Here is a 138376-nt window from a genome sequence, read left to right on the forward strand (position 1 = left end):
TTTGTCCTTTTGTTTGGAGAAGAGGAGACCTCTGCGCATAGTTCAGCTCCTGATAAAAAAAAAAACAAAAAAAACTCCTGAACGTCTCAGGTTATCGGGGAAAAAAGGTGAGCACACCTTAACAGGTCCTAGGCCAGCAGCTCCTCTGTTTGTATGTTTTGGTTTGGTTTGGGGTTTTTGTTTTGTTTTGGTTTTTGTTTGTTTGTTTTTGTTCTATGAACAAGCTTTATTTTTATGTTCTTTCATGCACTCTAGCACTTCATTTACCCTTGAAAAGTTTTTTTTATTTTATTTTCTAGATTAATTATGAATTGCAATGAGGACAATAGCCTATTAATAGTCGTTAGTAATTAGTAAGCTATTGAGTAGGTCTACAGAATACTTTACATATGCTGTGGAAAAGTAATAAATATCATCAATGTATTTATATTAACATTAATGGAATGTAACTTCGTATATCTAACTAAGTACAAGTGTGAACGGAAGGATAGATTATTGGATCTCTGGCTTTTTTCATTATTAAGCCTATTCATATTTTTAAGAAATATATATAGTCTAAATATTAAGACCTGGAGCTATCTATAAAACGTTTAGTGCTGGAGCCTCAAATGCCCAAATGTTATGAAACTAGTGGAAGGATGGAGAGCAGCAACACTGCCCATTCTTTTCTAAGCTAACAATGTAAAACACAACAGCAGTTAAAGTAGTTTGTTTTAATACTGTGATCACTTTGACAATTCAAGAATATAAATTTCTGTGCTTGTTAAAACAACACAGTTTTATTTTTTGTCTTTTTTGCTACATACATTTTCAGTTCCCTTGTCGTTTAGAGAAAGAAGTCTCACAGATGCCCTAACCTTAACCCCATAAAACCCCAACCCTAACCCCGACTGCCTCTAACCATAACCTAAACCAAATTTATTAACCACTTTAAAATGCATAAAACCTCTGTGTCTGCTGTCTTTTTCCTTTCATGGCACTCTCCTCTAATCCTCAACAGATTTTTGGGCCTTTTGACAACATCCAGGTTCCAAAAATAAAATCTGAAAACACTGAATTGAAAAAGAAAAACAGGTGCATTTCCATTTGTTTCCTCACAATTTTCTGTTTCACAAAGGAGAAAAGTGAAGGCATATTTCCAATTTCATATCCGCCTGTCTTGCCTGTGAAGCCAAATATCGAGGAAGCAGAGAATTGTTGTTATAAAGGCCTGCAGCCCACTGATGTAAATTTAATGCTTAGAAAGACAGCTAATCGCTTCTGTTGGGATTTGTTGAATTTAACTATAATATGAAATTTTGATTTGATTCGGGGGTTTGTGTAGTCTCACTTTGGGAATTTGATGACTCAATATTACATTGATCATTTATACAGGATTTTCTTTGAATGATGAAACTGACAGCTGAGTCCGAGGCAGCGTTGCATTACTTCTGGCTCTGTTGGAACTGAATACAGGGTTGATAGTGAAATACGTTTGATTAGTGGAGCTTATCAGGGGCTCTTCGGATTCACATATGCAGAATGCCACCAACGTAGTGCGAAGAATCTTCAGCAGAATGGCTGCGAAGAAGACAGAGGAAGTAAACAGACTCAAAGTTGGCCTCAAGCTGTGCCGCAGGAGTGAACATGAGGCAGTGATTAATCTGAGGGACTTTTATTTATAAATCTACAATAAAGTTACATTCAAAGACTTCACAAAGCTGTTGCAAAAGTTGGTTGTTTATTCATGAATTGCACTCTGCACAGCCTACCACAAAGCAGTTGAATAGATGCTTCAGAGCTTAAATATTTCTTCCTAATTCTGTAAATTGTGTTTTCTAATGGCTTAATGGCATGGTGAGATTATATACAATTAGACCACACAGACCGGCTGAAAACCTGTAAGGTTTACCCCCATGTTTGGCTTTTTTCCTGCAGCAAGTGTTGGAAGATCGAGCTCTTAAATCTTTAATCACCTGTGGTGCAGTAGGCAGAGAAATAATCGCTTATTTTGTAACAGCAGCACCCACTATAATAAAATATTACACTCTTATGGAGACTGACACAGAAAGCAGATCTGAAGTCTTCCCAGAAGATGATTGTTGACAGCACGGCTTGTATGCCAACATTACCATAATATTCAGCTGACCTAAAAGGATTGTTAATGATCATCAGGTTGTTGCTCATTAGCAGATCAGGCATAACAACTTGAGGAGCCTTGAAATTAGGTCAGTGAAGTGGTGAGCACCGATAGCTCTACAATCTTTAGTTCCACTGAAATAATGGACAAATACCTAAACCCCAAATGCACAACAACCAGTGATTAAAGACATATTCAAATGTTTTACTTAAAGGTCCTGCATGTAGAATTTGGGGAAATATATTGGCAGAAATGGGATATAATGGAATAAGAATGTTTTTTTAAGTGTTTAATCACCTTAAATTGAGAATCACTGTGTTTTTGTTACCTTAGAATGACTCTTCTTCCTCCTTTATGGCGACTGCCATGTTGCACCCCCATGTTTTTACAGTAGCACAGCACAGACAAACCAAACAATAGCTCTAGATAGGTAGGACTGCTGGCGTTTTTGCGTTGGCCACCATAGTAAGCAGCCTCTAGACAAGCCAAACAGCTTCATGAAAACACAGATTTTTAATGTGAAACTGCTTTATCCAGTATTTGTACCACTTAAAATCATTGAATCCTTTTGTTTTGGAGAAGAGGAAACCTCTTTACATAGTTTAGCTACTGGTAAAAAACTCCTGAACGTCTAAGGTTATCAGAGAAAAAAGGTGAGCACGCCTTAACAGGTCCTAGGCCAGCAGCTCGTCTGCAATAAGTACCAAACAGCACAGGAGAAACACTGATTTGTAACATGAAACTGCATTATTCAGTAATCACCAGGTCTGTTTGTTTTCGAGAGGAAGAGACCTCTGTGGGTATTTCGGCCCCCAGTCAAAACCTCCTGAACATTGAATCCTTGAGGAATTCAAATGGAGAGTGCACACTTTGCACACAGGAGACCTTTTGGGTACGTGCAACTAAATCTTACATACTACTACTTTAATTAAATGTACAAAAGTGTTAGTATCAAAATATACTTACAGTACCAAAAGTCAAAGTACTCATTTTGCAGAATGGCCCATTTCAGAATTATATATTTTATATAATTGAATTTACAATTATATTAATACATCATAATAAAACTGAGTCTATATTAAAAATTTCAATAGTAAACATTAGTAGAGAATAACTAATGTCTAAGATAAATGTAGAGGTGTCAAACGAACAATAGCCTATTGGCTTCCGAAATGTTGTGAAGGAGAGGTAGAAAGTACCTCAAAATTGTACAATAGTACTTGAGTACATGTACTTAGCTACATTCCAGCACTAACATCAACAACCTCTGAGGTCCAACATCCAGGTTTAATCCTTAGTGCTGGAGGCATTTCAAAGGTTTAGTTAATCCACCAGCAACCACACACCACCACCACACGCTCTCATGGTGGAGTCACAAATTTCAGCCTCACAAAGCGATAGTGCTCAACCTCTGACTCTGCAGTGGAACGTGATCAATAAGTTTTTGTAATACAGGCTTACAAAGAAATGTGTCAATTTTCATAGATATAAAACCCTCCGCGCACATCCATTACTGTTTGAGATGTTTTTTTCATCTCGACTTTTATGACCACATAGAAAAGTGGCTTGTTTCAAATCCACAGTTATAATGAGTATTCATGCTAATTCCACACATTAATGTATATTCTTGATCTTCCTCTTACACTGTAGAAGAAGCTAAAAGGTTTTTTTTAAAGGAATGCCTTGTGGAACAATGATTATGTAAAGCGACACTCTGACCATATTAAACACTGTAATCCGTGTAAGAGGTGGAGGAAAGATATGAGATACATTAACAGAGATGTTATCTTGTAAATGCCATCTTGTACAACTATGCTCTTGCCAAAGCATCTTCCCAGATCTTTCTGCAGGATGTATGTTCCAACCCAGTGAAGCAGCTCCAGGCTAATCCCTGTCGTTAGAGGAGAGATAATGGATGTTGTTAACAGGTATGGTAAACTGTGACAGCCGAGGTGAAATTACCCCATATCTCTGTTGTCTGTTTTAAAAGGGCAAATCTGTAATGATTCACAAAGGGCAGAAAATTGCTGTCGCACCACTTAGTGTGGGTTCAAATCTCAAAGCATGTTGTTTTTCTGTGCACAACACAGTCATGGTGTTACGGCAGGTGTTTCAACTTGCTTTAAGTATGAACCCTTGGCAGGTAGTTGTTTTGTTCTGTCTTATATTCAGTGTGGGTCTCTGCTTTAATGTCCCCACCAGGCTGAGGTGCCAGGATGCAGTGTTGTCAGCTGGAGGCAGGCACAGGATGTTGGCTGGGGGGCAGTAGCCTTATTGAAACGCTGACCTTTAACGCATCTTGAGACTAAAGGCTTTGCATACAAATGATGATGTGATTCCTCCGTCATCAGTCAGTCAATGCCACAGCACGCCACTGCTGGATGCTCCTCCAGCTGAGCAGAGCTCCATCATTTCTACCTAGCACCTTTTAATTTCCATTGGAAATAAGACAGAATAATTCAGTTCGAACCTTGTGTTTGACCCAGTTCACTTTCATTGTCTCTCTCCTCACTCGTCTGCTGTTGTGAATAAGGTGAGTATGGAAGTGGGGCGCTTGCCAATTTGAGGTTATTTAATTAGTCATTATAAACAGTATGGTTTTGAAGCCAGTGCAATTTAATCAGGTATGCAAATGCATGGCCTATATTGAAAACATAATTATGCAGAGTGAGGAGGAGACGATGTATGCCACTTTATGAAGAAGTGATGCAACAGTGCCACCTACTGACCATGACCTGCACCTACTCTGTTAGTCACAGGCGTAGCAATAAATTCTGGGCCCCCGGATAATGATAGTCTTCTGTTCCTCTTTTTATTAAATTAAGGTATTGGAATTCTGTCTTCAGCTGGTGGATAATGTCATCACGACCTCTCTCCCCTGAATCAAAAGCAGCGGTGCACTCATTACTGCAATGCAATTTAAATTCATCAACCTCATTGACAAAACACTGATTAATTAAAACACAAGAGTTATTACATGTGCAGCTTCCTCTCCTTGTACTAAGCAACTCAAGCAACATTCATGTTTTTATAGTGATATTTAAAAAGGCTTTTAAAATACATGCATTGATTTTTCTACGGTGCCCAATTATGCCCTCTATTTTGAAATTTAGCTGTGAAATGTGTTTGAGAAATAGGTTGGCACTTCAAACCCACAATATCATCAAACATTTGGCTTTGAACAGGATGTGTTCATGAGAACAGTAATGCTAAAAGAAGGGGTGTGGAACAGCTGTTTTGTGATATTATATCAAACATTGTGGTTTCCTGGGTGTTCACATCAACAACTGCATTCAAGCCATGGGGGGAAACTTTTACATGCACATTACAGTTCAGTCAGTGTTTGTGCACAATTGTATGACAAAACCAGAAGAGAGAAATGCATCAAGTATCTGATGTCACAGAAACATAATTTGGAAAATAAAGATTTTGAATATAAAATTTACTCTTCATTAGTGTGAAAATGTAAAAGGATTAGCAAAATCATTTGTTATAATTCTGGAGGACAAAACTCTAAATGGGTATCTATACTCTAAAGTCTAACTTGAATGACCATAAACCAAAAATCAGTGGCATTGTCTGGGCATCTGAGGCTTCAGCCCTGAATTATTTATTAATAGATCTAAATATACAGGCTATAAATATACATTTTAATAAAATAAGAAAAGGCCTAATAATAAAAAAAGGTCATTTTTTTTGTACAGGTACTTATATAAATATACTTACTGCCTAAAATCCACAAAAGTGAACCAGAAATTGCACAATAAAACAGTCTGGAGAAGAGCATCAGCTCATAACATCACTTGTGGATGTGCTAATGAATTGCACTTTAGGGAGCTATAGTGTGCAGGCCTGTCTTCATCTTTATTTTTAAAACGCCCAAAATACAGTATACCATGTTTGTTTCAAATACTTATTTTCAAGTCAAGAAATGACATAACCACTTCAAACTTTAAAATGTGCTTTACATTTATTAAGAAAACAAGACGTCTTATATGCAAAAATGGTTTATATACACAATGCTTGTAAAGAGGAAGGCACCAAAGACACATGAGCAGTTACTGCTTGTTGCTGGCTCCATAACAACATTTAAAAACAGGATGTGGAAAGGACTGAAAGGATGTGAAGTAAATCCAAAACAAGACCTTATTAGCAACATAATTAGAGACTTTTAGTTTGCTCTCACTATGTAACAATCTTTATTTGAATGGTTAAAAAAAACTAATAAGACAATAGTGGTGTCGTGATAACTAAAATATATATTATTTATTACATAAATACAATAGTCTTAATGTAGCACATTTGATGTGTGCATTATTTACTCCCTTTTGTGGCTACAGACAGTCCACTGTGTGTGCAAGGGGGAAAATAACAATCTGAGAATATCCTTAATACAAAGTACAACTTCTGTCAAATCTAAAGATTTTATTCATAGAACATACACATTTGTAATAAATTATTTTTAGTACAATTTTCAGGTTGTTACTATTAGAAAACACCTGCTATATATATCCTTGTTACTGCTATAGATTGAAAATGGACCAAATGATGATATGGCTGCGATTGTCTGAACATTAGAGCGTGTGTACGGTTGTGTGCATGTGATGTACCACGACGGGGGAGCCATCTACACATTTGGTCTCACAAATAGCTGAAAACCAAAAGTGAAGCATTCTCCCCGAACCTCGCTCGTCCCCCGGGGACAAAATAATCTGAAGTCCAACCATGAAGCAAAGTGACGGTGCCATTCATCTTCACAAGTGCTAGTAATGCTAGAAAGTGGCACGCGTGAGTCGAATGAGAACTGCAGGTCAGTTTTTAACTGGAAAAAAAAGTAAACAGGTGAGGTAATGTCCTCCTAGATTTTACTGGTATTAACACTCAGTGTAAAGATGGCAGCAGCACTCATCTTCCTCCTTCTCCTCCTCTACTTCTTCCCCTCACATTCAGAAGATAATGCCTCATTAGGCTGCGGAACGAGGAGAGCACTCGTACCATGATGGTGCCTAAGATTCATGCAATCATGTTTTTTTTAACCAAAACCAGAAAATTATTGTGACATGATATCAAAAAGTGAAATCATTTTGTGGTTTAGGTGGCTTAGGTAACAAGGATGACAATAATGTAATGTAAGCCATGAGGAACATACCTTCAGCGCCATTTCTCTGCCCATTTGGGGCACCTCTCTCAAGAAATCAAAGCACCTTATCTGGATCCTCCTGGATACACCAGTGGCCCCGCCCATAGTGCTTTGGCTTCTTTACGATTGGTCCCGTGGGAAAAACTGCATACAGTTTGGTAAAGTGATCCTCTCTTGCTCCTCATTTGTCTGTCATTTGTTAAGGTTGATGGTGACATAAGATGTAGGTATGTAGCCCTCGTCCCCATTGTTTCTACGGACACGGGTCCAGCCATCCCCTTTGTCCTCCTCTACCACGGCCAGCACCTCACCCTCCTGCATAGAGATGGTCCCTTCACTGGCACCTGAGAGAGAGAGAGACAAACTAGATGGTAGCAATATCCCTGTTGTTTTGTCCTTGAGTGTTTTGCATGCAAAGCCATAGAAAAAAATCTGGGACTCGTGATATGGTTTTGATCTTGCTCCTCATGCAGATTCCCGAAATCGTTTCCTCCCTATTTGCTAAGTAACAATATGGTCAGAACTACAGGGATGTGCGCAGGTATTTGCTCAAGTTGCCTGAGCAACAGCACATTTGCCTTCTTTGGCAAAATGTTTTATTTTTTCTGATGTGAAAGAGGAGTCAATGTAGCCCATATTAACAAAAGTGAGACCAAAACAACATGACACAAAGCAATGTTTCTTAAACCCTCATGTGACACCGTTGTTGCAAACCCTTGAACGATCTGGTGGGTTTCAGTCTTTTTAAGTTGTGAAAATGAGTAAGGAAAAATGGCTTCAGCCTTTAATACCTGGATCGACATCACTTTTCTTGTGCTGCACTGAAATGTCTTTCACAAGCACTGATTCCTTTCTGTGCAAATTGGTTTAAATTCTTTCAAAAACATGTGACAAAAGGCAATGAGGCAACAAAACTTGGCAACAAAATGTCACACAAATTGCAAAAAAAAGTAGATCTAAAACATATTTTTAAAATGTTCAGAAAAAAATATTTATAATTATCACAATTCTGTATTTAAAAAAATGTTATTAAATGATTATATTCAAAATACATTATATGTTTAAAACATTATATATCTGAAATATTTTACAGAATTATAATTTTTGAGCAGGTGTTTTTTTATGAATATTTCAATCAATAACAGAGTTTATCACATCTGTGCATGACATTGTCAGTTTGTTTCATCTCTAACATAATGTCGAAGAAAGTGCTGTTCTTTAAAGGGGCTAACTCCAGACGCATCAGTTCAGAGAGCGTATGGAGAGCCTGTTGCTCAAGTAAAATACTTGATGTAGCTAAATTAAAATATGGGATGATAAGGCCAGAAAATATGTTCATGAAATCCCATATGACATTGAAATTGCCCTTCTTTCAGGTTAGAACAACATCCTCTGGGGATCTCCCTGCAGAATTACAGTGCATGAGGTATTTGCCTATCAAAAGGCAAGCAGCTATAATTTGGGAAAATATGTGCGCCCTCAAATGATAAAAATTTAAAAATACACTAATTTGTTACTGCCAAATAGCACCCCTTGCTAATAGCACTTCCATGTAGATTGCTCCTATTCAAAGAAATAGTAAATCAGAAAAAACCTCTCCTTCAACCTGGTGAATTCCAAACCGATAGCTGAGATTTAAAGGAAAACTGATTTTTTCATTAAGACATTTAGTCAGAATATTTTTCATATATCCCAGTCAGCTAAAACAGCCTGTGACATACCAGGAAAGCTGTACATGGCTGTGCATTTCCCAATAGGAGTGGTTAGTTCCTCATCCTCAAAGTCATCATCAAACTCAGCGTAGATGGCCTGGGAGGGATCAGGAGTGCTTTCATCGGAGTGAGCTCCATCAGGGCTGGAGAGAGAAAAAAAAAACATAGGTTTCCTGTGCACATCATTTTGCCAAACAAACTATTAGTGGAAGTTTGTGTTACCTGAGTACATCGTGAGCGCCGTTGTTGTTGAATGTGTGAGTTTTATAGCGCAATGTGTCGCCTCGACCTCCTGCCTCAGCCAGCCAAGTCTACAGAGCAGAGCCACAGCGAAGATGAAAAGGAGACATATCTTAAATACTGTTTATGGTGATGCATTGTGTAGAATGTTATTCTTTAGTTTATAATCACCTAAAAATAAGACATGTTGTGTTTTCATTACCTCAGAATGAGTTGTTTTTATCTAAATAGGGAGTGGGTCCTCATGCACAGAGTCCGCCATGTTTCACTACTATGTTTGTAGAGTAGCTCTGAACGGACAAACTAAACACTGGCTCTAGACATTTCATGCATTCAGCCTATGTGAGATTTTTTTTTTTTTTTTTTTACACGTAAAACTGCTTTATTCAGTATTTTTACTGGTTTAAATCACAGACTGTGTTTTGGAGGGGGTAAGACCTCTGTAGATCATTTGGCTCCTGATAAAAACCTCCTGAATGTCTGGATCTTAAGTTATCAGAGACAAAAGTGAACACACATTAGTAGGTGCTGGGCAAGCAGACAAACATCAAAAGAGAAACACAAATTTGTAAGGTTAAACTGCTTTATTCAGTGTTTTTATTGGATTTAATCACTAGGTTTGTTTTTTGTTTTTTGTTGGTTTTTTTTTTTTTTTTTGGAGAGGAAGAGACCTCTGTGAATAATTTGGCTCCCAGTAAAAACATCCTAAACAAGGAACACTGAAAAAATTCTAACTGGGAGAAGCTTCAGCTGGCTGCACTATACAATTCTCACTGCTAGATGCCATTAAATCCAGCAAGATCTAACGCACTGTCAGATTCACTTGTGTAGTGCAATATCACATAAAATGGCCCATTGGGCTCACCTCACAATGGTAAATCGTGACTTTATAATATGAATTACAAACAGAGGTCAGGATTACCTCATACTTGTTGAGCTCTCCTCTGAGCCGCTCTATATTCTGGGACGTCTGGCTGATTTGAGATGCCAGACTAGCAGGGTCTCCCATTTGAGGATTTTTCTCATAAACATCTTTCATTTTCCCCAGGGCCTCACTAAAAAGAGAGAGAGGGAGGGAGAGGAACAAGGGAGGAAGGAGGGGGTGACTTTCAGTAGAAATCAGTTCCCTGCAGAGCTCAGAGCTGAGTAAACAATTCAAACACTCACACAGACACCACAGAGATATATACACACAGATGTGCTCTGCATGAATATGATATCCACACTCCCACCAGGGGAGTTCTAACAGAGATGGTTATTAATACGCAGAAGGATACCCACGTATACAAACAAACGCTCACACACACCTCTGATCTACTTCTTTTTGCAGCTCTTTGCAAATTTCCTCTAGCTTCTGTTGTAACCTCTTCCTGCGCTGCTCTGGAGGAAGATGCGCGAAGTCCTCTGTCACTGTAGGCTGCAAGAGTTCACAGGAAGGGGCATGTTAACACTGAACTTTGTCTTGCACTTCACAGTTTCATAATGACTGTAACCATGGAGAAGAAACAGACACCTCAGGAGGGACATGGAACCTGCGGTTTGAGTTCAGCTCAAGGGGAAATGTTTAACCGACACAACACTAAATCTCCTGGTTACACATTTGTTAGGCTTATTAATGTGACGTCAGCTCATACACAACAGTGAGCTGAACCCAAAACCAACAAATGTGAGGTAGAAATCTCTCAAAACTTCATATTAGCTTATTTTTTTATGTTTGGGAAATGAAATCTTGAACAGAAAAAGGGGACCCAAGAAAGTGCAGAGACTAATTGAGGCAATTTTGAAATTTGTTTCCTCTTGTGTAACCACGAACGCCTCCTTTGCTCCACCACCAGGTGGCCACCTCTTCAATACAAATTCAAGTGGACAAACCCTTTGCCGCATAAATTCATCATAGATGCTGCAAGTTCAGTCATTTAATCACATAAAGTACAATAGAGCTTTTTGAAAGGGAAATTATTTTTGATAAGATGAGCTCTTGTAATGAAAAGGTGGTCATTTTTATGTGTCACACAACAGAGTCCCTCACACCAGCTTTGTGATGTTCGTATTACCATCATCCTCTCTGGAGTGAACTTCTGAGGGGAAAAAGAAACAGTATGTTTATGCACAAATCTCATAAAAAAATGTTTTTGAAGTGGTTCTTGCTTTCCTCACTTCTTACATTTTTAACATGTATAAATAAAAGGTCCACTGTGAAGGATTTAGGGGGACATATTGGCAGAAATGGAATAAAATAAGTATGTTTTCTTCAGTATTTAATCACCTCAAAATATGAACTGTTGTGTGCTACACAGGCAGCAGGTCCTAGTCAGTGGAGATCACCATGTTTCACCACCATGATCCTACAGAAACCCAGAGTTGACAAACCAAACACTGGGTCTAGATAGAGCCATTCGTGTTTTCATGTCAGCCAACACAGTGGCTCAGAAGACAGAGCGGGTCGTCCACTAATCGAAAGATCAGAGGTTCGATCACCAAAACTCCAGTCTGCATGGTGAAGTACACTTTAGCAAAATACTGAACCCCAAATTGTGTCAATGTCTAAAACTGAAGCAGATGGAGCCTTGCACCACAGCCTTGGCCACCAGTCTGTGAATATGTGCATGAATGGGTGAATGGAACTTGAAGTGTAAAAGTACCTTGAAAGGTTGAACGACTAGAAAGGAGCAAAACAAGTGCAAGGCCATTCAGCGACAAGGTGCACTGTTTTATAATATGAAACTGCTTTATTCCATGTTTTTACTGCTCTGAATCACCAGATCCATTTATTTTGGAGAGAAGGAGACCTCTTCACACAATTTGACTCCCTGTAAATACCTCCTGAACGATTAGAAATGAGGTCAGCACCTTTTAAGTTATCAGAAAAAAAGGTTGAGCACACACTGGCAGGTGCCGGGCTGGCAGCCCATCTGCAATATGCCAAACAGCATAGGAAAAACAAATACTTGTGACATGACACGGCTTTATTTAGTGTTTTTACTGGCTTAAATCACCAGGTCTGTTTAAGAATTAGCTCCCAGTACAAACCTCCTGAGCTATTAACACTGAAGGAATCATAACTGGGAGAAGTTTCAGCTGGTTGCAATCTGAAATCCACACCACTAGATGGCAATAAATCCCCTTAAATCTTACACACTGTTACTTTAAGAAAAGCAAAAGAGCCATTGTGAAATGTAAAATCTTCTACATGACTAAGTGTTGAAAATGTGATTAGTCTTTTTTCAGCTAAGGAATTCAGTCATTCTTGCAAAGGAACACAGGATGATGTGCGAGCCCTGACGAGTGGAGGCCTCCGGGCACCCAAACCTTCCCCTCTGGTGACTCACCGATCTCCTGAGTGTCCGGAAGGAAGAGATTCTGGGTTTGACTGTCTTATTGATCTCCTTCAAACAGTACGACAGGGGATCCCGGCCAAACTTGGGGGAAGGGGGTCCGTTAGCGGGCGAGGGGGCGGGGGGTGTGGAAAAAGGTGGGAGCGTGGAGGGAGAGAGCTGGGGTTGGGGCGAGACCCAAAGTACCAGCACCCGAGCATGAAGTATGCAGGCGGTGTACAGGGAGGGGGGAGAGGGGCATGGAAGGACAGGAAAAAAAGGGAAGACAAGGGGAGGACAAAAACAACATAGTGACAAAGGGAAAGAAAAAGACACCATCAACACCTTAAAGCACACCATGAAGCCAGGAAGAAAACACTGCAGCAAACCCGGCGCACGAGCCAAGAGAGCATGAAAGCACAAACACACATCTGTCTCTTTGGCTCTTATTGACATACAGATTAAAAAAAAACCCAACAAAATTAACACAGCAAGCAACCAACCACGGCTCTTATCGACACGCTGATTAGCAAAAAAAAAGAAAAGACAGCGAGCAACCGACCATGGCTCCTACTCCAGAGCCACAGCAGCCCCACACCCGCAGTCAAACTCAAGCATGGTTGAAGGCTACAGTGAGTCTCAGTGAGGAACAGGGGCAGGAAAACTACACCAAACCAAATTTCAATTGCTAAAGAATTTTTCAAATTTTTTTTACTTGTTTTCATAGCATTACGAATCATGGACTTTTTTTTTTTTTACTCCCCAGCCTCATTTTAGAGATATGGTGATGCTGCCAAGCAGAGGTGTTGACTTCAGCCCAATGATTTAAACTCAAGTCAGATTTGAGTCACAATTTTAATGACTTTAGATTCGACTTGACAGAATCAAATAAAAGTTGCAACTCGACTTGGGCTTAAATGCAGATCACTTGGACTTGAGCCTTTTGACTTGAAAATATTTACCACCTTCCTGCAAGCGAAAAGATTTAAAAGTATGTAAGTTAAAAAGTGTGCCATAAATTTTCCTTCATTTCCTGAATTAATTAACCATTAACAGTGTTTAATGACACTTAATTCCCCAGATCCACTTAGTTTGAACTAATCCAAAAACATCCTGTTAAGTTGCAGAAGTGAACCATGAAGATTTAACGTTACGTAACTGAGCGCCAGTCTAAAAAAATGACACCAAAATAATGTTGGTATTATACAAAAAACTTTGCAGCGGACAACAAAAAAATCAACTTACAGTATGCAAAACTTCTGGGTCAAAAGTTATAATCAGAGACGCAACAACGTTTAATTCTGTTAAACATCTGAAGTTGCACAAAGAACACGACGACGAAGCGAATATTTAAAGAGTTAGCAAGCTAACGCATTGCTAATGTTACCTCAATAGTTAAGAGGGAAAAAAAGTTTTAGGTAAACTTGCTTTGACAAATAAATACAAATTTTAAAAAGCATTTATGATTTTTGGAAATTTGATACTGACATTAAACTCAGTGAGGAGCACTTAATGACATGTTTAGGTCTCGAAACTCAAAGTTAAGGACTTGCATGTCTTGACTTAGGGCTCGACTTGGGACTTGAGTGTAAAGACTTGAGACTTACATATGACTTGCAAAACGATGACTTGGTCCCACCTAAGTTATAAAGACAAATTATTACAAGTAATTCAATAGGGGATCACATCATGCCCCAATTATCTAAGCGACTTATTTGAAAGTGAAAACTGTTTACTTAAAAAAAAAAACAACACCTGAATTCTTACTCCCCAAATGGGTAAAACCAAGCTTATCTAAATACTGACTGCTAAAGATCTATTGCATTTAATGCTCAAATGAGTTAGTGTATGATAAATACTGTGTTAATAATCTTTTGCTTTAAAACAATTCTCACATTTTACAAAGCTTTCTGGTTTGTTTGCAACATCCCTGTGTGTCTACAGTAAGAAACCATGTGATTTTTTTGTCATAATGGCCAAAACTATAAAAATAAGACCTGTTTTATGAGCAAAAAACAAACAAACATTAAGCTGAATGAGCCAACAAAATCATTATGATTCCGTGCAAAAATGCATTTTCACAGTTCAGCCTGTGCTACCCATTGAGCCCGACCTATATACATATTATATCAATTCATAAATCAGTGTTATGGTTATAAATAGGCTCCTTAATTACCATAGAGTCATTTGCGCATATAGATTTTTTGGGACATTTGACCTTGTAGAAAGAGGTTAACTTGAAAACATGCCCACTGTGAACACAGTAAAACCTCTCGGTGTCACCTGTGTGTCTGAGTGGAAAGGTGGGGGTGGGATCTATTAGCTTAATTACACAGGAGCCTGATGTCTTCTAGTCTTCAATAGTGAACATCTAAAACCACACCTACAACAAGGTCCCTTGCGTAAATACTGAGAGCTGTGAGTACAGCACTATCATTACGTGAGCATCAACTGGATATGTGCTACTTTTCTGGAGAGTTATGGGAATCTAAGTACAGGAGAGTGACTAAGAGAGGGAATGTTAAGGGGCCGCATAAACTAAAAAGCTCACTCAAGCCAATATAGTCAGCCTCCTATTCAAACTGCTCTGCAGGCCTAATTGGGAGAGCATGACTGATGACACAGAGCAGTGTGCCACACACATACACAGAACAGGAAGAGTGCACAGCAGAACCCAGCCAGTAAGACATGCAGCGAGAAGAGAGGCGCTGAACAAGCAAACACTGCTGGGGAAGAAAGAAGGGACGTTTGGGGGGGGGGGGGGGGGGGGGGGGGGGGGGGGGGGGGGGGGGGGGGCGTGAGCTGGTTAGTGGTCAGCTACTCATATCAACAGTTCAGTTTTGGACCTCAGCAAGAAGTGCTCCTTTGAGATAAGATCCATGCATTAGTGAAGCACTCCTGACCCAAACAGATTCTGGTGACCAAATTCAAAAACAGCAAGTTTTGGATCTGATCCAGTTTTTCTGACCTGGCAAACCTGGTGTCATCCCAGTGGTTGGTACAAAGATTTTATTGTGGTGAGAGACATAATGCTAGGTTCTGGGCAGTATAATAGAAGCAGTGTGTTTGTGGATGCCTGTAGAGAAAAATTCAATGTTGTTTGGGCCCCGTGCTGATGAAAGCACAAGCACAGCAGAATGCTGACTGCCAGTTGACCTATTGGAAACCACGCTGCAGAAGGAGGGAGGGAGGGAGGGTGTGTGTGTGTGTGTGTGTGTGTGTGTGTGGAGGGGGGAGAGGAGGGCAAGGTTTATTCACTCAGGGACAGAGTCATGCAAAGGACCTGTTCTAGAAGTGTTGGGGTGTGTGTGAGTTCATGTATAATATAATGAAAGAGGTTCATGCATTATTTACTGAGCTTCACAGATGAGAAGGTTGTGTATACGTGTGTGTGCAGCCACAACCACAGGTCCATCATCAGTGCTCTCTGCAGAGGGGATTTCCTGGATCCTTCCTGCTGGCTCAGTGACTCAAAAAACATTGCAAGGAGTCACCCACTAATCTGACTGACTGCCCACCTGCAGGTTGTCAAATCTGCTGCTGATAATCATTGATGGGTGGTGGGGGGGGGGTCACTTGTGCATTCACTGCACAATTACCACAATGCAAAAAACATGTTTGACTGAGAGGCTGTGGAATGTCCTACCTTACTCTTTTTGCTGAAAAGCCAAAAGTTTTTGCTCTTATTCTTCCCCAGAAGTTCCATGGGGCCTTTAGGCGTGCCCAGGCTGCTGTCAGACGAGGCTCGGTTGATGCCCTGACTGTAGTCCTCAAACTCCACATCTCCAGGACGTTCAAAGCCCGACTTGTTCTGCTCTATTACAACCATGGAGTCCTGCAATAGATGCAATTATGGATAGGAGCAGTCAAGAGCTATTTTCAAACAGATTCACAGTTAAAACAAATGAGTCTGCATTAAGTCATGCTAAACATTAAAATCCATTTCATATTTTTATGAGACAGACTCACATTCCTCTCATTAACATTAGTGCCGGCTTTAGTAATGCCTTCCAGGCACTTGCCGATGATAGGCATCACATGCTTCTCTGTGTCTGAGAACAAGATGTAGCCTTGCGCCAACTTCCGTACTCGCCTCTCATCCAGATCCTGCAGTTTCTAGTAAACACAAAACAACAGTTGCTCAGACAGTGCTGTTATTAAGGCTGAGACATTACATAAGACACAATACAATATGCATCTCAATATTGAGCGGAAAGTTTAGTTTTTTACGATTATTAAATAATAATATAATGAAAACTTCAAAGCTGAATACTTAACCCGCAAAATGACCAAATGACCAGCTGCCAGGCTTTTAAAGAGGACCATGAGATGTGATCACATAACTCCTGTTTTGGACTCTTTACAATGGCTCCCACTATGTTTTCAAATAGATTTTAAGGTTTCACTGTTTACTTTTATTGCCCTTTATGGCCTCTACTTTGAGATCTTAGGGAAGGGGTCTTTTGTCTTTTCCAGAGGCCTGGCTGAAAACTTAAGGGGACAGAGTGCTTTGAGTCAGGACCCCGAGGCTCTGGAACGAGGAAATCAGGTTGGCTGAGTCAGTGATCTCTTTTTAAGTCTCCTCTTAAAACATATTTTTATCTGAGAGCCTTTCTTCATGTTACTTGAGTTTTAATTTCCTTTGAACTGTCTATTGGTCCTTGGTTTTTCTAGAACAAATTGTTTTTCAACTCTTCTTTTAAAACCTGTTGCTTTTATGACTTGTCTGTTTTAATATGTTTTTTTTTTGTGAAGCACTTTGTGAAGTTGTTTTGAAGAGGGCTCTATAAATACATTTTTATTATTTCATTATATTATATTATTTGTATATCAATTACTCACTGTGTGTTACCCTGCATTCTTGAAGACAACTTTGTTTTTCCCACATGACTCCACAGTGAATGAAAAACATTGTTGATGAATTGAAGTAAATAGGGGTTACGTTTAACAACAGCAAAACTATATTAAAACATCTGTTAACAAACTCTCAAGTCTTATTTATCCAGTTGTATGCACAGTACTTCCCAAACACATGCATTTGTGTTAAAACATAACTATTTAAAACAAGTCAGTACAGTCTCATGTATGGCTGAACAGCCTGCTTGGTCATGCATGTATGTCTGAACGGTGATTATATGCATGTGCATGCTCAGGCATGCTCAGGGCATGCGACTTATAAACAGAAGCGTTTGGTATTAGAGTTTTTAATAAAAGTGTATGTGTCTAGGAAGTACTGAGCTTACGACAGGATAAATGAGACTTGGATTATACTGCAGTTGTGTGAGAGAGCAGTGAATGAATGTTATGGGCTGTTAGATGCTTCCTTTTTATTTCAATTCATGAAGAATATTCACCATTTTGGATTCAATGTAACACGCCCCGAGTAAGTGACATACAAATAGTCATTTTTTGGGTGAAGTATTCTTTAAAGCATGTTGACAGGTAAAGTAAAATTAAACAATTTACCCGAGGAGTTCATCTCTGGCTTTGAATCAATATTAGTGCAATTTTTATTTCAGAAATCTAAAAATCTAAAAGTCAGTGTAAACTGGCAAAATGTAAATGATCCACTATGTGCACGTAGTACTAAAAATTATTAGAGTTCAGTGTAAAAATGTTGGTAACATAGCAATTTATATTGCAATATGTCATTCAAGTCATTTATCACTTCATTGAGGGCAGTTATAGTGTCATGTTGCCTCGTGTTATTCACTTACATTGAAAATAAGTGGCATATCAGTAAAATAGAACTGGTTCTGCTCCTTGTTGTACTTCTGAAGCTGAGCAGCGTAGTCGTTTTTGCACTCCTCCGCTACATGTGCTCTCATATGAGCCTGCTGTTTGGCCTGAAACCACAAAAACAGCAAACAGGTCAACCAAGTGGATCTGATTATACTTTTATTATATAGCCCTTCAAATGAAGAATCCCCCTTTTTACTTTTTCAACGTCTGCCTTTGTGGCATTGATGTCTTGATCAGTCTTTTCTGCATACTGTGCTGCCCGCTCCGCTTCTCTCCACTCCCTCTCAAAGCGCTTTTTACTCTGAAAAGAAAAGATGTAAGGGAAAAAAAAAGAGAGAAAGCCTGTGTTAAGTTCAATCAGCTAAGTGCCTGAATGAAATATGAGAAGGTTCTTCTATTTTGAGCAAAGCATTTTTCACTGTCTTTCTAGAAAGACGGATGGGGGAGGGAACATCTCCAATCATAACTTAATAGGTCTTGGACTGATGATATGAGTCTAAAATGGGGAACAGCTTTCTGATCTGTCCACCCGCTTTACAAATATAGCCAAATGACTTTGGACATGAAGTCATTTGCTTACGGAGAATTTTCCCCATCTTTTATAATGAACACAACACAAAGACTAAACAGGCTCTAAAAAATATCTAACAGCTTTGCTTATCACAAAAAATGTAAACATGACACATTAAAAATGATGGACGCCTCCTCGAGAAAAATGTTTAAGCAAATGTTTTAACCAATCTTTTAAAAATCTGTGTCTAGACTTACACTGTCGAGCTGCTTGTAGGTGCTCTCCAAACTCTGCTGGGCCTTCTTGGCCTCCATCAGATACTGCAGACATTCATAAAAATAGACCGAGTGAGAGGAGGGGAGGCGGGTCAGATGACAGAAAGAGAGACAGCCATGTGCAGGGGCAGACACTGAATAAACAATGACCTCCGAAAGTAAGACAACATAACAGACAAGAAAACAAATACCAGAGTGTCTGTCTGAGACATCACGTCTGCAGTGAGAGCCTGTACACGGCTGCAGTGTTTTTTTTTGCAGTTTAAGTGGGACAGAGCCAATGCATTCCTCATAGAGAAATGGCACACCACCGATCAGACCATGCCTCCCCCTGGAGACACTAAGTAAGGCCTCCTTCCTGCCACAACAGTGAGATCTCCCCATCTCCACTCCTCCTCTAGATCTCCCTATATTCTCCTCCCATGAACACTCCTCCTCAGCAGTGTGTGCTGTACACTCCAATTGGAAATCTCATTAGGCATGGCCTTAAATGTTACTGACTATGGTATGCAGGCACAAACTAAATACTCTCTACAACGATTAGTCAGTTTATCAATCGAAAATTAATCTACAATTGTGTTTTAGAGGATACACAAAGGATATTCCTTATCACTAAGTTCCCCGATATTTTAATTTAAGTTTAAATTTAGACTAGGGTTAAACGATATAACTTGAAACCATATACTGTGTCCTGATAATTAACGGTTATCGTACCATGGACATTTGCTTATCTATGGTATAGGGAGAAAAGTGCAACCAGCCAGAGAATTTAGCCAGGGTGTGCCCATCTCCTTTCCTCCTCAACTTCCTGTCAGACTTTTAGCACATATTTTTTTCTTTAAAATTTGTTTTCATGTTTTAACCATAATAAAGTGTTGATTCGACCAAAAACAAAAAAGCTTGTTTTCATTCCTTCAAAAGTGGTTGTAACTGATAATAATAATAATAAAAATAATAATGTAATACCATGAATCAATAATAATTTCTTAGACGGTTATCTGACGGTAAACATTTCATACCACTGCATCCCTAACTAGCTGACTAGTATAAACTAAGAAAACACTCCGAAAACAGTCAAAATTGAGCAAAACTTATTAAACATTGTCTGAAAAATACTGCAGATATTATAAAGGCTTTTTGAAATCACTAATTGCATTTTTTAATAACCAAAAATCATATTTTAAATGCAGCCAAAACATGACACTTTACACACTATCCTACAAAACATGATGACAACTAACTAAATAAAAGTTAACAAATAACATTCATTCAAAGAAATATTTTTTAGGAAAATAAATATTTACAAAGTGTGCCTGATACTCACTATGGCAATTTCATTGCGTAAACTCAATCACATAAAATAATTAAATAAGTTCTAGAACTGATATTTCTGTAGTCGACTGATGAGGTGGCAACAATAAATGGACTAGTCGTGCACAGGATAGACAACTACTGCAACAAAGGCTGTGGGAAATTTTCGATAAGTTGCCTTTTAAAAAGAAGCCTGAACTCAGTGTGTTACATTTTTAGTCTCAACACACCACATTATCTATGGACATGTCAAATTCAACATGTTTTTTTTATACACGGGGCTGTAAGGATGGACTTAAACCAGCCTGACACGATGCACTCCTTGCCCGCTCACCGTCTTTCGTTCCTGCTTTAACTCTTGCAGGTACTTGGTGAGATCAATGCAAATGTTCATCATCATGTTCTCAGCAATCAGCTCCCTCTGCCCCGCGTAGTCGTTCGTCTCATTCAGGATGTCCAAAAACGACTGGTAGCTGGACAACCTACCATTTAAGAGGAGGAGAGAGGAAAGGGTAGCACAATAAGAACACAGTGATGAGACCACTGATAAGATGATAAATACACAGGCTCAAAGAGCAGTCAGCAGTGGACGCCAAGTCATAATAAGAAGCTCATGATTTCCTTGTTCCTGCTTCCTTCTAGGGGCATTTAGATGGCTTCAAAAGCAGCCCCCCCCCCCCCCGCTACAGCACGAATGAAACTAATGAGAGGGCATTTCCTAAATGTGATATTATTGGCTGTTCAGTTCTGTTTTTGTTTGTTAGTTTCTCCTAGTGAGAGCTTAAAAAGCTACTAGTGTGTAAGTGAAAATCTAAACTGACCCAGGAAGCAGAATTCTAGTTGCCACAGTTTCTCAGCTGAGTAAATACTGAACCTAAAAACATCCAATAATCAATCTATCTGTGTTTAAAGACATGCTTTACAATGGATCACCTGCACTCTGGTTCATCTTTGCTACTTCGTTTCAGGTTGTATTTCTTTGAAAGGTTCCTGTGGACAGAAAAGAAGAAACCTTACTATATTTAACTATTTTTACACAACCACTGAGCTTTTTATACAATTGGATTAAAAACAGCAGTCGGTTTATATGAACATATTAAAATAGCTTTTCTTCCTTCTTTCACTCTTTCTTTCTCTCTCTGACCACATCCTGTCTATCATGTGCCAGTCTGCTCCCACTTCCTCTCCTCTCCAGCAAAGCTCAGCACTGCAACAGATGTAGGCCCGCCTGGAGACTGGGAGACAACTGGGAGAGGACGCAGCGAGAAAGAGGGAGAGAACGAGCACCCTGCAGCTGGAGAATGAGGCCAGTGTTTCACAGACAAGTTCGATTCTGTCTCCAATGTAGTCATAAGATCCCACAAACATTTCATAAACAGCCTTTCAACATGCAAACACAAGCAAACACACACATGCTGGCACAGGCTGCTTTGCACTCGCACACAAAGCATTTGAGGCAGACAGCGAGGGAGAACAAGAGCTAGCCCTACCTCAGTTGTTTGGCATAGTTTTGCTCAATCTCTGTCCTCTCTTTCACAAATTTCACATACTTCTCCACCAGCTCCAGGCCAGACTGAGTGTGCTTCTCAATGATGTCACATTGGTCCTGGAGAAAGAAGCACATAAGGGGAAAGATATTAAGCCAACACGTGTTAACTTCTGGGTAATAACTGGGATATTTCTCTGGTTGAGTTTGAGGTCATCTAAATGAATCTTAAAATGGAAGGCAATAAACTAAACACACTGACGCCTGTTCCCGCATGTTGGATTCCACGGATGCTCTCCACATGTGCACAAAATCTTGGCAGTAATTTTGAAACTTCCGCTCAGCTTTAAATCTCAAGACACCCGAGTCTTTAACAAGAGAAGGCAGTCCAAGGACACAGGGTCATGACCAGTAACGGCTGCAGAATTTTTTTTACAGAGGTGGCCATATGGGGCCACTGAAAATTTTGGGGTGGCAAACCAAAACCAAAAGGCATATTTTGAGTGTATGCTCCTTTTTCATCATTCTGTGTTCCCTCTCTTCATTTGGATATTTTTGCAGGTCCATGAAGGCAGCGAAGGTAGAACTCATCATTAGCTCTTTATTTTTCCCCAGCAGCAGTGCATCTGGTGTTCGACTGCTCCGTCTGTGCCCAGAGTATGCTCTGCGTTTCAAGAGTGTGGTGCAATGATAAAGAAATGGTATACCTATATTCCAACAGTGCTTCAAATGAACTAGCCCTGCTCCAAAAATAGGAAATCAATATGTGGCAGCAGATGTTTTAGACGTGGTGGGCCGCCACAAATCACAAATAAATAAATAAAAAATGTGTTATGGATCTGAATATAATTGCTTGATTCATTCCTTTTCCTTAAAAGACAAATATACAGCTCCTAATTTTAAGGAGTACATTGATTGTGAGAAACACAACAACAAGCCTTCTCAAGTTTAGGGAAGACTAGCGCATACCAGGACCCATTTTCATTCTGATATCTTGAGATGAGAGTTCAAGAGACCCTTTAGAATATGGCCACGTGGATCATTTTTTAGCCCCCTTCCCAACAAGCTTTGCAGACATGGTTGGTACCATAGACAAAGACTGTATATAAATATAGACAAAGCATCTCCACTTACTCCCACTATACAAAAATGAGGCCGAAATATCCCAGATGCGGCCACTGACATTTGCACCTGTCACGTCATTTGGAGCCACAGTCTACGCAGTAGCCATTTCCAAGTATCAAGTTCCTGCCCAAACATCCATCCAATAAATCTTAAGCAGTGCCATTTAACACGAGCACACCGATTTGCACACAGCTTTCAATCATGTCGTCAAAACTCCTTTTTATATCAGCAAGTAACTAATTAAAACCAAACGTATCAGAAAAACAAACACTTGGACACATCAGGGTAAAAAGAACCACCTTAAATGACAGAAACCATCTTTGGGAAAAATGTAGTAGATATATACTTTAATCTTTTAGTTTAAACCATGTCCCATCCAACATGGAGGGAGCTGGGTGAATGGCCTATATTGCAGCCAGCCACCAGGGCCGATCAAGATGTTTTTGCTTCACTTTTGGGTAGCCAATATGTCGTCCATCTTTATATAAAGTCTATGGTTGGTTCCAATGGATGCCTCGGATTGTCCAATTTCACAAATACCACTACCTCCATGCTAGCTTAGAAAATGACCGTGCAACAGCCTCTTAAAAGACAGTTATGTCAGCCTCCAAATTATTTTCACCAGGAGGAGGCCAGTGGCCCCTTTGCCCCCCGCCACTGGTCATGAAAGGAGTCGCAGGCACCAAACAGGAGGTGCTCTTCTGATGCATATCCCGCTGTATTGAGCAATGCTACAAGAATGACATTAAATAAGCTTATAAATGTAGTTCTTTGACCTATTTCATGACTAGTTTCAGATTCAGAAACCTCTTGCACAGTGCAACAGTATTTTCTGACTTTTCCTTTCCATATTGCAAAGTGTGATAGAGCTATAATGTGCCTGCTTTTCTTCTTTATTTGGTAGAGCACTTTATGACACCTTCAAGCTCAGACAAGCCTGTTAAGAGTGAGAGACGATATCTAAGCCAGTCGTCTCTCACTCTTCACTTTAAACAATTTCGTGATGCTTTCCGCGCTGCTGACTTCAGTACTGAGGAGGGGGCACGTTGAAAGGGGATTGCTGACAAGTTGGGCCATGTTCTTCTGAACCCTTCCTACCCTTCAGGTAAAATACAGACAAGAGACAAAACCCAAATGAATGAGACAATGTTTCACTTAATCACAGAGCACAGTTAAAGGTTAGAGGTCTGCAGTCCATCACCTCAATAAAATCTAACCAAGAAGCAGCATTTAATTTAAAGTCATTAATTACGGAGCAGAAGTAACAATGGTCAATACAGCTGACTTACAACTACAGACTTTCCAATTTCCTAAGGTGCTTTCGTTTACACAGATTTTCTTATTAGTTGTAGATGTGCATTTGACTTGCAGGTGGAAATGGTAGAAAAGAATAGTAGTAAACAACCTATAAATACCCAAAAATTAACAATTTATTTATTTATGAATGATTTAGCAGCAGTTGTCTGCAACCAGCCCAACCTCACCACATTAACAGGACACAAGACTACAATTATACACACTGACTGTAAAAAACCTTGAATCTAAGATTAGATTCTTAATTAATGAAATTTCAATGTGCTGCCACTAATGAAAAAGCAATTCAGTGTCAGCCTGTAACCATAAACGCATAAAATAATCAGTGAAGCAGTGGGAATCAAAATACGACTGAAATGCAATTGAACTGGTGAGGAACAATTAAGACTAACTAACTGTAAAGGCAGACGCACAGCTGGAACAGTGGCTGTAGGTCGAAGCCAAACTTTGCATCTTCAGAAAATTTCCATAGTCAGACCTTTTATTAGCTCAGAAAGATGCTAAAATACTCACTCACACTTTTATTACCAGCAATTTGGAGTATTGTAATTCCCTTTTATTGGATTACCTAAAAAGTCTAAAAGAGCACTACAACTCAGCGTGCTGCAGCCAGAGTCTTAACTAAAACAAGGAAAGTGGATTACATTACCCTACTGCTTAGGACACTGCACTGACAGCCTGTATCCTTTCGATTTGATTTGAAGTTCTTTGACTTGTTTATAAAGCTATACATGACCTTACTCCTACACGGTCTTTCTTGCCTCTGGATATTAAAATGGCAAGCTCTCTCTGTTTGTTTAAAGTAAATTAAAGACATTTTTATTTTGATGTAAATATTATACACTTAGTTTTTTTATTTTTAATCATTAATCATTAGCCCTGGTGTTTATTTTATTCTGACTTTTGTTTATTGCTTTTTACATTTTATCATTAATAATGATAACAATTATTATCATTATTATTATTATTACAATTATTTACAACAAAGATGCAAAGTGCTTTACAAAAATAAAATGATATACAATTATAAAAGATATTTTATAAGAATAAAATCCTGGGAAAACAGGAGCTCGTGAGAGATTTGATTGTTTTGTACTTTTTTTAAAACTGTTTTTGTTTGTTTGTTTAATTTTTAGTCTTGCAAAGTTTTCTTTACCATTGTTAATTTTTTTCCTGTTGTTTCAGTTTTGCCATGTGAAGCACTTTGGGTAGCATTTTATGTTTGAAAGGTTCTGTATAAATAAATTAAGTTGCATAAGGGTAACTTAGAAAGCTGAAACATCCAAATATTTCAGTTCTTGATTATAGATTTTAACTGCGTGACTACATGGTGTTTGTACATTATTTTTGTGAAAAGGCTATGATGGTAGAAAAGGAAAGTTACATACTACACACATCTTTTGATACAGGCATTTTGCATAGATAAGTATTATTTGCATATTCCATTTCAGGACTGCTGATCAGTGTGTGGCAGTGTGTGCAAAAAAAGGTCAACTCCTGTGGAGATTAAAGGTCTGAAATTGTTAGGCAAGCAGTTGTTTTGGGTGTAGCGTCTGTGTAGGTTGGACAGCAGGGAGGTCCCCAAACCTGTACTTTGTCTGCTCCTTATCTCCTCAGTACCTGCCAATGCATCAGTCCCATACACAGCTGCACAATACAGTCCTTGTAATATTGATAAAATTTCCCAAACTCAGGTAAGATTTGCTGGACAACTGAACATTCTGCATTAAAGATATGACGGCCAGAATCACAGCTGTCCTTTAATGCCATCCGTCAGTGGTCTTTATGAGGTTCACCCACTGTGATAAATACATCTTTTTAAGAGCGTCAGAATTTTCTCTAAAATCACAATAGCTTATCAGGGAATACTGCGAGCATAGAGACAGAATGAGAGTAGAACGGACATTTATGTTCAAACCAAGGTAGTAGGATGCTCAGAGCAATGACCGTTTTTATGTGTATTGCTGCCGTTGCAACTGTCATAGCGGAGTAACATCTGTATGAATTTACATATAAATAATCTGACTTGCTGAAAGTTGTGATTGAGATTTTGCAGTAATGACCAAAAGAGCAGTGGAGTAGCACATGTTCAATAAGCGATATGTTACATTCACAATATTGCCGACACTGTTATTTCTCTGTTTCTTTTGTTGCCATTAATTGTGTGTTTGTTGAAACATAATGTAACGTTATGCAGCTGCCTCGGAAAAATTAGAGATGTTGTTCAGCGGATGGCTGAGAGGCAGCAGATACAAATATGTGTAGATCCAGCATATTTTTACATTATTATGAGTTGGTGATTGCTGGAACTAGATGACTAACAAGACTAACTAGTATTTTTTTGTTACTATTATTTTGTTTCTGTCGAGTTTGACTGAAGTGTGTTTTACGATTACTCAACAAGGCAAAAAATGTGAAGTTAGTGAGAGAGGAAAACTTTGATTATTGCATTTTGTGAGAAAAATAATGGTAAGAATAGCCCCAAATGACACTCCCAAACTAGTGAGTGTGACACACTTTTCAATCCCACTGACATTTTTTGTCACAATAACAACTAACAACAACTGCCATTTTCTTATGTAGCAGTCAAATGACCACAGCAAACAGTCCAACGTCCCTTCTCTAATTCTATTACTATGATTATGAGGATGCTGTGTCCCAGCGTTGTGCAAAATAAAAAACAGTTTCAGGCGTTGTTGAGTCTCCAGTTTTTACACCACGAAAGAAACAACACACTTTAGTGGCTTATTGTCCTACTGCCTCTTGCTCTAATAGTAAAATAGCATTTTTAATACATTTCACAAGATTATTTATATGATGGGATGTAGCTGAGTGGATGGAGCTGATTTGGCCCACAATAAAAGATTTAGTTTTAGTTTCACTACGATCTTACATCTTGAATTACAAAGACGTTGTCAAGAAACATATTAATGACTGTCACTTGAAACATATCACCCCTAAAGTAATTCAATATGGAAATACTAACTTCACCAAAGCAAAAGTGAGGTTGATAGGTTTTCAATGTAGTCAGTCCCTGGGAGCCACAGGTGGTCATTTGAGTGGGTCTCAGCAAAACGGAGTGGGTCCCCAATTAAACTGGTGTATTTTGATGAATTCTAGGGTATAAGTCGTGTTTGGTGTTATATGGTTGGAACTATGGTGATAGAATCAGCATCATTTTAATACAAATTCAGAAACTGACCTTAGTAGTAACTGACAACACAGCGGAAGAGACACAAAAACAAAAAGTTTTGCACACTTTAAAACTATGAGAAACAGTTAAAGTAGATTATATATATATATATTGTTCTTGATTACACTTTTTTTTGACATCATATTTGTATAAGTTGAGAGTTTGCTCAATATACATTCTGCATCCTGTGTTTCTAATGTTGAGAGCATCATTGCTGGAAAATTATGAGCCTTGGATGAACCCACAACTATGTGCTCTTTTATAAATGGCAGAAAAAATCTGATAATCTCTATAAATTAACTCTGACAGTTTGATTCAAAACAAGAGTGCTCCAATTAGAGAAAAGCCATCCTAATTAAAACCATCTTAAAACACATCAAAATAACTTCCAAGGACATAATCATTGTCTCGTCAAACACCAGTGCCTGTCAAACCACTATAATTTAAATCCATCCAAAGCCACAGTGAAAATGATCTTTATAGGTCCCCATAGACTCGTATTGTACTAAAATAATTTTCATAGATCACAAACAGTTTGTATATGAAACTGCTCCTGAACATCTTGTATATTTAAATGGACTTCAAGTGACTTGTGAACGCTTCAAGTTTGTAAAAAAAAAACCACTTTATTTTGAAGTAAAGCGAAGCACAAAGTGTTTATTCTAAGGTGTCTTGCAATTAGTTTTAATTCATTCAATGTGTGGACTTTGAACTAATGACTAAGGAGAAGTCTGGACTGCATTGCTGGACCAGTTGGGATCCACTGGTCCAGCTTTTACATATTGTAATGTATTTCTAATAGGAACATTTATCAGCATCTTTCTCGCCTCCACTCATTTTACCATTTTTGATATGTAAGTAGATCTGCCTTGGTAATTATAGAACTTCCAAACATGGAGAGTTATAACCTATTTTTGAGGCTAATATAAGACTGCTACATCATGCTTCAAAATCAAAGTTCTTTGTGTGCATCCAACATGTCTTTTACAATCCATCTTCCAATACTTACAGAGAAAACTGGCATCAAGTGAACACCAAATAACTTCAAAAGGAGTCACCCAGAAAGTCACCGACCTACAAGGCTTGGGTGGATGCTTCACTCCTGAGTCACCCTGTGTTCCAGAAAATTAGGGGCCTGGCCCGACCAGACCTGCCACACTGTGGTTCTCAGGACTGGCCTGGTAGCACTCACTATCACAGCTTAGACACTGATCTTGCACTGTGCAAACTTGTGCCTTAAAATAGCCATTGGATTAACGACAATCAGGACAGATGCCATTGAGCTGACTTGGCCCAAGTGAGGACTCTTCAGACAAACACTAGAATTATGCCTGCGGGGCTTTGTCCGACCAGACAGGTGCGGCTAGAGCCAAATAAACCTTCTGTACAAAGACACTGAATGAATTCATTTATATTCCCACCAACTAAAGAAAGAATGGCAGCTTTTATGTGTAGTTTCCAGTGCGGCAACTTCATGCCACGAACAGGAAAGATAGAGTCTGGCTGATTAATACTGGGGGTACGGATGTTTCTCTGACTCAATCAAAGTAGGGCAAAACTAATTAGGCTGTTGCACCAGCATGGAAAAGGGACCGGGGAAGAGGCCTAGGGGGAGACTCTGTAATGAGGTCACAACCTCCCTATCCTCCTCTTTGCAATGCTCCATTTTACATATCCAGGTTCCCTGAGCATGTGTGAGTGTTTGCAAATGTGTGGCTTTATCACCATGGTACAGTGCTACTGACACAAAACTGTGGCTGTTTGTTATAAGGTGGGATTTTTCAACAGGGTTTGTTTAGATTCTGGATAGTGTCACTACTGTTAGCAGCAATTTACCAGCTGAAGGAGCTGAATTTACAGGGATACTACTTACTTCTACTTCTACTGGCAGAAACTCAATGTATTGTATGATATGTGTGCTTTCTCATAATCATGTGAAAATAAGAACTGCTGTGTTTTTGTTACCAGAATGACACATTTACATCAACATGGGGAGCAGGTACCACAGACGTACGATTAAGAGAACGGATTAAAATGTTGCAGGTGGGACTTCATTCCTATGAAAGCTGCTCAGTGGCACATGGAGCCAAAAAAAGGCTCCATTTCCATGATATGAAATTCCCCGGATGATCAGCGCTGCTTCTGTGTTATTGGGTCCTTAAAACAAGCGCACTAGAAACTTCCACCAGTCGAGCCGGCTACTTTTAGTTTGGTGCTCCGCCAATTTGAATGGGGATAAAATGATTCAATCTTGCGGCTCTTTTAGACCTTCAGAATGTTATCAGACCAAACTGATTAAATCCTGATAGTGATTCACAGACGTCTCTTTCCAAATGTAAGTCTATGGGAAAAAAGTCTTTTTGGGCTTAATGGCACTGCATGATGGGCTTGGGTGAAGTAATTCCAGTGTTTGGCCACTATGGAAATTGGCTTCAAAGCTTGGTGCACTTCCTAGTGGCCTGGTAGGTCCTTATCTCAGGAGTCTGCCATGTTGCACCACAATGTTTCTACAGTAGCCCAGAATGGACAAACAAAATACTGATTCTCGATAGGGCCATTCCTGTTTTCGCATTGGCCACCATAGTTAGCATTCCCTCTGTGTAGAGCCAAAGAGTGTCAGAAAAACACTGATTTGTGATGTGAAATTGCTCTATTAAGTGATTTTATAGGGGTTAAATAACATGGTCAGCTCTGAGAAAAAGCAAGAGATTTAAGTGGATAATTCAGCTCCCAGTGAAAACCTCCTAAACAACAACTGGGAGAGAAGTTTCAACTGGTTGCAATCTGCAATCTTACTGCTAGATGCCACTTAATCCTACAAGTTGCTCCTTTTATTACAATAATGGTCGACTGAGCCCCAATTACAAAAAATTTAAAAAATCACATCCTATAGGTATCTATTTGCACTCAATCCAACAAATGACAGCTTATTTGAAAATGAACATCTCTTGAAATCAGTGTTTGCTGAGTAAATAATCATGTCAGATAGACACATGAGGCAGTTCATCAGTGATGAAGCTTGTTGTCAAGACAAATGACAGCATCTGATTTCATCGCTATGGAAGCAAGGCGTGCCAGCCTGTAAACAGTGAGCCATCCCACTGGGTACAACCCACCTCGGCACGTTTAAAACGCCTTTGTGTGTGCAGAATAAATAACACTCAAGCACCATTTTCAACCTGACATCAAAATATCATTGAAAATTCATAGTAAACAATGTTGTCAGTCACGCGGGACATACAGGTATTATATCTAAAACTAATCGCAAAATAGACATGTTGCCACAATTTTGATTTAGCCTACTTCTAGATGTTTTAAACAGAAGACTATGTGAGTTATGCCTGGCTTTAGAGAGAAAATTACCGCTTTCTTTCCAATGCAATAATAAGTTTTGATTTTATGCAACTCACATCTGTTTGCCTCGTGCACTGCAGATATCCCACTATAAAAACACGGCAGGCAATAACACAGTTAAAAACTAAAGTTTCAAACAAAAACAAGGCATCCAATCGATATGCGTGCAAACGTGGATCCATGATTTACTGCTTCACCTTCCACAAGAGCAACATGTTGGGCTTCAGCTGACCCACTCTTTGTTTTAAACTAACCAAACGCTGAGGACAGACACTTGTCCGAAAATGGAACCACGTTCGTGAATGCACCGCTCTGCAGCGTCTCGCCGCCTCTTCAGATATTTATTCCTCAACAACAAGACGTTTAACGACTTTCTCGACAAGCACTGTCTAAGAAATCGCATTATTTTCACACTATACGTATTACTACCACAGCAGACAAAACGAAAGACTCACCCAAAGCTCTGTGCCCCAGTCCATGTTCAGCTTGTCGGCCAAGCTGTCTGAGTATCCCGAATACAAAGAACTTCTCCAAAGTTATCCCAGCAGCTCGGAGGACGGCCCTGGCGAGTCTAATCCCGAGGTGATAAATCAGTCGTAACCACTGCGCACTCCGGTTTAGACTCCTTCAGCAAATAATCTAAACCGGCATCATGATTAGCTAATTAACAAAGGCTGGCAGTCGTTAGTCTAGTTTTATCCAAATATTTTTCATAGCGAAGGAAAGAGGGATAAACTGGCTTTCATATCCGCGTCACTCCCAAATCCTAATTCTTAAAGGGGCAGTGTAGCGAACCACAAGCGACACTGGTCAGAGGACTGTGCTGCATCCTTGCTGTTGGTGTTTTTAGTTTAACCCGGTCCCTGAGCAAGGCATTGACCTCCAGGTTTTTGTTTTTTTATTTGGGTGCCCTGACATGCATCCTAGAATTTATCATCAATAAACACAGATTACATCTTTAAAAACTGACGCTCGAACACACTCACCCATGAGACAAAAATCACATATGCATATGAGTAAATTTAGAGCTGGACACTTGTTTCTGTACTTACAATCAATTTTAAGTGACTTCTCAAATCGTGAATTATTTATGTTAAATAAGAATACTGTCCTTTAACCCAAAGCTTATGATGTAGCTGTAATATAATGTTTTTAAAAGGCCTACATTTTTTTAATGTGACCAAAGTACAAAGTAGGTTTACAATGCAAACTTAGGCATTGACAACAAACTTAAATTGTGAAAGCAAAAAAAATCTGAGACCATGAAGATAATCATTGTCAAGTATATTCAGTGAGCAATGAAGTTTCCAAATACACACACAACACATTACCATTGTATAACTTTATTAAGAATAATAATAAAGAAGATAAAAACTAGGTTAGAATTTCAAGCACAAACATATGAACATTGCTATAATACACCTGCTTTGTCAATAGCACTGTTTGGCAAATAAGTGCTTTCGATAAGTAACTTTTACACTGTCTTTTCTTGTGTAACCTTAGGATCATACCATACTAATGATAACATGTAAATACAATATTTACAGGCCTACTGGACACAAGCCCAAGGGCCCAAGGTGTTTGTTCCCCTGGTCTTCCTCTGCAAGATGTCACTCAAAAAAAAAAACATGCTCAGACCAGGAAGACACTCAAAAAGACAACAAAGAAACAAAAGGAACTGCAAAGGGGCAGAAGATAACTAAAGGGGGCAAAAAGAAAAAAACACAACAAGACAAAAAATACCCAAAAGAGACACAAAATGATGACAGAGATGCAAAGGAACTGCGATGAAGCACAAAATGTCTGAAAAGGAAAAGACCAACCACAAAAATACAAAAAAATACATCAAAGGGATACAAATGGATCAAAAAGAGATGCAAAGGGACTGCAAAGATACACAAAGAAACTACAAAAAGGGGCAAAACAACCACAGAAAGAGAAAATCAATGACCTCAAAGAGTCACAAAATGACTATGACAAGACAAAAAACTTAAAAAAGATGCACAATGACTGCAAAGAGATGCAAAACAACAACAAATAAAAACCACCTCAAAGGCTGTGTCTTGCTCTTATTGGAGAAAGAGGGTTTGGGGCCCTTTGCATATCAGTGCCCGTGGGCCCATTGTCTCTTAATTTGCCCCTTCCCATTCACCAAGTTACATTCTATTGCACCCCGTTAGACTGAGGGGTCATAGGGATAGGCTTATCTGCACCATCAGGGACAAAACTATATTGTCCTTGTTTTTTCCGGCGGTTGTGGACAACCACCATGACGATGAAGATGAGGGTACCGATCAACACAATCAGCATCCAAATGATTGCTAAGGGGAATGCCTTGGATTCATCTGTAGGATAAAACAACATAAAGCAACATAAATTGAAAGTGTGCTTCTCACTACTTGTTGCCATAAACATTTGTTTTTTTTCTGCAACATATGTAGAACAGCATTAACATCAGTTACCATTTCACCGTGTAGGCCTACATTTCTATTAGTGTTCTGCACATAATCAATAATGATACCTTTCATCATCAGTGTGACAGATCTTGTATGGCTCCCAACTCCATTCGTGGCAATGCAGTTGTAAACACCGGCATTGGTAGACGTGGCTCTTGTGATGATGATGCTCCTCTGGCGCCCCCCGGTGGTCTCCCGTGCATTCACTGCAGGGGTGTAGGTCCAGAGGATCTCAGGGGGAGGGTTGCCCTCAGCAATGCAGTCCAGAGTCACATTTTCACCCAGGGTGAACTCCTTTTCCTTGTAGGTTTCTTCTATGATTGTAGGGGTATCTGTGGATAAAAAGGCAATATTTAAGAAAATGCTGCAAAATGTATTTTTAATCCCACATCACTTGCTTTTACTGTTAACAAAACGATATGCATAGACTGTTTTTGTGACAAACAAAACTCACACAACACGTCAAGATACAGCGTGTGGTTGGTTGTTCCATGTTTGTTGGTTGCTTCAAGTGTATATGTTCCATTATCCTTCTTTGTCAGGTGCAGGGGGTAATCCACATTTATTCCATCTTTACGCCAGGTGGTGATAGGTTTAGGTATTCCCACTGCTTCACACGGGAACTTATCATTCTGTTTAACCTCGTAGCGATCATTACAAGTAAACAAAGGGCCATCTGTAAACATTGTAAAAAAAAAAAAAAATACTTTTCAGAATAAATTACAGCAAAGAAATATAGACTTATATGTAATCAGGCAGATCTAATTCACTTACATTCAACTGTGATATCAACAGAGATTTCGGTGCTGCCAAAGCTGTTTTCAAATTTAGCTGTGTATTTTCCTGATTGCGTCCTGCTGAGGGGCTGAGATGCATTGATCAGTGCACCTTTGTAGTACCACTGAACAGCAGGTGGAGGGTTCCCATCAGCTTCACAGGACAACATGTCCACTCTGATCTTATGCTCCACATCAGTGAGATGTCTTTCACAAACTTTGATCTGGGGTTTATCTGAAATTAAACATGAACACATTAGTCAATACATGATCTTAGTGGTGTGTGGTTAGTAAGTTAGAAGAAAAAACACACAATTATAACTTGGTTGGCGACATCAAGGTATTATGGTATAACAGGGTATTTAGAAATCCTGGAGGTATTATTTTCAATACTGTTGAAAATACAGAAGCTCTTCTTTCGATTAAACTGATACAGAGATGAATTATTGAGGCGATGTAGTACACAGCATGCACCACCAGAGGTCAGTCTTCACCGGGGGAACAAGCTACTAAAGTGACTGCATTATGTTACACGATGAGTTATTCTGCAAAGGCAGAGGGAGACAGCAGGGAAAAAAAACAGTGGGTAGAGAAAACTTTTTTGTTGTTGTAAATTTCTTTTGCAATTTGTCTCAAGATTTTTAATGTTTATGTAGAGCACTTTGAATTGCCTTGTTGCTGAAATGTGCTATATAAATTTGCCCTTCATTAAGTTCACAAGGCAATTCAGCCACTCTTAGTTTTGCAAAAGAGATAAACTTGTCTTCAGAAGGTGTACTGTTGTTTTTCTGCTTATGGAGCTTGTAAAAGCTCATGAAATGAAATACAGCAAACTTGCCACTTACATAAATATCGTCATATACTGCGTGTTTCGCTGAAATGTTGTGAAGGTATGAAAAAAGAGAGATACTGCCCAGCCTATTATAAATGTATGAGTGGAAAACTTACAGTTCACAACAGCAATGTGAGGTGATGAGGTTACAGTAGGGACAATCTCTGGTCCATTTGGTCCGAGAATCAGCTCAGCCATGCATTTGAATTGTGCTCCGTTGTCATCTCTGTTAGCTGTGACGTTCAAAATAGCGGACTCATTGACTGGGCCTATACTGTTGCCATCAAATGTTTTTATGTTCACAGTTTTATTGTCCCGAATCCATGTCAGTCTGAGCTTCCCCACAGGAGCCACATTGAAGATGTCACATTTCAGACTGTACTCTTTGCCTTCAACCATCGGCCCCTGATGCATTGCAGAGACTGACACAATGTCTGGAGTCTCTGTAAATAAAAACAAACAAAGCAAATGTCATGATACTTCTAAAATTGCAATCACCACTGTACAAGAAATATGCACACACAGATGATACATGGATGGATTATACCAGCTGCAGGCCCAGGGGCCAAAAGTGTCTGGCCTCCCCCAGCCTTCACTTACAAAATGTAAATCAAATTAACATGTGCTGACCAAAAAAAAGATTTGAAATAAAGGTGCAAAGGAACTGCATAGAGAAACAAAATGACCAAAAAGACAAACCATTTAAAAAAACGACAATCTCCCTGAGACGAAGACAGACAATACTGTAAGGCGCAGTCTGTACTCACTGTAAAGAGTGATGTTTGGCCGCACATTACACTGGAAACCACCTCTCAGAAAAACGTAGCATGTAACATACATGGTCCAGTCTTCCAGCTTGTCAACCGTCCAGAGGACTGTAGGTTGACGTAAAAAGGCTGTGCTTCCTAATGTAGCCTCCCAGCCCATTCCCACGAAATCTGGTTGTGTTGTGTTGCAGTTAATTGAAGCTGAATCTCCAAATCGCACCACAATTTCGGCAGGCGTTAATATTAAGGGGCAAGCTGCAATTCAAAAGAAAGCATATTCAATAAGGGCTTCTTTATGCTGCACAATACACAACAATGGTACATATTCAATGTCTAAACTCATGTAAAAGATGGATACCTCTTGGCATCAATGGCTCAGGGGTGGTCACGGCTGCAGCGGCTGCAGGGGCTACAGTGGCTGCTGTGGTTTTTATCACATGTACATGGATTTTCTTAGTCACTCTTCCCACTTTATTGAAAGCTGTGCAGATGTAGGTCGCATTGGTGGTCACTCCAATAATGTCAAGATAGTTTTTGTTCTCCAACATATCCGTACCATCTAATGTCCACTGAAAGCCTGGAGGAGGGCGCCCCTCAGCTTCACAGTGCAGGGTGACATTACTACCGTCGTCCACATAAACATCTTCTGATTTGTTCTCGATATCGGGAGCATCTGAAGAAGCAAATGAAGGCTTTTCGCTTATTTAGGTATAAACATGATAGAACAACATTATTTCCCCTAAGTTTCGTTTATCTGGAAACAACAAAGTGTTTACTCACAGTTCACAACCACAGTGTATGTGTTAGAAACAAAAGGAGGTGGTGACTCATATGGCCCAAGGTCCAGCTGAGCCTCACACCTAAACCGAGCTCCATTTTCATCTCTGCTGATGTTGACTTCCAGAACTGAAGACTCAGTTACTGGTGTTTTGATTATGCTGGTGAAGGAGTCTGTCCTGATGATCTGATTGTTTTTGTACCACCTCACAGTGAGGTTTTGAACAGGTGCAACACTGATGATATCACACTGCAGCTGGTACAAAGTCCCTTCCGTTGCAGTTGCATAATTTAAAGGAAACACATACACCATTTCCGGATACTCTATGAAAACAAAATTTGATATAGATTATTGTTTTTCATAATTTTATTTCATAATACTCATTTGAAGTTATACTTACTGTATAGAGTAATGTCAAGTTCTATGCTGCATTCATGACCGTCACTCTGCTTTATTTTGCACTGCGCTGTTTCATTCAAGTCTGACAGGGACAGTGACCAGGCAATAAAACTTTCGCCATATTCCACTGAAGAGTTTGAATTTCCAAAACTCCAGTACATCCCATCATGATCCTCATCTGTGCTGGTGCAGTTTACCAACTCCGAAACATTCTTCGCTCCAAAATCGATTAGAAGCTTGTCCGGCTCCAGTGTCAGAGTGTTAAGGTCACTGGGGCAAATACTGTCTGCATCTGTTGATAGATAAATGTTTTTATTTTTATTTTATTGGACTTTAAAAATGCACTTTGCTGCACTCTGGTGGCTCTGATTACTAATACAAGTCGCTTGTACTTTGAACTGGCCAAAATCTTGCTTTCAGTACTCTGTCATGTTTCTGTCAATCCCATGTGGGCACAATTACATCAAAAGATATTGTGTTACAAATTACATATACTTAAAATACAAAAGTACATTCCCAGCAAACTGATATTATCTTTTTAGGAGCGTCATTATAGTTCTAACCTGAACACACCTACACTGAAAAGAAGAGCTCTGTTAATTTCCTTCATCACAGATTTGAAGTGACCAATCAGTATATGTTGGAGGCGGGAGGCACCAGAGTTCGGGGTGCATGCTGGGTGGTTTCTGTCAGTTTCTGAAGCAACCACTGAGTGTCTGAGTAAAAGGGCCAATTGAAATGCAGCTGGGGAAATTGAACAGTTAGGGCACGAAGATGCACTACTTCTTTCAGATGACAGTGAGACTGAGCATTTAGCAGATGCCTACTCAAATGTAGTTTACAGTGAGGATATTGCTTGACCCGGCAAGACAGGTCACTTAATTCTCTTGAATTTAGCCCAAAACTGTGATTAGACTTGTTATTGTGTAGTTTTTCTTTTCAATACAGTTTAAACCTGTAAATAAAAATGGGTCTTTAACATATGACATACCTACATATGTTAAGTACTTTGAATGTACAAACACAAGCACTTATTTCTTTACAAATTATGTCTTATTTTTGGCTGTTCAGTAAAATACAAATGATTTAAAATTCTTAGTAACTAAATATGTATTTTAAATACGTAATTGTAATACTGCCCATCTCTGCCAGTATGCGAGCGTCAAACTGCACCTTTTCTTCATTTGAAACAAGTATGATCCTGCTTTGTAATGGTTATATTATAAATTGTGATAAAGCTTTGTAATTTAATTCTAAATTCAAAATGTCACTCAAATTAACATGCACTGACCAAAAAAAGATTTGGAAAAAAAAATGTGCAAAGGAACTGCAAAGAGACACAAAATTACTAAAAAAAATACTGTATACTCTATGTGTGGTACAGTTTGTACTCACTGTAAAGAGTGATGTAATATCATATAATTTATCTAATATAATTTATTTATGTTTTTTAACCACTATACCTATGTTAATTACTCTTCACTTTACTGCCTTTTGCACTTCTGGTTAAATGCTGCAAAAACTGCCGTTTGTTTTAGTACCTGTTCTCTGTACAATAATAATTAAGTTGATTTTAATCTACTCTAAATCGTTCTCATCTCAAAATGTACTTTTTCCACCACCCCCATGCAGTAAATGTGGTTTACACAAGTCAACTGTCACAGTTAATATAGCGGAAGTTTTTTACCACAAACATTTTAACACCCAGCTCTACCGCCACTTAAAATGTAAAAGTTTAAATTCTGTTTAAAGCATCAAACTTCCACTTTTTTTCCAACTAAATTCTTTTAAAAAGTCAAAGACTACATACATGACCATTTTTCTTTCATTTCCTTGACTCTCATCTGTTCTCTTTCTTGACTTTCTTTAGATTTATCTTAACCACACCCCAATAAAAGAAAATGATTGCATATTGTGTAAAATTGTAACACTGATAAAATTGTTTACAAACTTAAAATAATGGTGTCAGCTGATAACACTTGAAATAATTCAGCTAAAATGAGAAAAAAAAAATAGATTAACACAGTTTCCTTGGAAGTTGAAAAAGAAACTTATTTCCTGTCCTGCCGATTAAAGAAATTTTTGAAGTTTGGTTAACAATTTTTTTTTTTTTTTCATAAAATGAGTGTAGTATGAATTTTTTTGGTTTCGTTTTCACCGTCACCATCACTGGAAACGTGGAGCTATTGAAGCTATAAGAAATCAAAAAACTATAGCAGTAATTTAAAATATTTTATACCAAGTGCAGCACAAAACAAAGAATAACATTTAAGCACCACACAGAGCTCATGTAGAGCATCATTATCACTCACCACACAGAGACAGCATGAGCATGAGGAAGCCCAACATCGTGAGAGGCAGCATGCTCGATGAGCACATTGGATGAAGAAGGTGAGGTGCGTTTCAGGATGATCCAGTGACTGTATGGCTTTAGTAACTGAATTAATCCTGATTCAGAGCTGGCCCTGATGGGTGACTACCTGCTGCTGCCAGCTATGCGAGCTTAGTGAGAATTTTTAAAAAAAAACAAACCAAGCACACCAAGGGAAATTCAACGCCCTAGAATACAGGAAACTGAGCAAAACGGAAACATGACAGCAAAACCACAGTTTGTTCTTTATGGAGCCATCATAGGTAATATATTCTTATACATATAAATATATATATATGTACATTTTAAGTATTTTTTTTAAAACAGGAGCTAATTAAGCATATTTTTATTTTTTAAAAATATGTTGCACACTGAAAAACATCAAATTTTGTCAGGAAATTGCAACACATAGGACAAACGTGTCAACATGTAACATGTTACTCATGCAGTGATTCACAGTCTATACACACTTTACTGACTATTCAAAATTTAGTTTTACAGTTTTACACAGTTTTATGAAAGGGAAAGTATGTCCATTTTTATGCAGTCCAAAAAGTTTAGTAAACATGAACAATTCTGTTCCAAATCTAAAAACTTGAGTGCTAAAACCCAAATTTGCAATGTCACAGGGTATAAAGTTTAGAACTGTCGCATGTATAATGAAAAGGAAAAGATGTTGTCGATGACCATGAGAGCAGCCAGGGGAATGTTCTGAGTATATGGCTACATTTTCTGTTTCACAACTGGGAACTTTGCAATAGAATAAAGCTCGTAAAAAATTCTGCAGGTCCACAAAATCAGGCTATCATTGTCAATGGAGCAGCTGCAGACTTTATACCCGATGACATTACAAGTCTGAGACTTAATTCTCTGGTTTCTAGCTTTGACAGAGACTAGCTCATGCTCACAAATAATGACTGAACTTACCACGGTCATGGAAATAACACATTCTTAATCAAACCTTCCTTAGCCCCGTCCCCTTTTGCTGTTGTCCAATTTCAGTTACGCAAGCTTGGAACCTGGTATAACCTCTGTTAATATTGCCCTTTCCTGTTATAAGTGACTTTGATATGCTATGTGCTATGGTTTGTCTATGTTGAGAAGAAAACCAAAATTTGGAAACAGTTAAAAGATGTGGCTGGGTACTGGCACAATCTTCATGGACACATTTTATTGTATATGGTCACATCTTTTGTTAAGGTTAACAAAACACTAGCTAGCTCATGTATAGCTACATCAAGACAAGTTAGCATAATGTGAGATGAACAACGTCAGCCCTGTTTCCTGTGGTAATGTTTAAGGTACTTGAATAAGGAGACTGAAATCTGACAAATTTTGAAGATAAATATCACTAGCCTGAAAATTGGGACTAAGGAAGGGTCAATTTAAGTAGTGTTCCTCTTTAAACAGACACACTGGCTCAACACTGTAAAGGGATAACACTGAAACATAATCTTTAAGGCCCTGTAGCACCTAGTAATGTTATAATTTCCTGATGACATAAAACGTCCCAAAATGCAATAAAATTTGCACTTAACCTGATCGAGAATGTAATAAAATTCAATAACGTACTCACATTTACCAACAATGTAATTTAAAAAAAGGCCTTTCTGATAATGTAAACAACATTTTTTTGTATTATTGTATTTTTTGTAGTATTTTGCCAGATAATGTAACTGGTTGTTTTGCCTTCATTGCTCGCTTGTGTGACGTTAGCCATTTTCTTCATTCTCCATTTTTGAATTTACATTTTTAAAAATGAAATTAGTGTCAAATGTTAGTGTTTTCAGTAGACACAAACGGCATTATAAACTTTGTATAACTAGCACACTTTATATTTCTGAGAAAAAAGCTTCTTTTGTACACTTATTACATTATCAGTTTTGAAAAAAAAGAACCCACCAGAAAGGTGTTACATTATAGGCAGAAATGGTTTTACAATATCAGTTAGCATTTTATTACATTATTGGTCAAGTTATTCAATTATTGGGTTAATTATATTTTCAGTCAGGTTGAGTGAAAATTTTATTTCATTTTCAGGAAATTATTACATTACTGGGTGCGACAGACCCTCTTCATCTGCCTGCAACAGTTCATCATTATATCTCTTTTGCACATGCCCATAATGCAACTATCTTATGAGGGTTTGATCATCATGGAAACTCGTTTGAGAGAGTAGGATCCTCCGTGGAACTCCGCCCAGTAGACCCCATCCTGATAGCGGCTGCGATAGTGCCCGCCCCGATACCACACACCGTTCAGATTGGAGTGGGCACACATGTGGTACCACCAGCCTCCTTTTTGGTAATGAGCGCAGTTGCCTAATGACACAACAGAGAAACACACTTATAAAGAGAAAAAGTCAAAACTAGCAACAGAGAGATATCAAACAAGACCAGGGGAGTTCAAACCTGTGTAGCTGTCCTTGTCTCGATCCAGAGTGGTGAAGGCCTTGTTATTGTGCCATGAGAGGGAGTCCCCTGCATTGCCGTGGTATTGTCCCAACCGCAGTCGGTACCAATCGCTCTCCGGCTCCAGGCGGAAGCTGTCATATTCAGCGAACACCTGCCGGCCCTGCCAGTCCTCCAGAGCTATCCGTAGCTTATATTGGGCCTGTTTAGTCAGCCAGTAGAGGTGTTCCAGGCCGAGCCAGTACTCGCCGTCTAGGTTACCGAAGCCTTGCTGTAACACGCCAACACACCAGTTTAATCTGAGGAAAAGTATTAATCTTGTTGTCATCTTGTTTTTAATGAGTTCTTCTATTATTAGCAATGATCTAGAGAGGGCACTTACAGTTAGTTGTTCTGTTCACCTTGAATAATTACAACAACTATCGGATGGGCTGCCACAAAATTTTGTTCAGACATTCATGTTCCCCAGAGGATGAATCCTTTTGACTTTCGGTAATCCTCTGACTTTTCCTTTCAGTGCTGCAGGTCAAAATTTGCACTTACCCTGTAAAATATTTCAATTTCTACTGGATGGATTGGCACAGACGTTGGTATCTTCCCCAGATGAGGAATTCTACTGATTTTGGGATCTTCTAACTCTGCTTCTAGGTATCTGGCTTTCATTTAAATGTCTCAATAATTATTGGATGGATAAATTTGGCAAAAATATTCATGTCCCCTTTAGGATCAATTGTTAAAACACTGGTGATCCTCTGACTTTTTGTCTAGCGATATCATTAGGTCAGTTTTTTTTCATTTGGTTTGTGACTGATTACCTACAAAACTAATAACCTTCCCATCAGATTCTGCTGTACTTAATGTTTGGTGCAAATTATCGAATGTAAGCTAACACGCTAAACTGAATATTACACATGCTAAACATCAGCATGTTAGCATGACGACGTCAGTATTTACACCAAAGCAGCGCTGTGCCTTACACCTGGTATTAACGTGTGTCTCGGGTGATGCGACCCAAGGTATGCTCATACAACGGTTTGTATAATATCCTCCAAAATGCACACACAATTTTTATAATATCTTAGGTGTTAGCACCCCACAAATGGCATTATGTCCTCAATGTAAAGTTACGTAATTATCGTAAAGTTACACCGGTAAGGTTTAGGAAAATAAACACAGTGAGCGTGTACCTTAAAATGACTCAAAGTTTTTTTTAAGTTCAAATGGTTCCCTCATGCCGGTGTGACCAGGATTAAAAACCCACTAACCTCATAGCCAATCCTAGACCGCCAGGTTAAACATATCCCGGTGAGGTGAGGTCACTTCCTCTTTCCTGATGCCATCTGGCTGTTTGATGTGTGAAGCAGAAGTGATCCTGAGCACAGGGCATTTTACAGCATTCTTCACACATACACCTGAAAACCCTCTGTTACAGTGGTGAGTTAGATCCGTCTGTTTGATAAAAGACTCTCGCCAGTTAAGTTGAATTGAACTTGAAAGGACTGAGCAAAAAGCGGAAGTGAAACCATCCATTCTGGAAAGAACTGACCACACTAAAAATGCCTATATTGTTATTGTGTCTGTTTATATTTTTTGACTTTTTAACTTAATAGTTGCCTTTGCTTTCATTCTTGTAATGTATATCTATATATCAATCTATATTTCTACAGCAAGCTCTCGAAAATTCGCCTGGTGTTATGTAAGGCAGACAGACTGGAATCAGCAAGAGGTATTTCAATCCGGGAACGTCATGTTTCGTAATCTGTTCGATTAACGGGTTTAGGGCATTTCCCAGAGAGAGCACGGAGCTGGAGCGGAGACAGAAACTGAGAACTCATGTCTTCCTTTCTCACAATATGCTCAACGACAACTATGTGTATTGCGGGTGAATTTAAGTCGTTGCTTGAGAGTGAAACAGCTGTAGCGCGTGAAGCAAGAGGATCTGTTCGGGGCAGCTGGCCAGAAACAGAGACTTCAGGTTGCGTGGCTTCAAGAAGCTGAACTGACGGCTCTGCTGCTCCTTTCCTCTTCCAGGTGTTCACTGATCGGGCTCATCGTGTCCTTCAACACTTCTTCAAAGTTTTTTCCACTTTGCTTTGCCCATTTCTTTAGCTCACTGAGGTAGTTTGTTGTGCAGCTGCTACCTATTGTGGCTGTGCACTCTGTAGCTAAAGCCTTGACATAGCAGGTGACTACAGGCTGTGTAGAATGTGTATGTGCATAGTGCAAAAGTGGGTCTATGCGTCTTGGCTGTCCACTTGTGTTCAAATCACCGAAACGCATGTTAATACCAGGTTTAAACAAGCTGACAGCGCTGCTGTAGGCTCTTGGTCTTGTTTCTTCCTTTAAAAAAACCCAACAAACATAAAACCCCAGTGTGTGTTGCAGACATGCAGGTGTGTGTTATCACCTTATACTGCTCCCAGGTCCTGAAGAAATTCACTGACCCATCCTGTCTCCTCTGGATGACAGTCCACCCTCCCTGAGCCCGACTCTGCTCGCACCAGGCCTGCAGGAGGCGGTTGGCACTCTGTGGACGGAGCAGGTAGATCCCGCTGGTGGTCTCACCTGATTCCAGCACATGGTGGCAGTCCCGCCATGGCCCTGAAATGGTAGGGTGAAGGAGCCATAATAAGAAAAGCAGAGAGTAGAAACACAGTATGCTGAGAGAAGGCAGTGTCAGTCATGGTCTGAATTTGCTCATGCCTGCTTAGTTTCCTAGTTACACCTAAAATGCTAAAATACAAGATTTATAGTAGTCAAGAATTAAGACCATTTCCTGACTGAGACATGATGAATCTTAGCAACTTGTAATTTTTCATTTTTTAAATTATTCCTTTGAATTGGGGAACTTTTTTTTGTGTCAGGCTCATTGCTTTGACTCCTTGATGACACTCTTTGAAAACACAAGGGTATTATGGATGGTTTTGGAATTCAGTTTGTTTAAGTGTCAGGAAGATCACACACTGAAGCAAGTCCAGTTTATCTTTTTAGAGCTGAGGAATTTTTCCCCCCAGCACATGTTCAGTGTTTCACGTCACAGTGATAAGATGAACGAAGGAATCTGCACGGAGAAAATGTATACAATGAGGAAATTCTCCCACACGAATCGGTCATCCCCGACAACATCTTTAGCCCAAGCTCAGTGGTTTTTTACCGGACAAGATGTGGCAATACACGGTCTTTCATCAAACCTTTAAGCAAGAGCTGAGTCACACACACACACACACACACACACACACACACACACACACACACACACACACACACACACACACAGTGGAGTCACTTCAGTTCTGCTGACTTGTTGGTTAGGATGTCTCAAATCCTCTGCTTTGTCATTTTGAACATTCCAGTTGTGCAAGTTCTGAGTAATTGTGCCATTTAAAAGCTCCAACACATGCTGTGCTTCATGAGTGTGTCCTCATTATGAAGGCTTCTCTTCTCTGATAAGAGCTGCTGGCTGTTTCTGATATTGTTTAGGCATTCCCAGAGAGATAAGGTTTCTACCAGCAGGTCACTGACTTCTTTCGCTTCAACTTATCTAAGCAGCTAAAAAACACTGAGAGAAAATTGATACACTCATACACACAGATTTACATGTACTGGAGTACTTGAGCCACAAAACAAATGCTTTACATTGATGTACCTGGAGTCTTTGTGACGGGGAAACTAATGAAAGGAGGGTCTGTAGTGGTGTTGGCTGCGGTGGTGGGGAGAGAGAGAAGTGTTTTTTCCTGCTGCGGTGGAAGAACACTTTGGTCCCTTTGAACGTCATTGGTCATTTCGTTGGCTTCTGTGCTGTGATTAAGATGCACATTAGGCTGGCTTTTTGGGGATTCAGTTGTCACCTGCCAGACCGACACAAAAACAACACACCAATCTCAGTTCCAGTGTGAAAACCCAGTGTAACACCTGGGACACACTGTATGTGTGAGCAGCACGTGATGGCAACCTCTCTGAACTGCTGCAGCGTGCACACTTGCTGTGTTAACACCAACAGTGTTGCTGCTGCGATGCTGCTGCAGAGCTGCCTGCTGCTCTAACTACTGTATTTCACATTAAAAGCCTTGTGTTAAAACCTGAGGGGATTGTGTCAACAGAAATGTTGCCTCAGAAAAGGTTGAGTAAAACAGATGTAATTCTGTTTCTTCATGTCTGTGTCAGGTACAGACTTTGAAACTATAGTGAAAGGACGTATTAAGTCAGTATCTAAAGTAAGTAAATGTGTGGGTCACACTAAAAAAAATGTCTCACATCCATTTTTCTAGATGTGCCACAGCTGAGAGGCAGCTGAGACGTGCCTGAGTAGCACTGTTCACGCAATGCGGCTGCTCTAACATGGTCACTGAAATAAAAAGCAACAGGCTCAGCAACGCTCACGTGCTGCTCGTGCAGGCACTGTGTCCCGGGTGTAAATTTGCAGACCACAGTTTGTTCCCTACCAGCAAGGTCTGGGTGGTCTCCTTGCACTGGCACTGCTTCTCCAGACGAGCAATAAACTGGTTCTGGGAACTCAACATGGAGGTGAGGGCTCCATACTTCTTCTCCAGCTCCCTGTAGTTACTGGACACCTGCAGCGCCTGATGTTGCACCACCAACAGCTCACATAAGGATGAGTTTGATAACAATTAGAACTGCTGTGACAGTAGTGCTCTGCTTACCTGTGTTGTAGCATTTAGCAGGAGGTTCTCTACCCTTCGCTGTTCCAAAGCCTGGTCTTTCTTATGTATGACTTCATGTAGCAGCTGGGCATAGAGCTGGGCAATGCGTGAATTCATGCTGTTACTCTCTTTGCGCAGGGCTCTTACCTCCATGGCAAGGGACCCGTCCTTCTCCAATTGGCCCTGAAGCTTCTCCAGCTGCTCCTGCTGCCGTCTGAGCTCCGCCCGCAGCGCTGCCACCTCTGACTGGTTGGCAGAAGCAGACTGCGTGTTCAAACACAGCGCACCTGTCAGTTTTTGCTGTGGGACAATGAAAGTGTAGGAGCAACGGCCTCCTTTTGAATCTGAAGATCGGGGTGAACGTTTCTGGATGTTTTCGCCATTTGCCCCCTCCTTCAGTCCTCCTGCTCCTCGTATGTCCACACAGAGCGTTAAAAAAAGAGTCAGACCTATTGTCAGTATCTTCTCCATGAATCTGTTAAACTGCTGTGGACACCCTGGTAGCAGAGGAGAGGACATGATTAGAATCACCACAGCAATAACACATAAATAACAACTGATACAACTTTGTTTTCAAGGAAACAGTATACTGTGGGTCTTGACTGTTGACAGATGTTTCCTTGCATAGTGAGAGTAAACACATCTCCCCCGACTGGAATTTATTAGCAGGTCAACACTGAAGGGACAACAGTCAACATCAACCAGCCAGAATAAACACACCTTCATCTCACGGTCAACAGAAGAGTTATCTCCACATCCAGCCACAACAACCACAGTCAACATCGTAAACACATGAATCCAAGTAGGTCAATATGGACATCTGACACAAGAATCTCCTGTAGGCCTTTAAACTTCTTACTGGTACCATAAGTGGATGTCCACACATACACAATAACACAACATTTTTCTAGATTTTATAATGATTTTATAAGCTAAAGACTTATTTGGCCAAGTGCAACTTTGAATGCCATAATCACTGCATTTCTAGATCAGAGTGGACTGCACTGACTTACCGTAACAGATGAAGTGTTCAGGATGTCTTTGTTCTGCTCCAGTGTGTAGCTGCAGTTCCCAAGAGGCACAGATGCAAAACAAAGGCTAACGCATTGTCAAAAATTCCATGTTTAGAGTCCCATAGAGGCGGCTTCCAAATAAAAAGTCGTCGCTGGTCCTTCGTAAATGTTGAAGATGCAGGATTAGAAATTTGCGTGGGATATGAATCTCAAAACAAAAAAAGATTTGTGAGAAGATAGACTGCCTCCTCTCCAAAGGTTCAGGCTCTCTGAAGAGGGAGACAACTAATTACAAACTGGGGGAGGTGCCGCCTCCCAGTACCTGCTGTTTAGCTGGATGTCTCCTCCCTCTGCCATCAACCTGCTATCCTGCCTCGGACTCTGTCCCAGAAGGAGCTGAATCAGTGTGGTATTCAAAAGCAGTGGTTTACACAAGAGCTGTAACCAACAAATATCTTTAGAATTCTATAAAATGTTAGAAAATAATGAAAGTGCCATTAGTGACATCCTCAAATGTCATGTTTTGTCCAACCAAGAGTCAAAAAATAACCATACATGACAAAGAAATGTATCAAATTCTTATATCAGAAATGCTAGAAACAGAAAAAGTTTTGCTTTTATGTTATAAATCCACCCTACTCTTATGGCTGTAGTTGATAGCATTTATAAAAAAATAACTTTTGTCACATTTTCTGAAATTCTTCCTATATTTATACAGCATAAAATGAGGCAGATAATCTGTGAAAAAAATCATATTCCATTCAAAATATAAGGCTAGAAAATCTAGTAAAATGTACTTCAGTCTCTTTTGGCCCTTTCAGAGTTCTGTATGGGAAAATATTTCATAATATTCTTTACTGATACATTAACATGTAGGAAGCATTTTAATGTCACAGCTCATTGCTAATTTTCTAAAATATTTTCTGTACCGTAAGTCTTTTGTTCTTTAATCCACAGCAATGCATCATACATGATGACATGTTTTATGGGTAAAATCTTAATTTGAAAAGTTACTTGTGACTGTTGCTGTTAAATAATTGTAACTGGGTAAAAACTACAATATTTGTAGTTATAAAGTACCATCAAAATGGAAATGTGCCTCAAAATTGAGAATGCAACAGCTTCAGAGTAGCCACAGTAAGGTATGACGCCTCACCTCAATGTGATCTTTAATGGAGGTTCAGAAAAGTCTGCACAAGCTTGGAATTTCTGTTTCAGCGTTGCTTTGTTTGAGTAACATTAGACATGAGATCAACAACTTTAATTGCTTGCAACTTTGAACCTGCAGAGCTCTGCAGTGGCTTTCTGCTAAATGTGATAATATAGTGATCTGGCCATCAAAAATAATAATTTTTTAAAATCAACTGCTGTGAGTTTTGATTTTGTTGCAGTCATGGTTACACCCAATTAATTTCAGCATCATGACTTTTAAAATTTTGTCACATCTGTTTGGCGTTTCCATGAAAATCTGATGTTACACCATATTCTGTGGCCAGTGTTGTCAGTAAACACACTGAAATCGTGTCTTTGATGTTGCAAGAGTTACTACTGTAATATCTGCTACTGACAGAACTACAGAGCTGTTAAAGATCTCTCAATGATGGGGTGGGAGTGTCACACCTAAAATTATTTTTTGTGGTTTTACAGCAGCTGGCAGTGCTGCATCGCTACCATCTGCTGCAGCTATAATTACATCATGTGATTTTAATTCCTCCTGTGGTCTAAAATAAAACTAGTGTTTCTAGGGGGTTTAGTTGTTGTTGTTGTTACGGTTCACTATCTGCTCCCTATTAATACTCTTGAATAATGTTTCTAGACTGCGTTCATTGACTGGAACTTGTATTTATATTTTAGACATATCTATTGAGAATGTTTAATGCATTCTTCAAAGTTTTAGAACAGAAACTTCCACACTTCATACTGCAATGATACTCAACTTCTTCGCCAAATCTATCCCCGAAAGGGTGCAAGATTAACATAAGGTGGCAGAGTGCATAAAACAGAATCAAAATGGAGTTTATTTATCAAAAAAGTACCAGTGGAGGGTCCCCTCCTAAGCCCCTAATGCCTTAAAAATTTTGGAAGTGTCCTAAAATCCTTGAAATGTCCTGAAATCATAGATATGTAAAAAAAAAATTTTTTTAAAAATCCTAGAAATGTCCTAAAAACATTGACATTTCCTGAAATCATAGAAATATGGGGGGGAAATCCCATAAACATCCTAGATCAGGGTTCCTACAGCTAAAGGCAAGTCAGATTTAAGACTTTTTTTAAGACTTTATAACACCACATGAAATTTAAGACCAATTTTACAACATCCAAAATAAAATTGAACAATCAACTACTAAGTTTAAGGGACAATTTCATATGTATTGTAACATAAAACATGACTGTTTTTGGTGACTTTTCTGCAAGAGGTTTTATTTTACGTTAATTAAAAAAAATTAAAAATAAATAAAAGACATCAGCAGTTAATTTAAAATGTTGCAATGCAACGTCAGAAAACAAACAATAATAAAACACGATTTTGTATGTCTTAATATTTTTAAGACTTGATTCAAGACATTTAATACCAATTAAGGGCTTATTTTTAATATTAATTAATTCAATGCCTATTAAGTCTTTTTAAGGATCTGCAGGAACCCTGTAGAAACGTCCTAAAATCCCAGAAACATCTATTGGGCTGCTGCAACTGGCCCCTGGCCCCCTTCTATTTTGCAAAAGTGGCCCCCAAGCAAATCAAGTTGAGTATTCCTGTCATATAGATTAAAACTTACCTTGTAGAATAATGAGCAGGAGGAGCACAGGTGTTTCTAAAAATGCTAAGGATGGCTCTGCTGCAGTCAGGTGCTTCAGTGAGAGTTTCAATGAGCAAGGATACAAGCCATCATTCATTTGATTATTTATACGTCAAAATGTCTTCCGTGAGAAGGATATTATGTTATTAGTGTCAGGTTACCTCAGATAAAGATATACTTTTTTAGCTATGTCGCTGAAATAAACGTATTGGTCCTCTTTGATGTGGGCTAGTGAAAGACATGTAAGTAAATAAATAAATAATGTGTGCAAAAGTAAATACATATATATGTAAATGACCCACCATTGGTTCACGGATTTAGGTTTCTGCGTATTTGCCGTTTTCTTTTTTAAATATTTATAAAGTTTTATATTTATTTCCTTTTAAAAAATTCAATCAACCTGTTCAGTTTTTGGTAAGCTAGCTCCTTAGCATTTAGCATACGCACTATAGAAGCTGATTTACCGACAAAATTTAGGTAGAGTCTTACCGTATGCCGCATTGATATTGCAGAAATCTTCTCCCCTTTTTGATGTTACAAATATTCAGTGGCTGACATTATTGCTTTAAGATATCACTCCGTTTTATCTGAGACGAAGCAGAAAGTTTAGTTTTGAGGTATCTTTTTTTTCTTTGGCGTTACCTGAAATATCACCTCGACGGTAGATGGACACGATGTGTCCCTCTAGTGGTCACTATGAGGAACTGCAACAATAAAAACGCTTCTTTGGAAAATATAAGTATATAAATATGAATATTGCTTAAAAAAATTTTAATTAACTTTTTAAAAAAGGCACATGGAATCAATCGCAGTTGAACAACTAAAATAATTAATAGCCAATGCATTTTTCTTTGGTGTTAAGGGTTAATAAACTACTGAAACAATCGTTGGCTCCTGTGTTCCTAGCTATATGTTGCTCAAATCCATTGAAACTAATTTTAAATTCTATTGGAGATTCCAAAACTGTCCTAAACTACTTCAGACGACCTGGTAAATTGTGAATTTCCACCAAAGTGTTTTTAAAAGATTAGCTTTATTGTGAAAATCAATGGTTCCAGATTATTTAAAATGAAATTATAGCAAAACAAGTACTTTTTTTCCATTGTAAAACCAAAGTGACCACAGCTCCTTGTTACAGCCAGTCTCTCCTGCCAAGTTATTTAGTCCCAAAAATAGTTAACAGAATACTTTGGGACTAAAGAACTTGCAAAAAATGATATTTTACATGTATACAAGTGACTGAAATAAGATAGTTTGTTTTGATTTTGTATTTTGAGTAAATAACTTGGTAAGTAGGAAAGTTTGGCTGTTAAATGGTTGTCACTTTGGTTTTATAAAAACAAGTTGGTTTGTTCTGTATTACTATAATTTTAACCTCTAAAACCATCGATTTTCACAATTTTAGGTTTTATTAACATTTCACCAAAATTCCCTATTTTCCAGCTTTTAAAAGTTTGGGATCTACAGTAGAATTTCAAAAATTAGGTTTGGTGGATTTGAGCGACGTACAGCTGAAACACAGAAGCCAGTGAGCGGCCGAGCGAGAGATTTAGAGGTTAAGAATCCCAAGACACCGACTACACCAACACCCTAAAATCATCCACTGAATTTAAAATAGCATTTTTTAAACACTTTATTGAGCAAGTTCATTTTTAATATAAACTCACACGGTGTGAAAATATAACACTTAAAGTTCTCCTCTGCTGATTTTCAGCAATAAACAGTCTCATAATCAAACCGATGGCAACTGGAGCTTCGCTGCCACCTACTGGAGGATCGACAACACATTCAATGTCCAAGTCCACAAAGAAGAAGAGGATCATTCAGCCTTTTCCCTTCCTCTGTTTGAAGCTTTGCTTCGCTCCTGCAGCTTTCTTCTTGTAGGCTGGTTTGCCTTTTGGACCTTTAGATTTGAAAGATTTGTCCTTATTTTTCTTTCCACCAAACGTTTTGTTCCCTTCGAATTTCTTCTTCCCACCAAATTTCTTGTCCCTGTCTCCAGGTTTATTTGCTCCGTACAACTTTCCTCCTGGCTTCATTTTCTTTCCAAATGATCTCTCCCCGTCCGTTGATTTCTTCCATCCTTTTCCTCCCGGAGCGTTTCTCTTGGGCGACTTAGCATCTTTGTCTTTTCTAAATGATTTACCAGGTGACGGCTTCCTCTTCTTGGCAGGTCCGTGATTCCTCTCTGAGGCATGCCTCTTCTTGGCACTGGGAAACATGTCTGCACAGAGGAAAAATCGATCAATAAAATGATTCAAAACAAGACTCAAGAGCTAATGGTTATAGCCCATTATTCATATTCACCTTCATCTGGCTCCTCTCCGACAGCCTGTCTGTAGTACTCCACCTCGTCCTCAGATTCGACAGCAGCTGCCTGATCGTCCTGCATCCCGGGATCCTCCACCTCGCTGTCCTCCTCAGCCTCGGCTTCAGCGCGTTTCCTCTTAATGCCTTCCAGGCTCTTTTTCCTGTCATGAGAAAAAACAAACCATTTTACACTTTGACCGAATGAAAAATGGATACGACAGAAGGGTCGAAATGATCTAAAAGGGAACATTACTTGTTCTCCTCTTGTTTCTCTTTCTTCTGAGCAACGTTCTGCTCCTGCTTTTTCCTGCGAACCTCCTTCTCTTTCAGCTGGGCCTCCTTCCTGTTTAGGATCTCCTGTATTTCCTCCTCGGTTTTGGAGACTTGTAAACGAAGTACACAACGACTTCACATTAAAAGACGTTTAACCACAAGTCGACTTTAAACTACTTATACACTGGATGCATCAGTAAGCGTTTACTTTTAGAGAGAAATCATAGAATTCATACCAGCTTTGTCATCATGTACACCAGATCAAGCAGAAAGATTAAGAAGTAAGGACGAGTGCACTCACTCATGGAGTGATAAATGACGTTCCCGTCTCCCATGCCTTCTTGTATCTTCGTCAGCTGCAGAGTCATGCGAGGACCGATCTGAGGACAACACGGCGACAAGTCAGGCGTCACACAAGCATTGACATCATGTTGTTTTCAACAGTTAAAGGGGTGAGACAAAATACTGATACAGAAATATCTCGTTTTACTTCCTCTTTTCATGTTGACACACTGGCAGCTGCAGGTTCTCCAAACAGTTTTCCCGGCCAACTTGACTTACAACTGGGTCGCTATATATATATACACACTATATGGTTTTTAATTTAGGGATTCGGATATTAGTTCTTATTTTTTTGTTGTTTTTTTGCTGCAGAGGACGACTGTCGTTTTAATGTTTGTGAGAATAAATGAATAAATCTTAAGTGAGTGATTTCCACTCTCTCAGTAGGCTCACCTCGGTTAAGCGGACGGCACTCTGCTGGGACGCCATGTTGCCTCGGCCAGAGTAGACCTGTGGTAGTTCGGTTATGTTGTGCTCCCCGTCTTGCTCTGCTTCACTTTCTGAAAGGTTCGCCCCCCTGAGAGTTACAGCAGAGCAGAAAATAGTTGATCAGATCACACCATCAATTCTGTAGATGTTAGAACAAAAGCTACAGGTCATCACCATCAAAATAAGCGCCCTTTGACCTCAAGACTTGAAGAATTGTGCCTTCGCAAACGCCTTACTTAATCATCAGTTCGCTGATATCCTCAAACTTGCTCATGTTGGGGAACTTCTCCTGCATCAGCTTCTTGACTCCGCGGCTCATTCCCACGGGGACGACCTTCAGGCTGCTGCAGGTTTAGAACATGATTACGTGGGTCAGTGGGACTTTGACTGAAAAAATAATAGAAATCTGTTTATTGTGTGGAGGCTCATCAGTGCGTTTACTTTGAACATGCATCACTGAACAGTCAAGTCACAATCTGTCATCATCTGAGCCCAACATCTCAGTGCTTTTTCATCAAAGAGCAGCAACACCCAGAAGTCAGGAAAGCAGTTGTGAAGCTCTTTGCATAACGTATAGCCACGCATGTAAAGACGGAGAAAACAAAAAGTTAGCATTTGTGAGAAAATATTACTTACTAATGTCGAAATTCAATTTCCTGCGTTGATGGGTTGTAATTCAGCAGCACACATCTCTTGATATTGTTGAGGCTTACCTGGAAAACAACAATGTGTTTAATTTTTTTGCTTGAACACAGAGTTTAACTGTTACAATGCTGAATGACTCAAAGATTCAGAAATCAGAAAGCGTTTACTTTTAATAAATCTTCAGAGGAAATCTCAGAAGACTATACGTTCATCATGGTGACAGGACTTTAAATCTTGAGTCAACCAATGTGACAATAATGCAATACATGGCTGAAATAACATACCTTGTGCACATTAATGGAAGGAAACATGTTCTGAAACATGGTGGCCATGAGTTTAATGTGCATGCCATCAGATCCAAAGTTATTAAGGATGAGTAGTGGATGATGTGTGAACTGCTGCTCGTGCATTCTGTGCTTCTTCAGAGATGAAACCACATCTTTGACAAGAGAGTACTGGGAAAAAAAGAGTTAAGAGTCCTTAGAAAAGTGCAAAAAACGCAGAGTTAGAATTTACGTCAGCAGTTTGGGCACATCAGTGCGTTTACTTTGAAAAAAATCACTGACAATCAAATATCAAAATGTCATCATTTGAGCCCGTCTATCGGTTGTACTTGTGTTGTATTATGAGTTGATGTATTTACCTTGAGTACCCTAAAATAAAGCATAGGACCTTTGGGAAGTCGAGCAAGCCTCTGAAAGTACAAGAAATGTGTGGTTTAATGGAGGTGCAGGCTTAACACGGCTGGAAAATCCTCGAGTACTCAAGAGCTGTGAGCTTATGGTGCGATGTGATCGTACCATGTTGACAGCGGTGGGAGTCTTGCTGAAGATCATGAAGTGCGTCACTCCCAGCGGTCCCGCGATAGCCACAAAGTCTTTCAACACGTTTTTTTTCCTGACCTGAAAAAAAGAGGGTGTTCCTAAAGTTATTTATTATCAAATGTACAATTGCAAGAGCAGTCATTGCATTGAAAACCTGGGTCACAGACTTACCCCCAACAATTCAATTTAAACATGTTTAAATGAAAATAATGATAATAAGAGAGACCTAAAATCTAGGAAATCTTATTAGAAGGACATATGGTAGTTATAATAAAGGATGAAATAACAACATTTAAGTGATATGAATCAGTAGTTACATGAATAGACACAGCTTAACAGGAAAGTAATGTAGCAAATTGGCTTTTCAAATATGGGAAGACGGAAAAAACAAAAGAAATTATCCAATATAAGCCAAAAATTCTGGGGGAAAAAGTACATTACCTTAAAATGAGTAAATAAAAAAGAAAAAAAAGCAAGAAAACTGAAACAAACAAAAAATGAGATTTGAAAAAAAGTGCTTAAAATCTATAATTATGTGACATAATTTTAAATGTGTAATTGTGTGATAATTAAATTGCATAATGATAGTTTTTCCAGTGCTTTAAAAAGCTAGACTAATTCCCTTTTGTGCCTTGTTTTTGAACGAAATTGCACCAATTTGCTCTGGTTGAAATAATCGTGAAAGACCACTGGAAGGGGTACAAGAAAAGTGATGTTTGAGTAAAGCAGGTCAGGCAAACCTCAATATTTGACTTTGTGACTATGATAAAACCGAATGGGTTCACAAAGCACATGGCCTCATCCAACAGAAATCTGGATGTTTGTACAGTCACATCTGAGCTGCTGACAGCTGCTCAGGCTTTTACTTTTACCTTCAGAGACTCTGCAGTGTATGGCTCCATGACTCTCCGCACGTCCAGGATGAGCTGACCCACGTTTTTGCCGACTTGACCCCGATGAAACACGAAGGAGTGGGGCATAGCTCCGTAGGTCTCCTCGGCCACATGGTTTGCTGTTGCTCGGGATTTCTTCTGGTTCTTGGTCTGAGAGCAAAATACACATATATCAGTTATCTTGGACAAAAACAAACAGTGACAAACCCCTATGTGTTTTTATTTATTAAGTTCAGATTAGAGCTCAACGTTAACCTAGCACAGAAAAAAAGCTACCGTTAGCTACAGGATCTTACAACAACAAGCAATGCTGTCGTATTGCTAACTAAATGCCTCCCCTTTATTATAGTTCAGATTCTCACTGAAGAGCAATAATTAAGACAGTCCATCGATTAATAGTGTTACGTTCACCTCTCTTTACTAACAAGTTAGCACAGGCCGCTACTTACCTTTGATTTCCCCATTATTCAGCGAAATGTAGAGCAGATTAATTAAGTCGACACTAATAACATTAATCAAAGCTACACTATTTTCTTGCTGTCAATGAAAATTACATTCATTTTGACCGTAAAATGTTCTAAACAGCACTTTCATTTGCGAAGTTAACGCGACTCGTATTCACAGCTCCTTCCACATGGCTCTGCCGCTGTGTCACACGCTAATGTATCCGTGTTGCTCAAACGTCCCGTAGTAGTTCCTCGCTTCCTCTCCTTTGGGGATAGTTCCTAGCTAAAGTGATCCGCGTTTAACACTTTGAAACCCGGGCAAATTGGCTTGATTTCTTTAAAAAAAAAAAAAAAAAAACATGGGAAGGGGGCTATGAGAAACAAAATATGAAATGACTCAAATATTAACAACATTTTTAAAACGTACAAGAAAATTACCTAAATTAGTGGGAAAAAACAACAATAAGAAAAAGTAAAACAAATAATTACAAAAAAATAAAAATAAAAAAAGTTATTTAAAGTAAATGACCTGGGAAAAATTACAAAAATAGTCATTTTTAAAACATAATTTTAAATATGGAATTATGATCATTCTAAACATATTCAACAACATTTCTCTAACCTTTTTTTTTTTTAATAAATCTACTATTTTCTTACATTTATTATCCAGTTGCTCATTGCCTTTTCCCCCATGGATTTGAAAGAAAATCACAAACATTTGCTCAGGGCTCAAATAGTTAAATTCTTGTGAAAGGCATCTGAAAGCAGCACAAGGAAAGTGATGTTATTCCAGCTTTAAAGGAGTTAAGATAGATTTGTGGCACACAAAAACCAAAGGTCAAAAGGTCATGAATCCAGTCGATCACAGTTCCACTTCAAATTAGTTTTATAGTTTAATTTTGACATTCACAGTCACAACAAATAAAAATCTGTCACAATACCACTCATTAGCATTAGCATTACAGGATTAGTACTACTTCACTAAAAATGAACAAAAATTTCAATACCACTTACCACAATGTAATTTTTTTTTAAATGGGAGCAGTTCCACCTCAAAATAAGCGATCGTGATAAATTAAAAAATCAAGCCTGATAGCGATCAATCAGATCCAAACAAGACATCCCTTGTATCTATAAATGTGGTAGGTGATTTTTTTTTATTCCTCAAATAGAATAGTTGTCCTTTTCTTTAAAAAAGACCAATCTAGAAAAGTAGTAGGCTTACACTGATTGTAAGGACAATCCATTTACTGAGAGCAAGCCTTCTTAAATTTTGGGGAAATTTGTGGTAACCATAGCACTAATTTCTGATATCTAAAGGTAAAAGTTCAAGAAACTCCTTAGAAAACGGCCATGCCTATTTTTCCCTCCACAGCTCCAGCCTCTCATATAAATATGGTACAAATAAACCAATGGGTGATGCAAAACATCTACAGGACCACAAATCGGCCTTTTTGTTTTTCTTATTCAGCTGTACATCTCTGGAGTTACTTGCAGAAACAGATTCAGACTTTTACCTGGAATTTTAAAAATGTCGCCGACAGGTATGGTCATCACTTTCTTTGCACTGAAACAAACATTTCTCAAATCTCAAAGACCGCACCCAGGGGACTATGTCCTGCTGACGCTCCTGAGCTGCTCTCCACCAATGTCTCCATGGAAGAATTAAGTTGTAAGTAGCAATAATACATTTCTCTGATCAGTGATTACATTCAAGAATATTGCAAACAGGGAAAATGTAAATATAGACGGCAGTTTTCTATCTTTTCTTAGATGAAACACTAAGGTAAAGTGCTTTTCTACGGGATAATTTGTTTAAAAATAAAATGGCAATGTAATATATGAAGTTTTTTCTCTTTTGTAAGTGGTCATTTAAAGAACGTGCAAAACGGTTTGATCAAAATTAAAAAGTATAACAGAAGACCAAAATGTAACTCGTCAGCACTCGCACTGTCAATTTATTTCACACAGAACCTGTATCTGTTAGACTATTCAAAGTGCAGTTACATTTATGGGTTAGTGCAAATTTTAAATTTGTTCTCAATAAATGTTTTTCAGAGTCCTTAGCAACAAGATGCAGAAACAGAAACATTGAAAAGAAGTTTTTGGGTAATGCTACAAAACAACAAACCAACTTAAAGGATGTGGCTGTGGAATAAAGATAGCATAAACTTTTTTTCCAAACTGCGATATGGTTTTGTCCAGTTTGCACGAATCAGTATTGCATCAGGTATATATTTTTATGTTCATTCTCGATTTTGAAGAGTAGGGGAGACCGGGGTTAGTTGGCACACTTTTTACTCACTGTAATATTTCTCTTGCATATCTCAGAATATCATAATCAACAGCAAATACAACGTTAAGGTCTCAGATGAATAAACATGTTTTATTATAAACAAAATTTAAATTTGGTAAATTTTGATTACAGACATGTTGTGCATCTGCTGGCACAATGTTAAAATGTTTGTGGCCCAGTTACAAAAATTAAAGCAACCTGTCGGAACAATTTGAACGTATATGCTCATTTTTAAAGCCAAACAATTTTAAGCAATACAATAGTGGGAATGATATAATGGGAACAATATCAATATTGCTTTTAATCTGTCAGAATTGTTTTTAATCTCTTATAATATCCCAACAAACTATAGACCATTTTAAATTAACCAACCAGACCTGCTCCCATTTGACCCAACTTTGTGATCAAGTAATTTTAGCAGCAAGCTACCATCACTCATCAAGAACTTTAATATCTTATATCAAACTGAAGCTGATTCTTTTGTCTATTAATTAGAATTAACACAATCCCATTATTTCTGTCTAACACAGTTTTATAAATAGTTTAGTCCATATAATACTTTTTACTTTTGATACCAGGCCAATTAAACTGAAATGTCATCACCAAAAAGGTTAGGCTTTTAAGATGTTTTGACATTGTAGATAAAAGCATAGAGGCCATGCTTTTGTCATGCAGAATTTTTAAAACTAAACTAGAATAGTTTAATATTTGTTGAAAGTACTGATTATTGCAATTTATTAACAAATATTCAGAGAATTTGCATGCTATTTAAGAAGCTATGTGGTTTCTGCTTGCTGCAATAACCCCACCTGGACTCTTGTTTTTAAAGGCAGGTGTCTGACTGATGTAAATTCTATTCAAGCACAAATCTGATATCACTTTCACATAAATAGTGGGATATTATATATATTTTTTGTATATATATGACCTGTGAACGCACTTAGTAGGCACTTTTTGCAGTAAATTTATTTGAGTGGTATTGTATGTTGGCATGCATGGTCAGAATTTTTTTCTTTTGTACACAGAAATTTGAATTAATTTTTGAGCTTGATAAAGAATTATCTAATCAGTTCTAACACAAAAGCATGCAGACTGATTATCATCACTTTGTTTTACAAATGCTTCACATGAATGTCACCATAGTTTTGCTTCTTCAAATTGCGTAAATGCGCAGAGAGCAAGAGAGGAAGTGACTTTCGGGTCTATAATAGTCCCTCAAGTGTCTCTTACATTTCTTATCTGAGATGGTTGTGATGTTTAAGGAGGTTCTCACACTTTGTTTTCAGACATAACACAGGAAATTAACACTTCATTTTTTTAAGCTTCTTCACAGCACGGAGAATTACAAACCTGACTTTCGGTAAGTAGAAGTTAACATATATATTTCTGCTTCTCCAGGTATCAAGTTAAATCAGAGTTTTGAAAAAAATGTACATCTGCTATCATTTAATAGTGTGAATTGCATTGTTAAGAATACTCTCTCTGAGTAGATTTGTCATACTTAATTACAGAAATTAAATAAGTACTGCACTTAAACCTGAATAAAATGACTTGTATTCACATTAAATTAACAAACATACGTCAATTTACAGATATTGGACGGTACAGACCGTGTGAAAGCAGTTTCATAACTAAACTTTTCATCTGAGAGCAAGATGGAACATCGTTTTTTCTCCAAATGTGAGAGGTTTCAAATAGCCCTGCTGCCCACAATGTATGGGATTGAGTTCCTCGTGGCCCTGGCTGGAAACTTGTTTGCTCTGTGGCTGCTGGTGGTCAGAGAGAGAAGGAACTGGCACACTGGGGTCGTCCTGTCGTGTAACCTGGCCATCAGTGATCTGCTGTACGTCCTGACGCTTCCTTTGCTGATTGTCTACTACTCACTGGAGAAACACTGGGTGTTTGGTGATGCTATGTGTAACATCGAGAGGTTTCTTTTCACCTGCAACCTGTATGTGAGCATCTTCTTCATCATGGCGATAAGTGTGAACAGATGTGTCGCCCTTGCATGTCCCTTCTTCACCCGATCCCACGTACGGCCTGCCCACGCCAAGGCTGTCAGTGTCATTATCTGGGTCATTGTAGGAGTTATTTCCTGCCCTGTGATGAAATTTGCCTCAGCTTGCCCTGATGAAAAAAGTAACAAGACTCTGTGTGTGTCATTCTGTCAGCCTCATGTGGATGAGAGTCAGCACTTCACTTACAAAGTTTTTCTTGCTGTTTTTGGGTGTCTTGTTCCTTTCTTAGTCACTTTCACTTCTTACTGTGTGGTGATTTCGGTGGTGTGGAAAAATGTCAGTATAACCACCATAGAGAAACGCAAGGTGGCCCTGTTGGTCTCATCAGTGCTGGTGCTGTATGCCGTTTCCTTTGTGCCTTACCACGTCTTCCAGCTCTATTACTATTATCAGAGACTTCATTATAACCCCAACAACAACAACAACAAAAACAACAACAATTGCCTGGTCTACGACATGTACCAGGTGTCCAAGGGACTGGCAACTCTGAACATGTGTATCCATCCAATCCTGTACATGGCTTTGTTTGACAGTATAAGAGTAGCTTGTTGTGGGAGGAGCTCGGAGGACAAAAACAGGGTCACGATGAGGAAGTGTTGAGTAGCTGCTTGACAGCTTTCCTGTGAAGATCATCGTTATTTCATGCTGTGAAATTTTACCTAATATTAATTTTTACACCATTTTTTTGTTCATTTGTTTGTTTGTTTACATCTGAAATGTACTCATCTACTTACTTTGAAACATGAGCATCTGGAATAAAGAAAAGTTTTTGATACTGTAATGTGCCTATTTTTAAAATTTATAATCATCACTGTGAATCATTTCCTTTCTGCACCATATCAGGAAGAAAAAGAGACACTGGAGGATTGTTATTCTATATCCATTGGCCAAATTTTGGTTATGATCCAAAATCTGCACAAGCATAATCACAAACATTGCAGAGGAATCTTCACTGTTGAGGAAAAACCTCTAACAGTGAGGATTAAGTTTATAACAGAAGAAATTTAATCAGATTTAGTAAGGCACAACCAATTCTAATTTAGAAATCAATTTTTAAAAAGGAATCAAGCCATTTCTCTCTGAGGAAGTGGTATTCAACATTTTTCATGAAGCAATGTTGACTTGTGACCTCCTGGTCACAGGTTATGTGAGGACATGAGCAGTTCTCAGATTTTTGTTTAAGAGATATAAGATGAATGGTGAAAATATTTAGCAATCCACAACAACAACAACAACAAAAGAAAAAAAACAGAAAGGTAACAAAAAAATTGTGCAGCTAAAATACTTTTTTTGTCTCCCTGAAACTCATGAACAATTCAATAAGAAAGTGACAAGTAAAACAGTTTTTTGTGGTCTGTACTATCATAAGGCAACTTTGTCGTGCTTCATCCTGTATCAAACACTGAGGCTCTACAATGTCAGACAATGTCATCTTAATACAAAGCAAAAATTATTTTTAACTACACATTATTTTCACCAGTAGTGGAAATAGCTGGATATTTTACATAAGTAAAAGTAACAACACCACAGTGGAGAAATACTGTTACAAGTTAAAGTAATTCATTCAAAATTTTACCTAAGTAAACGTACAAAAACACATAATGCAAAAAGTAGAAGTAGCCTTCTCATTAGCCAATTACAAAAAATGTACATATAGGCCTATTATAATACTGGATTATAATTATTTATGCATTTATTTGTGCATCACTTAAATGTTGCAGCTGATAAAAGTGAGGCTTATTATTGTTTTACTAGGCTACATTTACTGCTGAGTAGTTTAGGAATTTGACCAAGGGATATTCACAATAACACATTGTCTTTGTATGTCAGTTATATTATACATTATTAATCTGAATCTGCGAAGCACCTATAGTTACTAAAGATAAGCTATTACATCTCTTAAGTGGAATTGAAGTAGGCTTATAAAGTAGTGGAAAATGTAAATAACCTTACATGTAAAAAGTACAAGAACCCCAAAACTGTATTTGAATTCAGTACTACACATAGTTTCTTCCCATCTCGTTTTTCAGCCTCCCAATTTAGCTTGAATCCAGTGGTAGAAACTATTTAAACAGACTATAGGGCTCTTATTGTGAAGCTAAATGTGATACTTTTACTGTGAAGTTAAAGTGCCGGAAGTGTTAGCCTTGGCGGCGCCGCCGAGCTCGCGCTGCTCCGCTCTCTACGATCCTGAAGCTAAGCTAGCTGAGAGGATGCCGTCGATGGAATACGACGAGTGAGTATTTTTTATGAAAGTGTGTTAACTTCTGCTTGTATCTGAGTTATTTAATTGATCTAACGTGGCATATCAATTGCCCCCCCCCCCTCTCTCCAGCTCCAAGCCCAGCTGGGCAGACCAAGTCGAGGAGGAAGGAGATGAAGGTAAAGAGTTAGCTTCGTGCTAGCACATCTCTTGCAGTCTGGTGTCCGGAGGAAGAGGCCGGCTAGGCGGCTTCCACTTCCACGTGGTGGCCGGGCGTTAAAGTGCAGATTACAGATGTACTTATTGGTGATGATGTGGATATTTAATCTCTAAACGGCTTGAGTCAAACGTTTGAGTTACTGACATAAATTGTCGAGTTACCGATGAAAATGTCCCGACAATATGTCACGCTGTGGCCCGTGAGCAGTGACGTAGACAGTGTCATTCACTAACGTTAAAATAGCTAAAAGTTAGCAAGCTAGCTGTGGTGTTGTCTTTACTTAGATTTCAATGGAATATACGGCCATCTGTGAAATGAACAATTATGTTACAATGTAAACGTGTCTCACTTCACTTTATACATGTTTACATTTGCGTATAAAGTAATCAGAATTGAGATGTCAACAAGAGATGAGAAATGCTAGGGCTGCTATATTGATAGCTTTGAAAAGCAATGTTGACTTGTATTACGTGAAATCAACACAATCAATAACTTCTAACAATAGATCATGGAAAACAGTTTACTTAGTCTCTTATCTTTTTTTTTCCACCGAAGTCTGATTTGTCTAAATATTTTTTTTATCAGGCACATTACCATCCCCCAAGGAAACCATCAAAGGAAACATAAAAACTATCACGGAATATAAGATAGATGATGATGGAAAGAAGTTTAAGGTGAGTTAAGTTTTATTAAAATATGTGTTGCATCTGTCAAGGTTGTTCACAGGGCTGTTTGCATATGGCAGCTGTTACTCAGGTGTAGAAATGATATAGCATGTTCATGTACTTTTACCTACAAAGGCAATTATTTCTTCATCTTTCAAACAACAGAATTGTAGTTATAAATGCTTTTTTTTTTAATAAATTGCATACTTATGTATTTCCTAAGTTACAATCCTTTTACAGTTGGCTTATAAAACCTCAAATACTGTAGGAGTAGTCATTTGTTGGCCTGTATTACAAATTTTCTGTCAGTCTTGAAATTAATTTTCATTGATGATAAACTGACCCACCAAAAAACTCTCAGGGTAGCAGCACCCGCATCACTTTACCTTGAATAGACCGTACGCTTCATGCCAATTCTACATGTTAACTAGTACCACATTAGTTTGTAAGTGCCATATGTTTTGGACATTTTGACTGCATGAGATTTTGCTTCTGTGAGAAATAGATTAATAATGCATTTGCTGTCTTTTGGTCCTCTAGATTGTGCGGACCTTCAAGATCGAGACAAGAAAAGCCTCAAAAGCCGTTGCCAGGAGAAAGGTCTGCTTTTGATTTAATTTTGTTGCATTCACTTTGACATAAACAAGACTTATGTCATCTTCAAGTTAAGGCAAGTCATTTAATAATGTGTTTGTTTATTTCAGAACTGGAAAAAATTTGGCAACTCTGAGTTTGATGCACCGGGTCCTAATGTTGCCACCACCACAGTCAGTGATGATGTTTTCATGACCTTCATCTCCAGCAAAGAGGTGAGGATCTGTTTTGGACTTAAAGGATTTTGTGTCAAAGTCCGCTTTTAAAAAGTCCGATTTAAAACACTTAAATCGTAGTTTGATCAATAATTTACTTGGTTTAGCTTGGGACTGAGCACCTCACCTTCCCTTTTGCAGGACTTGAACGCCCAAGACCAGGATGAGGATCCCATGAACAAACTGAAAGGACAGAAGATTGTGTCTTGCCGTATCTGCAAAGGCGACCATTGGACCACCCGCTGTCCATACAAGGACACCCTGGGCCCCATGCAGAAGGAGCTGGCTGAACAGCTTGGGCTTTCCACCGGAGACAAGGACAAGCCTGCTGGCTCAGGTACCCTCAGCACACCATTCACATGATCAGATTTCCTTTTGTCTTTTTGCAATCCATAGTTGGACTTGTTCTTGAAGTTGTGGTTGATGTGGCCTGTTTTTTCTTCTTTCACCAGCGGAGCCAGAGCCTGCACAGCCTGCACAGAGTAAGACTGGGAAGTACGTGCCCCCGAGCCTGAGGGACGGAGGCACGCGAAGAGGGGAGTCCATGCAGCCCAACCGCAGAGGTGGGTGTAAGTTTACCTGCTGATTCCATGTAACCTTTCTATGTATTGCATACCTTGGTGTTGGTTAAGTGTAATACGCACACTTTTTCATTACTTCATTTGATCGGCAATCAGCAAAATAAAATGCAAATATCGGCCGCGATAATCAGCCAGGCCGAAACTCTCGTCAACCCCTACACTGTTCCAGCAGCAAGAGCATTCATAGTATGAACAGTATCTGTTTTTACCTTACAGCTGATGACAATGCCACCATCCGTGTGACCAATCTGTCTGAGGACACCCGCGAGACAGACTTACAGGAGCTCTTCAGACCATTTGGCTCCATCTCAAGAATCTATCTGGCCAAGGACAAGAACACCGGACAGTCAAAGGTCAGTGCTCACCTTGTGAATATAGAGACCTGCACATCAGATGTTTAAAGCATTAAAGAAACTCTAAAGAATGAGGCCAAGGACAAAAGAAATGAATAAAGCAGGTGTTTTCCCCAGCCACATTTTGTACTTCTTAAAGTATGTAGTTTTTAGTTAATATCTAGCTGGCGCAGCCAGCAATCGTGGTACACTTGACAGGGACCAGAGACACAGCATGGTCCAGTTGTCTCACCCATCAACTACTTTTTGTTTTTTTATGCAGGGATTCGCCTTCATCAGTTTCCACCGTCGGGAGGATGCAGCCAGAGCCATCGCAGGAGTGTCAGGATTCGGATATGATCATCTTATTCTCAATGTTGAATGGGCCAAGTAAGTCATTATCAGTTTTGTCAAGTGTCAACATGAAGCATGATATGTGTGTATGTGTTACTTTTTCTTGCTTACAATGTTATTTAATTATTTAATTCTCTTTGCAGACCATCAAACAACTGAGGAAACCATCAGAATAAATTTGGGGATGACGCCAGATTTTGTTGTTGTGGTGAAATGTGGCAGTTGTCTTAATAAAGAGAATCACAATTGTTGTCACAATTTTCTTGTTATGGTTTCCTTTCCAGTTTTTGTAGCTTTTTGACCCTTTAACACCCGCATTAAGACACCTTTCATCAGCATTGAAAGCTCTACAACCCCCCAAAAATGGTTCAGTTTCTTTCAAAAACATTAGTTATATATTTTTAAATTGTCATATTTAAAACTGTTACTGAAAAAAAAATGTATTTTGAACACTTCCTTGGGATTATTTTCTTATTTTCTGATTGTTTTTTTACTTTCTTGAAACCCTTTTTGTTGCTTATTTTCAGGTAGTTTTCTTGTAACTTTTCACACATTTCTTGCTGATTTTGGGCCATTTTTTGTTGAGTTTTAATCTTGGCAAATTTTATGTTGATGGAACTAACTTAAAACAAATTGTTGAACCTATACAGTCATGGGCTTGATACTATTAATATGTAAAGATTCAAGTGTCAGCTGAGGACATCAAAATTAGAGTGCTTCAGATGTTAATGCATAAGAGCATATTGAATTCAGATCAATCAAGCCAGAGGGAGAAAGTCAGCTACATGCTAGTTTTCTTGCGTGCAAATGCCGCCTTGATTGCCTTGAAGGAGCGCCAAGTTACCTGTGTGGTTTGCATGTTCTAAACCTCACAAACAGTACAACGTCGAGGGAGCAGTTATAAATTATTTAACAAGTATTTTATGCCATTAACTTGTTTTTTTTCCCATGGTGATTCACACACTGGATCAAAACATAATTGTCTTGTTAACTGGTGACATACCTGACACATCACTGATGCAAAAACCCTTAAATTCAGATATTGTCGAGCACATCTTCAATCAATCACAGATGTTGAAGTAGCTGTATTATGAGATTATTGTAGGTGAAAAATCTAACATGTATGTAATTAGTTATATTCCTAGTTTGTTAAACATTTTTTCCCCTCAATGTTACAATAAACCCTGCTGCACTTTACACCTGCTCGTAACGCCGTGAGATGTCCAGTCAAAATACTGCTAACAAATGACATTTTGCAGTGTTTTTCTTAATTTCATCACATTCATCATTTATGTTTACATACCTTTGGACTCTTTGCTTGCAAACAGCAACACAGAGGTGGCGTCTTTTGGATGGGCAAGCACTGAATGTTGATAGAAGAGTTGTGCAAAAGTTAGTTTCACAGGTGCACCAGAGATCCATAATTATGCAAGTCATTTCATTCAGCTGTGAATAGTTTTGGTTTGTTGACAAGGTTCATGCAGATGCTTGAAAATATTTAAAGGCATTTAAATTAATCTAAAAATAAGGCTTAAATTGTTGTTAAAATGTCTTAATCTTTCAAAAAAATCAAAAATGCTATGATGTGGGAGGTGGGATTAAATTGTTAGTATAAGGCAATTTATACAAGTATTTGAAACTCTGTGATGGCGATCAAGGAAGAAGAATCCAGAAACAAAATCACCAAAACACGCAAAAGCAAGGCATTTCTCAGTTCTGCTCTACCGCTGTGTCCACCAAGAGACAAAAAGTCACAATTTATGCTACAATAATTATTTGGGCAAAATGTATCCTTGACTCCCAACTGATTCAATACATTTTTTCCCCATCTTCAATTTTGAACATTTTAAAATTGGTCCTAAATTTCTCTGCAAGTGGCATTTAACAATCCCTGGTTTAACAGTCAAATCCATAATACTATACTTCCAACTTAAAAATCTCTTCCTTAAAGGCTTAGTGTAAATTTTGGCGCAAGAATTTCAAATAATCAATTTCATAAGAGCTTTATTTGAAATATTACACATATAAAAACTACATACAATTTATCCCACGAGGTGAACATTTCTCAACAACATGATTAAAAAGCACAGTTAAAACAAAACATGGAATGGCACTGCACAGAATGTCCATGGTGGCCGCACAGCTGAAAGCCAGCTTGATTAAAAAGAAATGACCGCCTGACACGTCGCGTCAGGATCTGTGGAACCGATTCTCGCTGGGAAAGAGCGAGGGAACTAATCAGAGACCTCCATCTTCTCTTGTTTGATGGGCTCTGTGGAAGAGGAAAAACGGATCAGGTTTACTGCATATTCAAGTGTTTGATGTCAATCGGGAAAAGCAGAATATAGATAGACGAGTCACCTGATGCTTGTTCTTCCTTCATTCTCTCCAGGACGCACTTCTTAAGCTCGAGGCCGATGGCCCTGGAGAGTGGAGGAGGCACTGCATTTCCAACCTGACAGACACAGAAGAAGCAGTTATGATCAGCTGATGGTTCAGATGACATCCAATATTAGTAATAATGTCCTTTAAATAGTATGGAAAACTCATATTATAATTGCTTGTATTTCCAGTATTAATATACTGTTGTTTAAATCTGCAACATCGACATATTACCTTTGAAGCTGACATGGTGTGATAATAACTTGGTAGTAAAAAAGTTGCTAATTTACACATCAAACAGACATGGATCAACATGTGCACTCATTTCCAGTCATGTTTCTAGGCAGCTGCCAGTGCCACCCAGCGTAATTAGGAAGCACGAGATTAAAGCTTTAGGTGAATGAAGGATTTTACTTGTCTGTGTTTGTCCAGGATGTTTCCAAAGAAGCGGTAGGTGTCGGGGAATCCCTGAGAACGCGCACACTCTCTGACACTGACCACTCTGTGCTGCTCAGGATGCAGAACACGGCCCTGAAATCAAAACATGCACATCAAGGTTCAAAAAGAAGGAAGCGTTTTTCCCTAGGAAAAGGTCGTATACATTTCTGAGCCAGTTTAGATGCTTTTTCGTTGAAATTTGTTATTTCAAACTCAGCGTATAAAACGTTGACGTACCTGCTTGCCCATGGGCTCAGGGTTGGTGACAGTTGTGCTGAAGAAGCCATCCCACTCCAGCCTGCCGTAGAGTCCGGCCCAGTGATTGTGGCGGTTCCCAGTGTGGGGCAGACACCAGGGGATCAGGGTGTTAAACTGCCTGTCGGCCGGGTCGCATGGCTTCCCTAAAATGACAAACACAATCAGAGATGCTTCCAAAATAGAAATGTGACCTCTTGCTTCATCCAAGTTGAGAACTAGACCAACACACCTCCTGCACAAGTGCAAACACCCCTGAGAGCGCCGGTGCTGCTGCGTCCGTTCTTTTTATCCGAGTGTGTGTAACGCAGCTTCTTGGTCATGGTGCCATCTTTCAGCCGAACCTCAATGTTGGGCAGATCTCTCCAGTCCGAGCCTGGAGCCAAGGGGATGTGACGCATCCGACCCTCAACCAGAGCGCTCATGTCCTGATGAGACACAGATCTGTTAGAAACTTCACTTTTACCATCGACTAGAGAGGAAGTGATCACAAAACGATCCTGCATCAAGTGTGAGACAGCTCACCTTGCAGATGTGATCTCTGAGGATGGGCTGATACTGTGTGCCTCTGATCTGCCTCTGGAACCAAGACTGAGGCTCTCCGTTGTAGGAAATCTCCAACGCGGCTGCACCGTTGCGAATCTCTGGCAGGTCAGACATGGTGTCTCTGACAGTGATGGTTCTGTAGATTCCTCCATTCCCTCTGTGGACGACAGGAAATTCAGTCTAACTTGTGGTCACAGCAGCATTGTTATGCTCTTGTTGAGGAGCAGAGCAATAAATAGTTCAGTGGAGGACGTTTACATTACCGTGTGACATTACTGACGTATTTCTTCTCATCCACCACCACGCTCAGAGAGCAAGCTCTGGGAGCAAACACGTGCAGAGGCTCAGGATAACGAGGCAGCTTCTCTCCAGGAGCAGCAGCCAGGATGATTGCCCTGCGGCGGGTCTGGGCGACGCCGTATTGTCCGGCCTGATGAGGACGGCAGCATTGAGCATGTTAGTAATCTAATAAAGCTGACGTTAATCATATCAAAAACTCACTGGCATGTAGAATTACTATTAAAAAAAAAAAAGATATATATCATAAATCCTCATTTTTGTTGTTGTAGTAAAGCAGAACACACAGGATGGTACATATTTTATTTCTTTTTCTCACTGTGATATTTAACTGTAGAGAGACTGTAGTACATCTTCTGCAAGTTGTGTTTCTACAAAAGGTCAACTTTTTGCCACAGGCTGCTGAATTTTGTTTTTCTTTTTGTGACAAAAAGATGCAACAAAAGTACCTGAAAATAAGCAACAAAAAACTGGAAAACTAAAAAAAGATATCTCTTAAAAGTGGTGTGGGGAAAAAAAATTTAGTCTTTTTTTGTTTCTGTAACATAATTTTACATATAAAAATATTCTAATTCTTATACAGTTTTCTAGACATTTTCCCTATTTTTTGGATAATTTTCTAATAATCCTCTCCTCTTATTTAAAACAATTTTTTATGCGATTTTCTTGTCACTTTTCACTAATTTCTTGCAATTTTTGGGACTAAAGACTAAAGACAATTTTTTTTTTTTTGCCAAGTTGGTCAAATCCCTTTTCAAGAAATCAAGCCAATTTGCTCAGGTTTAAAAAGGGTCAAAACACTTGTGAAAGGTGTCTTTATGCAGCACAAGAAAACTAATGTGTTCTAGGTTTCAAAGGGTTAACTACCATGACAATATAAACAAACAAGGTCAGGTTTTGCAGGTTTTTTTGTATCCCTTTTCTACGAATTTGAGACCGCTTAACAGCCCTCACACGAAGTTGCCGAGCAATTTCCGACACAATTTGGAATAAATATTGCTCAGACCGGAAGACGTCAGTTAATAAAGTCAGACCCACCTGAAGGACGCCAAAAGTACACTGGTAGCCCATGCGCACAAGACAGCGTAGAGTCAGCTTCAAGACCATGGAGCTTTTGAATGAGACGAAGTTCCGCACATTTTCCAGCAGGAAGAACTTGGGTCTGTAGTAATCACAGTAACTGCGAGAGGGGAAAACGTATTTTAAACGTGCACTATAGGACTGTGGGTCGATACTACCGGAAAGTTCATGTATACAATAAATCTCTAAGGGTCAAGATGAGAGTCTGCTCTTACAGATGCTGACCTGAGATAAGACACCACCAGGGAGTTCTTGAATTTAGAATAAGTGCGAGAGTTGAAGCGGTTCATCCCGCTGAAGCCTTGGCAGGGAGGTCCTCCACACAGCATCTCCACGTCACCCTTCTGAGGCAGCTTCTGACCGAGGGAGTTCGTCTTCTCCCCAGACATGACCAGCTTCAGCAGGATGTTGCAGTCCTCCGTGAACACTGTGGTGCCAGGGTTGTTGAGCCTGAAGGCCTGAGCTGCGGGCTCCCACATTTCTATGGCCCATAGAGTCTCACTTATACCTAAAAAGGCAACCAGCAGTCATGTTTCAGCGCTGCGTTGTAAAATAAAGCTGCAGCTTCCCATAATTGCATGGTAACATTTCTGAATCTTTTTTCACGATCGACACAGAGCGAGTATTTACCAGCCTGGTGGAAGCCTTCGGAAAGTCCGCCGCAGCCAGAGAACACATCCAGTGTGCGATATTTGGGCACTTTTAGTGTCTGGGGTTCATTCTGGGAGTCCTGCAGCTCCTGTGCAGCTGAAGCCTTTCCTTTGCCTTTACCTTAAAGGGGATAATTTGGTTAGGATTTCAGTGCGCTGAAAATGCATTTCAGATTAAGAAAACTGGTATTCTTTATGTCTGCATTTTCACCTTTCCCTTTGCCCTTTCCTTTGCCTTTGTGGTTAGCAGAACGAGCATGATTTGGAGGGTCCTCAAAGCTTTTTGATTTTGCATTATAGGCCTGTGAAGAGAATGTGTATGAGGATTAACAAACATTGTATGGCCATTATATTTCCTAATTGTTAAAGTCTGTCTTTCTAATTTAGCCCAAAGTTTGATCTTTTGATGTTCCCATTTTGCATATTAGCACCTGATGATCAATTACCTGATCTGACATGACTGCAGATACAACATATTGACAACTGTACCTCCAGGAAATAAAAGCGGTCAGGTCCACCACTGGAATATTCCTGGACTGATTCATTCAGATCTTCTGCGTATTCGACCTGACAGCGGCCGAGGACCTCACTCATGTTGACGGTCACCTCTTCATCGCTCCAGTAAAGCTGATTGATGTCTGTGTGGTAACTCGCTTTGACACCTTTATGAGTGTTTTCAGGCCTGAGAGATGAAACCAAAGCCGGTTAATGCTGAACAATCACTTGTTACAGTCTAAACCCTGGTCGAAAACCATTTCAATTGTCGTGTCTTTTACCTGTACAACTTGTAGAGTCGTAGTTTGACCTCTGACATGTCAGCTTTCCCGTTGCTCCTCCTGTGACAAAAGATCTCCTTGATGCGCCCGATGCGGAAGGGCTCTGGAGCGTCCAGGTTTGACCCCTTGATGTAGTCTGAGGACTTCCTGTAATATTCTGGATACAGGTCCTCATCCACGTCGTCTTTCCTGTGGGAGCGCTTTACTGGACTGGCTGGCTTCACACTGAGAGCCAGAAACGGAGGCAGTTAGTGCCACATGCTTTGTTCTTAGCATACAAGTTTGAGTAAGGACTGATCCCATTTTAGATTTTAGCTCTACTGCACGTTTGAGTGCCACCTCGGCCCTCAGAAAAGAGTTACAAATTAAGACCCTGCTGTGTCATTGCTGAGCTGGCGTTTACGTCAACACATGTTGCCAGACATTATGAAGAAAAAGAGCGCTGCTTCATTAACAAGCCAGTGGTGCTGCTGTGAAGGCTAATGTTAGGAACCCATTCTCCTACCCTGTCAGTCTGCACTGAAAATAGAGGACTGATAACATATGCAGCTACTTTGCTACTAGTAAATTTCAGGCACCATATGCAAAGAAAGGGGGGAGGAAAGTCACATGGAAATATCTCAAAATTTGGGACTGTTGCACGCAAATCAACAAAAACAATGGAACGTTGGCTAGTTAGTTGGCTAACAAGACACTGGCGTACTAGCGGTTTATTTTGTTATGCTTGTTACAAAGAAAAGGATCACGACACTATGAGACGACAAGATAATGATAATAATTGTAATTTTAAAAAATTCTTTTGTTGCTTATGCAGCAATCTTGGCGATGATTTCTCATAACACTCTGTAAGAAGTGTGCGCCTAAAGGCCTCGGGTGACGCAGCCCTAACGCTTCACCTTTCTCCTCTATTCCAACAAGAATTTAGGCACCTTACACCTGGATGTGCAAAACAGAAAGGTAAAGGTGAAGTGGTGCAGGAAGGGTGCGTGTTGGGATCTGGGGCAAAATGAAAACTGATAACCACTTCACTCACCTAAAGCTGAAAGTGTCAGGATGCAGGTAGACACTGTCTCCCACCCTGAACTGCTCCCCCTGAAAGCAGGCCAGAGCATACAGAGCCTTGGAATCGTTGTCTTTGTCCGCCAGGGGCTCAAACGGACGAGGCATTGCCTGTTCTTCTTTCCCTTTAGTCCTGACACAGCTAGAGCAGAACCTGAAAGCAAAAAAGGAGCATTTTCACAACAAGGTTGAAAAACAAACATGCATGCAAACAAAGAAAAAGACCACGTATGCACGACATGTACGCGTTTGATGGCGCTCACTTGAATTTGCAGTCCTCTTGTGGAGCCGTCTTGGGAGGCGTCTCAAAGCGGGCATACTCTGTGTCGTACCAGAACTGATAGAAGAAACTCTTCCCGTCGTCCTCGATCACTTTGATATCCACATCCATGCCACCCTAAAACACAAACATAACTATGGGATCGAGAAAAATGTATAACAAAGTGCAAAAAATAACCCGCTGTCAAGTTAACCTACCTCCATGAACCAGTTGTTAGATGGGGCCTTATACATGACGTTAACTTTGCCTTTCACATAATTGAGCAGCATGTCTTCACACTCATCCACAATCACGAGCTCCAGCGGATCAGAGGACTCTCCCAGCACTGTGTGAGTCCCACGAAGGAACCAGTGGGCGTGGAACATTTTTCCATTGTTGTCCTCCCACAGTGATGCGATCCTGAGAAAGAACACGTCATTAGATTTGTACAAACCAGAGCGACAAAACGTTAATCCCAGAGTCTAAAAATGTCACACCTTGCCAGATACAGAGGCTGAGTTGGATCCTCTGATGAAACCGAGACACAGTCGCCCACCTCCAGCTCTTCATCATTCACACACACCTTCTTGTAGTACTGCTTCTTCCCCTCAGTCTGAAGGCGGTTGTAGACAATTATATTTCGGACAAAAACACACTGCAGTGTTCTCATGCATGACAGAAAAACTTAACTGTAACATCCAAGAAGGAGGAGAACAAACACCTGAATAGGCTCTCCGATCCACGTCAGTTTGCTCTGGGTCTGCTTCTTCCTCTTAGCATGAGGAACCTTTTTGACTTTCTCCACTGGACCATCTTCCTCTTCAACATTCTCATCATCTTCAGCCTCCTTCACTGCCAGATTTGGGCATCTGAGCAGACGGATGTACGTCAGCAAAAGAGGAATACTTAACTACTTAAGACATAAGTGTATCATGTCCTTGTCACAGTATATAAAAAGCAAACATTTTTTCGTAAATTTTCTTCGAAATTCCGGTGGTAATTACACATCAAGCAACTCAAGTGAGAGACAAACTACAAAACCTTTTCAAGCACAAGTTGGGTTTTGACCTAAATTTTTTGGGACTTTTAGTCCTAGGGACAACTTTTCAACAGCGATCGCACAAATCCTTAAAATTTCTTAAAAGGCATTGAATTCATCAATCTAAAAAAAGGCCTTAATTGGTATTAAAATGTCTTATATCAACCATTCAGAAGTCTTAAAAATGGCAAAGAGATGGGAAGTTGGTTCACACCAACACGCTTTCTCTGCCCAACCTGTGCTCTCGGCTCGGTGGCTTAATCCCTCCTTTCTCTTCGTCTTTTTTTAAGATGAATTGGAAGCCGACAGCAAAGCCTAACTTTCTGTGTAATACTAAAGACAAATGTTCTCCCTTTGACTTTTTTGGGGGTGAGTTAATGTACCTAGACTGAAGTTAGATTGTGGTCACCGCAGTCAAAATGCAACAAGTTTCTAGTCGCAAGGGAAACTTTCTGCAGCCAAAACGGAGTTATACATCTAAAAGGTTGCAGGTTAAATACATTTAAAGACTAAACTGCTCACTTACCTTCTCTGTTTACAGGCCTGCTTGCTTTTGCCACTTCCCCCAAATTTAATCATGTCCTTGCAAGCTGTACACTTTCCACAGTCAGGAGACTGACAAACCTGAAGACCAAAAACAATGAAATATGGATATCAATGGTTAGGAAATACAGAGGAGGCAAAACAACTGTTGAATTAATGTTCTAACAGTCAGGCTTCACTGTCATGAGCACTCACCTCACAGACACCACAGCGCTGCCTCTTGACTCCTCCACTCTCCTTATCATTCTGCTCTATCTGATCAGAGAAGAAGGTATCAAAGATCTGATAAACCAGCGTTGTAGTGGTGGCTTTAGTCGGTCCCTTGCTGTCCTTCTCAATCTTTGTCGGGTGACGGATGGCTTGTCTTCTGGCAGCTCTCCTGTCAAAAGAATAAAGTTTGTGTTCAGAGGAGGAGGTCCATTTGGTTTGCCACAAACACCTGATTATATGTGGAGCGATGGCATTATGAAGCCGCTGGCTGTCAACACACCACAGCATCAGGCCATGCAACATAAGAAACAAGCAAACAAAACAGACACAGTAAAGATGTACGATGCAGAGTTCCCGTTAGATGCAACAGGCCAATAAAGTTTTTCTAAAACACTCTGGCCTGCACAGAAAACACAAAAACACATACACACTCTGTTACGACTAAAGCTTTGGAGTGTGTCGATCTCATCTGGCCACCGGCGCATTTTTATTCTGCAAGCAAATTTGGTAAAATTTCTCTGAATATGATTATTCCAGTCAGTTTTACACAGATAGAGCAAGTAGTGTTTAGTTTGTCTCATTAAATGACAGTTTGAGGGGACGCGTAACCGACTAAATAATTTTGTTTTACTGTAATTAATCAAGGGCATAATATAACAAGGCCAATGTTCAGTAAATCCTCATAAAACAGAGCCAACACTCTTTAAAGCATTGTCATCAGGAGTTACTGAGTTTTGACTTGATAATGAAAACAATGCATAGTTTCAGTTCCAGCCCTGATGGTGAGTCCAGTCTGCCCAAGGTTTATTGTAGGATTAAGCGTGGTGAGAAAACCTCTTAGACCCAGATGCGACAGAGCGCGTTTTAGCAGCGTGAGGCGGCTTTTTATTTATTTTTTATGGTTTTTAATGAGTGAAGAATAAATGACAGCAAATCATCAAACTGTCTCCTCACTCATCCTAAAAATAAACCTTAAACCAACTATCATCCAGGCAAAGTTCCTGAACCAGCTGGTGGTACTCTGTACGGATCAGTTTCTCTTGTCCAGTCCCCCAAGTGCCTTCTGCCTGTCCGTTTTTTATGCAGATCTTTAAGTTCACTTCAAAAACAGCTAATAAGCAAAGGACAGGTGATTTGTTGATGGCCTAGTAACAATAAAAGAGATGCAGCCAGGTGCAAAAAGCGCTCTGTCTGATCGAGGCCTGATGGATTCTCCTTTGAGAAAAGATTTCTGCACAAAGATAAAGTTTAAACTGAAAAACTACTACCCTCATCTACCAATTAACTCACGGGGGTCCCTCCAATCAATCTTAATATCTTGCTTTTTTCCCCCCATGTATAACATGTCACAAGTGTACAACAAAAAGGAAGGCAATTTCGTATATTTGAAAAACAGAATATTTCATGACTGTTGCATTAAGTTTATTATATTGAGGTTATTTTTTTTTTTGGGAGATGACTCGATAACTTTTAGATGCTGGTCCACATTCACAGTTATGTGGCCAGAATTTAAAAATGCCAGATAAAGTGAAATAAACCACAATGTAAAATACAATTCTAGCGTGAACTCTGGTATAATGCTCTTTGTCCATGTAGCGTCTAAATGCTTCACACTAAACACACCACCATACAAGCTAAGGATGCATTCACAAGGCCTACCTACCAGTACAGCAGCATGCTGCGTTAGGAAATGTCAAAGGAATGTTAGACATTAGGGATAACAAGGAGCGAGGAGCAGAAATACAGGAATATAAGCAAAAAAAAGGAAGTGGGTAACTTCAAAATCCTGAAGCATTTGTTTTGCAAAAGAGCGCCTGCTAGAAAAACTGGGTGGGGAGCTCTAACTAAATGTGTAGCATGTAACACCACCATGTCTGTTTCCACTTTGACCTAAAGTAGCTATGGAAAGCTTGCTCGTATGCTGGACGAGTGCAACAATAAATAGTGAGGAGTAAAACAAAAAAAATCGCGTCTCATTTATACCTCTTCCCGAGAGTGACTCCTGCAAGCTTGATCAGGTCTCTCATGCAGGGAGTAACAATTATTGGCTGCTCATCGGAGTCGCCGGCCTCATCGTAGCTCTCCACCTGCTCCACCACGAACTGGGCGTGGCGCAGAAGTGTGTCCTCAGTGAAGCAGTTAAAGTTAAGCCCTGCAGGAGGAACGGTTGTCTGAGAGAAGCAGGAACAGAGGATGGTCAGTGTCCTGGCATGACGTTGTAGAGATAAAAGCGCTAAAGTTCTGTGCTATCAGACATGTAATAACGGTCTGCACAGGCACAAAGACTTGTTTCTGTGTGTGTGTGTGTGTGTGTGTGTGTGTGTGTGTGTGTGTGTGTGTGTGTGTGTGTGTGTGTGTGTATGTGTATGTGTGTATGTGTATATATATATATATATATTTATATATATATATATATATATATAGTTAACTTTTTTTTTTTTTACCATCAATGTGATACAAAATTCTTACGCTAAAATGAACAATCAGATTTCTTAATGAATGGCAATGCAGCAGTAATCAAAGTTTTTGTGTTAATTTTGTCAGCTAGTTTTTAATTTAGTCTTAGCTCTGTGTCAAATGTCCTTGTTAGTTTAAAAAAAAAAAAATCTGATTTAGTCAACCTCATCCTGTTTTTTTTTTTGGGCATTTTATTCTTATCTTAGTCAAAGAAAGCCATAATTGTTTTTGTATAGCTGTGGTCAATAAAAACGGATTATTTCGTCTTGCTAGTCATCAGATTATATTGAGCATTCCAGTCTAGCCGAAACCAATGAATGTGTTTGTCAAACTTATTTTTATAAGATTTTAGTCAAGCTTATTTTTTAAACTACGTTTTTCATCAAAAATATTGCATGTTGATGCAGTCACATTTATTGTTTTATAACACAGTGCCATCTCATCATCTTAGTTAGCTGTGGAAAAAAAAAATGAGTTAATGACAAACATGTTTAGCCATAATTTCAATTAACAAAATTAACACGGTCTCAGATGACCCCTGGAAAAATGGAACCGTGCTGAATTTGGCAGATATTTCTTAATCCCCAAATACGCAACTCAGCAGACAAGAGCTCACCTCAATCTTGTTGAGAAGGTCCTCATAAGAAGCGTCCGGATTCTTCTGGAGGAATTCCACCACAATCTTGCTCATATAAATCTTCTCCTGCATCAGAGCGAAAATGGGTGCGTACTCTTCACTGGACTGCATCAGGATGTAATCGGCGAAAGCTGGACAACGAAGATGGATATCAACCATTCATACACTGTACAGGGAAGAGTGTCGGGTAAATTCAAACTTGCAGCAAGACACTTAAATACCTGTAGTGAAACCAATAAGAGCTTTTTCTCCACCATCAAAACCAGTGATCCACCAGGCATTGATGGGTCCGAGCTTCTTGGCAGGAACACCACCTGAAAAGAAAAAAAAACAACAAAAACACCCAAACAAACACATGTAAACAAATGCTGGGTTTTAAGGGCTAAGAGATTTTTTATTTTTATTTGTTTCCATTCTTGAAATGTGTGTTTTCATACCATCCAAGCATGGATTGTCATCATAGATGGGTTTGACAACACAGCTGAAGTAGAGCTCCACATTCTTCTCAATCAGTCCAGAGTCAAAGGGACAAAGGTGGCCGCGCTTGTCATAAACGCTGCAATACATATGAGGCAATGCTGTGACTGAGTCATGTACTTTACCGCAAAAGTTATGAAATACGAAGAGACGCAACTGCTCCTCTGAACTACGCCAACAAGCCATGTGTCACCCAAAAACACTGAGAATTAATGGAGAATCACCTACCTGAAGTTTGTAATCTTGTGCTGCGGCAGATCCTCATAGCTCTCAAATCCATCCTCATTTGAGTCGAACAGGGAGAGGCGCTCATCTGTTAACATTTCTGGTTCATCCAGCTGAAGAGAAAAGAGCAGAATTACAATGTTGCAGCGTGTTTGGTTTAAAATGCTTTTGTTTAGTCAAAGTATGACACCACAAACGTACAAAAATGAAATCAATTTAAGGGTCAATTTAAAAATACTGCACACAAAATGTAGTCCACGTCTTAAATGATAAACCTCTCACCGCATTATCAGGATCTCCTTGGAAGAACTTGAGATCAGTGTCATCCAAGTATTGTCTGCAATCTGCACATTTGGGAGGTGGTGTCTGGGGGGGGGGGATACAGGTTGTGTCAACGCAAAGTATTAAGACAAAAATATCAACAGCTATGAAACTGTTCTGATTCGTTTGTTACCTTTGGGGCAGAAACTGGCTTAATAATCTCAGTCTTCGATTCTTCTGGAGCAGCACTGTATACAGAAAAACATTAGTACGTTCATCTGCGTGAGCTCCATCACTATCATTAACATTCAGATGGCGAAGACTTACTTTTCCTCTGAGTCCACCTTCAGACGCTTCTCCTCCCGTGACTAAAGATTTTAAAGCATGAGCAGTGTTATATATCAGACATTTAGAATTACAACTTTACATGTTTTATTGGTGTGTAAAAATGCTTCACCTCCTCAGCTTCATCCTCCTCTTCCTTCACCTCCTTTTGTCCATTCGTAGCTTCTCCATTCAAGTCTTCAGACTTGCGCTTCTGACTGCAAGGATAGGTTTACTTTTAAAAGAGTGCAGACACTTGCACATTAAAACGTTTTTGTTTTTATAAGCTGAATGTGTATGAGGCACATGATAAAACTCGTATACGCACACTTTAGAGAACATTGACATGATAGTTGGCTGTTTTCCAGTGTTTCTTGTAACCCTGGAACTGGCTGGAGACTCTTAAAAGGAGGGAAAAACAACATGATTAAGTTTTCCCAATAACACTCTTAAATTTTAATTTCACAACAAACATTAATATGTGCTTACTTTTGGAGTCAGAATTTGCCTTGCTCCTGCGGCCACCCTTTCCTTTGGAAGCAGTTGGTGACTTGACAGCCTCCTCATCCTCCTGTACGTCCATGGTTGCATCTTCGCTGTTCTCCTCTTTGTGGGAACCGTTTGTGAAGCCGTTTGTCTTTCCATTCTGTTCCACGCCATCCGCATGGGAGCCATTTTCAAGATGAAGCTCCTTTCCCAGCAAGGCCTTTACTTTGGAGATGTAAACCTCCTGAGGAAAGTGCATGGCATCTCACGTCACATTACTGGAGAAATAATCAGCAGTAAAATTCCAGAATGAGTTACAAGTCACTCACCATTGAGATCTCTGAATTTTTCATCTTTTCCTTCAGGCTGGTCAGCTGGTCCTGAGCATCATCGTGCAGGAAGTCCTGCACCAACTTGAGCTTCTCTTTCACATGATCCTTGAAGAAAAAAAAAAAATAGTCAGCAAAGCTAAATGCTTAAAAACACCAACTTTTTAAGCGTGTTTGACTTGATAAGTTGGTTATGATAACACAAAACCAAGAAAATAAAATTTATGATGCATTCTTAAACTATTACCATGTCTTGATTTTTTTTATGGTGCAACCCACTGCCCTAAGTGCATTTTCATAACAAAATCAGAGGCTACTGGCAGCAGGAAAATATTACAAATATTGCAGCTTTATTGCTATCTGTCAAATTGCAGCTTTACTGCTATCTGTCAGCACATGCTTTAGAAAAAAACTCAACTTGAACTAATACCTTTGACACTTTGGGGAGTAATGATGTTTAACATATTTGATCTACACGAATTTTATGAGATGCAGGGATTCATGGAGCGGTCCTTAAGATTTATATCTGGATGGCATAATCTGTACAGTTCATCTCCTTGCTATTAGGTACATTGCGAGACTCATTTAAATCCATACATTATAATTGAACAAGATAATATTGCAGATTTTACATAGTTGAATCTAATTAAGGCAGAAACTTGCCTTCAAGGTGACAATAATGTGACCCTAAGGTTACAATCATGTTCAGTGGTCTTGGGAGCCCCAAGATGAATAGTCATTGGGAGGAATAATTAGTGAGCAGCTGGTGTCACACACAGACTTTTTGCAGGCTTTCAAGAACAGTAATTAGACACAAAACCCACCTCGTCTGACGACCCATCCTCATCCAGCACCTGCAGCCTGCAAACAACGAACATGTCAAAGCAACTCTACTACAATTTCATATTTGAGCGCATTTCAGGACAATGCTTTAGCAATGAAACAGCGTGAAAGCGAGCTAGCAGAAACACAGGGAGCAAAACTTCCTGAGTGGCGCCAAATCTCACACGCTGCTCCATCCATTGACAAGCTAAGATGCTAACTAGCTAACGGTAACTGGGGGCTACGCTAACTCTGTATGCGGCATCAGCCCCGACTGTCAACTGACAACAAGCTAACGCTAGCTGCAGCTACTAGCAGAAGCAAGGGGTAAAATGGGCAGCCCCGCTCACGACAACCACGTCAAGTCCAAAGACACTAGTCACACGGGGTTCATTGTTACTGTTGTTTCTTTTGGACCACGTCAACATGCACCATTCATGCTACATCAACGGAACATTATTAGCATTCATCATAAACGTTAACCTACCTTTTCCTGACATCCTCTGGCAGAGACAGGGAAGTCCTGGTTGGCATGGTAAACAGCTAGCTAAAACGTGTGAGATAAAAGAGATAAAATCGCTTTAAAATGTGTGAAAACAAGGGTTAAGCCCGCCGTTGTAGAGTACAGCGCGACTCCACAGTGGCTGCCTGTCGCGTGCTGGTTCTTGCAATGGATGCTATAAGCAATTCGGGCGCGCGGGCCGTCTTTTCGCGCGGAAACCCGGGTGTTGTGGACTGTACCACTGTGGTGATCTGTAGGTAAGACACTTCCAACAAGGGACGTCATGTTTCCCTTCTTAAAGCATTGTTTGAATGCGAAATACATTTTTATACAATTTGTAATAACTAAAACACACTTGTGATTTTCACATTGTTGTTTTTTTAAAAAGTATATTATTATATTGAAATGAACAGCTAACTCGATTCACCCCTACCCTTTTCCAGATGTTGTTGACAACTGACCAGGCGGAAGCAATCTGAATGTTGTTTACTAATGAGCTATTCGAGCCAGACATTCCCTGTTCAACGAAATATTGTCTCTCTTCATCATGTCGAATCAAATTGTAAATTAGTATATTGGAAAAAGGTTTGGATGCTTCCTCAGAAATGCCCGATTGTGAATAAGGTTAAGGAAGTGTCATTCAAAATCATTCACAAGTATCACCCTGGCAGTCACTACATGCAGCAATATTTTAAAAAGACATAAACACGAACTGTGAACATTGTGATAAGCACTATGAAACGGTTTTACGCCTCTTCTGGCGATGCTCGCACATCATGAAACTCTGGAAGGACATTTGCAGATTCACAGCTGACCATATTTTTAAAGACTACATTATTTTGGGGAAAAAAGAAGACGAAGCATTTCTAAAAAAAAAAAAAAAAAAAATTAATTTGGCAATGAGTTTTGCAAAGTACTTCATGCATGAATGCAAGTTTAGCACTAAAAAAACTAATATTGTCGGTTTTCTGCAGGAAACTGAACATTATATAAAACTACTCACTGATTCGACTGACAAAAAGGCTATCAATACACTTTACATGTGTACGTCTTATAATGTTGCTATGTTTCTGATGTTTCTATGTAATATCCCCCCTATGTTATTGTTATTGTTGTTATTGTTTGTATACCTTAAATTGTATACTGGATTTTTGTTACACTCTGTTGTGTAAATGAAGAATAATAAATGAGAACGAAAAAAAAGAACTATATCATTAAACGTCTGCATTTGAGATGGTACATATCTGTACTTTTGATTCTTTTTATTCAACAAATGGCATCATGCTTATAGTAAATAACAGAGTAGTTGTGTTAGTGCAGGGTAACAACTGTAGATGGCTCACTTTTCTGCCTTGATGTATGTCTATAATTCAGATCCTGGTTGGATATCTCTTTTATACGTAGATACACATGTTCAATTGCGCGACTTCAATGATTTTATATGGCAGATTTGAAAAGTATATCGAAAAAATATCCTCCAATATGACTCGCTATATGCCTATTTCACCACAAGGTGGGGCTATGCCATTGATAATAATGGAAGTATGTTGCTTTTTCATATAGAGTGATGTATACATTGAGTGCTTTATTAATTGCAGAGGTTAATTATTCAGTAACATCATATTTGAGTATTTAAGACAACATAAAGATATGCGCAATACATATAAACAATATGTAACACAAAAAGTAACTTTAATCAAAAGTGGGAGAATGTTATTATATACATCTATTGTGAAGTAGACAGTGCAAATAGTGCACAATTAAATCGAAAGTTTACTATAAAGTAATTAAGTAGTTATGAATCAGACAATTTAGAGGAGATGAAAGATCTATGAGTCTAGGGTGCAAATGATTGTACTTGTTTTTGGGTTGTCAAGTCATGGTTGTGAATTCTCTCCCTCTCATATTGTACATGCAAATCCAACCCAGTCACATATACCAAGAGTTTTCTCAAATAAGTTCAATCTATCGACCTGTATGTATTGAGGCAGTTGTGTGTGTCTGTACTATATTTACATACCAGCAATCTACTGAAGATACTAAATAAGTGTGTTGCTTTTTGTCCATGTTAAGCTTTTAAGTATTCCAAACTGCCCTATTCTGCAGAGACCAGCATGCATCTGTCTTGTGTGCTGCTGACTTAAATGTTTTGTGTATACAGCTTCACCTACAGGTTTCTGAGTCTGATGTCATATCCTGCAGGGCACTGGAAAGACTTGGCAGACTTCCCAGCAGCGCAGCCTCCTGAGGCTGATTCAGCCAGTGTTCCCACCCAGGAATCCTGGACGTCTGACAGGAAACAAGCCCAACTCTCCCAAGGCCACTACAAGTCAGTTCTCCCCTCAAAGTCAAAAGTGTCCCCCCTTACCCCTAAAACCTCTCCCGGGGCCTTTCTTTATGCGTCTCTCAGACAAACTATCTTGCAAATGGACATTCTTCTTCGCCACACCCCATTTTCACCCTCCCTGCCCTCTGCCCAGCTTCCCATCGCAGTCCTGTCTTGCCTTAGCCTTTAAACCACTGAGCAATTTTATTAGGTAAGAGAGCCATGATTAATGGCTAAGCAGCATTTGCATGTACAATTTCTGACTTTCATGTTGAAGCTAGTGTTTTTCTGACCTTGTCAGAGCATGTTTGGATTAAATGCTGCATTTTGAATACTTCTCAGATGTAGGCACAATAGGGAGGCGTCTCAGGACCTGCAGATAAGCCACAGCTGCAGGGAAATTGTTTACAACTTGGAGTCAAAGTCAAACACACAAACATGAATTATTTCAGTATTTCATTTATTTTTTAAAAAAAGGGAATGAAATTAACAAAAAAGTTTATGTACCTACATTAGTGTTTCAGATTGTACCGATTTAACACAGGCAGCGTGCTACTGGACACAAAAGGCTATTGCACACAAGACATTTTATACAACACAAATCATACATACTGTACAAAAATTCATACATACTTACATACAAACATACATAGTTATTCATGTATTTATTATAAAACATCATAGAGTCAAGCAACACAATGAAGTGACGGGTACACAGATTTAAACACCTCTCTATCTGAAAAAAACTGTGGGAAAGCAAACATCACTGAAGCTGCCAAAGTGCTTTTCACCATTTCTACTTGGTCATCTAAATGTAAAAGTCATTATAAAAAAATAAAAAAAACACTGAGGGAGAGAAGAGTTTGAATGTGTGTCTACAGGAAGAAGGTTAGTGTAACCCTGAACAACAGGAACCGGACAATAAAAAACAGGACTTCCTGTGGCTGAAGGAAGTTACATGTTATAGGATGTCAGAGAACGAGGATGAAGGTGACCTCCCAGGAGGGCAGATCCCCCCCTCTGTACATTTAAAACCGGATCTCCTCTTATTTTGTAGGGGAGGCGAGGGGTCTTTGGAAAGATGAGAAATGTTTACATCGTTAGCTGCATGTGGCTAACAAATTGAAACCAGGATGTTCACAACAAATTTTTTGTTCACGCTACTAATTAAGACTTCACAATGAGAGTGACCTACTCTGTTCATCCCACTCTCTGCTCGTCAATAACTTGGTAATTCAAAATGATGATCAATAATACTGTCAACACTGGAGCGCCTGCCCCAAACACTTCATACATACATTCAGCCTAATTCCCCAAGAGAAAGGCACAAACAGAGACAGCACATTGCTGCTACCCTGCTACAACACTGTCAGGCCCCATTAGTCAAAGCTGCTGGACAGCTGTCATGGAGTAAAACTCATCAGTGCCAACTCACTTCAGGAAATGTGTGTTCTGATTAGGCCTTCCTCGACGGAAACTGTTCAGATACAAAAGACAACAGTAAAAGCAAGAGGGACAGATTATGAGGACAAATGAGGGGAAGGGGTGTTAGTGATGGAAGCTGGAGCTGGAATATATCATACATACATTAACACTTACAAATAAGTTAGAATTTCATGCATTAAATGTAAGCAGATTATGTAAATTGTACTTAATCAAATGGTTTAAGCAAGGTTATATAGGGAATATATAGCCCTGGTTTTGTTGAGGGTGCATCTGTGGTATTTTGGCTTCTCTGGAGTGCTGTGCTGAGTCAAGTTGATCAAGTTGTCTCAAGCTCTGTGAGGAATGAGTGAACAATCTGTGGGACTAATGAAGTAAGTAAGTTATGTGATTAAATCTTACTACGGACAACAAATCTCTGAAGAAATCTACAAAGTGCAACTTTGCAAGCTTTGCATTGATTCAGTTCTCGACACGACCAGAAAAACTCACCATAACTGTGACATCATGCATGTTATGTTCTATTTTTGGCTCTTTATAGGGGTTTACATGTTTGGAGAGAAAGATAAAAAAAAACAGTCATATACATGAAAATGGTTTGTGACTCCATATGAATTAATGAGAGTACCCATGAAAAAGCTATTTTCACATTTCTGAAAGTTCTCGCCTACTCAATTGGTCCCCCTCTTGAAACGTTGTGTTGTTACACCTGCTGCGCAAGTGAATCGATTAAATGCTGATTGTGAATTCACACAATTTTGATTGTAATAAGAAAAAAAGTCTGCATTGTAGCCTTGCCAGGCATCTCAGTCCAGGGTGTGCTCGCTTCTTTTTTTTAAACATCTCTTCTTCACATCACAGCCTCTCGTCTTGATCTCACACACACGTGCTTTCTCTCACTCGCTCACACACATACATACATTCATGCACTCTGATGTTTTCGCACCACATCAGACACAAGTGGTACAATCTTGCATGATTGGTGTGGTCTGGTGTTCATGTTTGTTGGTGCAGTGTTCCAGAGAGCTGGAGCTCTTTAGAGGGACCAGACAACGGTCAGCCGGACGCCCGCTCTGCAGCACGCCCCAGCAGCACAACACACGCAGAAACTCCTTTCTCATGTCCTTGCTGCGCAGTGTGTAGATCACGGGGTTAAGTGCTGAGTTCAGAGTGGCAAAGCCAAAAAAGATGTCTGCTTTGGAGAGGATGGGGCAGAACTGTATCCTGCAAGATGAATCTAGGAGGAGGATGGTAAAAGCGGGCAGCCAGCACATGATGAAGACACCCAACACTATGGTGACAGTTTTCAAAAGGGCATAGGCCGGTGAGTTGGTTGCTTCCTGGTGGCTGGAACGCACAATCAAATAAATCCTCACATAGAGGATGACAATAGAGAGCAGTATGAGGCTGAAAATGGTGACAACAAAGAGGATGTATTTCTTTGAGTAGAGCGGCAACACAGCTGAGCATTCAGGGAGGTCGTTGATGCAGTTCCAGCCGATGATGGGAAGTCCTCCGAGCAGGATGGAGGTGACCCAGCACGCTCCTATCAGGAGGAACATGCGGCACGTTTTGGTAGAGCCATACACCTTGACCTTAGTGATAGCAATATAGCGCTCTATAGCTATCGCCAGCAAGCTGAAGACTGAAGCTGCCAGAGCAATAAACGCAGTACCCTCCCGGATGAACCACTGCACAGGCTTCAAGTCAAAGGTCCTTGACCCTGATAGGAAAATGTTGGCTATGTAGGCCGAGCCTGCCAGCAGGTCAGAGAACGCCAGGTTGCCGATGAAGAAAAACATGGCAGAGTGGAACTTCTTGTTGCGGCAGACAGCGATGAGGACCAGCAGATTCTCCAGGATGATGATGGTGCAGAGGACCACGATGACAATGTTGAGGGTGGTGAGCTGCTTTTTGTTCTCAATACGTTTAGCCAGCTCCTGGGTGGTCATATTCTTAGCGTAGGCATAGTAGGAGTAGATCAGACTCTGATTGTAGTACTGGGAATACTTGCTCCTCATGGTGACAGGGTGGCAGAGCACAGCGGCTTTACGGCAAAGATTCATTCACACAGTGGAGTTGTGCAGAGCGTCTAAGCCGATAATCATTGCCTTTAAGGAAAGGACAGGAAGAGGGCTCAGGCCAGGGGGAGACCGCCTGTCCCACAGTCACATCTAAGGAGCTCTATGTGGGTCACCTGCAGACACACAGAGAGGAAGAGAAGGCCGGTGTTACTGACTGGGGAAATTAACTAATGACATAAACTTTGACAAAGCAAACAGACATTTTTAAGGAAAGTAATGCAGTCGCCAAAGTAAAACTGTAAAATCTGACAAGCTGATGATACTTAAAATAGTCTTGGAAACCGATTGCCTTGAGAACAGAAATTAAATATAACGATTAATCTTAATTTATGTTTACTTTCTATGTAATCGTTAAGACTATGTGAAATTTAGCTGTATTTACTTAATTTTGTGAAGTTTGTGCAACGTAAAAATGACAACTGAAATTAGCTTGTTCTTTCCAAGTATTGGCAACTTCAGTAAACCAAGTCTGTTTGACTTAACTGGATCATGACAACGATTGTTTTGCCAATTATGGAGTTAGAAGATCTGATAGTTCTGTTTTGATAACATGTTTAAGAAAATACAAATGTGATAGACTGGATTTCAACCAGGAGAATACAGATAAATAACTTGGTTTACTGAATTTGCCAAAACTTGGAAAGATTGATTTAATTAAACGTGTCATATTTAAGTCACAACATCTTCAAGAAATTATGTAAATACAACTAAATTTTAAGTAAACTTAACAGTTGGGTATAATAAAACATAAAATAAGACTAATAATTATATGTACTTAATCTTTCAAGGCCATCTGTTTACTAGATGTTTGTAGGTAAAATCAACTTGTCAGATTTTACACTGTAGCAAAACATAGTAGCCAGGCAACAACCTGTTCCTCAGCCTGAGCAGTGGAAACTAAACATTTCAAGTCAAAGAGTGGAGGAACAGCTTCAAAATGAAAACCCCTTATTACATAATACCCCTGAAGTGATCTGACAGGTAAACAGATTCAAAATGAGAAACTGGCATTTACATGTTTAAAGTGAAGGCCAACAATCACATGACATGACTGAATGGCTGCACAGTAAACACACTACACTCACTGAGTCCACCCCAAACTGAACACCCACGCAGGCAACAGTTGCAGCTTGTTGCGGTCTGAAAGGAATGGAAAGTAATAATCCTGTGGCTCAAAAGGGAGTTGTGTGTTATCATAAAAAATGACTCTGTGGGGAAACTTAAATTCACTCTGAGGATTATTTTCATACAAATATCTCAGGCAGAGATCATCTTCAGGTACAAAAGTAAATACTCTGTGGGTGCTGGGGGTTAGACAAAGGGCTCGCTCGCAGTCTGAAGGGGACATTCCACTAAGCCTGTCCGAGCACTCGGCTGTCAACACATGGCATTGTTGTGAGGAGAGAACCATTCCACTCCAGTGATCTACCTCTCGAAACTTCAGCATAGCTTGCGGATCAGCCAGACCTCTTTATCCCGCCCCGCCCCTTTCAACCAGTTCACACAAGCTAACAGCAAATCAAACAGATGCCCGAGAGGAAAAGGTGGGAGTTGCTCTGACTATGAGAAAAAGCTTTTCAACTGTGGTGAACCAAATGCAAATCATAAGACCTCATTTTCAGGTTTATACTTGTGTTTTGAGTTTCTACTAGTACATGTTTACATGCTTTAATGTTCAAAAAAAAAAACATTTCTCTCACACCGTCTGCCTGAATACACCTGTATTCACCCTCTGTCTGAAATGCTCTATTTTAGGAGCTGTTTCTTTGTGCCCTCGTCCCGAAGCCCAGTCTGCTCTGATTGGTCAGTGTTTTCGAGTCTTCCATGTAGGCACGACACTGTAGCAGCAGTATTTACCTTTATATAGTATCTTTGTGACATCACAACTTCACAGTCCTGATGGCTTGTTCAAAGACAAAGGTTTCTGTATAAGGACTGTGTGCATTTTTCTGTGGACATTTTGATACTGTCACTGAGTTTATATAGCACCTATACCTGCTTTAAATACAAAAGCATCTGAAGTTTAACAATGGGACCTTTAAGTCAACACATTGAAGTATGTTAAATTGGTGCCAGAGACTGCTGAGTCCATCTGTAAATGAAATCACTCTGATTGGCAACTCAGTGCAGGAGAAGAGAAATAGAATAGAACAGAATATATCTTTATTGTCCACCAGGGTGGAAGGGTGAAACACAGCAGACAGCACAATAAACTGCAAACTATCAGTTAATAAAAGCAGAGCACATAAACAGGTCAGAGAGGAAAACAGAGAGGAAAGCAAACAAACGGCTAAGGTCAAGACATAGAAACAAACTCGCTTTATCTATAGGTGAGATTTTTTTTTTCAGCCATGACGTATGCTTTGTTCTATCAACAACAATTGTCTTGAATCCATCCTGTCAGTCTTCTGCTTTCCCCTTAAAATGGCAAACACAGACTGCCGCCACCTGCTCATATGAAGTAATTTCCTCTCACGAAGGTTCAGAACGTACATGTTAGTTGGCCGTTGGCTGTTGTGTTTGCAGTGTGTTCAGGTTCAATCTTTTTGCTGAGACTCAGGCGACATGAGGCAATGCAACAGTCGGCCTCCGTTGCCAGTAGTTTTTCTTTTTTTTTATCAGTTTGGTGTGTCTGGGACTTAATACTAAAATAATTACTACACACAATGGCATTATGTCAAAATGTGTACATTTACAGCATATGATGTTATAGTCTGAATACATAAACAAGCTCACTAGTGTGAAACCAATGTGGAAGACCTTTGACCTCATAAATTGTTAAATTTTATGACACACCCAGACAAATTAACTGAAACCTTTGTGAGCCACTAATGTGGCTTCAAATGACTCAAGAGAGCTTCTTTTCAAGGAGAAACCTATAAGCAAAACAAAATAAAACAGGCTGAAGCTCCAGGGCTAAAAACAAAGGAAAGCTGGAGGCTCTGGAAATCTAATTAGAGGTGGAGCTGGTGTCTTAAACCTGTCAAAAGCAACAGGATCCCTCTGTAGGTCAGCTCCAGAGGTAATTCAACACCGATGCTTCCACTGCTGGTCTTTTAGCTCTTAACTGGAAACCTTTAGTGGAAACTGGGACTGAACCCCGTCTCCGTTCTGCTTGGGCTTTGACTCAAAACCCGTAGAGACTGAAAGATGGAGAGGGGGATGAGACAAAGCCAGATGGAGAGCATGCATGTGGAACGGCATCTGGACACAAAAGCTGGAATCTGAGACATCACTGTGACGTCCACACACACATAAACTCAATCATGTGACGTGTCCCACCACACAGAACTTACTCTACACACGCACAGGAGTCTTGCTTCACACGTACGGCTAATTGTGACAGACAGAAAGTAGTGCAACAAAGCATTTCCGTGCACAAAGGCAGGTTGGACACATAGCTGCTATTGGTTGCCAGCACACTACTTCCTCAAGCAGGAACAAAGAACAATAGTCTCCTTCAGTGCGCATAGCATTGCCCTTCAGCCTTAATATTGGGACAGCGCACTTCTATTTGGCTGCTGCTACTGTATCATAGCAGAAATTTATTTACAGTCGAGCACTCCCTTATCACAACTGCTGTATCAGGACAGCCTGTCTCCCCCTCCCCATCCTTTCCAGCTCCACTAATAGACACAAATAGGAGGCTTGAGGCTGAGCACGTGGACCAGCTGCACCAGTGTAATTACGTTAGGTTACATTATTGCAGGCTATAATGATATTATTAATGGAAAACTCAGATGATATAGACCGGCTCTGTATCTCCACAGTCTCCTGTCTGCAGTGAAAAAAAAAAGTTTTTGCATGGTCTTTTTCTCCCAGCTCTACCTGTTTTACTCTGGACAGGTCTCAATATGTGTTGTGTAGACAGCACAAGGTTGTCCTGTCACCTGCCGCACTCTGCGTCTGTCATCACAGGGATTTCACTGTGTGTGTGAAACCTGATGGGCTGGTTTGCCTACAGCACCTTCTTGTCGCAGCCCTGCCCTGCTGCTCTACCTGCCGTGTGCCATTCAGATGTTTACACAGTGATTGGACGACAGGAGTGAACACTTCCTGCTACGTAACCCCTCCTTCCCGACCGACCCGTCGTTTAGAGTTGTGCCCTGTGTTCGACCCAGACATCACTGTCACACTTCCACACTTCCACAATAGACACAACACAGTGTCAAAAATGTTGTCACGCTATTTCCTAACAAACACAGTGCAACAGCAGCACAAACCCCTGAAGACATATCAACAGACTAGTTCAGTGTATTTAAAAATACAATGTAAATATTACTAGGAAAGCCTTTATGTATACCTGGTATTCTGTGAGCCGAGTTAATACTTCAGAACAATATTAAAAGTATATAAGTATATGTTACACAAGGTTAGATGAGATTTGTTTTTGTTATTTCATTTGGTAGATAATCTTTTTCTATTCTCTGATTTATTTAGATAAACTAGTTAATTTCATGAATGCTAAATACATATACTGTTTTAAGTTGCTCCTACTTTGAGTTAAAACAAGGAACTATTTGATGAGTTGTTCTTCTGTGGCAATAGACATTAAAAGTGACCTTTACTGAGAAGATGTCTCCATGCTTTCATTACTTACAACCCTTAGGTAACTGAACCTTTAAAGTAAAGGCTGGAAGAAGGAAGCCTTACAGTTTATTCAGATATATTCCTTGTGCATCAAATGCGTAAACACTTCCAATCAGGTCGACTGATTACACTTTTGCATTAATAAGGCTGTTCTCATGGACAATTTGTACAGATACCTATGAAAAGTAACGCAACAAAACTAGTTTATAATCCAACAGTAATTTGTGAGTAACCCATGTATTACGGAAGGCTGTGATCATGTGGCAAATGTGTTGACAAGAGTAAAGAGGGAAGCAGTCACTGTAATGAGGCAAGGTGGGAGAGGTGGGTACGTCACAAAACACAGGACTTTCCACCAGGAGGTCGGTTCTCAGAACTGTATGAAATTTTGGTAAACAGAGTTATTTTAAGGTTTGTTGTCAACATATTTATATCCTAAACCTAACCAGCGTAACTTTACTTGCCTGAACCAGGCTTCCAGTAAGTGCACCAGGCTTTAAAGCCTATTTTCGTAGTGGTCAAACTGTGAAATTAAAACATCATGTGATGCCTTGCAGCACAGAAAGACTTTTTCCATTGACCTACATGGCGAAAGAGACTTCTGTAAATCAGTGGATACATTTTTTGAGCGTCACAACCCTCTACTAAAGATTTAATCAATTTGGTCCGATTACAATTGGAAAGTCAAGAAGAGCCACACATTCGAGTCATTTTACACACTGGAAGAAGCCGACTTGGCTGGTGGAAGCACTTGCTCTATGGACAGAGGCATCCGGCATAATTTCATACACTGCAGTTAAACCATTTTTGCTTCATGTGCCACTGAGCAACTTTTATAGGAATGAACACGGCCCGCCTCGAGCTCTAATTCATCTGATATCATCCGAGCCTTTGTATGAGTGTACACTGAATTAATGCGCTTATGCATTAAAGATATATTTTTGATAAGTTAAATTTATCTACATTTGGGTTGCTTTCTTTGTTTTTAAAAGAAAACCTGAGTATACTATGAATACTACTGTTATTGTAGCACCAAAAAGTTACTTTGGGACAGCACATTCAAGTTTCCAAATAACTTGGAACTTGTGTTCATCTTCTTCCATTATGACGTAAACACAATGTAAATACACTTAAATTGTATCAGGTATTGCAAAGTAATGCATTTACTGTGTGTGTGTATATATATGTGTGTGTGTGTGTGTGTGTGTGTGTGTGTGTGTATATGTATATATATATATATGTGTTAGAAATATGTGCATTTAAAATATTTTTTATGGGGTGGCCTCTAGCTCACCTACTAGAGTGTGCGCCCCATATGCCGAGGCCTTTGCAGCGGCCCGGGTTTGATTCCAGCCAGTGGCCCTTTGCTGGGTGTCATTCTCCCTCTCTCTTCCACATCTCCTGTCATTCTACAACTGTCCTATCAATAATGGGAAAAAATCCCCCAAAAACAAAATAAAATAATTTTTTTAAGAGATCACAGATGATGAAGATTTTGGTTTTCTTAGGTTTCCCTAATAACTGTCAAAGTGATGAAAGTGAAGGTTAAGAGAGGTTGCACAAAGACGAATAGCATAATATCCTGTCTGAATTTCACAGTAAAGCTCAGAAACGGTTAGAAAAGGTGATGAAAGAAGCAACTGTGAACAAGAGGGTTGAAACAAGCACCAGAGACACAAAGGAAGACAAACAAGAGACAGACACCTGAGACAGGATATCCTATGAGGCAGCTTTTAGTAAGCCTTGTCATCAGCAGCTTCTCATCATTTCAAAAATGATGCAGAGATGCTACTGATGTGTTGTTAGGGTTTTCACTGTAAGGCCTACTTTTCACAGCCACACTTACCCATGAAAACAGGCTTAAATCAACAGCAGAACCACAGTTGCTAACAGCTGCTGGATTTTCTAACTTCCAAAAAGATGATTCAAAAGGGAGCTGCTGAAAACTGACTCTTGTTTTCTCTTAATCCCAACAACAGACAGATTTCCCCTCTCCATCACAAGGCTGACGGCTACACAAAAGCCTCAGGTGTTTTTCCCACAAACACCTGATAAGCCCCAATTAGCAGAGCGTCTGCTCACCAAAAACCAAGGCAACGCCGCCTCATTAGACCACCTGCTACCTGTTACCCTCTACTTAAACCAGGCTCTACTTTCTCTGGGGAGAAAGAAACAGAGCTCCTGACTAGGGCTGGACAATTTTAAAAAGAATATCATATTACTATTAATTTTGTCTGATATTACAATTAAGATATGATTTGCAATCAGGATCATTTTTACACTATCATTCTAATTTTCTTTTCTTTTTTTTCCCTTTATTTGATTTCACTTAACAACAGTAACATAGTTATTGTTAGTTAGTAACTTTATGAGTGAACCATTAAACACAGAACATTGGATGTTTTGAATTTGAGATAAATTGATAATAAAAATATTAAAGCATTTAAATGAACTAATTTAAACAAAATAACAGTGTTTCAGGGAAATGCATTATCCACTATTTCCTCAACCTTAATTTCCTGGAGAGTCATTGAAAGGTTATTCATACCATTAAAAATATTTCGTAAATGAAATAATACCAGTGCTCTATAGATGAGGTGTTTGGCTGAAGCCAGTTCTTTGTAACTGCCTTTCTAGCTGCTACACTCACAGTCCATATTTTAATTGAAAAACATATTTAAATAATTATGGTGTGATTTTTTTCATGATCTGTCCTAAAAAAAGATGTTTCTTAAATTTGTCAATTATCAGGAGATCTTGGTAGCAAGACAATATCTTTTGTGTTTTGTTTTATTAATTTTTTAATTTTATATTTTATATAATATATTTAATATCAATTATTCAAAATGGTGTTTTGACACACATTACACCTTTATAAAATATTCAATATTCTATTTTAAAATAGCAGGAGGCCATATTGTTATTTCAGTACAATTTCAATTAATTGTTCAGCCCTACCTCTAACCCTTGACACAGATTGCATGTCAGTGTTTCAGTGTGTACATGTACACACACTTTCAGTCACATGTATAATCTCCCACAAACATTTTGGTCTAGATAAGAGCGATGACTAAACTGATCTGCAGACAGTTTACATTTCCATCTTATCTTATTCGCACTGAAATGTGTTTACCGTTTGTTTACCTACAGGAATCACTCAGCGAGTTTCTGAGGAGCAGTTTGTGTTCTGAAACATCCTGTAACGCATCTTTCACCATCTGCCCTTCACACCCCCTGCTCACAGGCGGCTGTATTGGCAACACAGACCCAACGCAGTCTGTTTTCTCTCACAGCACAGCATGTGCTCTAAAAAGGCGGCAGCATGAGACCATATCACAGAGATCTTTGTTTGGACTATAAAATGAAAAAGTTAATCATGTACATTTTCCATTTTAAGGAGATTTAATGACTTCCTGCGCCCTCTACGAGACACCAGGCTTTTCTTTGGGACTTAATCTCAGCCATACAGTAATCCATCATGGATACACAAAAAGCATCTGCGGCTGTGATTCGTTCTTTCCTGCTCAGTTTCACAGCCGATAATGGTGGTATCAATGTCCAAGAGTGCTTTGCTATTACTGTAGACTAAATCGATCCACCTTTCTTTTCCTTTGAGTCCAGCATCTTAACTGATTTACAGACCAAATGACAATTTTGAGGAGGAAATTAGTATTTCAGGGCGATTGCAGCTGTGCATGAGGCAGATGGTGAGCTCATGTTTCCGGGGAAAACCTGATTCAAACAGGATATAATCTGAATAAAGCAAAGGTGTCTTTATTATTTCATGTGAACCTAAAGTGTATACAGTGGAAACACAGCAGAAGAGCGGTGGCTTGTCGGAGGAAAATTCCACATGCAAAGCACAGCATGTAGTCACAGTGTTTCCCCCCAGTCAAGTGTTGACATGCCAGACATAGGGAAGAAAACACAACTAACTACCACCACAAAGTTCCACCGCCACTACCACAGGAGGTGCTGAGGAAATGACTAAACTGAAAGATGTACACCTGCAGTTCTTCTCTACACTTAAACTTTATCAGCTTTGATGACGCTTTGTCTACACTGCCAGCTCGGTGCTCCTCTAGGCCGTCACAAGCCACTGCACACATGGGCCCGTTATGGTTTTTTTTTTGCATGGAGCAGTTCCATGCAATCATGCTGTGCAATTACAGGAAACACAGGGATGGACTGTGTCTGCTGGCAGGTGGCTGCAGCATCTCTCTGACGCTCCATCCATCCCCGAGCCCCGCGGCTGTGTGTGTAAAATCTTTTCACATCAGCACAGCAACACTATTGACTGACCACAGTCAATTTCCGGGAAAAAGAAGCATTTATGTTTCCAGTATCACTGGAACTGGCAGATAAAGAGGATTCATGTTGTTGCTGTAACACGACTGCTCCTTTAAACGACCTTGGGTACAGACGAAATAGTCACACATTGACTGTTAAGTGGCTTTAGCAGTGCCTCATCTGCAAAAGATCAGTTCTTGCACGTTTAGTCATGACTGCCTGAGCTTATCTTAAGCTGCTGCTGTTATCACTGCTACATGCCACACTGCCAACAAGCTCGCTGATAAAACTGATTTAACAGGGAAGTAGAGTGAAGATGCATGACAATAACATTTAAAAACAAACACATCTGAGGTCACATTGTGCACAAAAACATCAGCAACCTCAACTTCCTACTGTGGTACAAAGTAAAGTTTACCCTAAATAGAAAGGCATTTTCTTCAAGAATTTAATGCCACTACAAGCAGTTTCCTTCAGCAATCTACAGTCAAGCTAAGAGTGCTAAACATGCGCTCACTTTTGTCCTTTCTCAACCATTTGACCAGATATTTACACGTTTACTGATTTTGCTAAACGCCGGAAATCGAGGTAGTAAAATCCTGAGAGACAGAGAGTCTGACACATTTTGGCAGTAATTTCAAACACTGTAGCATTGCACTCAAAAAGCAAAAGCGTGGGCTGAGGATGGAGGAGGGATTTACGGGCAAATAAGTCGTCAGGATCTGTTGTTTTGAAACGCCAGCGGCTCACGAAATCACCATACAAATGAAAACTAGGGGTTTTAAGGGGAAGTACAAACGAAAAAAGGAGACAGAGTCTGTTTCGGTGTCGCGCTGTAACTTGCACGGTCTAGAGGAAGAACAGACTGAGAGATATGAGATGGGGGCCTGCAGTATGTCACAGTTTGTAGCCTGGAGAGGAACTCGAGCGGGGGAACAACAAATTTAATAGAAAAAAAAACTTGGCAAAGAATTGTCTGTAACTGGCCGACAGTATCGCAGACATATATAAATCACATCCTTTTTTAGGACGCAAAAAATGGAGAAGTGCTACAAGTTTACACCAGAGTCACGATACCTGCATCATGGCAGATAACAAAACAGTTCCTTTTTAATGGCAGAGTAAACGGTTCCTTTTTGTTTTTTCACTCTGTGTTTGAAGTGCAACTTTACCTCCAAACCCTCCTCTCTCTTTTTCCGTTATTATGCTAACACAATTCATTAAAATCTCGTATAAGCTGCTAGATATAAGGGGAGTGGGTGTCCCCAATACATGAGGCTTCATCGTTTAATTAGGGATTACCCTTTCGCTCGTCAAGCAGTTTGACAGTTTGGGTACAGCCTCTTCTGAGGGGTCCAGACTGTCAACACAGCTCAGTCAGGAACAAAAGTGATTTTTTTTTTGTTTTAAAGTGACTTGTTTTCTGTTCCTCTCCTCGATCAATTCGTCTATTGCAACTTTGCAATGCTTTATCTATGGCAGCTGTTCATGTGTTGTGGCTCTTAGACCGGCAGTGAGAGGAGACAAAGAAAAAAAAAGGGGCATCATACAGCCTCAGGAGCCAGAACCCGCATGACCAGCAGACACCCCCCTCCCCAGTCTGCCTCACTGGGGGAGGGGGGATCTCCAAGGGTGGCGCCTGAGAGGCAATTACTGTAATACCTTCACCCTCAGACCACTGCTGTCAACTTAAGTCACTGTCTTCCAAATTATTCATGTTTTTATATTGCTCTATTTTGCATATTTTTCCTTTCATGAAGCTCTCTGATTTGCAGAGCCACTTGGTCCTCTCTCATACACCCCCTCCTCCTCTCGTAAATTTTAAACTTCACCACAGAGATCAAAAGACAAGGCCACAAAGAGGTGATTAAACACACATCAAGAAGGATTTATTTAGCACACATCTGGGGCAGACATGTTCTTATAGTGCCCTATTAAAGACTTCATTACAGCAGTGCAATCAGCTCTCGATTCATGAAACTCTGGAGCTCGACTGCACCAAGAAACTACTCTCTCAGATCTTTGTCCTAAACTTGTCAGAACAAAAACGTGGGATGTTTCTTGTAAGTGTAATGATAAAACTTTCAAAGAGATAGCACCATTATCATAATTACCGTGAAGACAAATGTGTGTATTTCTGTAGCGTGCATGTGCAAAATGTCCTGAGATTTGCTCAGCATGATAAAAAAACTAACTATTCTCAGAATATCAAGCTTTACATGGAACAGTGGTAAACCACACATGAAAATGCTCAGCTGTGAATCTGTCAGGTTTGTGCGTGCATAGTTTAAGTGTTAACCACATGGAGTCCTTCATACAGACATGACACGTGTTCCCCGGATGGTGTAACACGGTAGATATGGCCTGATCGGCCTGCATCAGGCATGAATACTGAGGCGTGCTTGATTCAAGTTTCAACCACTCGGCCGCTCTCACACCTTCCTATGTCCTTGTCTTTACAATGAGGTCTCCCCCTAATGAATGGCTTTGAACCCTCTTTTTAGGTCTCTTTTGTCCTGGCTCTCTGCTTCTATTCTACTCTGTTGCTACACCTTGAACTCCACCCCTTCTCATGTTCTGTTGTTGCATTGGGAATCTGCGAGGTTGCCGTGAGAGAGCTTGTGGTTATTTATTGCATGACGTGCCAGCAAACATGAGACATGTATATCTGAGTGTGTATGTTGAGTGTGGAGGGTTTGCTGTGACACCCGTTCGTTCCACTGAGCATCGTCACAGTCATGAGACAGCATGCCAAAATCAAAGATACAGTGGAGGACAGACGGGGGCGTGCTGGCTGTGAAGCAAAGCAATACACAGTGGAAAACGATACCATCTACACAGGCTAACACATGGAGGCACAAAGCCACCCTGATTGCTTGCGCCTAGTGCCTCCTGATAAGATGATGAATCGGTGGAGGCCCTCCATCTCTCCTCATGGTCCAGCATAGGAAAACAACTCCAGACTCCTCTGGCAAACACACATCCATTAAACACAGCTCTGTTGTTGGAGAAAAACACGGTTGCCTGGAGAGGGAACATTGTTGTGTCCACACAGTGCACAGTTGCTCCAAGGCATTTTATACAATTTAAGAATTATGAGAGAAAATGTGTTTCGTGAAAACTCAACATAAATCAGCCTCTTTGGCATGTGGACACTGTGTCTTAACCCTTTGAAACCTGAGCAAATTGGCTTGATTTCTTTCGAAAATATGGAAGGAAGGCAATAAGCAACGCAAAAAGAAGTTTACCCAAAAATTAGTGGGGAAAAATAAAGTACAGAAAATAACATTGAAATTAGTTTTTAAAAAAAAAAGAAAGTTAAAGAAAAAGGAAATAACCTGGAAATCGTGCTTAAAAATGATAAAAATTCTGTAACATAATTTTTAAATGTGCAATTATGATATATATTTTCTAGCAATTTGTGGAACATTTTTACCAAGTTGCTCATTTCCTTTTTCTTATGCTTCTGAAAGAAATCTCACCACTTTGCCACTTTAAATACTTGTGAAAGGTGTCTGAAAGCAGCACAAAAGTGACGTCGCTCCAGGTTCCATAGGGTTAAACTGTAAAAAAAAAAAAATTAGCTCAGGGCCAAAACAGTCTGCATTTAAAGTACAGTGAATGTGAGTATGGAAAGACCTATTTTACCTGCAGAGACAGGAACATAGCACATGGCAAAACTCACTGAGTTTTGGAGCTATACTATGTCTGTTTTACTTCCTAACAACATCACATGAGTAAAACATTTTCAAAAAGAAAAGGCCCCACTGTAAATAACTTGGCTTTTTATGCAGCTTTACAAGTCTTATGCAAGGTTTGGGTAGAGCACTGTGCCAGGGGATATTTTGCAAAAATAACAAACAGGTCAGAAAGTGCTGCGGTGCAGCTTTTGAGAGGGTCTGAGACAACTGCTACTTGACTTTGACCGCGACAACGCTCGTTGAAACGGACATGTTTGAGAAGTTGTCACATTAGTTTTAAGTAAACAGATTCAAACTGTCTGTTACGATGGAGCAGTCTGGCCTTTGGTGTGACCCAGCTTGTGCTTGACTGGAGGTTAATTCCATCGTGTCTTTAAGCCTGGAAAGACTGAATCTGAGGCCTTTACAGGATAAACAATCTTAATAGCTCATTCTAACAAAACAGACCATCACAGTTGGCTATTTTGCCTTATTTTTTAAAGTCTGAAAAAGCTCACTGGGAGGCAATCAAGTTGACTTTCCAAAGAAAATGAAATGGATTCAACAGGCTTTCACTGGCTGCATGGGAGGCAATTCAAAATCCAAGAAAACTGTCTCCAGCTTACTTCTGGATCTGGGGAGGCAGGGTGTTGAAGTAATCCTGCAGAGTTTTCCAGCTGCACAAACAAGGCTGACTGGATTACAAAGGCTTCCAAGAGACAAGAAGAAAGAGGAGGAGGTCTCCAAAAAATACGCAGCATCTTAATGTGTACCTGCTCCAAAGATCGCTGCAGAGTGAGCGCTGAGAATGACCAGAGATCAGGAAACCACGACATGACCACACTGATTAAGTCTGCCGCTGGAACAGACAGTACGAGGCTGTTCCTGTTCACTTCATAAATCACACTGCATAACCTAAAGAGAGGTTGCAAAGTGCTGCAGACCCCATCCAAAGCCGCAGCAGTAACCAGAAACCTTGTCTTCAATCTACCTGTCATTGTCCCAGAAAGATGTGCTATGTTCCTGTCTCTGCAGCGACGTTGCACAATGAAAAATGACAGTCAGAGCTCTGGGAAAAAAAGCAATTTGCAGCATTATTTCCAACTGGCAGCAGCTTAGAACAAGGGGCCGGTCAGAGCTTGACAGCAGAAGAACAGCCTTATCCCCACCACAGAGAGCGTCAGGAAATCCTTGCATGCTACTACAAGCACCAGCGCCTGGTCATGGGGGGTCTCATAGTTTGTCCAAGTCCTTCAAGTGCGAAAGGAATGTAACAGGAGATTTTAAAGCTAATGGATTCTCTCAATGGGTAAAACAGCTTCCTAAAATAGTCTCCGTCAAATATCAGCTTTTGTGCTTATGTAAATGTTTATATGAGAATCAGAACAGCGACTGAGAAGGTTGTTTTGAAAAGGAGGGAAAGACAATGCAAATGTGCGTGTGTGTTTCTCTACCTGCCTACAGAAAACAAACACAGTCTTTAGAGACATCCTATTAGCGACTGCATTTACAAAATGGGTTTAAAAAAGAAAGAAAAAAAAAGGCAGTGGACGCCATATTTATTTCACTGATCTGAGACACTCCCAGCTCTTGGCTGTCTGTGTGAAAGCTCCATGCTGTCAGCTGTGTGTTGTGACTTGCGCTTCGGCAGCCTACGAACAGAAGGCGTTTATTTTGCTCCAGCTGCCACACCCAAGGAAAGTGTTTTCCAGCTAAAGGGGGGAGTACCAGCTAGAACTCCAAACCCAGATGGCTCTCTGCAGAACACTTATTACCATCACAGAGGAAAAGCCCAAAAGCAATGCATAAACAAACACATTGTCTCCCATAGAAAGTCATGCATTGACCTCTGACTGGTTTCATTTAACCAGGTAACAGGCTGAGCGCCTCTGGCAGGTTGCTTCTCTGATCTTACAGTTTTGTCAACTCTCCAATCTGGCTGAATAAAGCGATGAGTGTAGACAACAAAAGAGAAGTCAGGTCTCCCTGAGGAAAAGCCTTCTCACTGCTTCCTACTAGCAGAGCTCTCAGGCCTGAGCTGAAACCCGAGCATCCTTCAAGCATCGACACCACCCATCCGCCACCCATCCCCGCCTTCAACCCCCCTAGAGACCTGTTCCATTAAAAAAAAACAAAAAACCCTGCAAATCCAGTTCCCACCACTGGATTTGCATCAATTTATTTATTCGTCCATGCACTTAAACATGTATTTATTTACTCAACTCATCTATTTGTCTTCATTTCTCACGCTATCCTCAGCAGTCCCCATTGAGTAGGGTCCGATTACATCTTGTAGAGGAAAATGGGGCCACTGTGCACAGCGAGCTGGGTCAGCAACATGCAGATCCTCAACTCATGATGTCATGGGCTGCTGGACAGAGCTGCCTGCACTGTAACATAAAAGTTTTCTTCTATATAGACCGCTAAGACTAATACCATCTGTGTCTGAGGAAGGCTGCGTGTGCCTGGAGCTGTGAAGTGTCTGGCCAATAAGTTGACGCCATTCACAGCACCCTAGGGTCACTCCGGCCCGCGCCAAGGATGGTGAAGTGTGTGAAGAAGCCAGGCAGCGGGCAGGCCTGGTTGGGTGGCAGGTTTTGTTCTGGTGCAATGAGCCATGCAGCCACATTGGCTAAATACAGACGGCCGGCCGGCTGCCCTGTCTTCAGCAAGTCCAAGGCATGCTGAGAGACACACCTGAGTCTTTTAGCGGCCGTGCAACCCCCGAAAACAAACCACGCTGCTCTCACACAACACCAGCATCACAATGAACCTGCTGACAGGGCCTTCGACACATCATAGTCCTTTCTCATGCTGTCGAGCAAGCTTCCTCTTCACCCCCTGCTCCTGATGTTATCTCACTAAGGTGTTCCCTAGTCTTTATTCAGCAGACTTTACAGCATCAGTGTGCATTTGAAAGTTTCTAGCCATCGGCTGGAGATTGAACTAATGCCACAAGCCTTTTTTTTTTTTTTAGTTTCCCTGCTAATGAGCACAGCAGTGTGCAGACTGAACCAACAGCACAGAGGGTGATGGATGGGAGCTTTTATCTGGGCAATAAACATTAGTTCCTCCTTCTTATCATCTTATCTCACTGGGATTTGAGGATTCTCCCACAACTGGATGCCTCATGGTAGGACTGTCAACACCTATGTATCCCTTTTTCTACAGGGTTTACTCTTTCGAACACAAGGAAACATGCTGTTTGGTCACTGCAGTGCTGATAAGGAGCCAGGAGGCCTACAAATGATGGCACAGACTCCTGCAAATGATCCAATATGCACTTGTTTGTAACACAAATGAATGTTCTTATTAGTAGTACTCTTACATTTTGCTTATTTTAAATCTCTAAAACAATGCACTGTATGAAGACTTTTCTTGTTAAAGCTGTGCCTTCCTCTGGGGAGCACATCTCCAGCCCCATGAGATTAACTCCGGTACATGAGGATAATGGGGGCTTTTGTCTTATTAATACATCCTTTCAATACAATGCCTTCTTTAGAGTGACGGATGAACAAGCCTCAACAACATCGGAGGGGTCAGCGCTGGGGGGGGGGGGGGGGGCACAGCAGGCTGCGCAACGGCTCCAAGGATATGCGTGAGGGCCCCTGCGAGGACGCGCCCGGGGTGCACGCAGCTCATCGCCCAACAACAGCTATACAGACAACATATGATGCAGCAAAATGCATTGACCCCCACTCCCTACACCCTGTATGATCGACAGCTGTAACCCTGCCTGTTAATATTTAACACCACACGATGTTATTCATTAAAACAGGCTGGAGGTTGGTTGCTGCTTGTAATCGTGCAGAAGTGTTGCTTAATGTGGGCTGTTCTGTTGTATTATGTGTTTATGAGTCAACTTTGAGCGTCAGTGTAGACTTTCAGTTCACTATTAACAGAAAACACCGTGAAGTTTACGCGCGAAGGATTGACAATTACTAATTTCACGCGTAAAACTGTAAAGCAGGACACATCAGATCCTTTTGTTAGGCTGCTGCAGCACATGCAGACTGTCACACACAAGCTATATTTTACTTACCCCATGAGAGATGTAGGAGAGAGCAGCGAAAAGACGCTCCGGCCAAAGTATTTGTCTCCAAATGCTCCTCACATGTGGTCACTACTTTCCACAAATGCTGCCTTAAAGTTCAGCGCGTTGCCTCCGCTCCGGGCTCGAGAGGCAGCGGTGACAATCAAAACTTTGGCGGACGACTAGACGGCGTGTCTCGTCTCGTCTTTGGTAAATCCATACCGGTGTGTGCGCCGCCGCTGAAACTCTGCAATGATCACCCGAAAGCGCGACGATTCCAAATAGGAAAAAAAAAGGAGCCAAAAAGGACTTCTTTACAAACAGCACTTTCTCTTTTGTCGCTCTTATCCAACAGTCCGTCTGATTGTCCTGCTCTCTGGGAACAACAGCTCCACGGGGCTTTGGAGCGTCAGGGAGGCGCGCGCACACAATACGCGCACACACACAAACACACACCCACACACACGCGAGAGAGTGTATGGAAACGTCATATGCCCATAACAGTCGCGAGCCCCAGTGTCGGAATATAACAGTGTAGCCAGCCTGTGGACGGCAATTAATATGGAAAATACTTTTTTAAAGCCTATTTTTAGAGCTTTTCTCTACTCTGGAGCACACAAATGAATTCCAGATGTTCAACCTCTTCACTTCCTCTCCACCAGCGGATCCCAGCGTGAAGCAGAGCCCACACTTTTCAGCTCATCCTGGCTGTTTCCCCTGAGAGCACTGACCAGCTGTAAATGCATAAAGCTCTATGTGACAGTCTAATGAAATGAAAACAGTCTCCAGCGGCAACCCTTTTTAAACCTGAGCAAGTTGGCTTGATTTATTTCAAAAACATAGGAGGTAGAATATGAGCAACAAACGAAGAAATTACCCTACATATATCAAGAAATTAGCAAAAAGAGCAAGAAAATTATTTGAAATTAGTATGAACAAATGAAAAAGAAAGTTAAAAAAAAACTGTTCAAACGAGACTAAGACGAGTGCTTTAAAAATATGAAAATTCAGAAACATAATTTTATTTTAAATATGTAATTTTGATCATTATAAATATTAGAAATATTTTTTCTTAACTTTTTTCTTGTTTCCCCTGACATGTTTCCCTCGTTTTCGTGAATCTACTAATTTTTTTGATCATTATTATTATTATTATTATTATTATTATTATTATTATCATTATTTTTTTTAGAGATTATTTTTGGGCTTTTTGCTTTTATTTGAGAGGACAGCTTAAGCGTGATAGGGGGAGAAAGAGGGGGTGACATGCTGCAAAGGGCCAAGGCTGGTATCAAACCCACAGCCGCTGTGGCAAGGACACAGCCCCTGTACATGGGGCTCTCGCTTTACAGACTCAGCTACTGGGCACCCCGTAGATCTATTATGTCTTGCAATTTGTGAAGCATTTCTTATCAAGATGCTGATTGCCTCTATGCCACGTTTTTGAAAGAAATCAAGCCAATTTGCTCAGGTTTCAAAGGTTTACTAGTGAAAGGCATCTGAAAGCAGCAAAAGCAGTCACTCCAGGTTTTAAAGGGTTAAAAGGAACATGATACATAAATAAGCATTTGAACTGCCTGTGCTTTTCTTACACTATGTTATTTGTTGTTCCTGATGAGTCAGCGCTGTGATTTTCACATTTGTTCCTCAGGTCTGAGTATAGGTGTAGTAAGGAGGGTGAGGTGGAGGTAAGTCAGGGCTTGTTAGTCACCAGGGCTGCACCCAGACACACAGTGGGGCAGGTGTTGGCTCCAGTGAAAGAGCCTCTATCCAGCCCCAGAGGAGGTAATAACGTCCTCACAGTGACTACACTGAGAGCCGAAGTCATCCCAAGTGGCTATGATGTCACATGTCTGTGATAAGAAGAGGGAGCTGTGTCATGTTGCTAAAGGATTTATTAGCTGTCTTATAAAACATAGGAGCTCCTCGGCTTCTGTAATGGAAAAAAAAAGCATTTGCATCAAGATTTGTGGTCAAAAGGTGTGGACTCAAGTCAGACTCAAGTCACAAATTTGATGACTTTAAACTCATCTTGTCAAAAATGAAAAAAAGACCAACTGGAAAAAAATATACCAAAGGTAATTTTGTTGGTGTACAAAACCAACGCTGTGGTCAACAAAAAAGGATTTGCAGTATACAAAGTGTGGAGGTCAGAAATTACAGACATGGACACAATAACTTCCAATAACCTGTTTTTAACAAAAAAAAAAAAAAACACATTTTACAAATCATTCATGATTTAAAAAAAAAAAAAAAAACAACCAAATTACTATGTTGTTAAAATGGCATTACATTTGCTGAAGAGCACATCATATCTTGTTTAGCACTTGAAATTCAAAGGATAAGACTTGGGACTTGACTATAGACTTGTTAGTCTGAATATGGGACTTGACTCTGGACTTGAGTGGTGAGACTTAATACTTAATTATCACTTGCAAAACAATAACTTGGTGCCACATCTGCCATTGAGGTTTCTTGGAAACCTGGATATTTACCGCTTGAAGGAAAAGATGCAAATGCAGGTGAAAATGAAACGCTTTGGTTAAGACATAGCTCTGATGATTCAGAGATATTTCTCCCCTCAAAGTGGCCACATTAAAAAAAAAAAAAAAAACAGGAAGCAGGTGGTACCTCTTCAGTCTCACGCATGGCAGTCTGAATGACATCAGAGAAAATTACACACGGAAAGCACCTCGCTGCTCATCTAAGTCTACCTATGTGTGGAAATTAAACATGGAAATACACCAGCAAATGAGTCTTGGTCTGGCCTCTACCAATCAGTTTCAACAACTTTGACTCATGTCGTGTCTGCTGATGGTTTACTGGGGGAGACAGGATCAAGATTGTGCAATCCGCTCTCACCGCACTCATCCCTGCCGCCTTTACAGCAGCTGGTATGTGGAAAAAAAAAAGAAGAACTTATATAAAAAAACAACTTTGCAATAATTCTGATGTAGATGGAGAAAACTTAAAAAGATTTAACAGTGCACCTTTAAAGCTTGTTCACTTTCTGTGTGCTCTGCTGAAGTGCTGACAGGTTGAACGAGCAGTATGAAAGGCTTTATGGACTCTCACTGTCAGTGGGTTTATGATGGGACACTTTTAAAAGCTGCCCCACTGCTGTGTCTCTCACTAAGCTTTTAGGGGAGGGGTCAAGAGCCCTGACCTCACTTCCTGTTGGGGCTCCTCACAAGCATTCCATTGTCTGTGAGAATGTGCATGGGCTCCGGGGACTCTGCACATCTGGCAGCTGTTATTAGCAAACCTCCTGTACCCCCCCTCGCCCTTTACCCCCCGAGGAAGATTACTTCATGTGCTGGTGGATGTGCGCCCCAAAATGAACCTCAAAATAACCTCTTCTGGGATAGTATTGTTTCATGAGCCGCTGCTGCGCTCGTCACAGGAATAAAGGCTTTATGATGTGTTTAGTGATTTGCATTTTATCTCCCTGCCAGCCCTTAAATTACATTTTAGAAGTTTGTCTCTACAAGGAGTGACGTTAAAGCTATAAATTAGTCATGTTGGGAAACAGGCACAGAATTCGATGAGATGATGGCTACCTCTCTCAAATCCTCACATAATGTCTGGTTTGTTTATTCTGTGCAAGAACTGAAGTGTAAAACAATTTTGCAGGGTGTTAATGCACCAAACTATTTCTTGGCTGAGGCAAGTCCTTTTCTCAAGTCTCCACTGGTTGCCTTGCAATTGCTCCAGCCTAAAAAAATAGTCCCAGTGTAGAAAGTTAATTATGTTTTTTTCTGCTCTGGTTTTCATACTGGTTAAATAAACTAGATACAATGAACTTTGGAGCAGGGGTGTCAAACATATGGCCTGTGGGCCAGAATCAGCCCGCCATAGGGACTAATCTGACCCATTGGATGACTTTGCATACCTAATCGTGGTGCACTTGTAAAGGCTAAAGGCCCAGACACACCAAAATGACATAAAAGAAGTGGTGGCAATGACGACTAAGTGTCGAGTCACTTGTATCTCACCCAAAAAGTTGCACTTGAACAAAAGCAAAAACAACAGCCAGCGGTCAATTAACGTGTACTTTCTGCATGATAGGAAATAACCTCCCACACAGAAGCATCTAGTCTGCATTTGTCGTTCAAAAAAGGATATCGGAAGACTGACGATACAGATTCAAGATACTTGTTAGCCAGTTAGCACATTAAAAATACAACCCAATGATGAAAGAATAAAGGAAATTGAACGTGCGCTAGCAACAATAACACATAAAATCATGAACCGTTTCTGCTTAAGAGCTAAATGGTCAAAAAAACATTTTTTACTTGATTTAACAAGTTGGTTTCAATCTCATGCCCTCTTGACTTTGGCCATTTGTTTGCCAATAAGAGTGATTTCATCAACCTAAGAGCTTCACCATCTTCTGTCCTAATTAAACATGATGAACCGGCCGAAAAAAAACTTACAAGGGCCAACTAGTACCAATGATGCAGGACACACCACCAAAATGATGGCGATGGATGCACACCAACAGCCTGATGTTGACCAATGGTGCACTGTCGACTTGGTGTGACAGAGCCTTAAGAGGGTCAGGTTTCAGGAGTAAGTTAAACAGTGGGTAGCCTACTTAATGTAAAATACTAGTTCAAAAGATTTTCTTCAAAAGACAATGAATGCTTATTGTGATCATATTTAAAGGTAACGAACATTGTGCAGAATATTGTCAAACAGCAGCTTCAGGACAAAAAAATCTATGTCAGATTTCTGTCTTTAAATAATACTGGTGCAACCCTGTTGCTAATTCTCTTCCAAAACTTCAGATTTTTAAATGTTTGGTAAGGCAGAGGATAAGTTAACCTGCTTCCTCAGTAGCTTCCCCTTCAGTTATTGTGGTGATGTCAGCATTACTACACTGGAGTGCAAATGAAAAATGCACATGCAATGACAGTGAGTAGCATGCTGACTAAGTTCGGAAAAACTGAGTAATATTGAAATTGCACTTATTTTTCTTAAGATATCTCAGCCTGCTCATCGTCTGTTTGGGTGAATGTTTTCAGAAAGTTCTTCTTAACAACAAGAGAAAAAGAAAAATGGAGGTACTGTTATATAAAGGTGATTCTACGGTGGTTTTATTGGTCCAGCCCACTTGATATCAAATTGGGCTGTATGTGGCCCATGAATTTACATGACTTTAACTGCCTGCTTGAGAGATTCTAGTCAGTGGATTTTGTTATCACTGGTCAGAGTCATGCAAGCTGTTTCCCCTTATTTCCAATTTTTGGGCTTAGCTAGTGTAATATTTATACAAACATGACAGAGGCATCAATCTTTTCTTCTAAATGTTTGCAAAAAAGAGAAGGAGCATTTTTTCCGCAACTTCCCTTTAAGACATTATTGTTATGTTTACAGTAGGCAGACTGCCTCATTTACAAGGAGCATTCAGACACGCTGCGGTTACCTGACCTAGGTTTGAACTTACCAGAAGTGGGGTAGTAAGAAGGTTTTCAGTCAGAGATTTGAGATGATTTCAGCAACTGAAAGTAGGTAGACCTACAAAGAGAAGACACCATGTTGTTTGTATTACACATCTCTGTAGACCTTTTTTCAAAGAACCCAAGACCCAAAAAAGGCAAAGTTATCTTAGAAGAGCGGCTCTACGTTCCTACTTTTAGACACAGGATTACACTGGGGATGTCATTAACAGTAAACTGGAGCTGTTCTCAGGCTCTGTGTTGTGTGAGATGGGGGACTTCCCATCCCCTGTTTATCCACATTTCTTCAGTACATAAAGCTGAGCCACAGACGCAGCTGTCAATATGCAATGTATGAAATAAGGGCAACCGCTCTGGGCTCCAACAGGCCTCTGTCTGCTCATCGTTTCTTTCATGTAATGAGTCACTGGTGGGTTTTCTTAATTACACTATTTAGTGCAGACAAAACATGGTTGATGATAACAAACTGTTCTGATTTCAAACAGAAACTACACGTTAGAAAGCGATTTGCAAGGGAAAGATCGCTTCCTCCTCCTCCAAAAAAAGCCTCCCAGACATCAAGTCTTGGTGGAAACCTTCCTCTTTTCTGCACAGATGCGCTGACCAAAGTTAGATGTACATATTTAGCTCTGCAAATGCTCTTCAGGTCATGTGCATCAAAGTTGTTCGAGTCAGACACGATGTGATCTGGTTAACTCTTACAGTATTTTGGCTTACCTCAAAGGGGAAGGAAATATGCACAGTTTGCATCTGAGAAGCTGTTATCACCTCTATTCTGTGCAATGTGACATCTGACAGATGTCTATACTCAGATTAAGCTGATTTACATCAAATGCTGTTTTTACACCAAGTGTAAAAGTTTCTCTGGCTTGTTTTTGCACATATATCATATTTATATGCAGGCCACGCAGTTAATGTATCTTTAAGGAGTAGTGTGTAGGATTAAGTGACGCCTAGAAATAAGAACTGCAGATTGCAATCATCTGAAACTTCTCCTGTGTGTCAAGTGCAAACTCAAGTGTTTCATTGTTCAGGAGATTTTTACAAGGAGCCTAATTTTCCACTGAAGTCTCGTCCTCTCTAAACAATTAGACAGTGATTTAAACACTGAATAAAGTAGTTTCATGTTAAAAATCTGTGTTTTCCCAATGCTGTTTGGCTTATAGCTTAGGCATTACAAACTATGTTGGCCAATGCGAAAACCTATCCTGAGTCAGCGTTGTGAAAACACAAGAAGTCCTCTTTTTCATCATGATCTAAAGTTTTTTTTCTTTATATCATACATAAAGAAAAAAAAAACTTATACTGGCAGGATCAGAATATTAAATATCACTTTATCCTGCACACTGGACCTTTAAGTTTATGAACAGGACCTGCTATGAAGACTGCAGACAAAACAAAAGCTCTACCACATTGTTAGAATCATTAAAATGTATAATCTAGGGCACTGTGCATACAGTTAATTGACACAGACAGCGCTTGTGGCAGCAGGTTTGGTTCCCCCCTCTCAACAGCACAAGTGCAGCCTGGAGTCAGGCTGGCTTATCTCTCTCTGCACTCCAAACAGTGGGCTTAAGTGCTGGCTGTGCCACATGTCTCTGCTGTTCACAGGTTTAGCAGAAATCCGTCCACCCTGCATTCACTCCCCCGAGACCTGCAGTGTTACCTTACCGCTTATCTCTGGAGAATCTAGCAGCTTTTATTTTTCCTGCACAAAAGAATTCTTTTTGCATTTGATCTGCTCACTGTGCAGGGATAAAGTCTGAATCACTGTTCGCATTCAGGTCACACACAAAAGCAAAATGTAGGCCTCACATGTCAGCAATTCAAATTGTGATTTGTGATTTAACTCCCATTATTTGTGTCTTTTGCTGTCGTTTTCATTCCTCCCTGGGTGTCTGCTAAAGAAAACATGTATATATTTTTCCCCAGTTTTTTCTTGAATGCCTCTTTGGTGCTTTTACAATTTTTCATCGCTCCACCCCTCTACTGTGGCGTCTCACAGGAGTATAAAGTTACCTTATTTTTACAGTCAGGCCTGAAAAGACTGTTCCCATGGTCCACTTCTGCACCAGTCTGTCTGTGTACTGGTTACCATGCTTAAGTATTAGTATTGGATGTCTGTTGTGTTCACTCAGGACGTTTACATGCGCAGATAAGTTGAACTACTGTTTTAGCTCAATTAGGCCATTTAATTGCACAACTGTCCCTGTCCCAGTATACAAGCACCCGGTGGAGAATCCATTTATTGACGAAAGCTTGTCAAACTCCACTATGGTAGGTGGTGATATGCCTCTGTTAAGCTAGCTGCTATATAAACCTATATTATTATGTCTATGATATAGAACGAATCCCAGTGTTTGTTTACAATAACTTCAGGGTATAAAACTGCCATGTCATGTACATATAGCCTAATCAAACGGCACTAAGCAAACTCTGCCTTAATTAATTAGTTTTAAGCCATGCTATATTTGGAATATTTTCACTGCTTTACCTTGCTGGAAGACAGCAAGGCAGCCCTTATTGACGGGGATTTGCTGTTACATCAAAAACACCAGACTCGATTGAGAAAAACACTCATTTTACTCCACTGAACAGTGAAGCTTTTGGTCTACCGCTGACTCCATCAGCTGCTGTGGAGGTAAAGAGGAGCACATTTTCAGCTATAGTGAACATATTAACTGATATTCATTTCTTAGGTTGCTAAACTTGTTTTACTGTGGCCCCATCAGCAGTAGTACAATATTTATTACTCCTACCTAAACCTGGCCCAGGGCCTATAAGGGACTGTACTTTCTTGTCACAGGGAGGAAGTTTGCTAAGGTGTGAATTTTTATTTTAAAACAAATACAAAATACTACCATTAAAGTTGTATGTCCCTCACTGCAGCCAAAATTAAAAAGCATAAGTCCTTCTTCAGTGCTTAATTTAAAAAAAAAGCCTGACCCATTTTGCAGCATCCCTCCCCCCCCTCATACACAACGGCCAGTCCCTATCCCTAACCACCGAGGGAGGCTGGCATGGTGACTGGGAGCATGCAACGCCTTGGCCAGTCCAGGTCCAACTATGGCGTATACATAATGGCGGAGCTCAATTTCCGATTGAATAGCTTGGTGTGTTAGTCCAACTTCAATGTATGTGATTTAGTATGACTCCAGTTGGAATAATATGTTTACATTTATTAAGAAGTCCAGTTTTAGTCAGACTAACACAATAATTTGTCTTTGTCTCACATCATGTAAACGTACTGACTGTCTCCTGGTCCACTGAGGAGAAGAGTGTGAGTGGATTGTTAAGTGAGTGGGCCCACGTGATTGGGGGGGTTGGACGGAAGTCATGACTTTTGTGGCTTCCAGCAGATTAGGGTAGTGTTTGTAGAGCCTCGCTGAAGTACCCTTAGCAAAACACATTCAAATCCACACATCCATTATTAGACTCTTTGCCATTAACATCATAACTGAGCATGTGTGTTTTTATAGTGTCACAGGAGCAGTTACAGGATGCAACTGTTAGTCAGTTCTGTGGGCCAACAGTCATTTTGTGGTTAAAGAGGTGTCTTCTCTGATGTGCAGGAAAGCCATAAAGGCCTCAGTTTAGCTTTTAGCCTAGCCTCACATAGGAACATAGGATCCCTGTCATTTAATCTTCAGAAGCATCTCAAAGGCCACAGCTAAAAATCTGTTGTTTTGACCTGAAACCATATGGCAGCCATCAGTGGCTCCTCTTGCATCGGCAAACGAAACCCAACCCTGACATTTCTTGCTAATTCACTGACCAGAAAGTGAGTTCAAAAGGTTAGTCATAGGGTTTGCATGTGCACATGTGTGTGTTAGTGATAGTGCAGGGAAAGACCAGGAACTAAATGAAACTCATTAGCACGAATCAGTCATGTTTTCTCAGTTTACACTGACACAGAGACATTCGCTAGATGCTGTTTGCCATCCTGTCACATCTGTAATAGCTATATAACATCTGCTTTCATTCTTTGACCCCAGTGCTGCTGGGTTTCAGAGAGTGCTACGTGCCTGTCGAGGTAAGAGAGCGAATTAGTGCGCAGATGTTGCACAGCGATCACTCAGCACAACAGAGAAAACAAACCTGTCCTTCCCTGTCCACTCATGCAGAACGTCTCTGAAGGGGGAAGAAGGAGCTTATGTGGTAAAGGAGTTAAAAAAGGAAATAGAAAAGGAATGGACGCGTGTAAGCAGGGAAGAGGAAGCTAAGTGAAGTTGGTCAATAGAGGGTAAAACAAGCTTTCAGTAACCAGGTCAAGCATGCACCTATTGGATCTTGCATGGAGAAGCTCGTTGTAAGGCTGAGACAGGGAGGCTGAACTCAGTTAGCTGATCTCAGTTTGTTTTTCCTTGAGGCAGAACGCCTAGCATTTGTTTGTAAAAGTGTGTCTACAAAAGAGTGTTTGTGCTAGCACATGCGTCAAAAGGTGCACATTTCTCTCCTCGAGCAGAGCTTATCTTCTTTTTCCCAAAGGGAAGCAGGCACTTGGCTGTCGGGGTCAATGCTGGGGGTCATCAGATAAGAAGGATCAGGGTCAGGCCATTACTTAAATCCAGTCATTCGTACCAGCGTCTCTCATGACCCACACTCCTCTGCATGCTCTCAGTTTAAGGTGACCATTCACAGAACTAAGTCATGTCGTCAAAGTGGTAAAATGTACAGTGAAATAAAAAAGATAGAGACAAAGAGTGTGAGGAGAGATGGAAGGAGGACAGTGGGGCTCTAAATCTCACACTCTCCTGATACAGCCCGAAGCACTTCTGTCTTTAAAGCTAATCACACACACTGAGCATGACCCAAACCTGGCCTGGATGTGGCCCAGACAGTCACATGGACATGGGAGACCAACATTTTATTTATTAGATGCTAGAATAAATGAACAATTCACCCTTTCCAGCTATTACAGTAATGTTCTATGAAATTATTTCCAGGTTATTAATGTAAATCATTAAAAACAACAGTATTTTTTGACTGTGATTCCAGCCTAACTGGAGAAAAACCCGCCCAGGTTTTTTGACTGCACAATGTTGCCTCCCCCGTGGTCAAGCTCCACACGCCACCCGGGAAGAGGCACTTTGATCAGCACACTGCACACATTCTTCCCATCATCATCTCACTTCCCTCCCCGGTGTTTATTATTGGCTGCAGCTGGAACACCTCCAGTCACTCAGACCTCACTCCACCAAGGTCGCGCTGACAGAATCCCACTGCACAAAGCAGGGACAGCCCACCTCTGTTTGACTTGATCTCACGATAGCAGATGCAATTGTAGCAGTTCGACAAAAGGTTTCTGTGCAGGTTTAGATCAAATGACGTCTCTGTGTTGGTCTTTGTCTCTTTGGCCGAATGATCAGTGTCAATATATTGCATGTCAGGGGAAATTTCTTCCCCTTTCTTCTCTGTTGAATAATATTTTATGAAGCCACAGCTGCTCTGTTCTGTTTTCTGTGACTTTTGACCTATCTCTGTTTGGAAGATGATGGAACTACTTCTCTGTTAAAATGAGAAATCAAGCACTTATATGAATTTGGTTTATTAACGTGCACTAAATTAACATTATTCACATGTCAAATGGCTGAAATTTTGAATAGTGAGAAAGAAAGTGCAAAAGAGAGAGAGTGCAAAAGAAAATGAGCGAGAGAAAAAGTCCAGAAAAAGACAGACATGAAGTGCAAAAAAAAAGTGTGAAAGAGAATGTGACAGAACATGCAAAAGTGCAAACATAGAAAAGGAAAAAGAAAAAGAAAGTAAATTAAAGTGTAAAAAGAGGAGTCATAGGAAGAGCAAAAGAAAGAAAGAGTGAAAAAGCAAAAGAAAAAACAGCCAAAGAACAAGCAATAGACAGAATGAAAGAAACAAAACACAAAAGAAAGACAACACAAAATAAAGCGCAAAATAAAGCACGAAAGCACAAAAGAAAGCATGACAGAAAGAAAGAAAGAAAGAAAGAAAGAAAGAAAGAAAGAAAGAAAGAAAGAAAGACTTTGAACATGCATTGAACCATCAGTATTACAGGTGCTCTATGGAAACAATAGTGCAGTAGTACAAAAACAAACAGGTACACACTTGTTAAATGTGTGTGTTTGTTGACAGAGAAGTGCTGCTGTCACTTTATCTGAGTCATCTCATGTCTCTTCTGCTTTAGGCCTTGAGCTTTATTAAGCTGTTGGCAACCCTATGTGACAGTCGTCACATTAAAAGTCCTGCATGCGGTGAAGGTTTGAACATTGATATAAAGCATCAATTGGAAATACAAATAATGAACAGCACAAATTAGTTCTGGCAGAACTCTGTGTGTTGATAAGTCTCACTGCTATATGGAAGCTCTGGTAACCATCAATGGAGGGACTCAAAAGCAGGATTTGCAGACACAATGAAAAGTCTTTAACTGGTGTTACCAGAGGTCAATACACGGGAGTAAGTCCAATAATCAAGGCAATGGTTTGTAAATTAGTGTTACGCAAGAGACTAAGTCAAAATACAGAAGACAGGTCAAAGAACACAAGGGAAACTCAAGAGTACCATACTGAAGTGCTAAGAAACACTGACGATGAACCGCAGCACAGAAAGGGAATGGCAAAAAATAAATGCAGCAGGAAATCAGAGTAATGAGCAACGGGTGAAACTAATCAGGGTGCGGCAGGTAATCACACAGATAAGAGCAGGAAGTGAGGTATCTGAAATAAGGGACACTGGTGAATATCAAAATAAAACAGGAAATGGTAGCTAAAAAAACTGAAAACAAGAACACATAATTGTAACAACTGGAGCAGGGTGTAATAACTGTCTTTGGACAACAGTTGCTTGAACTTTAAAGTGTTTTTGAGGCATATAACAAAGAAAAGATGTCAAAAGTGCAACTTTTCTAATACTTTCAGTATGAGGGATCAGAGTCGATGTATAAGGTGGAGAAGAAAAATGACGTCCTATCCAAGAAAGAGTGGTAATATTGATACAGCTGTACTCTAACTGCACAATGACCTCATCGGCCACATTCAATCAAGTTCAAAATTATTTATCACCCACAGCCAAATCTTTAACCTCTGCGATTAAAGAGAAAGTCACCAGATACCATAAAGCAGGAACCAAATTGCAAGTTAATTCTTCCATACACATTAAAAGCACTGCTGTAGAGGCACAACATAAACAATACTTTAAAAGATAATTAACTGCAGCTCCAGATTCCTCAGACTTGCTCAAGAGCTGGCAACACATCCCAAGTACAATATCCCATCACTAAATAATCACTGTGCTCGTTAACGACATCCAGCCGTCACTTTTTCCCCTGCTCAAGTCCACGATGAGCCACGATGACTAAAGCGCGCCGCCCTCTATTAGATTTCTCACTGAATTAATTTTGGGGAGGCCTAACGTCATTGGATCTGTCGGCCTTGGATACACACATCTGTGAGTGAGGTTTTTACGTGATGATGACTGTTAGCTCATGCTGCTGCTTGCCAGCTGGGCTGGTTCTGCGTGTAGATTTGTGAGTCATGCCAACAGAGCCTAAAGTCTGCCCGGTGCAACACAGAGCCTGCTGCATCATTAGCTAATCACACTGCAGGTTTGATAGGGATAGCATCCGCTGTGAAGAACGTATAAAGAATCATTCCTTCAGGCGACTGGAGGTGGATGATGGGAAGTCAGGGGTGTGCATGTATATGTGTCTGCGTGACTAAGTGTTCATGCTCAAGTGTTCAACCCTAAAATGCAGAATTTGGCAACACTGCAGTTGCCACAGAGTATGCTCTATAAAACTGACTGAATATCGCTGCTGGATAACAAGAAAAAGAAATGTGGCTTTAATTAACAGCTCACACGAATTCTACTATGACTGGCAGTAATCTCACTAACCTAAAACAGATTGAATTAGACATTCTTCTTTATAGTGAAGCTGCGACAGGACCACAGTTTTTCTAAGTATGAATGGTGTCACTAATCCAGACCCAAGATTGTTCTCTGATGTTCTGCACACACATAAAATCAGCATCAGTCATATTTTTTGGGAAACTAATCCAGCCTATTTTGTAAACCAAGACTTTAAGTTATTTATAATCCTTAAAAAATACTCAGTGGTGGAAGAAGTATGCAGTTTTTTTACTTAAGTAAAAGTACTAATACCACACTGGAAGGTACTCTGTAACAAGCGAAAGTACTGGATTGGAAAGTAATTAAGTAAAAGCTAGTAAGAATAATCAGGAAAAAGTACCTAAACATTAAAAGAAGAGAACCAATGCTGAAAACCCCCTGAAAATAAATAAATAAATTCAAATTCAACAGCAACAGCAACAACAACAACAACAACAACAATAATAATAATAATAATAATAATAATAATGATGATGATAATAACAATAATAATAACAATAATAATAATAATGATAGAATACTAAAAAATTATCAAAATATTTAGTTAAAATTAATTTTCTGTTAACTGACTAATTTTTTTTTGTAACTGTAACATATCAGATAAATGTAGTGAAGTAAAAAGTACAATATCTCACTGAAATCTTGTGTAAGAAAAAGTGGCATGAAAAGAAAATACTCTACTAATACTAATAATAAGTAAAGTACTTTAAATTTGTATTCTTTAAATACAGCACTTAATAAATTAATTAATAATCAGCTAAAAAATACAAAGTTATATTCCACCACAATACTATGATGTGTTTTCATATTCAAGGTTTTAAACGATGATGATCTCATTTTTCACTGACTGCTCAAATAGCTTACAACGCTCTCAGTGGAAACCAGCAGGAGAGTCCCTTCTCCAAACTGTGGGATTTTCATAACTATTTTTGAAAATCCCCTTCACTTCTTTAACTTTGTACTTCGGGTGCATGCAAGTCACCTAATGATTCACGCCGCTGACCTGAGCCAGTTCCAATAACACGGCTAAATTGTTGCACTCCAACTTGAAGAAACGGCCCTTTAACCTCCAGGGCCCTGACGAGGCTGTAGGTCAAAGCAACTTGTAAAAGTAAAAGACAGAATGTTCTTTAGCTCTCCAGCTTGGCTCTTTCTGGAGGTGAACTCATTTAACGGCCTCAGTGAAATATTGCTCTTATCCTGGCCTCGGACCACTCTTGCCCCCTAACCCCTTCTCAGCCGACCCCCCCACCCGTCCCCTTAGAACAGCCCCAAATTCCAGGAAAAGATGCAGTGAAGTTCTGGCTTCCATAAATCTCAGTTCCACTCCCCAGCCGCTCCCTGCAGAGCACTGAGGGAGAAACATCATCCCCTTCCCTTTCCCCCGACCCCCTTCAGCTCCGAAACCCCCTCCTCAGACTGTTTTAATGCTGCGTAGAGCAGAAGATGAGAACTTCCTCACCAATTTACCACAACCTCAACAGGTCTCTTTCACTTTGAGTCACTCACTGTGCGCTCAGATCTTTACGACCTCGTCTGTCACACCATGGCGGCGTCAAAGTCATGCTGCTTCAATCAGTCTCCCTGCTCTATTTACCTGTTAGTGTTTCTGCATGTGGTCATGGTGTCGTTAAGGCCTTTATTGCCCGCAATCCACAACGGTGCCAGTCAAGTCTGACTGACTTCTGTGTCCTAACTGTGTTTTTATAGTGAGCACAGCAGAAAACAAAAAAATCCCTGCAGGGGGATTTGCTGGGGAGAGGCTCACATTGCAAAAAAACAAACAAATAACTTAAAAGCTGCAAAATTCATGTTGTGAAAATGCTCCATGACACAACAGTGGGAAAAAAAAAGCATTATGCAATCATTTTACACTACTAGTGGAAACTCTTTTTATTGATTGGCCTGTGTTTGTGCCTAAAAGGAGCATGTGAGTGCAGCGCTGTAGCCCAACCCATGTGAGTGATAGACCTGTCTCTGCATGCCCTTTAGGCGCAGGCGAGCTGATTAATACACAGGGTTAGGCTCACATATGAATGACATATCCATCACATGGCTCTGTTTCTGGGACAGTAGGGCCAAGGGCTAGGACAGGAACTCTCGGCGCAGCTCTCATGAATAGCACGTAAACAGAGAACATCCGTAAACAGTTTAGAAGACCCGCTTGGACTTTGTTCCAGAAGTGGTGGGTGGATGGGAAGGAGGGATGCAGAAAAGGGACAGGAGGGGCGAAAGAGTGAAGCACTGCAGCTGATACTCCCTCTATGGCGGCCTGGTTGGGAGGAGCAACATCAGGCTGTTCTCCTTTGGGACGTTCTGCCTGTACAAACAAACCGACCCCGGGCCTCTGGTCTAATGGGAACCAGACCTGCTCAAGGACCAAATCCCCTCTCTTCTTCTCCCCTCCCCTCCATCCTCTCTGTATGACCAACGCTCTGCTGACACACACTCCAGCTGAAGGACGCACTTCAATTATCCCAAACAGACCTGAAAATATTCCCCAGTTTTCCCACACTGCAGCGGTTCATGACATTCCTGCATCAGCGCTGACCTTCTTGACCCCTGAGCAGCCAGACTCCAGTGACCCACTCTTATCTCCACAGCCACACTTTCTCTCACTTTCACATGCTTTCTCCGTCACTCCTCCTCTTTCCCTCCGTCTGTGCATCACACATGTGCACACAAAGCTCTCCATTGACCCATGGTGATAGTGACAACTTTTTCCTATGCAGTCCCATCCATGTATATCTTTGGTTAACCCTTTAAAACCTGGAGTGACATCAGTTTAGTGCTGCATTCAGAGACCTTTCATAAGTGTTAAAACCTTGGAAACCTGAGAAGATTGGTTTATTAAAACATGGGGAAAATGCAATCAGCAACTTGGCAAGAAATGTGACACGAAAATGACCTAAGAATTAGCTGGGGGAATATTAAATATTCAAAAAAAATATTCAGCGCTTTCTTGACTTTTTTGTCTTTTGAATTAAATTAAAATAAATTCATTATATATATATATATATATATATATATATATATATATGCTCATTTCAATTCTTTAACTTATCTCTCATTAATATTTGGGCCATTTCTTGTTATGTTTCAGCCATTTTGCTCAGGTCAAACGGTTAAACTCGTTTTTTTTTTCATATGACAGTAAGGTACACTTTCCATAGGGCATAATTAGATTCCAACTGACAAAAGCGTCCCTTATCTGTGCTTCAGGACTGGCAGCACCATGGTGGGCTGCTGGTTGCCGAGTGTGAGCAGCTCATCCCTGGCTACAAAGTCTGAATGTTCTCACTGTGAGGGTTCAGAGTTTATCAGTGAATGTCCTCCCAGTCTCATTGCTGTCTCTGTCTGAATGTTCTGTTTCACCAAAGTATGAATGTTGGCACAGAGTCAGACACAGGGGAGAAAAGGCTCTTAAAACACATAGAGCCTCCACATTGACTGCACATCTGATGCAGAGAGGGCTGATTGTGATACGGCCTGGTGATAGCAGGCCTCACAGACATGTGGTGCTGTTTAAATTGCGTCACTTTATCACTGCATTCTTTTTCGTTAATGATAAGTCTGAGATAAAAATACATGTTAACACTTCCCTCTGCTTTTTACAGTACAACCATGGTGTGTCTGGGGCCCTGATTGTACAGATTCAGTAACAGTTTTCTAGTTGATGTATCTTGAATTTTTTTTGTTAATTCTCCTTACATTTTGACAGAAATTCATGTAAAAATTTTAAGTAATCATATGGTTTTTTTTTTTTATTTAAAAACAAAAGTGAAATCCACATTAATCATAAATCTGCATCTTAACTCTTTATGCTTAGAAAACAAATAAACTAATAAATAGCATATGCTGCGTCTATCATTATAACAACATACTTTAGATGAAACCACGTCAACTTCTGTATGATGAAAGTTAAACTTTAGCTGGCTAATGTACCCTGCAGTCCCTCTGCAGTCCCTCTGCCTCACTCCCCATCGTGACAAGACTTCGCCAGGAAGAGTGTGGACGACAGCTCTGGAGACAGATCTCTAGTAAGCAGGTGCAGCAACTGGAATTCATCCAGCAAAAACCTGGTACCAGGTCCACAGCAGGCTAGTGGCCAGCAGCAGTGCTGGGCCCAACCTGTTTAACAGCAACAACAAAAGGTTTGCAGATCTGGTGAGGAGTCAGGCCTACATGAGTTTGCACTGGCTGAATTTGAGGTTGCTACAGCTGCTGAAGGTCAATCAACGAAGTTGTCATTACTTCCTTAACGTAAAAGGACTGTGGGCTGTGCTAACTAGCTTAAGTATAGAGTGCCCCAGGGTGACATTTTTCTGTAGGCCAACACAGAAGCTGACGTCATTTTGGTTCCTGCATCAAAAAGCCTATGGGATTTTTCCATTGGATTTTGGATCACTGAAGAAAATTAGCTCTATGGTAAACAAAGTAGTAAAAAGCTATTGCTAGGCCAAAATGAACTACACTACAGTCTTGTCGCCACAGTTACCATTTAGCCGCTTGTTAGCAACCGACTATTTTGAGACACATAAAAGCTTTAAAGTTTGCAAGTGGGGCATTTACTGACATATTTTATGTTATTGAACAACACATGAAGGTCTCTTAGGCTTGTGTGAACCACAGACCTTATTTCAGACTTCTAACCAATAACCTACGCAGCGTGGAAGTGATGAAATGCTATTTCATTTCTGGTTTTTAGGACTTGTTACTGGGTTTTTCTATACTTTTATCATCCAGAAGTGGCTGTGGTTTTATCCAAAGTAGGTTACAAACATGATAAATGCAACATGGGCTCGTTACATATTTTTTCAACATTTAGCCTAGATTTAGATATAACATTTATATTTATACTAACATTTGGAGGTTGATCTTACATTTAGATTTCGAACTAATATTAAATTTAGACTTAACATTATGAGCTAGATTCAACATTTAGATTTAACATGAAGATGTAACATTAAGAAGTAAAGTAAACAATAAGATTTGACATTAAGAAGTAGATTTGACATTTAGATTTAGATTTGAAATTAAGAAGTAGATTTGACATTTAGATTAGATTTACCATATAGATTTAAAGTGAACAATAAGAGGTAGATTTAACATACATTTACACTTAACCTTTTCATTTTTTTATTTTTATTTTTAAATATAAACATATTGTTAACAATCATATAAAGTGTTGTTTTGTCGACTTCAATTGTGAGAAACCCAGCTAAATATTCATCATATGTGGCGCCCCACAGGTGTGTGCTGAAGTGCACGCAGGCGTGCACATGAATACAGTTTTCAAGGCCGGAAAAAACTCATTATTTGTGCGTGCTGGAACCAGAGATCAAGTCACTGACGTTAAGTGCCTGTACGGCAGATTTATTAAAGAGAATGGACCGTGTCTAAAGACTTGGAACAAACTCACAAACACTGGATATGACTGTTCAGCTCTGTCTCCCTCCCACACATCTGGGCACAAACCCGTCAATGTTCCCGTAGGCAAAGATCTGTGATGAGCTGAGCGAGTTGCTGCCCAGCTCACAGCTCACCCCCCCACACATTCGATTTTTGCCTGGTCTTGTGTGCTCCTCTGGGGTTCTCTGTCTTTCTCTATGCTATTGGCTTTCTGGCAGTGCTTGTGTCTTTGTGTCGTGCATGGCGGGAGTGGCCAAGCCTAGACGCAGCCCTCTGGAAATGAAGTGTTTTTGTGTAGAGTCAGCACAAATTGAGACCTGCCGGTAAGAAACGTGTTGCAACTTCACTTCTGGCTCCCTGGAGGAGGTTAGGAGTGGGAGGTGTGTTTGGGATGTGAAAGAAATGAGTTCAAAAGTGTGTTTACAACTGTGAGTGCTTGGTCATACGAGATATGAGGACTAATGTAGCCTATATAAAATCTGCTTGTGCTTTTGGGTGCGTGCATTTGTGAGCCTGTGTGTTTGCATGTTATAGCTCCAGGATACATTTAATTGGTGCTCCATTGATCCACTCCAAACATGTACTCACACGCCACAGCTTTGATGGATTAAATGGAAACTGATCAATACAGTAGCACAAAAAACGCTGAGCAAATCACCAGACAGAAAGATGACATTATCAAGAACAACAACTGCTTTGAGTTTATATTTCTTCATGTTATGCATATATTGCTTGCTTTTATCTGAAAACTTACTTAACCCTTTGAAACCTGGATCAACATCTCTTTATGTGCTCAGACGCCTTTCAAAAGTATTTACACCTTTGACCTTTGAACCCTGAGCAAATTGATTTCTTTCAAAACATGGGGAAAGGGCAATGAGCAACCTAGCAAGAAATTAGTAGATGCTTAAAAGCTAGGGAAAACTTCTAAAGAACTATATTCAAAATGTTCATAATTATATATATATATATATATATATATATATATATATATATATATATATATATATATATACACACACACACATATATATATATATATAATTTATATTATAAATTATATAATTTAATTATTTAAAAATAAATAATGTATTTAATTTTTAAATTATTAAATAAATATGTAATATTTTACTTTATATATATTTAATATGTATGTTTAAGCTGTTTTTTTAGTTTTTAGTTTTTTTTTAGATTTTAGCTCTTTTTAAACATTCATATTTTTGTGTTTGTGTTTTTTGGAGGGGGGTTCAGGTGATTTTCTTGTTTTCTTGTACTTTTTTTTTTTTTTTTTACAAATATCTTGCCAATTTCTTGCTCATTGCCTTCTTCCCGTTTTTAAAAGAAATCAAGCAAGCTAATTTGCCCAGATTTCTTATGGTTAAATAATGCAGCATAACCACAAAAACATAACATGCTAGCCTTGATAAAACCTGGTGGGTGTGTCCAGCCAGGAGTTGAATCAGCGTTGGTTTATATTCCCACTGATGTCATCTGTTGAGGCAACAGAACTTTGGCAGGAAGGGACTGACAAACAGTCAAGGTCGTTGACCCAGTGCAGGGAAAAAGCCACCAATCAGTTTGTGTGTCCCTGATGTTTCAAATTAATGATTATTCCCTGATGTACAGGGAGAACAGAGCAGTCTTTGTCTATTAATGGTCATATATACACAAATGTCTTTCGTCATTTGTGAAAAGCTCTTTCCTCTTTGCTCCTTTCTTTTCTAAATCTGATCTCTTCCTCTGCATTGTTCCACTGCCACGTTGCAACTATTTGGAGCTGGGGAAGTAGAGACACCTGGATAGTTTTCCGTTCCTTCCAGAGTAAGTTTATGGCCATGTGATGACAGTGATGATGTGGCATGGTCTGATAGTGAGAAAGTAGTGAGTATGGGGACTCCACACCCCCGTGGCCCCTCGACGCTCCCCCGTCTCCTGAATCACATACGCAGAGATGTGTGGGATTACTCTCACAGGAGGAACTTGAACCCTCTGACTTCCTGCTCGCTGATGAGGTCACTGGTCTCAGTGGGAGTGTCTGTGAAATGCCTGCTCAATAACAGCCGACTGATGGCAGGGCACGGCGGGAGAGGGAGGGGGACAAAAAAAAGGAGGAACGGGACATGTAGCCAGGATCGAGGGGTGGATGACAGGTTGTTGTGGGGGTGGAAGAAGGAGAGGAGAGAGTCCAGTGCCTGTCTTTGGTGAGCTTGAGGTACTTGGCGGAGCACAGCATGTGTTCATGGAGAAGAGCTCTTACTAGTCTAAAGGGGTGTGGGTGTTGAAAGCTACACAGCCAGGAAAATCTCACAAAATGGCTGAGAATGTTCCCGTCTGACAAAACTCTCTGTTTTTCATTAATCACATATGTGTCAGTTAGCAGTTGCTATTTGAGTAGCAGTGCGTAGACCTAAAATATGACCTTATGTGTTTACTCCCTGAAATCCGAGCAAATTGGCTTAATCTCCTTACAAATCAAGGAAGGAAGCATTTCCACAAGAAATTCCCCCAAATTATCAAGGAATTAGTAAAAAGTTACAAGAAAAAAAACCCTAATAATTAGCAGAGAGAAAAAAAGAGGAGAAAAATGGTAATAATAAATCAAATGGGTTTTTTTCTGCTTGGAATATGTTCAAGAATGTAAATGTGATTAACTACTATTAAATATATAATTACAATCAAATGACTGTTTTCTAATAATAATTTTTAAAATCTCTCTTGATTTTTTTGGGATGTTTCTTGCCAAGTTGCTTTTTACCTTTTTAGCATTTTAGGCTTTTTTTCTTTCAAAAGAAATCTACCCAATTTTTTACCCAAGGGCGTCTGAATGTAACACAAGAAACTGATGTCAAGCCAGGTTTCAAAGGGTTAATAGGTGCATCCAGATTGGGTTCTGGATGCTCTTATTCACCCTGAGGCTGGCCTCATTTATGACCAACAAGCCAGATGATTGCTGAGCTTTTACAACTGTCCTGCTGTCACAACAAAGAACTATTGCACAAAAGGGAAGAGTGTTACACTATTTATAGTATAAGGAACATCTAACATGTGGTATCACATGCTGCTCCCTGTCAGCTGGCCTGCCTCTCGCCGGCTCGCGGCTCATGTCAGAGCACTCCTGATTAAAGAGCGGGCTGCCTTTGGTCCCAGTGAAGGTCAGGTTACTATGAGGTAACTTCTGCTCCCTGTAAGAGGCAGGACCCGAGCTGCTGTGAGGCTGACGAGGGGGAGCACCTGGTGCGCGGTGCCTGAGGCTGCAGCCCAATAGGTAGAGGTTATGGGGGAAGGAAGGGAGGAGCAGGATGGTGATTGCAAATACAAAGCCATCTTGTTTCAGGCCAGGCTCAGATGGAGCTGCTCTGTTGCCAAGGGTCCAGAGCTCTACATCCTGCCGCCCAGTGAAAGACCCAGTCTTCAAACAACTCGCACGAACAAAGAGCCATACAGGCTGTGTGCATGAGCACCCACACATCACCCCGCCAACACACACAGAAAGCGCACACTGTGTTTCACTATCCTTCATCTCTGCTTTGACTTCCTGATACCACACTCATTTGGCTTCTCAAGAGGTCACAGTTTCATACCTTAACTCTCACACAACAATGCAATTAAGTCATTCTCTGTAAAACACACACAGCTTGGTCAAAACACACACTCACTCTCCCGTCATCGTCTCCCTGTGTTTCACCCTCGGGCAGTTTAATGCTTTCCAGATGTTGAGATGCTGTACTCTCCAGATCTACCAAACCTTGGAAGTCAGTGCCCCTCTCTCATGGTGTTAATGGTGCCCAGGAGGACTCTGAATGGGGGAAGGGGGGGTCACAAGACCTCTCAAGCTCCTTCATGCTACAAAAGCCTACAAAAGGACCCCGGCATCCTTTCCCTTTCACAGGGTAATCGCTTATCTGTCCTCTCTTTGCTCTGATCAGCAGGGTTTCAACTGGAAAGCTGCATGAGGCGCATGGGTGTGGTTTGAACAGTGGTGGAATATAACTAAGTACATTTACTCAAGTACTATATTAAAGGATGAATTTGAGGTACTTGTACTTTACTTGAGTATTTTCTTTTCATGCCACGTCATGCTTCTACTTCACTACATTTCAGAGGGCACTATTGTACTTTTTACTTCACTACATTTATCTGACAGCTTTAGTTACTTTACAAAGTAAGATTTTTGCACAAATATAAGAGGAGTTTATGAATTATTTCTTTTGTTATAAATGTAATTATTAAACAGTTTCTACAAGTACAGCTGCAACAATTAGGTGATTAATCAATCAGTCAATACACAGAAAAATTCATTGCCAGATATTTTGATAAACATTTAAATCTTTTTCTGTTTTTTTTTTTTTTTTTATTTTTGTGCGTTTTTTATTTTTATTATTTTCTCTTTTAAAATTAGTTTTGGGGTACTTTCTTTTAATTTTGAATTTTTATTTTTTGCATTTAAAAAAAAAATATTTTGTGTTGTGGGGTATTTTTTCTCTTTTTTTTACAATCTTGATTGTGTTTTTTTACTCTTTTAAAAAAAAAAAAATTTCAAGTGTTGTAGATGTTCTGTTTTGGTTCTTAAAAAAATATGTTTCTGCTTTGGGTACTTTTACTTTTAATACTCTACGTACTTGTTCCTGATTATACTTACTTACTTTTACATGAGTTGCTTTTTCTACTCAGGATTTTTACATGTAATTTATATTTACATCAAACTGTATTTTCATGGTAAGGTAATAGTATTTTTACTTAAGCAAAGGATCTGAACACTTCTTCCACCACTGGGTTTAAAAAGACAATGTGCTTATAAACAATGTCCTCTGCAGCTGTTCTCCATGCAGATGGGTAGTGGTGGTAAAAACTATTATGTTGCATTTGTCTGCATCCCCGCGTAGGGTCTTTGGGTGTCATGTGTCGACTTTTCCTCATCAATTTATTACAATCCCACTATTATTTCTCCTCTGTCCTTTTCTTGGTCTGGTCCTGTTAGCGTCTAGCATAAAAAATCAATGGCTACTCTCATGAGCTAGCTTGTGTTACCATTTTCCCTCCTCGTGACCCTCACCAAATGATCTTCTGTCACAGTCTCAGATTTATGCTCCATACCATGTTCCAGGCTGAGCTCTATTAATCTGTAAAAGGCCAATCATTAGGGCCCTATCTGTTTCTCAGTATGGACGCTAAAACGCCTGGGGACATGGAGACAACCGCAGTCCCTTGGGCCATGTTTGTATAAATGCTAATCACTCTTTAAAGCCAGCGATGGAGCTCATCTGGCTGCTGTTACATTTTTATTCATGCTCATTTGCTATGGAGTTTTGCGGTGGACAGATGATGAAATGCAACCATCAGTGACACAGGACTGCTTCCAAAACTGGTTTTGGTGTGTTTTTCTGTTATTTTTGCAACTCAAAGCACAGTAAGGACAGACTATTTGACATACACTAGCATGGCTGGGGCAAAGGGACAAGGGGCGGAACGACACAATAACATTTTAGCTGGCCAGTGGATCGACTGAGGCCGTGGTTGAGCCCCAGACTCCAAGCCAAAGAAGAGAGCTGGAGAGAGTAGGAAAAAGCTCCAGGCTGAGGAGCTCTGTGAGAAAGTGTCCATCTGCAGCACATGTTGGAGACCACCCAAAACAAACAAGTTAAAATTAAACCACAGAAAGACAGCCAATCTCTGTGTTTAAAGTTCCTACAAACAGAGGATTACCGTGTTACCATTTCAAAGGTCTGAGAAATTGTCAGTTTTCGTGGTTTATCCCACCACAATACAACCAATAATCTTTGTAACAGCTACACTGCTGGCTGAGGCTCAGCTGGTTGCAGCAGAATGAAAGAAAGTTGTACAAAGTTTGAAAGATAATGTTCTGAAATTCTGCAGGTGCCATCAGGAAAGTTGCTTAAGGCATGTGTAGGATGTTTAAGAACTTTTATCTTTCATATTAATCTTACTTAAAGCAGTGCTCATCCCCACACTTAGGCAAATGCAATGGTATGCTTAACATTTTTCAGTGACATTACAAAACCACTTTTGAAAAACGTTGTTGCGAAATATGATCATCATTTTAAATCTTTCATTCAACATCTACTGTTTTTTCTACATGCTGATGTGTTCCAGTTTTAACAAAACACTTTAAGATGAAATCAACAGTAGAGTGTGATATCTACAGTTTAAAGCTACAGTTGGTATTTTTTATGAGTATATTAAGTAAACTATTTTTTTTCTAAAACTGTCAGTATTTCCGCACAACAGTACATGAAATAGTGATATCCTCCTACTCCTCATGGTGTGTCATGTGAGTTTTGATAAAATCTACCACAGCTGAAGAATAACAGAGCTGAGGAGTCTTTATCGCAGCTATCAATCATGTCCCAGTCGCCACCAGATGTCAGTATGTCAGAAAGACATTGGATTCTTATGTCAAACTGACATTAAGGTTTGGTTGGAATTAAAATCGGTTAATATTATTCAGGTTTATTATTGGCATTTTAAACATGTTATATTTTGTTTTCCATACTAACAACTTAATGTTGTAATTCTATGTCATGATGATGATGGCATGAGACATTTGGAAGGTGCTGGACTTTAGTTACTTAACAACACAACTTACAGCAAGCAAAATATCAGTGTCATCTGCCATCACTATTGACATTAGCATTAGATGTTGTCCTGATATTGTATTTTGGTTACCCGACATCACAACTTAAATTACACCAAATATCAATATCTAATGATGTTGTTGGACACCTGGGGCCGATCACTGTTTGTGAACTGTGATCAAACTGTCAAACTAGGCAGCGCTGACCAAATTCAAATCAAGACTGCATTACATACTTCTAGTCTCTTGTATGTTTTCAGAAACATATTTTTAGTGTACTGTTTAGCTGTAAGATGAGAAAGTTTGCTCCGGCTGGTGGGTGGTGGTTCATTTTCACTCAATCTTTTTCAACATGGCGGCCTGGTCACAAACTTTCTCATTTCTCAGCACTGCAGCTGGACCAGCTTTCTCATTTTACAGCTAAACAGTACACTAAAATATGTCTGAAAACATTTTAAGTGAGAAATAGGCAATGCAGTCACAGAATCTTGATTCATATTTGATCAGTGCTACCTAGTTTGGCCGCAGTTCACGAGGAATTATTGGCATGATTGACAGCTGCGTTTGAGACTCCTCAGCTCTAATTAGTTGTTTTCATTCACATGTGGTGAATTGTTGCAAATGGAATTAGACACACTTAGAGGAGGAACATTTTTTCACAGATTATTTGTCTCGTGTACAGCTGTGGCTGTGGTGACAGTTTCAGCAAATATGAAAAAAAGGTATTTTTTTTATAAAAGTCACCAACTACAGCTTTAATATCTAATGTGGCAGTATGCCTGCTTGCCATTGATTTCACATACTTAAAAAAACAGTGCATGATGTTTTTATATAAGGGAATCAAATATGTGTCTTTGTGTGTTTCTTTGATATGAAACAAGTCTGCAGAATCTTTTAACTGTGAACTGAGTTCAAACACCTACGTCACAGTCATGAAATCAGCATTTGAATCACATTTCCTGCTATATGTGTGGTTAAAGGTTGTGTTGTAACATTAGCAGTTAAATGGTTCAGATGAAAAGAACAAGGAGGCTTCTGAGCGCATTTGGTATACTCCCCTCCCTGTCACAAATAATGATTAATTCACATTAAAGCCGACTAACAGGAGTACCACTTTTCAACTTGGTTGGGTTTGACCTTGCTAATTAGGTTTTCCCAGCAGCTTTGTTATGGCCTCAAAGTGAGTGTATGTGGTTGCTGTGGTTGCCACTGCTGAGGTTTCCCAAATCCATATGATATCCAACTGTTTGCAGCAGCCGCCTCCTCCACCTCTATTAAAGTCTTGACTGCCCCACAAATCTCTGCTCAGGGAGAGGAGATCACTTTCGTATGAAGGTTAATGAGAGTATGTGTGGGTGTTTTGATGTTTGATTTAAGACTATGCTGCTATCTAGTGGTGACTGACAGTAATCAGGGGTAGCTTTAGTTTTGTGTGTTGGAAAAAAATACTTTAAAAACAAGAAAAAAAAGTACTGCAAAACTTTATGTTGTTTTGCCTACACTAACTTGACAAATCAAAAAAACTTTGATGATTGCTCCAAGTGGAGGCATTTGTGCACTGGGATTTATTTTAGGATCACTTGGTTGAATTCAACACGAGAGGGAGCCAGAGATCACTGACGTCTGTGCATTGACTTCTGCTGTGTAAGAACTAATGTAACCTTCTGGACTGAACAAAGAGCTATCATAAAACATTCACATATGCTCCTCTTTCTCCCCCCTGGAGGCATTTAACGCCATAAACAGATGTCATTGTAGGTTTGGAGGATTTCATGCAAAAGATTTTGTTGGACTTCTCCTCAGAGCAGTCTCCCCAGATGATGTAGGAGGGTCTTTGCCGTTCAACTGGAAAAATATTTACAGTTTATGGCTCCCAAAATGTATGACATCATCGCCCACAACCTCTTTACACAGCACATGCCCCTCCTTATCCCAGTTTTCTTACCCTTGGCTGATAAAACTAATCAAATTGAGGTTAATGCAACATCAAATCACTGCTTAATGACTTTTTAAAAAATGTTATTATTCTTTAAAACATAAAAAGAAAATGATAAAAGTGAATGAGCTTCTGTCTTTGTCTGCTCCCCATCATGCAGCTCCTAAACATTCCCATATGGCTATGATGTCAAGCTTTACATTGCAAACCAGTGATCCTCTCTTGGGACCATCAGACCCAGATCGAGTGGTTAGACCCTCCCTCAGCCAGAGGACCTGTAAACCTCCTGTCAGCAACCATCTGTCCTGCTGACGTGTTCAAGAGCAGCACCAATTTAAAGGTGTTGTTTTTTTTTTAGCTTCTCTGAAATCACTGTAAAGGAGTAATAGGAAAAAAAGACACAAATGTTCTTACAAATACGTGTCCACTGATGCACTGTTTTCAATCGGTCAGCGCAGTCTGTTGTTATTTTACCATACATCTCTGGGCAAGGCAGAATATTATGGGTTATTGTTCAACTATGATCCATATTTTCCATTACGATAAACAAAGTGATGAAAATGGCTGTTTTAGAAAGTGACTTTATCACTAAAAAATAGCCTCGGCACCAGGGCATATCTGTAGAGAAGGCATGTGATTTAGATGGGGCGAGGGACAAAAGTATCACAACAGATGCACATTTTAAACTCAACAGCAGCAAGAGGTGCATTTGTTGCTAGAAGACAGGTGGCGCAAATACTGCTAAAAAATGTCTGAGCATGACCAACAATCAACAACATTGAGTAAATAAGCACAAATCAATACAACAGCATGAACAGCAGTGTTGCGTAAAGGCGCAGAAATAGGCACAAATTAACAACTGGACAGCATGACCAGTAACACAGCGTAAAGTAACACAATTAAACACCAGCGTGGCCAAAATGACTGTTTAAAGGCACATAAATGCACACCAACAACTAGGCATGGACAGATTATTGGTCTGGCCTATTACTGGAGGCACTACTTGACATTTTGCCCATTATCTATATTGGCATTTCATTTTAATGGTCGCAGCTAAAAATTAATTAATTGAAAGTGCAAAGAAAGTGTAAGCATGGGAGAAACTTTCGCTTTGTAAAACCCCAGGGAGTTCTATTTATTTTTTATTTAAATTTTTACTTGATTTAAAAAAAAAAATGTTACTGGAAACTTGCTGCAGCCTATATGATGTTCAGAGTTTCAGTTTTATGTTGGGGTTTGTTATATTCCAAATTCTAAATACTGATAGAAAGATTTCCCATTTTATTGTAAATGCATATCAGTTCCAAATGTCAGTTATCAATCTCATTAACTAGCCTATTAGTATCAGTATCGGCCCTGAAAAAACAATATTGGTTGATGAGAAACCACCACAACAAACCATTTTCGTATATCTGCTTTTAATTTAAAACAGAATACTGTCATTACAAGTTTTTCTGAGTTTAGGTAAGCTAGCTGTTCCAGTTTCTACCTGTTTAAAAACTTGCACGTTAGCTGGGCGGTCAGAGATGTCACCATGTTTATTTCTATAATATGGCCTAAAATCCCCCTTCTCGTTAAATAATGACTTTATTGTTGCAAAATTACGACCTTTTTTCTTTTAAAATTCCGACTATATTCTTGTAATATTATGACTTTTATCTCATAAAATTACTGCTTTTTTCCATATTGAATATTACAACTTTATTCTCGTAATATGACTTTTTTCTCATAATATTACGACTTCATTCTTGAAGTCTCAAAACTATTTTTTCCTCAATGAAAACTCCATTGTAGTTTGGAAATAACAGCAAATAAACACATTCTTCATTAAACAAAAGTTAACTTTTTCTTCTTCAGTTTCCTCCATGAAGGTTGTTACAGTATGTGCTCTCTTGTCAAATGACTGTTGATGTGGTCACCATATAAACTCCCTGAATTTAAATTTTGTACAAAGTGGCAGACAACCTTTTTGTGTCAAGTGAGTCTGAAAAATAAATATATAACTAATAAATGTGTTTGTTTTTTCTTCTGCCAGTGACACAATAAATCACAATAAGCTTATTGAAGAATCACCATAAATTGCACGACATATAACCAGAGTCATGATTTGCCCTGATCTCCTCTTGAGATCACGTTTTCTTTTTCTTAATTCTATAATGAAGTCATCCTCAATGTTTTCTATTTTATTTGTTACTCAAATCTCTCGTTTCAGATCACCTCACCTGCTGCACTTATGTTTTCCTGCCAGTTTTGATCGTCTGCCTCACCCTGATTAGTTTCACCTGTCCCTCATTAGTCCTGCAGTCTACTCAGCTGTTCTCACTTCCTTAATTAGTGTCTCCCTTCGTTTACCTGCCCAGTGCTCTACTTTTTGTCAGTTTGTCTTCATTTATGGTTTAGAGTTCTGTTACCTGCTTTCCTCAGCCTGCCTTCAGTATGTGCAGCTGCCTTCTTTTTGGTCTGCATTTGAGTCCAAGCCTGTTTCCTGGTCTTGACCCTGTAACAGAGCATAAAAAAATAATAATGATAATAATATTTACTGCTGCATAAATTTAAGTTCATTTGAAATAGTTTTTTTTTGGTTACATAACTTTCATTCCATAAGATACAACCTATTGATAATAAATTTAAGTCAGAGGATACATTTAACCAACGATGACGGGTGCTATAAACACAAGAATACATTCATACAGGAACACACCAACATGTGAGTGTGTATCCATGCGCACACACATACATTCACGCTCACATTCCTGTACAAAAGAAAGACACCAGTACACTTTTAACATATTATGTTATCTTAATTATAGATACGGCATAATTAGAGGTTATGTTAGGTTAAAATAGTTCAAGTTAAATGAATTAAAAAAACAGTGGTATGAAGTTGTAAAAAAAAAAAAGGTGTCCAAAGATAAGATGTGGAAATCAAGTCTCATCCAAGTTAAGCTGCAGCTGGCTATTCAGCAGGATGAAGAGCTGCGGGCCTGTGTTTCCTCTGGAATCTTTGCAGCATTGTCCAAATCTATCTTAATGTGTCTTTTTTGACTTTCTCCTCTGCAGTCTTAATCGGGGGGCCATTTGGCAGATCCCCTGTCTCATCCTCCCTTTGCTAACTTGGAGTTTTCTGGATGAATCTGATTGTTGCCAGCTCACAGTTTAGCAAAGGGGGGCCCTGGAAAGGGCAGGTTGCTCTTGGAGAGGCCTTCTCCTGTGACTCAGCTGGACAGGAGTGAGCCTCCCTTCATGAAACAATATAACAAGCGATGTGATTACTGTGAAAGGAGGTTTTTGGTCTCAGCTGAGACTCCCAATAGCCAAATAACAAATACCCCTTGGTTTCCATCAGAATAGACCTGTTGCATTTTTAAAAGGAGACAAGAGAAAGGAGCAAAAAGTATCGGGTAGAAAGGAAGGGGGTGGGGTACATTAAAACAGATTCAAGACTTGAGATGGATGTAGGCCAGCAATTGTATGCTAATTTTAGGCAGAGATCCAAATTTTCTCAAATGACAGGATGTGTTGCCTTTGTTAAGAAGCAAAGGTGAAAGTAAGAGTAAAAATTTAAAAAAATGGTTTGATTTCAAGTAAATCAATATTGTGTAATCAGGAACCAAAGGACGGACGCAACAGGAATTTTTTAAAGAGGAAGCGGATCCACTACATGAACAGTAGGTCATCTGATAATTAATGATATCAGGAAAAGAGTCCTCCAGTCTGTCATGATGTTTGTCACAGCCCAAACAATTGCAAATTTTAAACACTTTTCCTGTCTTTTATGGACGCCGCGGAATTGTCCACAGTAAATTGGATATTTCCTGTTTGTTATCTGGTTCCTGCATTCATCAGACTTACCCTTTTCATTTCCATCGCTTGATATTTAATCCTGTGCTGTGCTATTTCAAGTTAATTGGCTGAGAATGTTTGTTTTGGCACAGAGAATGCTACGAGGACATTTCTAAATATCCACAAGAGAAGGCTAGTGAATTATAGTGAGTCATCCTTGTTGATAAGAAAAGTCTGGCAATTGTGATGACTTTAATGATTCCTGACTTTTCATCTACCGCCACCGTAAGGTTTATCTTTGTGATTGTATATGAAATTTCTAAACTATTGATTGGATTGCAATAAAGTTTAGTATAAACATGTATGCCCCCCACAGGATTAGTTGTAATCAATTTGCGGATCCCCTGACGTTACTGATAGCACCATCATCAGGTCAAATTTTTTTTAATTTGTTTCCTGCGGTTGCACCGGTTTGTCAGCCCATTAGCACAGTGATTTTGAGCACGTTAGCATGTTGATGTTAGCATTTTTTTGCGCTGTGCCTGAGTGCAGCCTTGCTGAATGCTAGCTGTAGGCTCCTGTTATTAGTGTGTTATGAGTCCAACATTTTCATGGAATTTTTTTAAATTATGTATATGACTACCAGCATGAAGTACATTTGGTGAAATTAAGGTTGTGAGTGTAAATACAGTCGGTACAAGTGAGTGTAAATCACAAGTTTCATCATGATAAAATATATTATAAAATATATTGATTCTTTGGACAACAATACAATATTTGCTGATATCATAAAGTCTTTGATCGATATGAGAAGATATCAGTAAATATCCTTATTGTCTTTTTTTTGGGCTGCTTGTCAGAGGCTGCACAAGGTCGCTGGCACTGTTTGAATATTTGAAAAAGGAGGTGCGCTCCGACAGAAATTGTGACACAGACGTGCAATAGAAATTTCAAAACAGAAGTGTATCTTGAAGATGAAAGATATATTGATGATATCATATTGCCTCCATGATATTGCATCAGTGATCATGTAATCTATTTATTGATCTAGATCTAGTTATAAGAAAAAAAAGGAAATTATATTGAAAAGATAAAACATGTTGATGAAATGAAATTATGTGAGTGTGTTAATTAAAAAAAATGTTTTTATAATAAGATATGTTTTAAGAAGTGATTTAAAAGAAGTCACTGATTCTGCAAATCTCAGACTCTCACGCAGAGAGCTCATGAGCCGAGGGGCCCAGAGTGCAAATGATGAAGTTTTTTTGCATCCAGAATACTGCAGCTTCTGGGAGTCTTTCCAGGAGAGTGTGCCTGAACTCAGATATACTGTACATATTTACTGTAACCTTCCCTAAAAGCTCACATGCATTCCAGCAATGACCTTCGCTCAGTTCAAGGGAAAAAATGCAATCCACGGCAGGGGAATTGATCTTGCTCAATGTTGAGGTATTTAGATTCTTGACTCTCAGTCAGTGTGAGGTCTGCAGAGAAAAAAAGAACTGTGTTGAAACTAAATCAAAACTTAGCTTTGAATACAAAGACAAATGACTGCAATTGCATAACAAGCTGACTTAAGTCTAATCTGAATTTCCTATGAGCTTCTGATGAAGTTGGGAGGTGTGTTATCTTTCGCTGAGTAAGAGAACTTACTTTGAAACCAGATGAGTAAGCTGAACCTGTGACTGTTTGACATATTATGCCATTTTCCCAGGAGGCAAGATAAAATAATGCTGTGTGGAGGATGGAAAAATATCTAGGATTTCCTATGAGTAAAAATCCATTTTAGGAAACCCTTTTCTACAGTCTGTCTAGCCACCCGGACGCTGGCATCGTCTGACTTGCACAAGATAAAGAAAATGTCTGTAAAATGCCAGCAGAGACACAGGAATCTGCAGAGACAGAGGGACCTCTGTTGGAGTCGTGCATTTTCCATGATCACATTACAGTAAGCTTTGCTTCAGTGAGTAATGGACAACACTCATATTGTTGCATAGTGACAACTCTGGTGTTATTCTGTGTTTGCACAAATCTGCTGGTTGAACATTAAATACTGGCTTAGTTTCATAACACAGAAAGAGAGAGGGTGAGAAAAAAAACATCCCTCTAAAGCTGGTTTCTCTCAAACAACACAAGGTCGGCTTATCAGTGTCCTAAAAAGTGATTTGTCTCTGGATGGTACTGGATCTTATCTCAATCTTTCACGTGTCTCCTTGTCCTTTTCATTGTCATATTTTTCCAGCTATTTCCTCTTTGTCACAGACACCATTTTAAAGAGGTAACATTGTCTCCTGGAGTCCCTCAGATCCTTTCCTTGATGGCTCTTTCCCCCCTCACTGTTATCGCACACTGGCATTTCCACAAAGAGCATGTAGATGAGTAACCAGCACTGTTTACCAAGAATGAGTTCAGCTACATTTTGGGGGATTTTCATGATGTGGTTCATTTCCTCTGTGTTCCTAATCTTTCTATTCAATCCCTTCCATTTTTTAAAATGTTGTTATTATTAATATATTTCCCAAGGATTTCCATTCTTAATGCATTACTCTGTTTTGTCCCGTAGTGGGAGGGCAGACTGGATACAAAACAATGATAACTTTCCTCTGTGGAAAGATTTATTTTTAGTCAGTTTAATCTAGAGAATGAAGAAATTAATGTGAAAGTGAACTGAATCATATGTTTACTCATTCAGCTCATTCAAAACTCTGCAGTTTGCCTAGTAACCAGAACCAAGAAGGAGGAGAGAGCACATCAGTCCCGTTTTAGGAAATTTTGAATTCATTTCAAGGTCCTCTACCTTACATGCAAAGCCCTACATGATCGAAGAGCAAGCAACATTGCTTATCCTTTGTTAACTATTTCCATTTAAGAGAGCTGTGATAATCTGCCACTGGTTTGGTGAAGGTTCACAGCAACAGCTGAAAGGAAATCTGGGATGCAGCTTTATCAAATTTACCCCAAAGCTGTGGACACACTTCCTATAGATATCAGAGAAGACAGTTCATTAGATATTAAAAAAAGGGCTCAAAACATTTCTTTTCACTTTAACTAGCTTGAACTTTAACTAGC

General features: G+C 39.7%; 8 protein-coding genes across 12 annotated transcripts; 2 read left to right on the forward strand and 6 right to left on the reverse strand.

The window, feature by feature from the left end:
* Positions 1-6063: 6063 nt before the first annotated feature.
* On the reverse strand, positions 6064-31616 carry trip10a (thyroid hormone receptor interactor 10a). 3 transcript variants are annotated; one of them, XM_042504599.1, is made up of 16 exons: positions 31292-31615; positions 21855-21970; positions 21298-21354; positions 20699-20846; positions 19036-19098; positions 18464-18568; positions 18243-18371; positions 16495-16641; positions 16172-16360; positions 12541-12705; positions 11266-11289; positions 10519-10628; positions 10134-10266; positions 9194-9282; positions 8981-9114; positions 6064-7603 (listed from the first exon to the last, which is right to left on the reverse strand). In XM_042504599.1, the coding sequence occupies exons 1-16, from the start codon at positions 31313-31315 to the stop codon at positions 7452-7454; spliced, it is 1785 nt and encodes a 594-aa protein (XP_042360533.1). In that variant the 5' UTR covers positions 31316-31615; the 3' UTR covers positions 6064-7451. The 3 variants fall into 3 exon arrangements, with proteins under 3 accessions (XP_042360533.1, XP_042360534.1, XP_042360535.1); XM_042504600.1 differs by lacking the exon at positions 11266-11289; XM_042504601.1 differs by lacking the exons at positions 11266-11289; positions 12541-12705 and having other exon boundaries at positions 31292-31616.
* Positions 31617-32808: 1192 nt separating this feature from the next.
* On the reverse strand, positions 32809-39359 carry icam5 (intercellular adhesion molecule 5). Its single transcript, XM_042505845.1, has 10 exons — positions 39157-39359; positions 36846-37136; positions 36448-36768; positions 36026-36340; positions 35668-35922; positions 35017-35343; positions 34067-34303; positions 33747-33968; positions 33358-33624; positions 32809-33181 (listed from the first exon to the last, which is right to left on the reverse strand). Exons 1-10 carry the CDS (start codon positions 39221-39223, stop codon positions 33000-33002), a joined length of 2484 nt encoding a protein of 827 aa, XP_042361779.1. The 5' UTR covers positions 39224-39359; the 3' UTR covers positions 32809-32999.
* A 1600-nt stretch (positions 39360-40959) lies between these two features.
* On the reverse strand, positions 40960-47592 carry angptl6 (angiopoietin-like 6). 2 transcript variants are annotated; one of them, XM_042505009.1, is made up of 7 exons: positions 47301-47592; positions 46288-46784; positions 46069-46206; positions 45273-45474; positions 44034-44227; positions 41627-41897; positions 40960-41536 (listed from the first exon to the last, which is right to left on the reverse strand). In XM_042505009.1, exons 2-7 carry the CDS (start codon positions 46756-46758, stop codon positions 41352-41354), a joined length of 1461 nt encoding a protein of 486 aa, XP_042360943.1. In that variant the 5' UTR covers positions 46759-46784; positions 47301-47592; the 3' UTR covers positions 40960-41351. The 2 variants fall into 2 exon arrangements, with proteins under 2 accessions (XP_042360943.1, XP_042360942.1); XM_042505008.1 differs by lacking the exon at positions 47301-47592 and having other exon boundaries at positions 46288-47178.
* A 4124-nt stretch (positions 47593-51716) lies between these two features.
* ppan (peter pan homolog) lies at positions 51717-56455 on the reverse strand. The gene is made up of 12 exons (XM_042505063.1): positions 56264-56455; positions 55794-55964; positions 54898-54999; positions 54741-54791; positions 54382-54552; positions 54089-54165; positions 53689-53796; positions 53417-53540; positions 52983-53061; positions 52662-52791; positions 52406-52569; positions 51717-52322 (listed from the first exon to the last, which is right to left on the reverse strand). Exons 1-12 carry the CDS (start codon positions 56276-56278, stop codon positions 51922-51924), a joined length of 1593 nt encoding a protein of 530 aa, XP_042360997.1. The 5' UTR covers positions 56279-56455; the 3' UTR covers positions 51717-51921.
* A 3332-nt stretch (positions 56456-59787) lies between these two features.
* On the forward strand, positions 59788-61349 carry p2ry11 (purinergic receptor P2Y11). The gene is made up of 2 exons (XM_042505629.1): positions 59788-59916; positions 60149-61349. The coding sequence occupies exon 2, from the start codon at positions 60212-60214 to the stop codon at positions 61172-61174; it is 963 nt and encodes a 320-aa protein (XP_042361563.1). The 5' UTR covers positions 59788-59916; positions 60149-60211; the 3' UTR covers positions 61175-61349.
* A 1351-nt stretch (positions 61350-62700) lies between these two features.
* eif3g (eukaryotic translation initiation factor 3, subunit G) lies at positions 62701-65996 on the forward strand. 2 transcript variants are annotated; one of them, XM_042505162.1, is made up of 10 exons: positions 62701-62810; positions 62910-62956; positions 63583-63671; positions 64203-64262; positions 64367-64471; positions 64613-64808; positions 64924-65040; positions 65269-65405; positions 65668-65774; positions 65882-65996. In XM_042505162.1, exons 1-10 carry the CDS (start codon positions 62788-62790, stop codon positions 65895-65897), a joined length of 897 nt encoding a protein of 298 aa, XP_042361096.1. In that variant the 5' UTR covers positions 62701-62787; the 3' UTR covers positions 65898-65996. The 2 variants fall into 2 exon arrangements, with proteins under 2 accessions (XP_042361096.1, XP_042361095.1); XM_042505161.1 differs by having other exon boundaries at positions 62704-62810; positions 64924-65034.
* A 1729-nt stretch (positions 65997-67725) lies between these two features.
* dnmt1 (DNA (cytosine-5-)-methyltransferase 1) lies at positions 67726-81987 on the reverse strand. The gene is made up of 34 exons (XM_042505666.1): positions 81778-81987; positions 81293-81329; positions 80469-80576; positions 80143-80383; positions 79982-80054; positions 79787-79871; positions 79657-79697; positions 79523-79577; positions 79351-79434; positions 79072-79181; positions 78804-78922; positions 78588-78680; positions 78346-78497; positions 77256-77443; positions 75258-75441; positions 75046-75143; positions 74202-74349; positions 73978-74093; positions 73699-73900; positions 73485-73618; positions 73196-73375; positions 72163-72387; positions 71876-72068; positions 71598-71688; positions 71367-71507; positions 70962-71244; positions 70695-70836; positions 69623-69789; positions 69339-69516; positions 69046-69241; positions 68796-68959; positions 68535-68651; positions 68100-68193; positions 67726-68010 (listed from the first exon to the last, which is right to left on the reverse strand). Exons 1-34 carry the CDS (start codon positions 81822-81824, stop codon positions 67973-67975), a joined length of 4524 nt encoding a protein of 1507 aa, XP_042361600.1. The 5' UTR covers positions 81825-81987; the 3' UTR covers positions 67726-67972.
* A 2574-nt stretch (positions 81988-84561) lies between these two features.
* Positions 84562-104671, reverse strand: s1pr2 (sphingosine-1-phosphate receptor 2). The gene is made up of 2 exons (XM_042505667.1): positions 104248-104671; positions 84562-87758 (listed from the first exon to the last, which is right to left on the reverse strand). Exon 2 carries the CDS (start codon positions 87625-87627, stop codon positions 86512-86514), a length of 1116 nt encoding a protein of 371 aa, XP_042361601.1. The 5' UTR covers positions 87628-87758; positions 104248-104671; the 3' UTR covers positions 84562-86511.
* Between the last annotated feature and the right edge of the window lie 33705 nt (positions 104672-138376).

The sequence above is a fragment of the Plectropomus leopardus genome, chromosome 17 (genome assembly GCF_008729295.1).
Source record: "Plectropomus leopardus isolate mb chromosome 17, YSFRI_Pleo_2.0, whole genome shotgun sequence".
NCBI lineage: Eukaryota > Metazoa > Chordata > Actinopteri > Perciformes > Serranidae > Plectropomus > Plectropomus leopardus.

Coding starts and splice junctions, on each gene's coding strand:
- dnmt1 (XM_042505666.1), bottom strand. CDS start 81,824: ATGCCAACCAGGACTTCCCTGTCTCTGCCAGAGGATGTCAGGAAAAG. Junction 69,790..70,694: donor GTACTTTTGGCGTCCTTCAG/GTGGGTCTGACT, acceptor CGTCCTCATCAG/GCCGGACAATACGGCGTCGC. Junction 68,960..69,045: donor TGTTTGCACTTGTGCAGGAG/GTGTGTTGGTCT, acceptor TTGTCATTTTAG/GGAAGCCATGCGACCCGGCC.
- ppan (XM_042505063.1), bottom strand. Junction 54,553..54,740: donor TTTATTTTAGGGTACTCAAG/GTAAATACATCA, acceptor TTTTTTTCCCAG/TACTCTCTTGTCAAAGATGT. Junction 52,792..52,982: donor CGTCATTTATCACTCCATGA/GTGAGTGCACTC, acceptor TTCGTTTACAAG/TCTCCAAAACCGAGGAGGAA.
- angptl6 (XM_042505008.1), bottom strand. CDS start 46,806: ATGTCCTCTCCTCTGCTACCAGGGTGTCCACAGCAGTTTAACAGATTC. Junction 45,475..46,068: donor AGACCACCCAGACCTTGCTG/GTAGGGAACAAA, acceptor TCGGTCTGGCAG/GTGACAACTGAATCCCCAAA. Junction 44,228..45,272: donor CCCCGTCACAAAGACTCCAG/GTACATCAATGT, acceptor CTACCATTTCAG/GGCCATGGCGGGACTGCCAC.
- p2ry11 (XM_042505629.1), top strand. CDS start 60,212: ATGGAACATCGTTTTTTCTCCAAATGTGAGAGGTTTCAAATAGCCCTG.
- s1pr2 (XM_042505667.1), bottom strand. CDS start 87,627: ATGAATCTTTGCCGTAAAGCCGCTGTGCTCTGCCACCCTGTCACCATG.
- eif3g (XM_042505162.1), top strand. CDS start 62,788: ATGCCGTCGATGGAATACGACGA. Junction 62,811..62,909: donor CCGTCGATGGAATACGACGA/GTGAGTATTTTT, acceptor CCCTCTCTCCAG/CTCCAAGCCCAGCTGGGCAG. Junction 64,263..64,366: donor AAGCCGTTGCCAGGAGAAAG/GTCTGCTTTTGA, acceptor TGTTTATTTCAG/AACTGGAAAAAATTTGGCAA.
- icam5 (XM_042505845.1), bottom strand. CDS start 39,223: ATGTGCTCATCGAGCATGCTGCCTCTCACGATGTTGGGCTTCCTCATG. Junction 34,304..35,016: donor TCACATTGCTGTTGTGAACT/GTAAGTTTTCCA, acceptor GTTTAATTTCAG/ATAAACCCCAGATCAAAGTT. Junction 33,969..34,066: donor TGTTGATATCACAGTTGAAT/GTAAGTGAATTA, acceptor CAATGTTTACAG/ATGGCCCTTTGTTTACTTGT.
- trip10a (XM_042504599.1), bottom strand. CDS start 31,315: ATGGACTGGGGCACAGAGCTTTGG. Junction 18,372..18,463: donor CAAAGGCAGACGTTGAAAAA/GTAAAAAGGGGG, acceptor TTGTGGTTTCAG/GCCAAACAGCAGGCTCATAT. Junction 9,115..9,193: donor GGCGCTCACGATGTACTCAG/GTAACACAAACT, acceptor TTCTCTCTCCAG/CCCTGATGGAGCTCACTCCG.